The 140,671-nt window shown below is 33.2% G+C and overlaps 13 protein-coding genes and 1 pseudogene across 14 annotated transcripts; 13 read left to right on the top strand and 1 right to left on the bottom strand.

Moving 5' to 3' along the window:
• Positions 1 to 632: 632 nt before the first annotated feature.
• Positions 633 to 2,413, top strand: LOC133179332 (uncharacterized). The gene is made up of 3 exons (XM_061314113.1): positions 633 to 1,119; positions 1,243 to 1,737; positions 1,853 to 2,413. Exons 1-3 carry the CDS (start codon positions 676 to 678, stop codon positions 2,354 to 2,356), a joined length of 1,443 nt encoding a protein of 480 aa, XP_061170097.1. The 5' UTR covers positions 633 to 675; the 3' UTR covers positions 2,357 to 2,413.
• Positions 2,414 to 4,388: 1,975 nt separating this feature from the next.
• On the top strand, positions 4,389 to 6,169 carry LOC133179334 (uncharacterized). Its single transcript, XM_061314114.1, has 3 exons — positions 4,389 to 4,875; positions 4,999 to 5,493; positions 5,609 to 6,169. The coding sequence occupies exons 1-3, from the start codon at positions 4,432 to 4,434 to the stop codon at positions 6,110 to 6,112; spliced, it is 1,443 nt and encodes a 480-aa protein (XP_061170098.1). The 5' UTR covers positions 4,389 to 4,431; the 3' UTR covers positions 6,113 to 6,169.
• Positions 6,170 to 8,144: 1,975 nt separating this feature from the next.
• Positions 8,145 to 9,925, top strand: LOC133179335 (uncharacterized). Its single transcript, XM_061314115.1, has 3 exons — positions 8,145 to 8,631; positions 8,755 to 9,249; positions 9,365 to 9,925. The coding sequence occupies exons 1-3, from the start codon at positions 8,188 to 8,190 to the stop codon at positions 9,866 to 9,868; spliced, it is 1,443 nt and encodes a 480-aa protein (XP_061170099.1). The 5' UTR covers positions 8,145 to 8,187; the 3' UTR covers positions 9,869 to 9,925.
• A 1,975-nt stretch (positions 9,926 to 11,900) lies between these two features.
• LOC133179336 (uncharacterized) lies at positions 11,901 to 13,681 on the top strand. The gene is made up of 3 exons (XM_061314116.1): positions 11,901 to 12,387; positions 12,511 to 13,005; positions 13,121 to 13,681. Exons 1-3 carry the CDS (start codon positions 11,944 to 11,946, stop codon positions 13,622 to 13,624), a joined length of 1,443 nt encoding a protein of 480 aa, XP_061170100.1. The 5' UTR covers positions 11,901 to 11,943; the 3' UTR covers positions 13,625 to 13,681.
• Positions 13,682 to 15,656: 1,975 nt separating this feature from the next.
• On the top strand, positions 15,657 to 17,437 carry LOC133179337 (uncharacterized). Its single transcript, XM_061314117.1, has 3 exons — positions 15,657 to 16,143; positions 16,267 to 16,761; positions 16,877 to 17,437. The coding sequence occupies exons 1-3, from the start codon at positions 15,700 to 15,702 to the stop codon at positions 17,378 to 17,380; spliced, it is 1,443 nt and encodes a 480-aa protein (XP_061170101.1). The 5' UTR covers positions 15,657 to 15,699; the 3' UTR covers positions 17,381 to 17,437.
• Positions 17,438 to 19,412: 1,975 nt separating this feature from the next.
• Positions 19,413 to 21,193, top strand: LOC133179338 (uncharacterized). The gene is made up of 3 exons (XM_061314118.1): positions 19,413 to 19,899; positions 20,023 to 20,517; positions 20,633 to 21,193. Exons 1-3 carry the CDS (start codon positions 19,456 to 19,458, stop codon positions 21,134 to 21,136), a joined length of 1,443 nt encoding a protein of 480 aa, XP_061170102.1. The 5' UTR covers positions 19,413 to 19,455; the 3' UTR covers positions 21,137 to 21,193.
• A 1,981-nt stretch (positions 21,194 to 23,174) lies between these two features.
• Positions 23,175 to 24,955, top strand: LOC133179339 (uncharacterized). The gene is made up of 3 exons (XM_061314119.1): positions 23,175 to 23,661; positions 23,785 to 24,279; positions 24,395 to 24,955. The coding sequence occupies exons 1-3, from the start codon at positions 23,218 to 23,220 to the stop codon at positions 24,896 to 24,898; spliced, it is 1,443 nt and encodes a 480-aa protein (XP_061170103.1). The 5' UTR covers positions 23,175 to 23,217; the 3' UTR covers positions 24,899 to 24,955.
• Positions 24,956 to 26,932: 1,977 nt separating this feature from the next.
• On the top strand, positions 26,933 to 28,713 carry LOC133179340 (uncharacterized). Its single transcript, XM_061314120.1, has 3 exons — positions 26,933 to 27,419; positions 27,543 to 28,037; positions 28,153 to 28,713. Exons 1-3 carry the CDS (start codon positions 26,976 to 26,978, stop codon positions 28,654 to 28,656), a joined length of 1,443 nt encoding a protein of 480 aa, XP_061170104.1. The 5' UTR covers positions 26,933 to 26,975; the 3' UTR covers positions 28,657 to 28,713.
• Positions 28,714 to 30,688: 1,975 nt separating this feature from the next.
• Positions 30,689 to 32,469, top strand: LOC133179342 (uncharacterized). The gene is made up of 3 exons (XM_061314121.1): positions 30,689 to 31,175; positions 31,299 to 31,793; positions 31,909 to 32,469. The coding sequence occupies exons 1-3, from the start codon at positions 30,732 to 30,734 to the stop codon at positions 32,335 to 32,337; spliced, it is 1,368 nt and encodes a 455-aa protein (XP_061170105.1). The 5' UTR covers positions 30,689 to 30,731; the 3' UTR covers positions 32,338 to 32,469.
• Positions 32,470 to 34,443: 1,974 nt separating this feature from the next.
• On the top strand, positions 34,444 to 36,224 carry LOC133179343 (uncharacterized). Its single transcript, XM_061314122.1, has 3 exons — positions 34,444 to 34,930; positions 35,054 to 35,548; positions 35,664 to 36,224. The coding sequence occupies exons 1-3, from the start codon at positions 34,487 to 34,489 to the stop codon at positions 36,165 to 36,167; spliced, it is 1,443 nt and encodes a 480-aa protein (XP_061170106.1). The 5' UTR covers positions 34,444 to 34,486; the 3' UTR covers positions 36,168 to 36,224.
• Positions 36,225 to 38,198: 1,974 nt separating this feature from the next.
• On the top strand, positions 38,199 to 39,980 carry LOC133179344 (uncharacterized). The gene is made up of 3 exons (XM_061314123.1): positions 38,199 to 38,686; positions 38,810 to 39,304; positions 39,420 to 39,980. Exons 1-3 carry the CDS (start codon positions 38,243 to 38,245, stop codon positions 39,921 to 39,923), a joined length of 1,443 nt encoding a protein of 480 aa, XP_061170107.1. The 5' UTR covers positions 38,199 to 38,242; the 3' UTR covers positions 39,924 to 39,980.
• A 2,226-nt stretch (positions 39,981 to 42,206) lies between these two features.
• LOC133179345 (uncharacterized) lies at positions 42,207 to 44,076 on the top strand (annotated as a pseudogene).
• Positions 44,077 to 74,750: 30,674 nt separating this feature from the next.
• Positions 74,751 to 87,108, bottom strand: LOC133179346 (WD repeat-containing protein 46-like). 2 transcript variants are annotated; one of them, XM_061314124.1, is made up of 13 exons: positions 86,713 to 87,108; positions 86,360 to 86,434; positions 85,922 to 86,034; positions 85,723 to 85,810; positions 83,044 to 83,210; positions 82,112 to 82,262; positions 81,645 to 81,780; positions 81,170 to 81,269; positions 80,585 to 80,738; positions 76,907 to 77,054; positions 76,647 to 76,741; positions 76,346 to 76,441; positions 74,751 to 75,406 (listed from the first exon to the last, which is right to left on the bottom strand). In XM_061314124.1, exons 1-13 carry the CDS (start codon positions 87,088 to 87,090, stop codon positions 75,176 to 75,178), a joined length of 1,932 nt encoding a protein of 643 aa, XP_061170108.1. In that variant the 5' UTR covers positions 87,091 to 87,108; the 3' UTR covers positions 74,751 to 75,175. The 2 variants fall into 2 exon arrangements, with proteins under 2 accessions (XP_061170108.1, XP_061170109.1); XM_061314125.1 differs by having other exon boundaries at positions 86,671 to 87,108.
• Positions 87,109 to 93,517: 6,409 nt separating this feature from the next.
• On the top strand, positions 93,518 to 97,360 carry LOC133179347 (uncharacterized). The gene is made up of 6 exons (XM_061314126.1): positions 93,518 to 93,607; positions 94,651 to 94,721; positions 95,175 to 95,385; positions 95,657 to 95,734; positions 96,246 to 96,332; positions 96,794 to 97,360. Exons 4-6 carry the CDS (start codon positions 95,732 to 95,734, stop codon positions 97,355 to 97,357), a joined length of 654 nt encoding a protein of 217 aa, XP_061170110.1. The 5' UTR covers positions 93,518 to 93,607; positions 94,651 to 94,721; positions 95,175 to 95,385; positions 95,657 to 95,731; the 3' UTR covers positions 97,358 to 97,360.
• Positions 97,361 to 140,671: the final 43,311 nt, after the last annotated feature.

The raw sequence follows: 140,671 nt of genomic DNA on the forward strand, positions 1-140,671 counted from the left end.
TCAAAAGAAAATTATTTTTTGTAACGAAGCATTTAAAAGTCGTACAAATTTGAATTTTCTTGTCCTAAGCAAGGATAAACCAATCAAAATGAACTTAGTCAATTGTAGTTCTAAATACAGAGATACCCTCTTTCCTTTTTATCTCTTTTGGTATCTTATTTTAGGCCTATATTATATTAATTTTGGAATCAATTATTAGGAATATCATAGCTTTAGAGGAATTATCCAACTGGATAAAATGGAACTTTTTTTAGTGCGGCGCATGATGCAGCTTTTTGGGTGATGTGTAGACTACCTGTCAACATGTGAAACTGTGAATGTTTACGCTCAGTGTTCTGTCTTAAAAGCCGCATTTTTCCTCTCTCATTTGTTGGGGTCAATTTTTGTTTTAGTAATTAGCGGCCGAGAGTTCACTTAATTAATGTAATCAAGTGTGCGAGAGCATTGGGGAAGCGCTAGTCTATGTTCGATCGTAAGTCTTGAAAATATCTACTTTTCGTTTCACTATTCACAACCAAAGGAATTGCAAGTCTGCATACAATAGAAAGTCTACTTATTCAATCGTAAGTCTTTGCCACCAGAAGCATATAAAAGGAGGATTGAAACTGAGAAACAATCATACTTTGTACAACGCTCTACACAAGTACTTCACACAACGTTAGTAGACACTATAGCATGGCTGTACCACCAGGCGGTCCCATAGAGATTTGTTTCTCGTTTGATACAACTGGCTCAATGTCAAGTTCTATCAATGCGGTTAAACAGAATGTCCAGGAAATGATTCAACGACTGCAAACGGATATCCCCGGTATTAGAATCGCTGTATTTGCTCACGGAGATTACTGTGACAGAGACTCATCTTATGTCACCAAGTATGTAGATTTTTCCACGGATCTGAACGAACTGTGTAACTGGGTCAAAAGCGTTGGGTCCACTGGAGGCGGGGATTCCGATGAGTGTTATGAGCTGGTCTTGCACCAGGTACAAACTTTGTCTTGGACACCTGGCACACAGAGGGCGCTGGTGATGATAGGAGATGCCCATCCTCATGACGTGAACTACCCAGACAACAAACTGAAATTGGACTGGAAGGAGGAAGTGGAAAAATTAGCAGTCATGGTAAGAAAATCATTTTAGTTTAAAGGTGAAAACTTAATGCCGTTTCTTTATTTCAAACCTTCACTGTTTTAGATTCCTGTCTTTCTTATTCAAGAGTATAAGTATATGTCGTCTGTATTTCAGGGTGTGCGAGTGTACGGTGTACAATGTAGAGCTTCTAGTGACAAAAGAACGAACGACTTCTACCAAACACTGGCCGATAAGACAGCTGGCAGACGAGTAGAACTGGAGCAGTTCTCCAATCTCTTTGACTTCATTATGGCCATCTGCTACAGAGAGCAAGGAGCAGAGTTCCTGGATATCTATGAACAGGAAGTACGCGCCAGAGACGCTGGAATAGGTGTTCATAAGGATTTGAATGCTATGTTCGGAGCACTCAAAGACGATGAACCTTCCACATCTTCATCCAGCGTGGAGACTTCATCTTCCAAGTCCAGAACACTTCCCTACAAGCCGGCCCTGAAAAAGCTGCCATCTCTGACAAAAGCAGCCTCCATCACAAAGCTGAAGAAAAAGAGTACCTCCATTCACGCAGTGAGGAAAACAATCGTCAAAAAGACCGTTCCTTCTGCAATGGATAGAAAGAGAGCTAAACATCTAGCCATTTCATGCCAAAAGGTATTCAATCTCAAATACGTATCATTTTTCTTTCAATTCATGATATTCATATCTTGCATGTATATATAGTATTCAATATTAGACTTTCATATAATAGGTACATAATTTATTTCAGCTAAACACACTAAGAAAGCTGAAGAGAGAAAATGTTGCAGAGACAAATTTTTCGATGAATAGAATTCATTGGTCCCCGTGGGAACTAGTTATTTCTCCCATTAAACCAGAGGATGACTCGGTGTGGACAGAAAGACATCGAGGAAGAAAGGGTTTCAGAAAATCCACCGTCTGCGGAGGAAAGACATTCCCTGCCGCTGTGTACGAGTTCTCTGTGAGGAAACCATCTGATTCTAAACGTTATGTTACCTACTGTAAACTTTCCTCGGGATTCACCAGTACACGATGCTGGGAATCTAGACTCTTGTCCGATTCTGACGTTCGATCTCAAGTGAACAAAGTGGTGTCTTTGGGATATTCTGTCTTTGTTCGTAGATGTTTGGTAACTGACTCTAACAAAAACACCATTAAGAAATCCCTTCTCAGATATGACTATGCATGGAGAAAAGTGCGAAATGTAAGAGACTCTCACAGAAATATTCAGTTGATGGCAGCCTCAAATTAACATTGTATTCAAAATGTCTATTCTGTTGACATTTATTTTCACTTATACTGTTTTAGCGTTGACAATTATTTGATTTTAATGTAAATGTAAATAAAAGAAACAAAAAACATGAACTGATTTTATTTGTGTGAAAACTATGAAGGTTGAAGTATTTAAAAACGAAAGTGAGCGCAGTTAATACTTAGCTTTGAAAAAAAAAAATCATGATGGCGATAATGAAAAGAAAGAGATCGGGAGGAAGAAATGAGCAAGAAGTGTTTTACAAAGAGTAGTGTACAAACAGATATTATTTTGTTTGATTTCAATGTCTAAGGTTTGTTCTGAAACAAAATGATTTACATCAATCAAATAAATTTTATTCCTCAGTGTTAAACCATATCCATATTTAAAGCATTTATGCTAGCTATATATTTGATAAAAACTTCAAATGGGATCCCAAGACATTTTGAAAAAAATGATTTTGTCCACGTTTTGCCTCAGATTTGTTTGCGGTAGCCGCTGTTTTGTACAAATATAACCTAGGATACAGTGTATCTAATGATCAGGTGCTTGGGATATATAAAGCGCTCTACATTAAGAAAGCTCATAAACTTTATAAATGCATGTGTTTGGTTATTTCAATTTTAATCCATTTTGTCTCGAGTTAACTCCATTCCAATTCTTAAGATAGGATCCTCTTTGAATCATGTCGGCGACTGTGACAACATTCTGTGCAGTTTTATGCCCTTTTATTTCGTATTACTTAATACTTTTTATCTGGTCGCATAAAAAAATACGGGAAACATGGCTAACTTCTAAAATTGCATGCGCCATGAATTGCAAATTGAAAGAGATATCAGCTCCAAAATGAAATATTTTATCGTTTTTCATCAGAACTTTCCTGAAAGACTCGTCATGAAAAAAAAATCTCGGTGAATCATTTAATTTTTTTTGGTGCTGCATCACACCAGTATTCAATTGGGTTCTACATTCATAGCAAGATTACGCCGCCTTTCAGGTAGATGTTACTCAAAGAAAGTTCCGCTGATTTCTATTTTCAAATTCTGTAAATTAATGCTTCCTAAGCAAACCACATCGCAATTCAAAAAGGCGCTCAGCTTCATGGTCATCAAAGTCAATCAAGTGCTTTAAAGTCAAGCGCAGAACCTAGCAACTCCCCTTCTTAAAAGAAAAAAAAATCATTTTGTCTCGTGTTTTAGTAAATCAAGTAGAAATCTGAAAGGTGCACGTGGTTTTTATACGTCAATCTTCTCTCCTTCTCTCTCTTTAAATGTATATATATATTAAGTATATATGTAATCTTGGTGACATCTTGATCCGAATGGGGAGGGGGGGGGGTTTTAAGGAATTTGTCACCTCTTTCCTGAACCTCGAAAAAAAATAATAGAAATGCTTGAAAATCAAAAGAAAATTATTTTTTGTAACGAAGCATTTAAAAGTCGTACAAATTTGAATTTTCTTGTCCTAAGCAAGGATAAACCAATCAAAATGAACTTAGTCAATTGTAGTTCTAAATACAGAGATACCCTCTTTCCTTTTTATCTCTTTTGGTATCTTATTTTAGGCCTATATTATATTAATTTTGGAATCAATTATTAGGAATATCATAGCTTTAGAGGAATTATCCAACTGGATAAAATGGAACTTTTTTTAGTGCGGCGCATGATGCAGCTTTTTGGGTGATGTGTAGACTACCTGTCAACATGTGAAACTGTGAATGTTTACGCTCAGTGTTCTGTCTTAAAAGCCGCATTTTTCCTCTCTCATTTGTTGGGGTCAATTTTTGTTTTAGTAATTAGCGGCCGAGAGTTCACTTAATTAATGTAATCAAGTGTGCGAGAGCATTGGGGAAGCGCTAGTCTATGTTCGATCGTAAGTCTTGAAAATATCTACTTTTCGTTTCACTATTCACAACCAAAGGAATTGCAAGTCTGCATACAATAGAAAGTCTACTTATTCAATCGTAAGTCTTTGCCACCAGAAGCATATAAAAGGAGGATTGAAACTGAGAAACAATCATACTTTGTACAACGCTCTACACAAGTACTTCACACAACGTTAGTAGACACTATAGCATGGCTGTACCACCAGGCGGTCCCATAGAGATTTGTTTCTCGTTTGATACAACTGGCTCAATGTCAAGTTCTATCAATGCGGTTAAACAGAATGTCCAGGAAATGATTCAACGACTGCAAACGGATATCCCCGGTATTAGAATCGCTGTATTTGCTCACGGAGATTACTGTGACAGAGACTCATCTTATGTCACCAAGTATGTAGATTTTTCCACGGATCTGAACGAACTGTGTAACTGGGTCAAAAGCGTTGGGTCCACTGGAGGCGGGGATTCCGATGAGTGTTATGAGCTGGTCTTGCACCAGGTACAAACTTTGTCTTGGACACCTGGCACACAGAGGGCGCTGGTGATGATAGGAGATGCCCATCCTCATGACGTGAACTACCCAGACAACAAACTGAAATTGGACTGGAAGGAGGAAGTGGAAAAATTAGCAGTCATGGTAAGAAAATCATTTTAGTTTAAAGGTGAAAACTTAATGCCGTTTCTTTATTTCAAACCTTCACTGTTTTAGATTCCTGTCTTTCTTATTCAAGAGTATAAGTATATGTCGTCTGTATTTCAGGGTGTGCGAGTGTACGGTGTACAATGTAGAGCTTCTAGTGACAAAAGAACGAACGACTTCTACCAAACACTGGCCGATAAGACAGCTGGCAGACGAGTAGAACTGGAGCAGTTCTCCAATCTCTTTGACTTCATTATGGCCATCTGCTACAGAGAGCAAGGAGCAGAGTTCCTGGATATCTATGAACAGGAAGTACGCGCCAGAGACGCTGGAATAGGTGTTCATAAGGATTTGAATGCTATGTTCGGAGCACTCAAAGACGATGAACCTTCCACATCTTCATCCAGCGTGGAGACTTCATCTTCCAAGTCCAGAACACTTCCCTACAAGCCGGCCCTGAAAAAGCTGCCATCTCTGACAAAAGCAGCCTCCATCACAAAGCTGAAGAAAAAGAGTACCTCCATTCACGCAGTGAGGAAAACAATCGTCAAAAAGACCGTTCCTTCTGCAATGGATAGAAAGAGAGCTAAACATCTAGCCATTTCATGCCAAAAGGTATTCAATCTCAAATACGTATCATTTTTCTTTCAATTCATGATATTCATATCTTGCATGTATATATAGTATTCAATATTAGACTTTCATATAATAGGTACATAATTTATTTCAGCTAAACACACTAAGAAAGCTGAAGAGAGAAAATGTTGCAGAGACAAATTTTTCGATGAATAGAATTCATTGGTCCCCGTGGGAACTAGTTATTTCTCCCATTAAACCAGAGGATGACTCGGTGTGGACAGAAAGACATCGAGGAAGAAAGGGTTTCAGAAAATCCACCGTCTGCGGAGGAAAGACATTCCCTGCCGCTGTGTACGAGTTCTCTGTGAGGAAACCATCTGATTCTAAACGTTATGTTACCTACTGTAAACTTTCCTCGGGATTCACCAGTACACGATGCTGGGAATCTAGACTCTTGTCCGATTCTGACGTTCGATCTCAAGTGAACAAAGTGGTGTCTTTGGGATATTCTGTCTTTGTTCGTAGATGTTTGGTAACTGACTCTAACAAAAACACCATTAAGAAATCCCTTCTCAGATATGACTATGCATGGAGAAAAGTGCGAAATGTAAGAGACTCTCACAGAAATATTCAGTTGATGGCAGCCTCAAATTAACATTGTATTCAAAATGTCTATTCTGTTGACATTTATTTTCACTTATACTGTTTTAGCGTTGACAATTATTTGATTTTAATGTAAATGTAAATAAAAGAAACAAAAAACATGAACTGATTTTATTTGTGTGAAAACTATGAAGGTTGAAGTATTTAAAAACGAAAGTGAGCGCAGTTAATACTTAGCTTTGAAAAAAAAAAATCATGATGGCGATAATGAAAAGAAAGAGATCGGGAGGAAGAAATGAGCAAGAAGTGTTTTACAAAGAGTAGTGTACAAACAGATATTATTTTGTTTGATTTCAATGTCTAAGGTTTGTTCTGAAACAAAATGATTTACATCAATCAAATAAATTTTATTCCTCAGTGTTAAACCATATCCATATTTAAAGCATTTATGCTAGCTATATATTTGATAAAAACTTCAAATGGGATCCCAAGACATTTTGAAAAAAATGATTTTGTCCACGTTTTGCCTCAGATTTGTTTGCGGTAGCCGCTGTTTTGTACAAATATAACCTAGGATACAGTGTATCTAATGATCAGGTGCTTGGGATGTATAAAGCGCTCTACATTAAGAAAGCTCATAAACTTTATAAATGCATGTGTTTGGTTATTTCAATTTTAATCCATTTTGTCTCGAGTTAACTCCATTCCAATTCTTAAGATAGGATCCTCTTTGAATCATGTCGGCGACTGTGACAACATTCTGTGCAGTTTTATGCCCTTTTATTTCGTATTACTTAATACTTTTTATCTGGTCGCATAAAAAAATACGGGAAACATGGCTAACTTCTAAAATTGCATGCGCCATGAATTGCAAATTGAAAGAGATATCAGCTCCAAAATGAAATATTTTATCGTTTTTCATCAGAACTTTCCTGAAAGACTCGTCATGAAAAAAAAATCTCGGTGAATCATTTAATTTTTTTTGGTGCTGCATCACACCAGTATTCAATTGGGTTCTACATTCATAGCAAGATTACGCCGCCTTTCAGGTAGATGTTACTCAAAGAAAGTTCCGCTGATTTCTATTTTCAAATTCTGTAAATTAATGCTTCCTAAGCAAACCACATCGCAATTCAAAAAGGCGCTCAGCTTCATGGTCATCAAAGTCAATCAAGTGCTTTAAAGTCAAGCGCAGAACCTAGCAACTCCCCTTCTTAAAAGAAAAAAAAATCATTTTGTCTCGTGTTTTAGTAAATCAAGTAGAAATCTGAAAGGTGCACGTGGTTTTTATACGTCAATCTTCTCTCCTTCTCTCTCTTTAAATGTATATATATATTAAGTATATATGTAATCTTGGTGACATCTTGATCCGAATGGGGAGGGGGGGGGGTGTTAAGGAATTTGTCACCTCTTTCCTGAACCTCGAAAAAAAATAATAGAAATGCTTGAAAATCAAAAGAAAATTATTTTTTGTAACGAAGCATTTAAAAGTCGTACAAATTTGAATTTTCTTGTCCTAAGCAAGGATAAACCAATCAAAATGAACTTAGTCAATTGTAGTTCTAAATACAGAGATACCCTCTTTCCTTTTTATCTCTTTTGGTATCTTATTTTAGGCCTATATTATATTAATTTTGGAATCAATTATTAGGAATATCATAGCTTTAGAGGAATTATCCAACTGGATAAAATGGAACTTTTTTTAGTGCGGCGCATGATGCAGCTTTTTGGGTGATGTGTAGACTACCTGTCAACATGTGAAACTGTGAATGTTTACGCTCAGTGTTCTGTCTTAAAAGCCGCATTTTTCCTCTCTCATTTGTTGGGGTCAATTTTTGTTTTAGTAATTAGCGGCCGAGAGTTCACTTAATTAATGTAATCAAGTGTGCGAGAGCATTGGGGAAGCGCTAGTCTATGTTCGATCGTAAGTCTTGAAAATATCTACTTTTCGTTTCACTATTCACAACCAAAGGAATTGCAAGTCTGCATACAATAGAAAGTCTACTTATTCAATCGTAAGTCTTTGCCACCAGAAGCATATAAAAGGAGGATTGAAACTGAGAAACAATCATACTTTGTACAACGCTCTACACAAGTACTTCACACAACGTTAGTAGACACTATAGCATGGCTGTACCACCAGGCGGTCCCATAGAGATTTGTTTCTCGTTTGATACAACTGGCTCAATGTCAAGTTCTATCAATGCGGTTAAACAGAATGTCCAGGAAATGATTCAACGACTGCAAACGGATATCCCCGGTATTAGAATCGCTGTATTTGCTCACGGAGATTACTGTGACAGAGACTCATCTTATGTCACCAAGTATGTAGATTTTTCCACGGATCTGAACGAACTGTGTAACTGGGTCAAAAGCGTTGGGTCCACTGGAGGCGGGGATTCCGATGAGTGTTATGAGCTGGTCTTGCACCAGGTACAAACTTTGTCTTGGACACCTGGCACACAGAGGGCGCTGGTGATGATAGGAGATGCCCATCCTCATGACGTGAACTACCCAGACAACAAACTGAAATTGGACTGGAAGGAGGAAGTGGAAAAATTAGCAGTCATGGTAAGAAAATCATTTTAGTTTAAAGGTGAAAACTTAATGCCGTTTCTTTATTTCAAACCTTCACTGTTTTAGATTCCTGTCTTTCTTATTCAAGAGTATAAGTATATGTCGTCTGTATTTCAGGGTGTGCGAGTGTACGGTGTACAATGTAGAGCTTCTAGTGACAAAAGAACGAACGACTTCTACCAAACACTGGCCGATAAGACAGCTGGCAGACGAGTAGAACTGGAGCAGTTCTCCAATCTCTTTGACTTCATTATGGCCATCTGCTACAGAGAGCAAGGAGCAGAGTTCCTGGATATCTATGAACAGGAAGTACGCGCCAGAGACGCTGGAATAGGTGTTCATAAGGATTTGAATGCTATGTTCGGAGCACTCAAAGACGATGAACCTTCCACATCTTCATCCAGCGTGGAGACTTCATCTTCCAAGTCCAGAACACTTCCCTACAAGCCGGCCCTGAAAAAGCTGCCATCTCTGACAAAAGCAGCCTCCATCACAAAGCTGAAGAAAAAGAGTACCTCCATTCACGCAGTGAGGAAAACAATCGTCAAAAAGACCGTTCCTTCTGCAATGGATAGAAAGAGAGCTAAACATCTAGCCATTTCATGCCAAAAGGTATTCAATCTCAAATACGTATCATTTTTCTTTCAATTCATGATATTCATATCTTGCATGTATATATAGTATTCAATATTAGACTTTCATATAATAGGTACATAATTTATTTCAGCTAAACACACTAAGAAAGCTGAAGAGAGAAAATGTTGCAGAGACAAATTTTTCGATGAATAGAATTCATTGGTCCCCGTGGGAACTAGTTATTTCTCCCATTAAACCAGAGGATGACTCGGTGTGGACAGAAAGACATCGAGGAAGAAAGGGTTTCAGAAAATCCACCGTCTGCGGAGGAAAGACATTCCCTGCCGCTGTGTACGAGTTCTCTGTGAGGAAACCATCTGATTCTAAACGTTATGTTACCTACTGTAAACTTTCCTCGGGATTCACCAGTACACGATGCTGGGAATCTAGACTCTTGTCCGATTCTGACGTTCGATCTCAAGTGAACAAAGTGGTGTCTTTGGGATATTCTGTCTTTGTTCGTAGATGTTTGGTAACTGACTCTAACAAAAACACCATTAAGAAATCCCTTCTCAGATATGACTATGCATGGAGAAAAGTGCGAAATGTAAGAGACTCTCACAGAAATATTCAGTTGATGGCAGCCTCAAATTAACATTGTATTCAAAATGTCTATTCTGTTGACATTTATTTTCACTTATACTGTTTTAGCGTTGACAATTATTTGATTTTAATGTAAATGTAAATAAAAGAAACAAAAAACATGAACTGATTTTATTTGTGTGAAAACTATGAAGGTTGAAGTATTTAAAAACGAAAGTGAGCGCAGTTAATACTTAGCTTTGAAAAAAAAAAATCATGATGGCGATAATGAAAAGAAAGAGATCGGGAGGAAGAAATGAGCAAGAAGTGTTTTACAAAGAGTAGTGTACAAACAGATATTATTTTGTTTGATTTCAATGTCTAAGGTTTGTTCTGAAACAAAATGATTTACATCAATCAAATAAATTTTATTCCTCAGTGTTAAACCATATCCATATTTAAAGCATTTATGCTAGCTATATATTTGATAAAAACTTCAAATGGGATCCCAAGACATTTTGAAAAAAATGATTTTGTCCACGTTTTGCCTCAGATTTGTTTGCGGTAGCCGCTGTTTTGTACAAATATAACCTAGGATACAGTGTATCTAATGATCAGGTGCTTGGGATATATAAAGCGCTCTACATTAAGAAAGCTCATAAACTTTATAAATGCATGTGTTTGGTTATTTCAATTTTAATCCATTTTGTCTCGAGTTAACTCCATTCCAATTCTTAAGATAGGATCCTCTTTGAATCATGTCGGCGACTGTGACAACATTCTGTGCAGTTTTATGCCCTTTTATTTCGTATTACTTAATACTTTTTATCTGGTCGCATAAAAAAATACGGGAAACATGGCTAACTTCTAAAATTGCATGCGCCATGAATTGCAAATTGAAAGAGATATCAGCTCCAAAATGAAATATTTTATCGTTTTTCATCAGAACTTTCCTGAAAGACTCGTCATGAAAAAAAAATCTCGGTGAATCATTTAATTTTTTTTGGTGCTGCATCACACCAGTATTCAATTGGGTTCTACATTCATAGCAAGATTACGCCGCCTTTCAGGTAGATGTTACTCAAAGAAAGTTCCGCTGATTTCTATTTTCAAATTCTGTAAATTAATGCTTCCTAAGCAAACCACATCGCAATTCAAAAAGGCGCTCAGCTTCATGGTCATCAAAGTCAATCAAGTGCTTTAAAGTCAAGCGCAGAACCTAGCAACTCCCCTTCTTAAAAGAAAAAAAAATCATTTTGTCTCGTGTTTTAGTAAATCAAGTAGAAATCTGAAAGGTGCACGTGGTTTTTATACGTCAATCTTCTCTCCTTCTCTCTCTTTAAATGTATATATATATTAAGTATATATGTAATCTTGGTGACATCTTGATCCGAATGGGGAGGGGGGGGGGTTTTAAGGAATTTGTCACCTCTTTCCTGAACCTCGAAAAAAAATAATAGAAATGCTTGAAAATCAAAAGAAAATTATTTTTTGTAACGAAGCATTTAAAAGTCGTACAAATTTGAATTTTCTTGTCCTAAGCAAGGATAAACCAATCAAAATGAACTTAGTCAATTGTAGTTCTAAATACAGAGATACCCTCTTTCCTTTTTATCTCTTTTGGTATCTTATTTTAGGCCTATATTATATTAATTTTGGAATCAATTATTAGGAATATCATAGCTTTAGAGGAATTATCCAACTGGATAAAATGGAACTTTTTTTAGTGCGGCGCATGATGCAGCTTTTTGGGTGATGTGTAGACTACCTGTCAACATGTGAAACTGTGAATGTTTACGCTCAGTGTTCTGTCTTAAAAGCCGCATTTTTCCTCTCTCATTTGTTGGGGTCAATTTTTGTTTTAGTAATTAGCGGCCGAGAGTTCACTTAATTAATGTAATCAAGTGTGCGAGAGCATTGGGGAAGCGCTAGTCTATGTTCGATCGTAAGTCTTGAAAATATCTACTTTTCGTTTCACTATTCACAACCAAAGGAATTGCAAGTCTGCATACAATAGAAAGTCTACTTATTCAATCGTAAGTCTTTGCCACCAGAAGCATATAAAAGGAGGATTGAAACTGAGAAACAATCATACTTTGTACAACGCTCTACACAAGTACTTCACACAACGTTAGTAGACACTATAGCATGGCTGTACCACCAGGCGGTCCCATAGAGATTTGTTTCTCGTTTGATACAACTGGCTCAATGTCAAGTTCTATCAATGCGGTTAAACAGAATGTCCAGGAAATGATTCAACGACTGCAAACGGATATCCCCGGTATTAGAATCGCTGTATTTGCTCACGGAGATTACTGTGACAGAGACTCATCTTATGTCACCAAGTATGTAGATTTTTCCACGGATCTGAACGAACTGTGTAACTGGGTCAAAAGCGTTGGGTCCACTGGAGGCGGGGATTCCGATGAGTGTTATGAGCTGGTCTTGCACCAGGTACAAACTTTGTCTTGGACACCTGGCACACAGAGGGCGCTGGTGATGATAGGAGATGCCCATCCTCATGACGTGAACTACCCAGACAACAAACTGAAATTGGACTGGAAGGAGGAAGTGGAAAAATTAGCAGTCATGGTAAGAAAATCATTTTAGTTTAAAGGTGAAAACTTAATGCCGTTTCTTTATTTCAAACCTTCACTGTTTTAGATTCCTGTCTTTCTTATTCAAGAGTATAAGTATATGTCGTCTGTATTTCAGGGTGTGCGAGTGTACGGTGTACAATGTAGAGCTTCTAGTGACAAAAGAACGAACGACTTCTACCAAACACTGGCCGATAAGACAGCTGGCAGACGAGTAGAACTGGAGCAGTTCTCCAATCTCTTTGACTTCATTATGGCCATCTGCTACAGAGAGCAAGGAGCAGAGTTCCTGGATATCTATGAACAGGAAGTACGCGCCAGAGACGCTGGAATAGGTGTTCATAAGGATTTGAATGCTATGTTCGGAGCACTCAAAGACGATGAACCTTCCACATCTTCATCCAGCGTGGAGACTTCATCTTCCAAGTCCAGAACACTTCCCTACAAGCCGGCCCTGAAAAAGCTGCCATCTCTGACAAAAGCAGCCTCCATCACAAAGCTGAAGAAAAAGAGTACCTCCATTCACGCAGTGAGGAAAACAATCGTCAAAAAGACCGTTCCTTCTGCAATGGATAGAAAGAGAGCTAAACATCTAGCCATTTCATGCCAAAAGGTATTCAATCTCAAATACGTATCATTTTTCTTTCAATTCATGATATTCATATCTTGCATGTATATATAGTATTCAATATTAGACTTTCATATAATAGGTACATAATTTATTTCAGCTAAACACACTAAGAAAGCTGAAGAGAGAAAATGTTGCAGAGACAAATTTTTCGATGAATAGAATTCATTGGTCCCCGTGGGAACTAGTTATTTCTCCCATTAAACCAGAGGATGACTCGGTGTGGACAGAAAGACATCGAGGAAGAAAGGGTTTCAGAAAATCCACCGTCTGCGGAGGAAAGACATTCCCTGCCGCTGTGTACGAGTTCTCTGTGAGGAAACCATCTGATTCTAAACGTTATGTTACCTACTGTAAACTTTCCTCGGGATTCACCAGTACACGATGCTGGGAATCTAGACTCTTGTCCGATTCTGACGTTCGATCTCAAGTGAACAAAGTGGTGTCTTTGGGATATTCTGTCTTTGTTCGTAGATGTTTGGTAACTGACTCTAACAAAAACACCATTAAGAAATCCCTTCTCAGATATGACTATGCATGGAGAAAAGTGCGAAATGTAAGAGACTCTCACAGAAATATTCAGTTGATGGCAGCCTCAAATTAACATTGTATTCAAAATGTCTATTCTGTTGACATTTATTTTCACTTATACTGTTTTAGCGTTGACAATTATTTGATTTTAATGTAAATGTAAATAAAAGAAACAAAAAACATGAACTGATTTTATTTGTGTGAAAACTATGAAGGTTGAAGTATTTAAAAACGAAAGTGAGCGCAGTTAATACTTAGCTTTGAAAAAAAAAAATCATGATGGCGATAATGAAAAGAAAGAGATCGGGAGGAAGAAATGAGCAAGAAGTGTTTTACAAAGAGTAGTGTACAAACAGATATTATTTTGTTTGATTTCAATGTCTAAGGTTTGTTCTGAAACAAAATGATTTACATCAATCAAATAAATTTTATTCCTCAGTGTTAAACCATATCCATATTTAAAGCATTTATGCTAGCTATATATTTGATAAAAACTTCAAATGGGATCCCAAGACATTTTGAAAAAAATGATTTTGTCCACGTTTTGCCTCAGATTTGTTTGCGGTAGCCGCTGTTTTGTACAAATATAACCTAGGATACAGTGTATCTAATGATCAGGTGCTTGGGATGTATAAAGCGCTCTACATTAAGAAAGCTCATAAACTTTATAAATGCATGTGTTTGGTTATTTCAATTTTAATCCATTTTGTCTCGAGTTAACTCCATTCCAATTCTTAAGATAGGATCCTCTTTGAATCATGTCGGCGACTGTGACAACATTCTGTGCAGTTTTATGCCCTTTTATTTCGTATTACTTAATACTTTTTATCTGGTCGCATAAAAAAATACGGGAAACATGGCTAACTTCTAAAATTGCATGCGCCATGAATTGCAAATTGAAAGAGATATCAGCTCCAAAATGAAATATTTTATCGTTTTTCATCAGAACTTTCCTGAAAGACTCGTCATGAAAAAAAAATCTCGGTGAATCATTTAATTTTTTTTGGTGCTGCATCACACCAGTATTCAATTGGGTTCTACATTCATAGCAAGATTACGCCGCCTTTCAGGTAGATGTTACTCAAAGAAAGTTCCGCTGATTTCTATTTTCAAATTCTGTAAATTAATGCTTCCTAAGCAAACCACATCGCAATTCAAAAAGGCGCTCAGCTTCATGGTCATCAAAGTCAATCAAGTGCTTTAAAGTCAAGCGCAGAACCTAGCAACTCCCCTTCTTAAAAGAAAAAAAAATCATTTTGTCTCGTGTTTTAGTAAATCAAGTAGAAATCTGAAAGGTGCACGTGGTTTTTATACGTCAATCTTCTCTCCTTCTCTCTCTTTAAATGTATATATATATTAAGTATATATGTAATCTTGGTGACATCTTGATCCGAATGGGGAGGGGGGGGGGTGTTAAGGAATTTGTCACCTCTTTCCTGAACCTCGAAAAAAAATAATAGAAATGCTTGAAAATCAAAAGAAAATTATTTTTTGTAACGAAGCATTTAAAAGTCGTACAAATTTGAATTTTCTTGTCCTAAGCAAGGATAAACCAATCAAAATGAACTTAGTCAATTGTAGTTCTAAATACAGAGATACCCTCTTTCCTTTTTATCTCTTTTGGTATCTTATTTTAGGCCTATATTATATTAATTTTGGAATCAATTATTAGGAATATCATAGCTTTAGAGGAATTATCCAACTGGATAAAATGGAACTTTTTTTAGTGCGGCGCATGATGCAGCTTTTTGGGTGATGTGTAGACTACCTGTCAACATGTGAAACTGTGAATGTTTACGCTCAGTGTTCTGTCTTAAAAGCCGCATTTTTCCTCTCTCATTTGTTGGGGTCAATTTTTGTTTTAGTAATTAGCGGCCGAGAGTTCACTTAATTAATGTAATCAAGTGTGCGAGAGCATTGGGGAAGCGCTAGTCTATGTTCGATCGTAAGTCTTGAAAATATCTACTTTTCGTTTCACTATTCACAACCAAAGGAATTGCAAGTCTGCATACAATAGAAAGTCTACTTATTCAATCGTAAGTCTTTGCCACCAGAAGCATATAAAAGGAGGATTGAAACTGAGAAACAATCATACTTTGTACAACGCTCTACACAAGTACTTCACACAACGTTAGTAGACACTATAGCATGGCTGTACCACCAGGCGGTCCCATAGAGATTTGTTTCTCGTTTGATACAACTGGCTCAATGTCAAGTTCTATCAATGCGGTTAAACAGAATGTCCAGGAAATGATTCAACGACTGCAAACGGATATCCCCGGTATTAGAATCGCTGTATTTGCTCACGGAGATTACTGTGACAGAGACTCATCTTATGTCACCAAGTATGTAGATTTTTCCACGGATCTGAACGAACTGTGTAACTGGGTCAAAAGCGTTGGGTCCACTGGAGGCGGGGATTCCGATGAGTGTTATGAGCTGGTCTTGCACCAGGTACAAACTTTGTCTTGGACACCTGGCACACAGAGGGCGCTGGTGATGATAGGAGATGCCCATCCTCATGACGTGAACTACCCAGACAACAAACTGAAATTGGACTGGAAGGAGGAAGTGGAAAAATTAGCAGTCATGGTAAGAAAATCATTTTAGTTTAAAGGTGAAAACTTAATGCCGTTTCTTTATTTCAAACCTTCACTGTTTTAGATTCCTGTCTTTCTTATTCAAGAGTATAAGTATATGTCGTCTGTATTTCAGGGTGTGCGAGTGTACGGTGTACAATGTAGAGCTTCTAGTGACAAAAGAACGAACGACTTCTACCAAACACTGGCCGATAAGACAGCTGGCAGACGAGTAGAACTGGAGCAGTTCTCCAATCTCTTTGACTTCATTATGGCCATCTGCTACAGAGAGCAAGGAGCAGAGTTCCTGGATATCTATGAACAGGAAGTACGCGCCAGAGACGCTGGAATAGGTGTTCATAAGGATTTGAATGCTATGTTCGGAGCACTCAAAGACGATGAACCTTCCACATCTTCATCCAGCGTGGAGACTTCATCTTCCAAGTCCAGAACACTTCCCTACAAGCCGGCCCTGAAAAAGCTGCCATCTCTGACAAAAGCAGCCTCCATCACAAAGCTGAAGAAAAAGAGTACCTCCATTCACGCAGTGAGGAAAACAATCGTCAAAAAGACCGTTCCTTCTGCAATGGATAGAAAGAGAGCTAAACATCTAGCCATTTCATGCCAAAAGGTATTCAATCTCAAATACGTATCATTTTTCTTTCAATTCATGATATTCATATCTTGCATGTATATATAGTATTCAATATTAGACTTTCATATAATAGGTACATAATTTATTTCAGCTAAACACACTAAGAAAGCTGAAGAGAGAAAATGTTGCAGAGACAAATTTTTCGATGAATAGAATTCATTGGTCCCCGTGGGAACTAGTTATTTCTCCCATTAAACCAGAGGATGACTCGGTGTGGACAGAAAGACATCGAGGAAGAAAGGGTTTCAGAAAATCCACCGTCTGCGGAGGAAAGACATTCCCTGCCGCTGTGTACGAGTTCTCTGTGAGGAAACCATCTGATTCTAAACGTTATGTTACCTACTGTAAACTTTCCTCGGGATTCACCAGTACACGATGCTGGGAATCTAGACTCTTGTCCGATTCTGACGTTCGATCTCAAGTGAACAAAGTGGTGTCTTTGGGATATTCTGTCTTTGTTCGTAGATGTTTGGTAACTGACTCTAACAAAAACACCATTAAGAAATCCCTTCTCAGATATGACTATGCATGGAGAAAAGTGCGAAATGTAAGAGACTCTCACAGAAATATTCAGTTGATGGCAGCCTCAAATTAACATTGTATTCAAAATGTCTATTCTGTTGACATTTATTTTCACTTATACTGTTTTAGCGTTGACAATTATTTGATTTTAATGTAAATGTAAATAAAAGAAACAAAAAACATGAACTGATTTTATTTGTGTGAAAACTATGAAGGTTGAAGTATTTAAAAACGAAAGTGAGCGCAGTTAATACTTAGCTTTGAAAAAAAAAAATCATGATGGCGATAATGAAAAGAAAGAGATCGGGAGGAAGAAATGAGCAAGAAGTGTTTTACAAAGAGTAGTGTACAAACAGATATTATTTTGTTTGATTTCAATGTCTAAGGTTTGTTCTGAAACAAAATGATTTACATCAATCAAATAAATTTTATTCCTCAGTGTTAAACCATATCCATATTTAAAGCATTTATGCTAGCTATATATTTGATAAAAACTTCAAATGGGATCCCAAGACATTTTGAAAAAAATGATTTTGTCCACGTTTTGCCTCAGATTTGTTTGCGGTAGCCGCTGTTTTGTACAAATATAACCTAGGATACAGTGTATCTAATGATCAGGTGCTTGGGATATATAAAGCGCTCTACATTAAGAAAGCTCATAAACTTTATAAATGCATGTGTTTGGTTATTTCAATTTTAATCCATTTTGTCTCGAGTTAACTCCATTCCAATTCTTAAGATAGGATCCTCTTTGAATCATGTCGGCGACTGTGACAACATTCTGTGCAGTTTTATGCCCTTTTATTTCGTATTACTTAATACTTTTTATCTGGTCGCATAAAAAAATACGGGAAACATGGCTAACTTCTAAAATTGCATGCGCCATGAATTGCAAATTGAAAGAGATATCAGCTCCAAAATGAAATATTTTATCGTTTTTCATCAGAACTTTCCTGAAAGACTCGTCATGAAAAAAAAATCTCGGTGAATCATTTAATTTTTTTTGGTGCTGCATCACACCAGTATTCAATTGGGTTCTACATTCATAGCAAGATTACGCCGCCTTTCAGGTAGATGTTACTCAAAGAAAGTTCCGCTGATTTCTATTTTCAAATTCTGTAAATTAATGCTTCCTAAGCAAACCACATCGCAATTCAAAAAGGCGCTCAGCTTCATGGTCATCAAAGTCAATCAAGTGCTTTAAAGTCAAGCGCAGAACCTAGCAACTCCCCTTCTTAAAAGAAAAAAAAATCATTTTGTCTCGTGTTTTAGTAAATCAAGTAGAAATCTGAAAGGTGCACGTGGTTTTTATACGTCAATCTTCTCTCCTTCTCTCTCTTTAAATGTATATATATATTAAGTATATATGTAATCTTGGTGACATCTTGATCCGAATGGGGAGGGGGGGGGGTTTTAAGGAATTTGTCACCTCTTTCCTGAACCTCGAAAAAAAATAATAGAAATGCTTGAAAATCAAAAGAAAATTATTTTTTGTAACGAAGCATTTAAAAGTCGTACAAATTTGAATTTTCTTGTCCTAAGCAAGGATAAACCAATCAAAATGAACTTAGTCAATTGTAGTTCTAAATACAGAGATACCCTCTTTCCTTTTTATCTCTTTTGGTATCTTATTTTAGGCCTATATTATATTAATTTTGGAATCAATTATTAGGAATATCATAGCTTTAGAGGAATTATCCAACTGGATAAAATGGAACTTTTTCTAGTGCGGCGCATGATGCAGCTTTTTGGGTGATGTGTAGACTACCTGTCAACATGTGAAACTGTGAATGTTTACGCTCAGTGTTCTGTCTTAAAAGCCGCATTTTTCCTCTCTCATTTGTTGGGGTCAATTTTTGTTTTAGTAATTAGCGGCCGAGAGTTCACTTAATTAATGTAATCAAGTGTGCGAGAGCATTGTGGAAGCGCTAGTCTATGTTCGATCGTAAGTCTTGAAAATATCTACTTTTCGTTTCACTATTCACAACCAAAGGAATTGCAAGTCTGCATACAATAGAAAGTCTACTTATTCAATCGTAAGTCTTTGCCACCAGAAGCATATAAAAGGAGGATTGAAACTGAGAAACAATCATACTTTGTACAACGCTCTACACAAGTACTTCACACAACGTTAGTAGACACTATAGCATGGCTGTACCACCAGGCGGTCCCATAGAGATTTGTTTCTCGTTTGATACAACTGGCTCAATGTCAAGTTCTATCAATGCGGTTAAACAGAATGTCCAGGAAATGATTCAACGACTGCAAACGGATATCCCCGGTATTAGAATCGCTGTATTTGCTCACGGAGATTACTGTGACAGAGACTCATCTTATGTCACCAAGTATGTAGATTTTTCCACGGATCTGAACGAACTGTGTAACTGGGTCAAAAGCGTTGGGTCCACTGGAGGCGGGGATTCCGATGAGTGTTATGAGCTGGTCTTGCACCAGGTACAAACTTTGTCTTGGACACCTGGCACACAGAGGGCGCTGGTGATGATAGGAGATGCCCATCCTCATGACGTGAACTACCCAGACAACAAACTGAAATTGGACTGGAAGGAGGAAGTGGAAAAATTAGCAGTCATGGTAAGAAAATCATTTTAGTTTAAAGGTGAAAACTTAATGCCGTTTCTTTATTTCAAACCTTCACTGTTTTAGATTCCTGTCTTTCTTATTCAAGAGTATAAGTATATGTCGTCTGTATTTCAGGGTGTGCGAGTGTACGGTGTACAATGTAGAGCTTCTAGTGACAAAAGAACGAACGACTTCTACCAAACACTGGCCGATAAGACAGCTGGCAGACGAGTAGAACTGGAGCAGTTCTCCAATCTCTTTGACTTCATTATGGCCATCTGCTACAGAGAGCAAGGAGCAGAGTTCCTGGATATCTATGAACAGGAAGTACGCGCCAGAGACGCTGGAATAGGTGTTCATAAGGATTTGAATGCTATGTTCGGAGCACTCAAAGACGATGAACCTTCCACATCTTCATCCAGCGTGGAGACTTCATCTTCCAAGTCCAGAACACTTCCCTACAAGCCGGCCCTGAAAAAGCTGCCATCTCTGACAAAAGCAGCCTCCATCACAAAGCTGAAGAAAAAGAGTACCTCCATTCACGCAGTGAGGAAAACAATCGTCAAAAAGACCGTTCCTTCTGCAATGGATAGAAAGAGAGCTAAACATCTAGCCATTTCATGCCAAAAGGTATTCAATCTCAAATACGTATCATTTTTCTTTCAATTCATGATATTCATATCTTGCATGTATATATAGTATTCAATATTAGACTTTCATATAATAGGTACATAATTTATTTCAGCTAAACACACTAAGAAAGCTGAAGAGAGAAAATGTTGCAGAGACAAATTTTTCGATGAATAGAATTCATTGGTCCCCGTGGGAACTAGTTATTTCTCCCATTAAACCAGAGGATGACTCGGTGTGGACAGAAAGACATCGAGGAAGAAAGGGTTTCAGAAAATCCACCGTCTGCGGAGGAAAGACATTCCCTGCCGCTGTGTACGAGTTCTCTGTGAGGAAACCATCTGATTCTAAACGTTATGTTACCTACTGTAAACTTTCCTCGGGATTCACCAGTACACGATGCTGGGAATCTAGACTCTTGTCCGATTCTGACGTTCGATCTCAAGTGAACAAAGTGGTGTCTTTGGGATATTCTGTCTTTGTTCGTAGATGTTTGGTAACTGACTCTAACAAAAACACCATTAAGAAATCCCTTCTCAGATATGACTATGCATGGAGAAAAGTGCGAAATGTAAGAGACTCTCACAGAAATATTCAGTTGATGGCAGCCTCAAATTAACATTGTATTCAAAATGTCTATTCTGTTGACATTTATTTTCACTTATACTGTTTTAGCGTTGACAATTATTTGATTTTAATGTAAATGTAAATAAAAGAAACAAAAAACATGAACTGATTTTATTTGTGTGAAAACTATGAAGGTTGAAGTATTTAAAAACGAAAGTGAGCGCAGTTAATACTTAGCTTTGAAAAAAAAAAATCATGATGGCGATAATGAAAAGAAAGAGATCGGGAGGAAGAAATGAGCAAGAAGTGTTTTACAAAGAGTAGTGTACAAACAGATATTATTTTGTTTGATTTCAATGTCTAAGGTTTGTTCTGAAACAAAATGATTTACATCAATCAAATAAATTTTATTCCTCAGTGTTAAACCATATCCATATTTAAAGCATTTATGCTAGCTATATATTTGATAAAAACTTCAAATGGGATCCCAAGACATTTTGAAAAAAATGATTTTGTCCACGTTTTGCCTCAGATTTGTTTGCGGTAGCCGCTGTTTTGTACAAATATAACCTAGGATACAGTGTATCTAATGATCAGGTGCTTGGGATGTATAAAGCGCTCTACATTAAGAAAGCTCATAAACTTTATAAATGCATGTGTTTGGTTATTTCAATTTTAATCCATTTTGTCTCGAGTTAACTCCATTCCAATTCTTAAGATAGGATCCTCTTTGAATCATGTCGGCGACTGTGACAACATTCTGTGCAGTTTTATGCCCTTTTATTTCGTATTACTTAATACTTTTTATCTGGTCGCATAAAAAAATACGGGAAACATGGCTAACTTCTAAAATTGCATGCGCCATGAATTGCAAATTGAAAGAGATATCAGCTCCAAAATGAAATATTTTATCGTTTTTCATCAGAACTTTCCTGAAAGACTCGTCATGAAAAAAAAATCTCGGTGAATCATTTAATTTTTTTTGGTGCTGCATCACACCAGTATTCAATTGGGTTCTACATTCATAGCAAGATTACGCCGCCTTTCAGGTAGATGTTACTCAAAGAAAGTTCCGCTGATTTCTATTTTCAAATTCTGTAAATTAATGCTTCCTAAGCAAACCACATCGCAATTCAAAAAGGCGCTCAGCTTCATGGTCATCAAAGTCAATCAAGTGCTTTAAAGTCAAGCGCAGAACCTAGCAACTCCCCTTCTTAAAAGAAAAAAAAATCATTTTGTCTCGTGTTTTAGTAAATCAAGTAGAAATCTGAAAGGTGCACGTGGTTTTTATACGTCAATCTTCTCTCCTTCTCTCTCTTTAAATGTATATATATATTAAGTATATATGTAATCTTGGTGACATCTTGATCCGAATGGGGAGGGGGGGGGGGGGGGTTTTAAGGAATTTGTCACCTCTTTCCTGAACCTCGAAAAAAAATAATAGAAATGCTTGAAAATCAAAAGAAAATTATTTTTTGTAACGAAGCATTTAAAAGTCGTACAAATTTGAATTTTCTTGTCCTAAGCAAGGATAAACCAATCAAAATGAACTTAGTCAATTGTAGTTCTAAATACAGAGATACCCTCTTTCCTTTTTATCTCTTTTGGTATCTTATTTTAGGCCTATATTATATTAATTTTGGAATCAATTATTAGGAATATCATAGCTTTAGAGGAATTATCCAACTGGATAAAATGGAACTTTTTTTTAGTGCGGCGCATGATGCAGCTTTTTGGGTGATGTGTAGACTACCTGTCAACATGTGAAACTGTGAATGTTTACGCTCAGTGTTCTGTCTTAAAAGCCGCATTTTTCCTCTCTCATTTGTTGGGGTCAATTTTTGTTTTAGTAATTAGCGGCCGAGAGTTCACTTAATTAATGTAATCAAGTGTGCGAGAGCATTGGGGAAGCGCTAGTCTATGTTCGATCGTAAGTCTTGAAAATATCTACTTTTCGTTTCACTATTCACAACCAAAGGAATTGCAAGTCTGCATACAATAGAAAGTCTACTTATTCAATCGTAAGTCTTTGCCACCAGAAGCATATAAAAGGAGGATTGAAACTGAGAAACAATCATACTTTGTACAACGCTCTACACAAGTACTTCACACAACGTTAGTAGACACTATAGCATGGCTGTACCACCAGGCGGTCCCATAGAGATTTGTTTCTCGTTTGATACAACTGGCTCAATGTCAAGTTCTATCAATGCGGTTAAACAGAATGTCCAGGAAATGATTCAACGACTGCAAACGGATATCCCCGGTATTAGAATCGCTGTATTTGCTCACGGAGATTACTGTGACAGAGACTCATCTTATGTCACCAAGTATGTAGATTTTTCCACGGATCTGAACGAACTGTGTAACTGGGTCAAAAGCGTTGGGTCCACTGGAGGCGGGGATTCCGATGAGTGTTATGAGCTGGTCTTGCACCAGGTACAAACTTTGTCTTGGACACCTGGCACACAGAGGGCGCTGGTGATGATAGGAGATGCCCATCCTCATGACGTGAACTACCCAGACAACAAACTGAAATTGGACTGGAAGGAGGAAGTGGAAAAATTAGCAGTCATGGTAAGAAAATCATTTTAGTTTAAAGGTGAAAACTTAATGCCGTTTCTTTATTTCAAACCTTCACTGTTTTAGATTCCTGTCTTTCTTATTCAAGAGTATAAGTATATGTCGTCTGTATTTCAGGGTGTGCGAGTGTACGGTGTACAATGTAGAGCTTCTAGTGACAAAAGAACGAACGACTTCTACCAAACACTGGCCGATAAGACAGCTGGCAGACGAGTAGAACTGGAGCAGTTCTCCAATCTCTTTGACTTCATTATGGCCATCTGCTACAGAGAGCAAGGAGCAGAGTTCCTGGATATCTATGAACAGGAAGTACGCGCCAGAGACGCTGGAATAGGTGTTCATAAGGATTTGAATGCTATGTTCGGAGCACTCAAAGACGATGAACCTTCCACATCTTCATCCAGCGTGGAGACTTCATCTTCCAAGTCCAGAACACTTCCCTACAAGCCGGCCCTGAAAAAGCTGCCATCTCTGACAAAAGCAGCCTCCATCACAAAGCTGAAGAAAAAGAGTACCTCCATTCACGCAGTGAGGAAAACAATCGTCAAAAAGACCGTTCCTTCTGCAATGGATAGAAAGAGAGCTAAACATCTAGCCATTTCATGCCAAAAGGTATTCAATCTCAAATACGTATCATTTTTCTTTCAATTCATGATATTCATATCTTGCATGTATATATAGTATTCAATATTAGACTTTCATATAATAGGTACATAATTTATTTCAGCTAAACACACTAAGAAAGCTGAAGAGAGAAAATGTTGCAGAGACAAATTTTTCGATGAATAGAATTCATTGGTCCCCGTGGGAACTAGTTATTTCTCCCATTAAACCAGAGGATGACTCGGTGTGGACAGAAAGACATCGAGGAAGAAAGGGTTTCAGAAAATCCACCGTCTGCGGAGGAAAGACATTCCCTGCCGCTGTGTACGAGTTCTCTGTGAGGAAACCATCTGATTCTAAACGTTATGTTACCTACTGTAAACTTTCCTCGGGATTCACCAGTACACGATGCTGGGAATCTAGACTCTTGTCCGATTCTGACGTTCGATCTCAAGTGAACAAAGTGGTGTCTTTGGGATATTCTGTCTTTGTTCGTAGATGTTTGGTAACTGACTCTAACAAAAACACCATTAAGAAATCCCTTCTCAGATATGACTATGCATGGAGAAAAGTGCGAAATGTAAGAGACTCTCACAGAAATATTCAGTTGATGGCAGCCTCAAATTAACATTGTATTCAAAATGTCTATTCTGTTGACATTTATTTTCACTTATACTGTTTTAGCGTTGACAATTATTTGATTTTAATGTAAATGTAAATAAAAGAAACAAAAAACATGAACTGATTTTATTTGTGTGAAAACTATGAAGGTTGAAGTATTTAAAAACGAAAGTGAGCGCAGTTAATACTTAGCTTTGAAAAAAAAAAATCATGATGGCGATAATGAAAAGAAAGAGATCGGGAGGAAGAAATGAGCAAGAAGTGTTTTACAAAGAGTAGTGTACAAACAGATATTATTTTGTTTGATTTCAATGTCTAAGGTTTGTTCTGAAACAAAATGATTTACATCAATCAAATAAATTTTATTCCTCAGTGTTAAACCATATCCATATTTAAAGCATTTATGCTAGCTATATATTTGATAAAAACTTCAAATGGGATCCCAAGACATTTTGAAAAAAATGATTTTGTCCACGTTTTGCCTCAGATTTGTTTGCGGTAGCCGCTGTTTTGTACAAATATAACCTAGGATACAGTGTATCTAATGATCAGGTGCTTGGGATGTATAAAGCGCTCTACATTAAGAAAGCTCATAAACTTTATAAATGCATGTGTTTGGTTATTTCAATTTTAATCCATTTTGTCTCGAGTTAACTCCATTCCAATTCTTAAGATAGGATCCTCTTTGAATCATGTCGGCGACTGTGACAACATTCTGTGCAGTTTTATGCCCTTTTATTTCGTATTACTTAATACTTTTTATCTGGTCGCATAAAAAAATACGGGAAACATGGCTAACTTCTAAAATTGCATGCGCCATGAATTGCAAATTGAAAGAGATATCAGCTCCAAAATGAAATATTTTATCGTTTTTCATCAGAACTTTCCTGAAAGACTCGTCATGAAAAAAAAATCTCGGTGAATCATTTAATTTTTTTTGGTGCTGCATCACACCAGTATTCAATTGGGTTCTACATTCATAGCAAGATTACGCCGCCTTTCAGGTAGATGTTACTCAAAGAAAGTTCCGCTGATTTCTATTTTCAAATTCTGTAAATTAATGCTTCCTAAGCAAACCACATCGCAATTCAAAAAGGCGCACAGCTTCATGGTCATCAAAGTCAATCAAGTGCTTTAAAGTCAAGCGCAGAACCTAGCAACTCCCCTTCTTAAAAGAAAAAAAAATCATTTTGTCTCGTGTTTTAGTAAATCAAGTAGAAATCTGAAAGGTGCACGTGGTTTTTATACGTCAATCTTCTCTCCTTCTCTCTCTTTAAATGTATATATATATTAAGTATATATGTAATCTTGGTGACATCTTGATCCGAATGGGGAGGGGGGGGGGGGTTTTAAGGAATTTGTCACCTCTTTCCTGAACCTCGAAAAAAAATAATAGAAATGCTTGAAAATCAAAAGAAAATTATTTTTTGTAACGAAGCATTTAAAAGTCGTACAAATTTGAATTTTCTTGTCCTAAGCAAGGATAAACCAATCAAAATGAACTTAGTCAATTGTAGTTCTAAATACAGAGATACCCTCTTTCCTTTTTATCTCTTTTGGTATCTTATTTTAGGCCTATATTATATTAATTTTGGAATCAATTATTAGGAATATCATAGCTTTAGAGGAATTATCCAACTGGATAAAATGGAACTTTTTTTAGTGCGGCGCATGATGCAGCTTTTTGGGTGATGTGTAGACTACCTGTCAACATGTGAAACTGTGAATGTTTACGCTCAGTGTTCTGTCTTAAAAGCCGCATTTTTCCTCTCTCATTTGTTGGGGTCAATTTTTGTTTTAGTAATTAGCGGCCGAGAGTTCACTTAATTAATGTAATCAAGTGTGCGAGAGCATTGGGGAAGCGCTAGTCTATGTTCGATCGTAAGTCTTGAAAATATCTACTTTTCGTTTCACTATTCACAACCAAAGGAATTGCAAGTCTGCATACAATAGAAAGTCTACTTATTCAATCGTAAGTCTTTGCCACCAGAAGCATATAAAAGGAGGATTGAAACTGAGAAACAATCATACTTTGTACAACGCTCTACACAAGTACTTCACACAACGTTAGTAGACACTATAGCATGGCTGTACCACCAGGCGGTCCCATAGAGATTTGTTTCTCGTTTGATACAACTGGCTCAATGTCAAGTTCTATCAATGCGGTTAAACAGAATGTCCAGGAAATGATTCAACGACTGCAAACGGATATCCCCGGTATTAGAATCGCTGTATTTGCTCACGGAGATTACTGTGACAGAGACTCATCTTATGTCACCAAGTATGTAGATTTTTCCACGGATCTGAACGAACTGTGTAACTGGGTCAAAAGCGTTGGGTCCACTGGAGGCGGGGATTCCGATGAGTGTTATGAGCTGGTCTTGCACCAGGTACAAACTTTGTCTTGGACACCTGGCACACAGAGGGCGCTGGTGATGATAGGAGATGCCCATCCTCATGACGTGAACTACCCAGACAACAAACAGAAATTGGACTGGAAGGAGGAAGTGGAAAAATTAGCAGTCATGGTAAGAAAATCATTTTAGTTTAAAGGTGAAAACTTAATGCCGTTTCTTTATTTCAAACCTTCACTGTTTTAGATTCCTGTCTTTCTTATTCAAGAGTATAAGTATATGTCGTCTGTATTTCAGGGTGTGCGAGTGTACGGTGTACAATGTAGAGCTTCTAGTGACAAAAGAACGAACGACTTCTACCAAACACTGGCCGATAAGACAGCTGGCAGACGAGTAGAACTGGAGCAGTTCTCCAATCTCTTTGACTTCATTATGGCCATCTGCTACAGAGAGCAAGGAGCAGAGTTCCTGGATATCTATGAACAGGAAGTACGCGCCAGAGACGCTGGAATAGGTGTTCATAAGGATTTGAATGCTATGTTCGGAGCACTCAAAGACGATGAACCTTCCACATCTTCATCCAGCGTGGAGACTTCATCTTCCAAGTCCAGAACACTTCCCTACAAGCCGGCCCTGAAAAAGCTGCCATCTCTGACAAAAGCAGCCTCCATCACAAAGCTGAAGAAAAAGAGTACCTCCATTCACGCAGTGAGGAAAACAATCGTCAAAAAGACCGTTCCTTCTGCAATGGATAGAAAGAGAGCTAAACATCTAGCCATTTCATGCCAAAAGGTATTCAATCTCAAATACGTATCATTTTTCTTTCAATTCATGATATTCATATCTTGCATGTATATATAGTATTCAATATTAGACTTTCATATAATAGGTACATAATTTATTTCAGCTAAACACACTAAGAAAGCTGAAGAGAGAAAATGTTGCAGAGACAAATTTTTCGATGAATAGAATTCATTGGTCCCCGTGGGAACTAGTTATTTCTCCCATTAAACCAGAGGATGACTCGGTGTGGACAGAAAGACATCGAGGAAGAAAGGGTTTCAGAAAATCCACCGTCTGCGGAGGAAAGACATTCCCTGCCGCTGTGTACGAGTTCTCTGTGAGGAAACCATCTGATTCTAAACGTTATGTTACCTACTGTAAACTTTCCTCGGGATTCACCAGTACACGATGCTGGGAATCTAGACTCTTGTCCGATTCTGACGTTCGATCTCAAGTGAACAAAGTGGTGTCTTTGGGATATTCTGTCTTTGTTCGTAGATGTTTGGTAACTGACTCTAACAAAAACACCATTAAGAAATCCCTTCTCAGATATGACTATGCATGGAGAAAAGTGCGAAATGTAAGAGACTCTCACAGAAATATTCAGTTGATGGCAGCCTCAAATTAACATTGTATTCAAAATGTCTATTCTGTTGACATTTATTTTCACTTATACTGTTTTAGCGTTGACAATTATTTGATTTTAATGTAAATGTAAATAAAAGAAACAAAAAACATGAACTGATTTTATTTGTGTGAAAACTATGAAGGTTGAAGTATTTAAAAACGAAAGTGAGCGCAGTTAATACTTAGCTTTGAAAAAAAAAAATCATGATGGCGATAATGAAAAGAAAGAGATCGGGAGGAAGAAATGAGCAAGAAGTGTTTTACAAAGAGTAGTGTACAAACAGATATTATTTTGTTTGATTTCAATGTCTAAGGTTTGTTCTGAAACAAAATGATTTACATCAATCAAATAAATTTTATTCCTCAGTGTTAAACCATATCCATATTTAAAGCATTTATGCTAGCTATATATTTGATAAAAACTTCAAATGGGATCCCAAGACATTTTGAAAAAAATGATTTTGTCCACGTTTTGCCTCAGATTTGTTTGCGGTAGCCGCTGTTTTGTACAAATATAACCTAGGATACAGTGTATCTAATGATCAGGTGCTTGGGATGTATAAAGCGCTCTACATTAAGAAAGCTCATAAACTTTATAAATGCATGTGTTTGGTTATTTCAATTTTAATCCATTTTGTCTCGAGTTAACTCCATTCCAATTCTTAAGATAGGATCCTCTTTGAATCATGTCGGCGACTGTGACAACATTCTGTGCAGTTTTATGCCCTTTTATTTCGTATTACTTAATACTTTTTATCTGGTCGCATAAAAAAATACGGGAAACATGGCTAACTTCTAAAATTGCATGCGCCATGAATTGCAAATTGAAAGAGATATCAGCTCCAAAATGAAATATTTTATCGTTTTTCATCAGAACTTTCCTGAAAGACTCGTCATGAAAAAAAAATCTCGGTGAATCATTTAATTTTTTTTGGTGCTGCATCACACCAGTATTCAATTGGGTTCTACATTCATAGCAAGATTACGCCGCCTTTCAGGTAGATGTTACTCAAAGAAAGTTCCGCTGATTTCTATTTTCAAATTCTGTAAATTAATGCTTCCTAAGCAAACCACATCGCAATTCAAAAAGGCGCACAGCTTCATGGTCATCAAAGTCAATCAAGTGCTTTAAAGTCAAGCGCAGAACCTAGCAACTCCCCTTCTTAAAAGAAAAAAAAATCATTTTGTCTCGTGTTTTAGTAAATCAAGTAGAAATCTGAAAGGTGCACGTGGTTTTTATACGTCAATCTTCTCTCCTTCTCTCTCTTTAAATGTATATATATATTAAGTATATATGTAATCTTGGTGACATCTTGATCCGAATGGGGAGGGGGGGGGGTTTTAAGGAATTTGTCACCTCTTTCCTGAACCTCGAAAAAAAATAATAGAAATGCTTGAAAATCAAAAGAAAATTATTTTTTGTAACGAAGCATTTAAAAGTCGTACAAATTTGAATTTTCTTGTCCTAAGCAAGGATAAACCAATCAAAATGAACTTAGTCAATTGTAGTTCTAAATACAGAGATACCCTCTTTCCTTTTTATCTCTTTTGGTATCTTATTTTAGGCCTATATTATATTAATTTTGGAATCAATTATTAGGAATATCATAGCTTTAGAGGAATTATCCAACTGGATAAAATGGAACTTTTTTTAGTGCGGCGCATGATGCAGCTTTTTGGGTGATGTGTAGACTACCTGTCAACATGTGAAACTGTGAATGTTTACGCTCAGTGTTCTGTCTTAAAAGCCGCATTTTTCCTCTCTCATTTGTTGGGGTCAATTTTTGTTTTAGTAATTAGCGGCCGAGAGTTCACTTAATTAATGTAATCAAGTGTGCGAGAGCATTGGGAAAGCGCTAGTCTATGTTCGATCGTAAGTCTTGAAAATATCTACTTTTCGTTTCACTATTCACAACCAAAGGAATTGCAAGTCTGCATACAATAGAAAGTCTACTTATTCAATCGTAAGTCTTTGCCACCAGAAGCATATAAAAGGAGGATTGAAACTGAGAAACAATCATACTTTGTACAACGCTCTACACAAGTACTTCACACAACGTTAGTAGACACTATAGCATGGCTGTACCACCAGGCGGTCCCATAGAGATTTGTTTCTCGTTTGATACAACTGGCTCAATGTCAAGTTCTATCAATGCGGTTAAACAGAATGTCCAGGAAATGATTCAACGACTGCAAACGGATATCCCCGGTATTAGAATCGCTGTATTTGCTCACGGAGATTACTGTGACAGAGACTCATCTTATGTCACCAAGTATGTAGATTTTTCCACGGATCTGAACGAACTGTGTAACTGGGTCAAAAGCGTTGGGTCCACTGGAGGCGGGGATTCCGATGAGTGTTATGAGCTGGTCTTGCACCAGGTACAAACTTTGTCTTGGACACCTGGCACACAGAGGGCGCTGGTGATGATAGGAGATGCCCATCCTCATGACGTGAACTACCCAGACAACAAACTGAAATTGGACTGGAAGGAGGAAGTGGAAAAATTAGCAGTCATGGTAAGAAAATCATTTTAGTTTAAAGGTGAAAACTTAATGCCGTTTCTTTATTTCAAACCTTCACTGTTTTAGATTCCTGTCTTTCTTATTCAAGAGTATAAGTATATGTCGTCTGTATTTCAGGGTGTGCGAGTGTACGGTGTACAATGTAGAGCTTCTAGTGACAAAAGAACGAACGACTTCTACCAAACACTGGCCGATAAGACAGCTGGCAGACGAGTAGAACTGGAGCAGTTCTCCAATCTCTTTGACTTCATTATGGCCATCTGCTACAGAGAGCAAGGAGCAGAGTTCCTGGATATCTATGAACAGGAAGTACGCGCCAGAGACGCTGGAATAGGTGTTCATAAGGATTTGAATGCTATGTTCGGAGCACTCAAAGACGATGAACCTTCCACATCTTCATCCAGCGTGGAGACTTCATCTTCCAAGTCCAGAACACTTCCCTACAAGCCGGCCCTGAAAAAGCTGCCATCTCTGACAAAAGCAGCCTCCATCACAAAGCTGAAGAAAAAGAGTACCTCCATTCACGCAGTGAGGAAAACAATCGTCAAAAAGACCGTTCCTTCTGCAATGGATAGAAAGAGAGCTAAACATCTAGCCATTTCATGCCAAAAGGTATTCAATCTCAAATACGTATCATTTTTCTTTCAATTCATGATATTCATATCTTGCATGTATATATAGTATTCAATATTAGACTTTCATATAATAGGTACATAATTTATTTCAGCTAAACACACTAAGAAAGCTGAAGAGAGAAAATGTTGCAGAGACAAATTTTTCGATGAATAGAATTCATTGGTCCCCGTGGGAACTAGTTATTTCTCCCATTAAACCAGAGGATGACTCGGTGTGGACAGAAAGACATCGAGGAAGAAAGGGTTTCAGAAAATCCACCGTCTGCGGAGGAAAGACATTCCCTGCCGCTGTGTACGAGTTCTCTGTGAGGAAACCATCTGATTCTAAACGTTATGTTACCTACTGTAAACTTTCCTCGGGATTCACCAGTACACGATGCTGGGAATCTAGACTCTTGTCCGATTCTGACGTTCGATCTCAAGTGAACAAAGTGGTGTCTTTGGGATATTCTGTCTTTGTTCGTAGATGTTTGGTAACTGACTCTAACAAAAACACCATTAAGAAATCCCTTCTCAGATAAGACTATGCATGGAGAAAAGTGCGAAATGTAAGAGACTCTCACAGAAATATTCAGTTGATGGCAGCCTCAAATTAACATTGTATTCAAAATGTCTATTCTGTTGACATTTATTTTCACTTATACTGTTTTAGCGTTGACAATTATTTGATTTTAATGTAAATGTAAATAAAAGAAACAAAAAACATGAACTGATTTTATTTGTGTGAAAACTATGAAGGTTGAAGTATTTAAAAACGAAAGTGAGCGCAGTTAATACTTAGCTTTGAAAAAAAAAATCATGATGGCGATAATGAAAAGAAAGAGATCGGGAGGAAGAAATGAGCAAGAAGTGTTTTACAAAGAGTAGTGTACAAACAGATATTATTTTGTTTGATTTCAATGTCTAAGGTTTGTTCTGAAACAAAATGATTTACATCAATCAAATAAATTTTATTCCTCAGTGTTAAACCATATCCATATTTAAAGCATTTATGCTAGCTATATATTTGATAAAAACTTCAAATGGGATCCCAAGACATTTTGAAAAAAATGATTTTGTCCACGTTTTGCCTCAGATTTGTTTGCGGTAGCCGCTGTTTTGTACAAATATAACCTAGGATACAGTGTATCTAATGATCAGGTGCTTGGGATGTATAAAGCGCTCTACATTAAGAAAGCTCATAAACTTTATAAATGCATGTGTTTGGTTATTTCAATTTTAATCCATTTTGTCTCGAGTTAACTCCATTCCAATTCTTAAGATAGGATCCTCTTTGAATCATGTCGGCGACTGTGACAACATTCTGTGCAGTTTTATGCCCTTTTATTTCGTATTACTTAATACTTTTTATCTGGTCGCATAAAAAAATACGGGAAACATGGCTAACTTCTAAAATTGCATGCGCCATGAATTGCAAATTGAAAGAGATATCAGCTCCAAAATGAAATATTTTATCGTTTTTCATCAGAACTTTCCTGAAAGACTCGTCATGAAAAAAAAATCTCGGTGAATCATTTAATTTTTTTTGGTGCTGCATCACACCAGTATTCAATTGGGTTCTACATTCATAGCAAGATTACGCCGCCTTTCAGGTAGATGTTACTCAAAGAAAGTTCCGCTGATTTCTATTTTCAAATTCTGTAAATTAATGCTTCCTAAGCAAACCACATCGCAATTCAAAAAGGCGCTCAGCTTCATGGTCATCAAAGTCAATCAAGTGCTTTAAAGTCAAGCGCAGAACCTAGCAACTCCCCTTCTTAAAAGAAAAAAAAATCATTTTGTCTCGTGTTTTAGTAAATCAAGTAGAAATCTGAAAGGTGCACGTGGTTTTTATACGTCAATCTTCTCTCCTTCTCTCTCTTTAAATGTATATATATATTAAGTATATATGTAATCTTGGTGACATCTTGATCCGAATGGGGAGGGGGGGGGGTGTTAAGGAATTTGTCACCTCTTTCCTGAACCTCGAAAAAAAATAATAGAAATGCTTGTAAATCAAAAGAAAATTATTTTTTGTAACGAAGCATTTAAAAGTCGTACAAATTTGAATTTTCTTGTCCTAAGCAAGGATAAACCAATCAAAATGAACTTAGTCAATTGTAGTTCTAAATACAGAGATACCCTCTTTCCTTTTTATCTCTTTTGGTATCTTATTTTAGGCCTATATTATATTAATTTTGGAATCAATTATTAGGAATATCATAGCTTTAGAGGAATTATCCAACTGGATAAAATGGAACTTTTTTTAGTGCGGCGCATGATGCAGCTTTTTGGGTGATGTGTAGACTACCTGTCAACATGTGAAACTGTGAATGTTTACGCTCAGTGTTCTGTCTTAAAAGCCGCATTTTTCCTCTCTCATTTGTTGGGGTCAATTTTTGTTTTAGTAATTAGCGGCCGAGAGTTCACTTAATTAATGTAATCAAGTGTGCGAGAGCATTGGGGAAGCGCTAGTCTATGTTCGATCGTAAGTCTTGAAAATATCTACTTTTCGTTTCACTATTCACAACCAAAGGAATTGCAAGTCTGCATACAATAGAAAGTCTACTTATTCAATCGTAAGTCTTTGCCACCAGAAGCATATAAAAGGAGGATTGAAACTGAGAAACAATCATACTTTGTACAACGCTCTACACAAGTACTTCACACAACGTTAGTAGACACTATAGCATGGCTGTACCACCAGGCGGTCCCATAGAGATTTGTTTCTCGTTTGATACAACTGGCTCAATGTCAAGTTCTATCAATGCGGTTAAACAGAATGTCCAGGAAATGATTCAACGACTGCAAACGGATATCCCCGGTATTAGAATCGCTGTATTTGCTCACGGAGATTACTGTGACAGAGACTCATCTTATGTCACCAAGTATGTAGATTTTTCCACGGATCTGAACGAACTGTGTAACTGGGTCAAAAGCGTTGGGTCCACTGGAGGCGGGGATTCCGATGAGTGTTATGAGCTGGTCTTGCACCAGGTACAAACTTTGTCTTGGACACCTGGCACACAGAGGGCGCTGGTGATGATAGGAGATGCCCATCCTCATGACGTGAACTACCCAGACAACAAACTGAAATTGGACTGGAAGGAGGAAGTGGAAAAATTAGCAGTCATGGTAAGAAAATCATTTTAGTTTAAAGGTGAAAACTTAATGCCGTTTCTTTATTTCAAACCTTCACTGTTTTAGATTCCTGTCTTTCTTATTCAAGAGTATAAGTATATGTCGTCTGTATTTCAGGGTGTGCGAGTGTACGGTGTACAATGTAGAGCTTCTAGTGACAAAAGAACGAACGACTTCTACCAAACACTGGCCGATAAGACAGCTGGCAGACGAGTAGAACTGGAGCAGTTCTCCAATCTCTTTGACTTCATTATGGCCATCTGCTACAGAGAGCAAGGAGCAGAGTTCCTGGATATCTATGAACAGGAAGTACGCGCCAGAGACGCTGGAATAGGTGTTCATAAGGATTTGAATGCTATGTTCGGAGCACTCAAAGACGATGAACCTTCCACATCTTCATCCAGCGTGGAGACTTCATCTTCCAAGTCCAGAACACTTCCCTACAAGCCGGCCCTGAAAAAGCTGCCATCTCTGACAAAAGCAGCCTCCATCACAAAGCTGAAGAAAAAGAGTACCTCCATTCACGCAGTGAGGAAAACAATCGTCAAAAAGACCGTTCCTTCTGCAATGGATAGAAAGAGAGCTAAACATCTAGCCATTTCATGCCAAAAGGTATTCAATCTCAAATACGTATCATTTTTCTTTCAATTCATGATATTCATATCTTGCATGTATATATAGTATTCAATATTAGACTTTCATATAATAGGTACATAATTTATTTCAGCTAAACACACTAAGAAAGCTGAAGAGAGAAAATGTTGCAGAGACAAATTTTTCGATGAATAGAATTCATTGGTCCCCGTGGGAACTAGTTATTTCTCCCATTAAACCAGAGGATGACTCGGTGTGGACAGAAAGACATCGAGGAAGAAAGGGTTTCAGAAAATCCACCGTCTGCGGAGGAAAGACATTCCCTGCCGCTGTGTACGAGTTCTCTGTGAGGAAACCATCTGATTCTAAACGTTATGTTACCTACTGTAAACTTTCCTCGGGATTCACCAGTACACGATGCTGGGAATCTAGACTCTTGTCCGATTCTGACGTTCGATCTCAAGTGAACAAAGTGGTGTCTTTGGGATATTCTGTCTTTGTTCGTAGATGTTTGGTAACTGACTCTAACAAAAACACCATTAAGAAATCCCTTCTCAGATATGACTATGCATGGAGAAAAGTGCGAAATGTAAGAGACTCTCACAGAAATATTCAGTTGATGGCAGCCTCAAATTAACATTGTATTCAAAATGTCTATTCTGTTGACATTTATTTTCACTTATACTGTTTTAGCGTTGACAATTATTTGATTTTAATGTAAATGTAAATAAAAGAAACAAAAAACATGAACTGATTTTATTTGTGTGAAAACTATGAAGGTTGAAGTATTTAAAAACGAAAGTGAGCGCAGTTAATACTTAGCTTTGAAAAAAAAAAATCATGATGGCGATAATGAAAAGAAAGAGATCGGGAGGAAGAAATGAGCAAGAAGTGTTTTACAAAGAGTAGTGTACAAACAGATATTATTTTGTTTGATTTCAATGTCTAAGGTTTGTTCTGAAACAAAATGATTTACATCAATCAAATAAATTTTATTCCTCAGTGTTAAACCATATCCATATTTAAAGCATTTATGCTAGCTATATATTTGATAAAAACTTCAAATGGGATCCCAAGACATTTTGAAAAAAATGATTTTGTCCACGTTTTGCCTCAGATTTGTTTGCGGTAGCCGCTGTTTTGTACAAATATAACCTAGGATACAGTGTATCTAATGATCAGGTGCTTGGGATGTATAAAGCGCTCTACATTAAGAAAGCTCATAAACTTTATAAATGCATGTGTTTGGTTATTTCAATTTTAATCCATTTTGTCTCGAGTTAACTCCATTCCAATTCTTAAGATAGGATCCTCTTTGAATCATGTCGGCGACTGTGACAACATTCTGTGCAGTTTTATGCCCTTTTATTTCGTATTACTTAATACTTTTTATCTGGTCGCATAAAAAAATACGGGAAACATGGCTAACTTCTAAAATTGCATGCGCCATGAATTGCAAATTGAAAGAGATATCAGCTCCAAAATGAAATATTTTATCGTTTTTCATCAGAACTTTCCTGAAAGACTCGTCATGAAAAAAAAATCTCGGTGAATCATTTAATTTTTTTTGGCGCTGCATCACACCAGTATTCAATTGGGTTCTACATTCATAGCAAGATTACGCCGCCTTTCAGGTAGATATTACTCAAAGAAAGTTCCGCTGATTTCTATTTTCAAATTCTGTAAATTAATGCTTCCTAAGCAAACCACATCGCAATTCAAAAAGGCGCACAGCTTCATGGTCATCAAAGTCAATCAAGTGCTTTAAAGTCAAGCGCAGAACCTAGCAACTCCCCTTCTTAAAAGAAAAAAAAATCATTTTGTCTCGTGTTTTAGTAAATCAAGTAGAAATCTGAAAGGTGCACGTGGTTTTTATACGTCAATCTTCTCTCCTTCTCTCTCTTTAAATGTATATATATATTAAGTATATATGTAATCTTGGTGACATCTTGATCCGAATGGGGAGGGGGGGGGGGTGTTAAGGAATTTGTCACCTCTTTTCTGAACCTCGAAAAAAATAATAGAAATGCTTGAAAATCAAAAGAAAATTATTTTTTGTAACGAAGCATTTAAAAGTCGTACAAATTTGCATTTTCTTGTCCTAAGCAAGGATAAACCAATCAAAATGAACTTAGTCAATTGTAGTTCTAAATACAGAGATACCCTCTTTCCTTTTTATCTCTTTTGGTATCTTATTTTAGGCCTATATTATATTAATTTTGGAATCAATTATTAGGAATATCATAGCTTTAGAGGAATTATCCAACTGGATAAAATGGGACTTTTTTTAGTGCGGCGCATGATGCAGCTTTTTGGGTGATGTGTAGACTACCTGTCAACATGTGAAACTGTGAATGTTTACGCTCAGTGTTCTGTCTTAAAAGCCGCATTTTTCCTCTCTCATTTGTTGGGGTCAATTTTTGTTTCATTAATTAGCGGCCGAGAGTTCACTTAATTAATGTAATCAAGTGTGCGAGAGCATTGGGGAAGCGCTAGTCTATGTTCGATCGTAAGTCTTGAAAATATCTACTTTTCGTTTCACTATTCACAACCAAAGGAATTGCAAGTCTGCATACAATAGAAAGTCTACTTATTCAATCGTAAGTCTTTGCCACCAGAAGCATATAAAAGGAGGATTGAAACTGAGAAACAATCATACTTTGTACAACGCTCTACACAAGTACTTCACACAACGTTAGTAGACACTATAGCATGGCTGTACCACCAGGCGGTCCCATAGAGATTTGTTTCTCGTTTGATACAACTGGCTCAATGTCAAGTTCTATCAATGCGGTTAAACAGAATGTCCAGGAAATGATTCAACGACTGCAAACGGATATCCCCGGTATTAGAATCGCTGTATTTGCTCACGGAGATTACTGTGACAGAGACTCATCTTATGTCACCAAGTATGTAGATTTTTCCACGGATCTGAACGAACTGTGTAACTGGGTCAAAAGCGTTGGGTCCACTGGAGGCGGGGATTCCGATGAGTGTTATGAGCTGGTCTTGCACCAGGTACAAACTTTGTCTTGGACACCTGGCACACAGAGGGCGCTGGTGATGATAGGAGATGCCCATCCTCATGACGTGAACTACCCAGACAACAAACTGAAATTGGACTGGAAGGAGGAAGTGGAAAAATTAGCAGTCATGGTAAGAAAATCATTTTAGTTTAAAGGTGAAAACTTAATGCCGTTTCTTTATTTCAAACCTTCACTGTTTTAGATTCCTGTCTTTCTTATTCAAGAGTATAAGTATATGTCGTCTGTATTTCAGGGTGTGCGAGTGTACGGTGTACAATGTAGAGCTTCTAGTGACAAAAGAACGAACGACTTCTACCAAACACTGGCCGATAAGACAGCTGGCAGACGAGTAGAACTGGAGCAGTTCTCCAATCTCTTTGACTTCATTATGGCCATCTGCTACAGAGAGCAAGGAGCAGAGTTCCTGGATATCTATGAACAGGAAGTACGCGCCAGAGACGCTGGAATAGGTGTTCATAAGGATTTGAATGCTATGTTCGGAGCACTCAAAGACGATGAACCTTCCACATCTTCATCCAGCGTGGAGGCTTCATCTTCCAAGTCCAGAACACTTCCCTACAAGCCGGCCCTGAAAAAGCTGTCATCTCTGACAAAAGCAGCCTCCATCACAAAGCTGAAGAAAAAGAGTACCTCCATTCACGCAGTGAGGAAAACAATCGTCAAAAAGACCGTTCCTTCTGCAATGGATAGAAAGAGAGCTAAACATCTAGCCATTTCATGCCAAAAGGTATTCAATCTCAAATACGTATCATTTTTCTTTCAATTCATGATATTCATATCTTGCATGTATATATAGTATTCAATATTAGACTTTCATATAATAGGTACATAATTTATTTCAGCTAAACATACTAAGAAAGCTGAAGAGAGAAAATGTTGCAGAGACAAATTTTTCGATGAATAGAATTCATTGGTCCCCGTGGGAACTAGTTATTTCTCCCATTAAACCAGAGGATGACTCGGTGTGGACAGAAAGACATCGAGGAAGAAAGGGTTTCAGAAAATCCACCGTCTGCGGAGGAAAGACATTCCCTGCCGCTGTGTACGAGTTCTCTGTGAGGAAACCATCTGATTCTAAACGTTATGTTACCTACTGTAAACTTTCCTCGGGATTCACCAGTACACGATGCTGGGAATCTAGACTCTTGTCCGATTCTGACGTTCGATCTCAAGTGAACAAAGTGGTGTCTTTGGGATATTCTGTCTTTGTTCGTAGATGTTTGGTAACTGACTCTAACAAAAACACCATTAAGAAATCCCTTCTCAGATATGACTATGCATGGAGAAAAGTGCGAAATGTAAGAGACTCTCACAGAAATATTCAGTTGATGGCAGCCTCAAATTAACATTGTATTCAAAATGTCTATTCTGTTGACATTTATTTTCACTTATACTGTTTTAGCGTTGACAATTATTTTGTTTTAATGTAAAATGTAAATAAAAGAAACAAAAAACATGAACTGATTTTATTTGTGTGAAAACTATGAAGGTTGAAGTATTTAAAAACGAAAGTGAGCGCACTTAATACTTAGCTTTGAAAAAAAAACTTATGATATTGATATGGCGATAATGAAAAGAAAGAGATCGGGGGAAAGAAATAAGCAGAGTGTTTTACAAAGAGTAGTATACAAACAGATATTATTTTGTTTGATTTCAATGTTTAAACATGTCTGAAACAAAGTGATTTACATCAATCAAATAAATTTTATTCTTCTATGGTGGCCTCAAATTAATTGTATTCATGTTTGTTGAAACATATTTTTACTTATTTTGTTTCAGTTTTGACAATTTTTTGGGGTTATAATGAAAAATGTAAATAAAAAATATTTCTATAGTGGATAACGGCCTCAAATTAACATTTTATTCATGTCTATTCTTTATAATTTTTTTTTTATATACTTTTCGACAAATGAGACAATTTTTGCTGTTTCGGAAAAAAATGTAAATGAATGAGAAAAAAAACACAATTGATTTTTATTCGTGTTAAATTGTAAAGGTTCTAATTTTTAAAAGGTGAAAAAGAGCGATTAATTAACCCTCCTTCCATTTTATAATCATGATATTGAAATCGATAGATCAGCAGGAGTTGAACAATTAAACAAACCGCTTTTTTCTAACAAAGTATAGTATTACTTTTTGGTGTAATTTCGTTGGAGTTTAATGTCTTAACATTCTGAGATACTTTATGAATTTTTAATTAAAAGTAATAAACCATATCAATATTACATTTATTCCATTAAGTTAGTCATTGATTTGATAAAGAACTTTAAATCGGGTTTCATAACCTTAAGAAAAAAAATTGTCAACATTTTGTCACAGGTGACCCCTGGTTGTACAAATATGACCAAAATAATCAGACTTTATCACACGGTGACGGTTTCAGTGCTGTTTTATGCCTTTTTATTTCCTATTACTTAATACCTCATTTCCCGTCGCTTTAAATGAATTCACAGGAAACATGTCGAACTTTTAAATTTGCATGAGACATGAAATGCAAAGTGAAAGACTTAGAGCCCTTAGAACCAAATGAAATGTATTTTTTGCTTCATGCATAAGCTACTGATAGTTCTCCTAGCTCAGATAATTTATTATCATGCCCTTGCAGTACAGAATATTTATTTCAGCCAAAGAAGACCAGAGCAGATTATTTATTTTCAAGGACAGATTATTTATTTCTAAAATTTTACAACCCCCTCCCCTCAGAATCGAATGGACGCCCCCCAAGTGTGCTGGGCCATTGGGGAAGCGTTAGTCTGTCTTCGATCGTAAGTTTTGAAATTTTACGTTCTTCCAGTCTACTTTTTCAGCGACGTCTGGTTTCTGAAGATTAAATTGCAGAAAAATGTACATGTATGTTTTCCGAGTTGCAGGAGGGGATATATCACATTTTGTGGGTGGATATGCATATGGTAATGCATACTAATAAATAAATAAACAACATAAGTCTATCTATAAACTTTGATTTTATTTTTATTTATTTTTAATCACTGTACGTTGCAGTGGTCTACTTGTTTTCAGCGGATAAATATTTTCTAGACTTACTGAAAGACATTGCATTCTGATATTTTTAGTACACCTTTGCCAATGACTTTGGACATGATCACTATTGGTTCTTCAACGCAAGGTTAAAAGGTTATCTTTAATCACTTATTCTTGTTCCCGAGAACTTGGTAAGAACTTTAGTGTCTTGTTTTCTGACTTCAAAAAGAAGTGTTAGACCAATAGTTCAAAGGAAATTTTAAGAAAGTGGAATCCACACAAGTCATGCCTGTATATATATTTTAGATAAATCTTGTGGATTTCTCTTAATTATGAAAGCCTTTGATATTTTTGAATCGTTTTCTTTTACATATAATTTTTTTAATCAACAGTAATGTTATATTATAACTTTTTCTTGAGGATTTAATGACGTATAGAACGTTTTCAATATTGTAGGAGTAAGGATGCATTTCAATATAGAAACATAAGGACGATAAACAAAACTGTTCACCGTCTGAAACATTTTGTCCTGTTTTGATAAATAATAGTGATCGCTCTCTCTCTCTCTCTCTCTCTCTCTCTCTCTCTCTCTCTCTCTATGAGGTTGTGTGTGCGTGTGCATTTTTGTTCTTTTTTTTCAGAGTTTGACCTAATTGTTACGTCATGATTGGCATTTGTCTAGTTCTCTTTTTGACCGGTACTTTGGCTGCTCCCACTAAGTATGTGACCCTTAAAAAGATCTTTTATTATCAGCAATTATGTATTAATATTGTATGTTTTTTTTTTGCTTCAAAAATCTTTTTAAGATATTTGATTTTATGAGTCATCGACACGCAAATGTGTCAATGATAAACATACTGGGATAGTAGATAATGAAGATGACCTTTGTATTATTATGTGATAAAAGATTGATAGAATAGGCGTACCTAATGGTTATTTTACACATTAAATATAACATAAATGAAATTTCTGAGCTGGAGACGCATCTGTTTCACTTTCTAGCCATACCCAATCACCATTACAACACTTTAAGAGCATCGTAAGACAGCAGGTCACAACCTTATGGCCGACAGTGGACACTGATGGAGACGGCCATTTTGAAGTGAACGACATGCATAATATCTTAGACGATTACGATGCCAATCGTAAGATTTTTTGGTAAACATTTGATCAGTAGGCTTTGTTTGTAAAAGCGTCAACATCCAAAAAAAGATCAAGGTCAATGGGCTGCAATATGTTAAACTATAATACAAATTATATCAAATCAAGAACTTTGAACATTTATCCACATATGTTGATGACTATTGGATAAGACACATTTCTATATTGATTTTAAAAAGAATGTTGCGGTGTCGTCAAATTGGTATAAACAGTGGAGGACGAGGATACACTGTGTATTTGCGAAGAAGGGAGACATCCGTTTTTGCACTAAAAACTATATTATTGTACAACGAGAACATATTGTTTGTTCTATTGTTATGTTTTAATGGATGACGTTTCTGTGGTTTCACCTTAGTCAGCATTTATGGTCTTAACAATCCTGAGATTACAAAATCTCAGTTAAAAGAATTAGAGGTGAATTAACCAAACTGTCAAAATGTCGAATGATTAAGTCTTATTGCACTAAGGTTGAAACAAGATAATACAAGCCTATGAGCAATTTTTCATTAAAACATGTTTATGAGAGATTCTGGATTTTTGATTACTAAAGCATTTTGTATTGATTTATTTCTCGGGTCAGATTCTCATCATTGCCTTATAATCCGCCATGATTTTTTTAAAGCGCCAAAAGAATTCATTCATATTCCTTGATGTTCCTCCGTTGTAGATGACCACAAAGTGTCCCAACATGAATTCATCACCAGATTTGCTCCTCAATGTTATTGCACAGGGACTTTTCTTTGAGTTTGACATGAATAGGGACGGCTTCATTACTGTGTCAGACCTAGATCTCTACTACCAGAAAATTGATACCAATGGTGATTAAGAAAACATGTTTTTAAAAAAAATTATGAAAGAATCTACTGCTATAACTAATTCTAAAAGAAAATAAATATGTTTAAATTAACATAAAGAAGAGGGTAATTTCTTGTCGTGTACATACACACGTTTACCTGAAAATATTGCAAAGATCCAGTATTATAACTTTATTTTCGATAATATTTGACAGATAATGGGCATGTAGAAAAGGAAGAATTTGTACATTACTTTACAGAGGTATGTATACAAAGAATGAATGATAAATGTTTTAATATACAGTAATGTATCTTGTAAGTTTAAAGCGGCTCTCTCTTACTCACTCTCTCTCTCTCTTTCTCAGAAATATTTAGTGCATCTCAGCCTTTTTCTACTGTATTTCAGATCTTCACTATTCTGTACGTCATACAACTTAATCAAACAACGACCCCCTCCTCAGCAGCAGCACCTGGGGGTCGCTAGAAATGGAGAGAAGCAGATAATTTGTGCGACATTATTCTTTGTTCACTAATGTGCATATGGAATAAAGCAATTATTTATGTTTACCATTTTAAATATATTATCAATAAGTTGATAATTAATCAATAATGTTATTCTCTTCCTTTCAATAATAATTATTTTAAATGGCTTCTCTTTGGAAGGTAACTCTAATGAATTTAAAGATATTTTCGTGAACATATTAAGCTACCATGCAAGACAATTTTCAAAAAAATGTTTAGAGTTACTTCCCTTATAATGAGATTTCATGAAAGAAACGAAAAAAAAACTTTATATATATATATAGACATTTATTTTTAGTTTTCAAAGAAAAAGGTAACATTAAGGAAGCTCTAAACACTAAGGAAAAATATTTTTGGACTTTGAGAAATATCATAGAAAGATATGCATATTGCGTTTATCTAGTTTAGTTTGTAGGCAGGCAAAAGTGGCTCACATGAATTTCATATGAAATTTGCATGAGTATTTTGCAGATTCTTCGCATTACAAGGAGGTGAAAAACAACGAAGAAGGCTCATTGAGATTCAAGATTTAATATCTAAATTAACAAATTACAAGATTCGATTACTCCCCTTTGCTAAGATTTGCTAATCAAGAAATCGTTGTACAATGATTAAATGTATCAAAACGAAATAAAAGTAAATGATGGGTTTTGTTAAGCAAACAATGTATATTGTCAATATAACCTGATAAATGGTATGATATATTTCTATAAAGACTATCACGGAATGCCTACTTATTTACTGTTTTCAATTTATACCTGTGGGCAGGCGGTGTGATCATTAGAAATCTTTTTAGTGGAATTCTTTGAAAGCTGTTTTGCAGAAAGACAGATAAGGGTCGAATTATATTGTAGTTGATGATATTTGCCACTTGTAGATTATAAGCCTGCAATATATCAAGTGGCTGGCAACTTACAGTAAAAAAAGGTTAAGAAGTGGATAATGTTAGTATCAATGGTTACAAAGTGGCCAGTGACCAAGTTTTTGAAGCCTAGAGAAAGACCCTTAGGCACGTACTGCCATTTAGTGATATCAGCTATTCACGTAAGTGATATCACCTATTCGAATAAGTGATATCACTCAAAATGAATAAGTGATATCACATATTTGAATAGGTAATATCACTTACTCGATTAGGTGATATCCAACTTTTTTTAAATTGGTGATATCACCTATTCGAAATAAATAGCTTTATCTCTCTATTGGGGAAAGATGTTCAAAGACAATGAAGTATGATAAACAGAAATCCCCCCCTTTTTTTAAAGATATTTGCTTGATAAATTAAATAGAACTTGTGCATATATTTTTTAAACATGCACATATGTGTATGCATACTTTTATATACTGCAGATGAAAATTGCCGACAAAGGTTATATTTCAGCACATTGTAGCAAAACTGTTCTCTTTGTATACAGCAAAAATACGCTTTGCATTCCTTAAACTTGATTTTCAATGGAAAAGATAAACCAGTAATTCAATATTCTAAGAGTGGGGATAAGAAAATGTCATGTTTACAAAAGATATGCTTCTTGAAATATACACCTGACAACATTGGAAATGTTTTCTCCAGTCATCCGAATCCACGAATCCTACCGTTATGGACTGTCTAATCCAAACTGTACACACCTTGCTTTCTTGCTTCAGTGAATATTATTTTTGCTTGAATAATTCCAAGTGTAATTGAACTTCATGTCTCAACCGTCTCGACATAAAAGCGGAAGTATGGATGAAAATGCCATGTTCAATACAGTTTATCACCAGATATATAAAAAAGGATAAAGCAAGCAAAACAATTAGACATATATTGCTGGCTTTCAGTTCAAACATATTTCAACAAATAGCTATTTTCTTTGAACTCAATGACTTTAACTAATCCAAAATTTTATTTCGAAGTAATTAATTATAAAATGTTTTCTTTCTTATATTATTTAACTTTTCTTGGTTCCGTCATGTAGGTTGTTTTAAATCAGTGTTTCCTCAATTTGGTATGTCGCCAAATGACTGATGCAAAACATGCTAAGTTGACGTGTTAAATTGAAACTACAGGAACACGTGATTGCGTTCCCACTATCCAAACTCTGATTGTGTGTGATTTGATGGAATTAAATTTTCCTGTGGTTAAAAATGCTATAAATCTTTAAGCTGTTACATAATCGAAATTTTAAGGGATTTAACCATTGGTAAAATATTTATCTTGATAATAGTGAGAAAAAACTTTTCATTCACCTTTGAATAATTAGAAGGGAAAAAGGTAAAAACTCAGCAATTCTACTGATTTTATTCCATAGAAAATGTCCTTGGCTAATATGTAAATCGAACATCAGTATACTATATATATTCATGTATATTTCATATATAAAAACAGAAATAAGTACACTTTTGTTACTGCCAGTAGCAGAAACCATATTGTTCAGTGTAAGACGAGAATTTTTTTTTGGTCAGAATCAGAAATTACTTTTGAGGACATTTTTCTTTTTTTTTCAATTTAAATCATTTCATTTAATTTTACTAATTAATCCCCTTCATAAATTGTTTGAATAGTGTGACCATTTCCCCAACAGGAGAGCAGATCAAGAAACTTGTTTTGGATGAAAGTGGACTCAAACATATGTATGCATAAAAATCATACTCAAAATTGATTAGACCTCTTTTTCACATTTTTAAGTACATGCATTACAATAAAACACAAACACATGATATTTTGAAAGCACAAGAGAACCTTTCATAGTTACTATTGTAGTATAGATGTAAGTATCTAATATAACATGTTTCCTTTTTCAAATCTTAGAATATTTCTTCTTGTTCTAAAAATATTTTGAGAAAACTTAGTTTTGATTTCTACGTTTTATTGTGCAAGCAAAATATCGACAATCAACAAAAACTACATTCAAAACAATTGTAGTGCAAATAACTTCTATATAATGAAAAATGGTTTGCATTTCGAAGCAGATTTTGTTTTGTAATGAATCCTTGCAACTGAAAAGTATATTTAAAAATGGGTTTTTTCTGTCAAAGAAAAATACTTGACAAGTGCAAATAAGATATTTAAAGATTAACAAATTTCCTTATACTTTTTTGTATAATAATTTGGTTCTAAAGATGAAGACAAATAAAAGAAATGAAATCTAAGATATTAATATGGTTTTAAGGGAACTTATAAAGAAAATAAAAGAAATACTTCTGAAACTTTCACTTAATTGTTTTTCTTCAATATATCAAAAACTGTATAGTTTATGCAATAGAAAATTGCTTTAAGCTTGTTAAAAGCATTAGCTGACCGGACATTTTTTGTCAGGGAATTGGCCCTGGTTTGTGCGAACATTATACTAAATCTTTGATACAAAGACCTCTAACTTCCTGACATGAAACAGAATGCTTGTCCATCTACACTAAAAAAACAGAAAAAAACTACAGAAAACATGATCTGACAAAGCAACAAAAGGATATGTGACAACTTGTCACTGCTAAGCATTACACAAACATTAAGAGAATTCAAATTAATTGAAGCAAACCAACCTTTTCCTTATGATGTGATAATAAGCAATCATTTCTTTGGGATCTAGGAAGAAAGAAATTCACGCGGCACAAAATCGTCTGTTTTCCGCAGAACATATAATTAATTGTTTTAGGTAGAATTAATATTTTGTTTTCTTGAAACAATTTGAACTTTGATAAATAATGAACATTTGCAAAATACTTTTACACCAATTAAAGATTACAATTTTAAGAAATTCAAAATGACACATTCACTAAAATTTATGCAAATCGTCATTTCTTTCCTTTTTTTTTACTTTGTGCAGTAATAAAAATTGATTTCGCTAAACAACTTTTTAAAGTCTGGCTATTCTGCGTTTTAACCAAAATGAAATTTCTTGTAAGGGCTGATATAACATAAAAAGATTTATCATACATCAATCTAAAAATTAGCATATGTTTACTAGGGTCGCTAAGCGACGATGCAGGTGAAAGTGAAATATGCAAACTTTTGCATTTTAATAGAACCCCTTGGCCATGTGGAAAGGATACACTGCAACAAAATATGGAAGTCGAGAAATATATCATTTTAAATAGTTTCCTAGCTTTTCCCGTAATTATAAGTGATAATTATCAAAAACGGGACATATTTTTATCGGACTATTTTATGTCAAAGCAATATCTTTTTTGTGCAGGGAGCACAGCAGTTCTGGAGTATTTTTAGGCGGGCATCCGTAACTCCGCCCACTGCGCAAATTAATAAAGATATTACAACTGACAAAGGCTTTGACAATTCAAAAAATTGAAACATTTCGTAATCAAATTTAATTTAACATCACCATTGGAGAGTGATATGCACCTTAAAAATTCAGGATTGCCTTTAATATTGGATCCATTTTGGTGAATTAGAACTACATCCTTTTGGTAAGTTTAGTTTGAATATCATCAGATAACACAAACAAAAGTATCCCTCAATCCGATTTCAAAGTAAATTAAAATTCATTTTAATGTTTATTTTCCAGTTCGAAAGAAAATTAACATTCGATATGCAACATATACCGTAGTGTAGCCCAGGGCAAAATCTTGTTTATATTTGTCGAATCCAGAAAACGAAATAGGCCCGGCTAAAATCGAAGAACCGTGAACAATGTGCTGTACATTCTCAAAAAAAGAAAGAAAAACTGTTTTCTTAACATTGGATGAAATCTGATAGACCCTTGTCCATGTCACTGAATGATAAGGGGGACAGAATAGATGGTTGTATTTAAATGTTGTGTATCAGATGTGATGACCGTCTCTCGTCACGGTGTTATTTTGACCTGAACTTGTGTTATGCATGGGAAAAATGGATACATATTGTAATGGCGGATGCTTTCAGAATGAGGTTTCACTTGTATGTATATGGGATTATTTTGAACGGTAACACTAAAGTAAATCCATATAAATTTTCGTTAAACTAAGGACATTTTAAGTGTAATTTATTCGAAATATATATCACACATTTTTGTAGACGATGTCATTTGCATATTTTAAGTTAACTGTTATATAAGGCACTTAAACAATATAAAATATTTTTCCAAGCACATGTATAATTCCTTAATGTCTAATTTGAAATATTAATTAGGTATCCCTTTTCCCTCCTTTTCCATTAATTGAATCAGTTATTGAGGCCATTTGTTTATCAAAAGGCGAGGGATTCTTTGTTTTCAGACAAGGTTAATATCTTTAAACATTTATCATAAAAATTGCCTAGAATATGGTCTGCTTGTCCACAAAAAATGAATTGATCATGCGACAAGTACAGGCATTTGTATGTAAACTTACCTTACCTAGGATTTATCTATTACAATCACCAGAACGTTTCTTACAATGGCCGGTCACTGGTCGAATAAATATAAATGGTACGTTTGGGCTATCATTGGAAATACTACATAATGTACATACATCACTGAAATGCTCTTGCCTTTGCAAGATAAGAAATATATTTCAAGCACCTCTTCCCAAATCTTCATTAAAAATTCTTGCTTTCGATAATTTTTAAACAAATATTATAGATTGATTTTTTTTCTAATTTTATACATGAGAGAAATTGTTACAGTCAAACGTTTATTATAAGCATCCAGTCTTGTTAAAGAGTAAAACATTTTCCCGGAATGTAGAAAACAAAATTAAAGAATTTTAAAAAAAACGCTCAATATTGGCCGGGATATTGAAATGTTTAATCATAAATATCATCCCGTCTTGATATACTTTATCGCGGTCATTGAGAGTATTGAAAGAGTTAGCCCATAAAGACACACCCCATGGGCAGAAGACGTTTATATGTCCCGTCATGTCGGTCCTAACAAGATAGTGGTCAATGGCCCGAGGTCGTTATAAGGTGAGGGGTCATTTCGGGACAGGTGTCATCTAGTCTGCACTTTTGGTTTCATCTATTATGAATGCCTTTTTGCAGATGTCATCCTTAAACTGTTTATAAATAGCTTAGAAGTCGCGAAGTCATCATAATTGCAAAAAAGGTGCATGGATTATAAGAGTTAATTACATTAAGAAGGATTATTTGTTGTTTTTCTTAATTCAGAATAAGAGCAGTAATGATAATGATGTTAAGGTATATGTAACAGAACTTGTCTTCTTAAGGTAAGTCAATTCTTTAATGCAGATTTTCAGCAAGAATTAATGAAATCATTTGAGTATTAAGACTAAAAATAACTTGGTCAACAAATATATGTACAGTTGAACTTCGGTATCTCGAACTCTGATATCTCGAATATTATGGATATGTTGAAATTATTAAGAAGTCCAAATCCCTTATTGTTTAAGTACTTCACCCTGGATAATGTGTAGCGCCCATATTCAGAGATTCTTTCTTCTCTTCTTATACTTGCCTAAACATTTAATTTGTTACAATATCCTGGATAACAATTCTCAAAATACTTCTTTCTGTCTGTAAAAAGTGTATTAAGCTTGATTTAGCTGAAAAAAAAATGAATTCATTAGACAAATATTTTTTGTTACATGGATGAATTGAATAATTCATCTTGTTTACGAATGAGATATTCAATGAAATACATGTGCAATGGCTGAAAACAGGAATCTCATTTACAATCTGTTGCTCTCAGTTAAAGGTAAATTAATGGAATAGGAAATTTGAATTTTAAAAAATCATGAATTATTGGTTGTCATATGGTCTTAACATTTATGTGAAAGCAGAAGTCGGGGGGGGGAGGGGGGGGGGGGGGGGAATTATGACTCTAAAGTAAAATTTGAAAATTATATAGAAAAAAAAACATGTTTGTACAACAGTAAACATTGATACAAATGTTGCATACAAGGTAAATTTAAATAATTAAGGAACTTACTCTGATTTTTAAAAGTAATTAAACCAATAAAAATGTGATTTGAATACAATGTAAACGGAAAACAAAGAGGATTATTGTGTAGTCATAAAGTTGTCTTCATTTGTCTCAAAAATGTTTCCACGTACACGGGATCTCACACCTAACCTATGGCCCCTCTGAAAAGGAAAACGGAAAAGGAATGTATATCTATCTTCTGTCAAACAAATATGGGCGTAATAATTAAAATAATTAAAAAAAAGTTAAGTGTAAATAGCTACATTGTAGGTACAGTATATATTCCCTTTATACCTAACATATATTGTGATCTTATGGGCGAGGGGCTTTTAACAGCTACATGTAGTTTAAATGAAGACAACTTTTTGGAAATGTATTTAGGTTATTGCGTTTTTTTAACCTGATTTGGAACTATAGATGTTGAAGAATGTACTAAGAAACCTTTCATGTGCAATTTAATTGATTACAGAATCTTAATAAAGAAGAGAAGGTTAATCTGCGTGCAAAAGATATTCTTTTCAAGACGATGGATTTATTGTCAGTTATATTTTTAGTAGTTTTTGCTTGCCAAGATTTTATAAGCGGGTTGATTAGGTATGGACTCGTAAGGTACATGTAAATGCACAATTTCGAAGGCATCTTAAGACCAATCAATGAAATCTTCTAAGTAAGACATCATAAAGAAAAGATAGCCGTATGTGTTGGAGAACAACATGTTCATGTAATTTTAAAAATCATAAATAGATTTAGATTTCTTGAATCAGCTTAGAATACGGAAAATGTATCCATTTAACATGACGATTATAGAATTAACACATAAATGATTTTGTTTTCATACCAACATGAGAAGCAGAATAGAATTTCAATATCAATTTACTCTGAAACACTCTTAAAACAAAGGAAGGCAAGTCTCCATATCTGAAATGTAGTTATTACTTGTTTTCCATAATTAACAGCTTAAACTTTGTTCACACTAAGCACAGATTTGAGCATATTAACATGTGTGCTATATAAACATTTATAAGTCAAATCATACATATACAGCATTTATTTCATATTAAATTTGTTTTTTTTTTCTGAATGCTAAAAAAAAAATAATAATCGATGATCCTCTTTTTAGAGGACCCAACTCCTTTCAACGGTTTCTTTCGTTATGTTAAAGCTATAACATGTAGCCATAAAATTCATGTATTTTACTTGTACTTAAGGTCCAAGGTAAAATGCAATTTTCATGTGTACAAGGTCTCTTTGTGTGCCACGCATTAAATGATTGCACTGTGTAGGTTTCACAAACAAAAAATTCATTTTTATCTATAAAACACACGAAAATTATGCTGTACTGGGAGATCCATCAAAATAGCTTGTCATAGATATGTATTTTTCCTGGCAAATAAACGTAATTAAGTATATGGCTATATCTGCTTGATATCGATTCTGAACAGCACAGGTCACATCATCCAATGCAAGTCTGCACATGCGCGGTTAAGTTTACTATTGATTAAGCAATCTGGTATCATTTGAAGCCTGCAGATAACTTAGTTAAAAGATTTTCTCTACATTTAGTTTGTGTTAAATACAGTTTGAACGCAATTTACTATTGATCTTTCAGGTACCTGCATAAATAACAGGCTATCTAGCTGACACTTCTTTTTTGTAACATACGAGGAAATTAAGTAAAATATGCACAACCTGATTTGAATAGACTAACATTTATTTGTTTTCTTCTTAATCATTGAAATGCATGAATCTAGAATTATTTAACACATTACTTTGCTTATTTCTTTTGTCTTAAGTCTTCATAAACAATTGGAGTGAAAATGTCAAAAATATGACTGGACTGCAGAATTATAGCTATGATTTATGTAATTTAATTTAAAAATAATGAGTGAAAGTAATTAGCATAGTGTTTGTTACATCCTTTATTTCACCTTAGAGTTCAAAAACTTACTGTAAATGTGATTAAGACAATAACTATACGTAAACGTGACGATACATGTATTTTTTTTTTACCTTTAGTATTAGGCACATACGTTTGATTCAGTATACTATAACAAACATTAGCTGGGAAGAATGATATCAGTGCTTTGTATTAGCCAATATGTTTTAACTAAACAAAATAGTACTTAAGAAGCATAATCTCAGACTTTTAATTTTGCAGATATAACAAATAGCAAATTCTAACATATAACGGTTTTATAATAATACCATTCCTTCTTTGTTCAAGACTGAACATATGAAAGGAAGATCTATCAAAAGGTCACACGCTCAGGAGTGATAGGGGAAATTTTTTCATACCCTTTGAAGTTGAGCGTTCATTTTATTTCATTTAAATTCAACAAAAGCAGGCTCACCGTGGAACTGTATCGGTAGCTTGAAATACTATCCCTTACAACCAGAAGTTAAAAGGCTTCGAATATCAGCCATAACAAAATGGAGTCCACTTGTAAAAATGTCAGTTTTTTCACAGATGAAAAAGAGATGAATTGAAAAACTTTTATTATCACCATCGTACAAATTTTAAATGTCTCATACATATTTATGCATTACATCTCAAATACTACAGATGTTAATAGTTAAGTGCTTAGGTGACAAATCTAATAACATATTTTATTATACACATTAGAACCCCTTTTAAAATTCTTTTCAACAAACAAGTTGTTTTATGAAAGCCTAATATTATGTTAATTATGCATATAGTTTGTAATTTGTTAACCTGACAATCATTTCAAATATATATTTGCAATACAATGACAACTACTAAGCATTAATTTCTTACAATTATAAAACTGAATTATCCTGCATAAACAAAGTATAAATGCTTAATGGCATAGTTTTATTTAACCTTTTCTGGTTTGTAGAATAATGGATCTCTACTCGACAGGATGGTTCAGTTTTCAGGCCATGATTGTCCAAACGCAATTCTTGTGATGTTTCAACCAAGAACTGTGTATGGACATCAGTGCTTGGGGCTTATACATCAGAAATCAAACTTATCCATGATGGAAAAAAAGATATGGAAGAGGAGAATTTTGTGTGGGTATAACTGTGCATACTTGTTGGATTAATATGCAGTGACATGTAAATCAAAAAATACAGAATCTCGAGATCTGCTGGATGAGTAAAGCAATGCATTCTAAACTAAGTGAAATCTTGGATTTTGTGGCCTTAAAACTAGGGCTATAAGCTGTTGTTTAGCAAGGAAAAGCCACACTTGGAAAGATTATTGTTGGACAATAATAATTGGTTCTTGGATTGATAAGTGAGTATAATAATGACATAATCTTTCTAGACAGCCCATGTATTCAAAGAAATTATTATTCATGGTGTACTTTTAAGCTTGAGAGATTTTGAAATGAAACAAAGAAACTACATTAGGGTTACAAGGATGTATGTTTCGTTGCGCTACAAAATGATATGGTTTTAAAAACTGTCAGTGTATGTCATTAGCTGTTTTTCTAAAAAAAAATTTTTCTACCTAATTTATCATCACAAAAATCATTGTAAGGTCTGACAAAGATGAGTAATTTTTGAATGATGAATTCAATTATGTATCAATGTCATTACATTAGACTTTCTTGCAATTTGATAAGGTTAAAAAAGCGAATTTAATGGTCAAAACTGTACAAAAGACTTACAAATTGTATAAGACAATCATAATAAATCATCTAGTAATTTTCTTTCCCATCAAATCTTGTTTTTTCAAATAGTACACCAATTTCATGACTTCAATACATGCACATACTCGCACATAGTAATGTCTAACAAATTCAATTCAACCTATCATAACATGACACGTTAATGCTTGGTAATAGTTTCATTTGTCACATAACTTCAAACGCATTCCTAACTGATAGTTACAGAGGCCTAGTCAGTGTTGTTACCATAGCATCATAACTTCCAGCGATTTCAAAGTGTAATCATGCCAGCTTGTACAAAGTTTTATACACGGTGTATGAACGTTGTGTGAAGTATTCTGATTATGTTCCATTAAAAATCTAAATAGCTGATATTATCATCGAAAAATATCCCAATGTATTTATCATGCGTCTTCTGCTGAAACTGCTGCACGCTTGCTTCGAGGCATAATTTGCACCTATAGATCATTTTTCAGGGTTAAAAATGTAAATCTGTCAGTATTGGATTATTTGAAGGAAATGTAACATGTTTGTCACAAAATCAACCGAGTGATTTGCAAAATCTATGAAAATGGCTGTTTCCTTTTCAGTATCTTGTCTGCGTCACCCTTTAAATATGGTTCCCGGATGAGTGGCAAGCAAATACTCGTTTTTTGCCATTTTAGTGTATATTTATTGTTAATAAAATCAAAATACCTAAATTTGGCATAATTTATTCTAAATTCTACACAGTCAACAACCAACTCTTAGTAGTGCATCGATTGGATACTTTATTGTCCAAATATAGTGAAAATTATAGCAAAATCTATTTATTCTAAGTGCAAGAAATTATTGTACATGTACATGTATCCACATGTAAGCACTTAAAAGGCAATTTTCAGCATTAACAAAATATAAGTAAGAAATATCATGATACAGCAGAATTTGAAATAAAAATAAGATTTCCCTTTATTTTCGTGCTTATTTGTCATAGTTTTTCTGTTCTTAAGCAAATATATTATATTTCGAGTTTTTAATCTCTGTCTTTTAAATTTTTTAGACTACAATTGTTGGTGTATTGTATTAAAGATAGAGCATGTACAAGTGTATATAAAATTTTGAAAAAAAAAATTATAGTAGTATAAGAAAGAAATTTATGTAGATTTTTTTCTGATAGGTTCCTTGAAGCAATACTTGCCGTATTTGACAGTGATCATTGTATGTGATTTACACATAAAGTATTTGTTCACTTCCCGAAAAGGAAACAACAAATTTGAAACCCTTATAGGAGGGTGTATTTTCTCTTTTTTGAAAATTCTATTGATTTTTGTACACAACATAAATGTAGCTTTGGTCATATGTATATGTTTGAAGAAACTGAATAAATTAGTTTTTACGAAATAATATACCATCTGCCAGACTGAACACATCTTTATCAAATTGTAAAGAAGATTTAAATATTTCCTTAATACACCAAGCAACAATTATTAATATGAAGAGTGAAGAAACTTTGTTTTTTATTGAAATAAAATTCAAGAAAATGATTAAAGATCCAGTTCATGAATTGTACTGGACTTATATGTTCCGTATTGATGTTTTAGTAGTGAGTACATGTACTACATATAGTATTTTAAAGGCTTGATATTTTATTTTTCAATTTCTGGACATGAATATTTTCTTGCTTAGTGATATGTATACTACTATATATACATGTATGTTGCATACCACCTCCCAGACTTTATTTATGCTACAAACTTATAATTTAAATGTTCATTATAATTACTGATTTGTGTAATTTTCAACTTTTGATGATCATTCTCGTTCTGTTTTTATACTTCAAAAGCTGATGTTTTGTGTGTTTGAATGAGTACTGTTTTTTTTTTTTTTTTTTTTTAAATCATGAATTGGAAATCTACGAACGTAAATTGTACTTGTTTTAAATTTAGGTATTAAAACTTTGAAATTTATTTGTATTGTTTCACAAGGTTCTTTCTGTCGATAAAAAAAACCAATATAATTTCGGAAATGAACCCTCTTGTCAAGAAACAACATAGTATGAAATTAAAGCAGTAGAGGAAATTTGACAATCGCTTTTTAAGATAATACGTTTTCATAAGACAATGATCATTTACTTATTGCGTTTTAATTCTCTGAAAACCAGGTGATTTACACACCTGAATGACTCACAATATAGGTTGCACCTCACTGTGTTTCCGCTAACCTTGCACCGGGGAGTTCTGGTTTGTTCTGTGTTGTAGGGTCCACAAACATGACGTCTGTCTATAGCGCCGTCTCCGGTTTACATGGAGACTCATGTTGTGGGGTTAAATTACAACCTTTATTACTATCAGTGCACCCTGTTTCCCTTGATAATTCAACTTTGATGTGGGCATTTCTTCTGAGAAAAACATAATCATATTTTTGGTTGTTGACCAAGTTGATTAAAATTGCAGACGACACGTGATATATGTCTGCCAAAATGATGACGTAGCATGTACAAGATTTTTTAGATGTGAAAGAACTATCTTACATATGTAAGGCGACGTCATACTATGTACATATGTTAATATTCAAAAAGAAATAACGTTTATCTTTGCTTTGTGTTTCATATTCAACACTTTATGTTATTTTGAAACATCGCCTTAATCGTATGCATGATATCAAATAAAAGGGTTAGCACGTCAAAAGTATGGTTATATATGAATATCAATTTCTCTGTGTTTTTATAGCTGAGTACAGGATTATGTTTTGTATATGTTGTGTTTTGATGTTTGTCTAAAATCTTTACATAATTTTGATTTTTAAAAATGAAAAATACAAATGACTTTTATTTAAAGATGTATTTTTTTTTTTTTTTTTTTTTTGTATTCTTAAGTAAATCACGCATGGATCTATTTTTTTTCTTTGCTGCTAAACAACAACGAAAGTTAATGTATTTTTCCCTGACGTAATATGTGTCAACATGAGCAAAAATGTTTGTTGAATTTACAAACATGCAAGCGTGAAATAACGTTGGACCAGTCAGTTTGTCACTTCTGTACGAAATGGAACACCCACTTATTCATACACCTCCATGAATAACGACTAGTGTTAATTTTATGTCAGTAGCTTAAGGATTGCCCACATAAAGAATTATATTTATTGAATAAAAATGAAAATACCCATTCATATTTATTCAGAGTATGTAATTTGCATGTATATAACGTCTTGTCTACAGGCATAAAAATTGAGAAATTGCATATTCAAATGATCAATTATATTGTTTGTTTGATTAGATCTGTAAACATTTTAGGGAACATTTTTAATATTTTGGGAAGTTCTCCTCTTTTTCATGCATCAAAGCTGAGACTTGCATAAAAATGATTAATTATATTTAATAAGATCTGGGTTTTTTGGGGTGTGTGGGGGTGGTGGTGTTCATGGTAATTCTTTTTATAAACTTTACTCTTCTTTATATCTTTTCTACCTGTACTATATAGATCAATACTTTACATAGCTTTTGTAAGGCGTGCCTATAACCTAAGAAAAAGGGGGGCATTGTGAAAATTTTATCAACAGGTTGGTCAGCAACATTTTGATCTAAAGGTTTTGGCATAGTAAAATAAATCATTAAATTTCCTTTACCCATCATAAAAAAAATATGTAAGCAATTAATATTAATCACCCAATAAACAAATGATAAACGTAAAAAAAAAATGTAAATACCTTCTTCTGTCTGTTCTGTTCTTTTATTTCCCTGATCCCTATTCTGATGTTTTTGGAGGTCAGTGTTTGCTGTGCTCCCGATTTGTGTTGTCTAAATGGACTTCGAGCTTGAGTACTGTTCTTTATCTCCATATTTTATTCCTGAATATTTCTTTTTTAATTGTTTTACGAGAACAATTTTCTAACATATGGAAATTAGCTTTAAAATGATTTTGCATACATATTTCTTTATTAATAATTAAAAATACTATAATTAAAACATCCTAAAAAGCAAATAGGAGAATAACCACGCACAAACACAATCCCCCCTCCCCCCGAAACACACACATTTATTCTAAAAGTTGAAACATTATGCCTCAAAAGTTTTTAAAGAAATAACTTATAAAATTTAACCACATATAAAACAATTCATATGTGGCATGAATACCCTTTTTCCAATACCACATCAAAAAGATGCATTATTTTTTGAGTCGGTAAATTAACTGCAGATAGAGAGGGTTAATCATCTCGCACTTTGGGCCTGATAAAAGAATTTCATTAGGTATGCAAAACTATATAATCCAGTCAGTGATAGTTAAAAAAAGGAAATGTTACTCGAGGGCAAAGAAGGTCGATCAATGGATGCAACTGATGAATCAATAATAGAATGAGATGACAATGCACAGAAATCTTAGGCTTTACAAGATTTTTACCCTTCGCTAAACCTAGGATTACTTAAGAAAAATATTTTTAAAACAATTACTTGTTTTTGAGACTTTACCGATAAAGAAAATAGGTTGATTATGCTTAATTAGATAAGTATTAATTTCTGTGTACTTGTATATGTTAATTCATTCTTGAGTACTTTTTTTTTTTTAAAAAATCTATAAATTTTGTATCCAAAAACACAGCAGTCCGTTAAAACTTGAAACATCAAATGCCTGTCAATATGCAAGTAACAAAAATTAATTGATATAATAAAATGTTTCTAAACAGGAATGTACTTCGTAGACATACATGTACCCCTCCTCCTTTCTTGATTACTACTTCTTTCCTTAACATTTCTTTCTACACATGTCTAGACTCCTCTTGCATTGATAAAATCTGAATTTCTTAAGGGTTTTTATGGGGTTTGAAATTGGTTTTTTAAAATATTGAGAGGTCTGGCGGATCTCTACATGTATTTTTTATAATATCTTTTATATCATGCAACAACTTTGTGTTTTGATTTCAATCTAAAATCGAATACAGTGCAGTAGTATGATAGAATTTGAAATATATGCACGTATAGAAACAAAAAATACACAATTACACTCAATAAATCATAACTGAACAAACATTTTATTTTAAATTATGGGAAAATGGAACATCATATCAGGTATATCTACCAGAAAATAATAATAATAATAAAAAAAAACATTAAGTTTATATGTTTCAGGAAAACATTTATGACGTGACATGATAATTTACTTTTTTGTCTATCTAATTCTTTAGTGTTCTTTTCATTTAAATTCATAATGTAAAAAAAAATCATTAAATTCAGAATTAATTGTGGCATATTGCACTATTTTTAATGTCTTGCCAAGATTGTGTAAGGCATGAACTTTAAAATTTTATTTTCAAATACCAGAAATCATTATTGATATCGCATTATTTTATCTAAGAAAAAAAAGAAAGAAAAGAAGATGAAAAAAAATGTTAAATTGGAATTTTTTTTTATTACTCTTGTATTCTTCAAACAAATGCATTTCTGTTAAAAATGTAACCAACAACGTTAACATTTTTGTCCATTATTTTTTTTTCTATTGCTAGGATTATTTTCATAATTTTCATGGGGATAACAGTGAGAAACAAGATGTATGTCAATATAAGCTGTATTAACATTTTAAAACATCATTTCTGTCCTGTTGGTCTTGCCTTTAGTCATGGAACCTTTGTCAATATTCAAAACAATACTATATTTTACAAGATTGCCACAAATTAGCATTACATTGTACTTTTATCTTGATTGGGACATTATTATCTATCCAAATTTAATACTTAAGGCTAGGATCCCGATGGAGGAATATCGGCTAATATACATTAATTACTCCAGTTTTCCATTTTTTCGCTTTAGTACACCACATTAAATGAAGATTTATAATAAGTATTATAGCAATTTTGTACTTCTATTTGATTTACATTACGTTATTATGGTAAGTACATCTTTCGCCATCGAAGGAGTATATTCTGCACTAAACTATTTCATTTACCTAGATCTCTTGAAATCTTACTGTAAAGTAAACATTTGAAATGAAATATGAAAAAAAATGTCTTTATCCTTTTATGCAGTTGAAAAAATACATCTTTTGATGCAAAAAGCAAATCAAAAAAATATTAATACTTTACAAATACATGTACAACTAGATAATAAATAACTTATTAAAAACATGAGACAAAATATGTCTTTATGAAATCAAAGGTGTGAATTTTGAATAGGACATGAAGGCTTTAACACGGGATGGAACACAAAACCTACAATTTACCCTTCTTGGCATTCACAACTCAATTAAAAAGATCTATTATTATCCCTGGGTGTTTTCTCATGAGCTGACCTTTTTGGCATGGAGAAACTTGATCACGCCATTAACATGCAGACGAGAAATGGAGCATAAAGACGGGTAGACATTGAAGCAGGTGTCATTCTTCCTCCCAAGCAACACATTCTGCATGATTGATTTTAAATGGCTTTGTTGCCAGTAATCAAGAACTGTTAACTCAGCTAGAATAAGGGATGGAAATTCTCACCTGTACAATGCCAGTAACAACTTGACTTTTTACGGTAGGTATATTGAAGAAATGATATTGTTAACCACAATAATGGCTTTGGCTTCTCTTGCTACATTGTACAACCCTAACCTAGTACACTAGCCATGTCTTTGCTTTTTTTTAATAGATTACATACAATTCACAGATTGTCCCAATAGCCAATTTGATTTCCAATACATGAACTGATTTTAACTTAAATCATATGCATGCATAAAAACGTTTTGACCTTTTTATTTTGATTTCTACTTTATTTAATGGTGAGAGTATTTTCAGCTACATTCAGTTTACAGAGTCATAAAGATGTGAAATTTTTCTACATAAACTATTTCGAAATTTGTTTTTGTAGTTTCGGTGCTGTCTTGTGCCTTTAACATCCCCTATCCCCATTACAACATTTCAATAGAACGAACTTCATTTCAGAAACATTACTAGTACATTTCAGCGTTTATTACTGGATTTTGTTACAACTTAAATCTTTCTTGGTCTTACCCCTCCCCTTTACATGGTTACTACTAGTATTTCTTTTCTTTAACATTTCTTTCTGCACATGTCTAGATTTCTCTTGCGTTTGATAAAATCTTAATTTGTTCAGGGTTTTGATGGGGATTGAAATTGGTCTTTTAAAAAAAATGTTGAGTGGTCGATATAGTGAATCTCTACATGTAAATGGTTTTCTTAATTTTTTTTTCTTTTATTCAGGACCAAGCAACTGACACAAGATTATATTCATGTAGATAGTTGAAGAAGAAAAAAATTGTAAATATAAACTTCATTCTCTAGTTTGATTTTAGAGTAAGCAAAACATAAAAGTTTTCTATTTTTAAGAATTATAGAATTTTAAAAATAATTTTCCAGGGAACGTTGATATGAATTCAGCTAGTGGACATCGTTATCTTTATTATTAGCATATTTTTCTAAGAGTTCTTTACAATAATGTTCAATTCTGTTAGTTTCTATCTATTGAAGGACATCAAGCAAGAAATGGGCTACAAATTGTCTTAAACCTCTTGAGTTCCAAGCAGATTTGGGCTTAAAAGCATCTCCCTGAGATAAAGGAATAACGTATAAATTGAAATAAATAAATGTTTGTATTCACTTACAGTTTGGATCTTATATATTCCAGCACAATTTCTTAAGCATGCACTGTTCCCTTTGATTTAGTTGATTTGGTATCTTAGAAATACTACTCAAAAAGTATTTAAATTAGGGTGGTATATTTTTGCTCTCTATATGAATATTTTTTTCTACAGATAATGTTGACGTGCAACATATCCAATACATTGTATAACTATGCTGACATGCAAGAAAAATGGAATAGGATAAGAATTAGGTTTTCTTAATGCATATATAAATAGTTTTATCACATGTGACATCCAACAGACCTGATAAAACTTTATGCTTATTTAGGTTGATATGCAACTTAATTATGATGATACACAATTTATTTAGGTTGAATATATATACAATATATTTAGGTTGATGTGCAACCCACTCAGGTTGACATTCTGCTATCTTTGTCGAAAATTCTTCCAAATAAAGAATGGGTTAATTATTAATTCCTTTTCAACTATGTTAAGACGGCGTTAAAACTATATATAGACATTCTTGCAAGCTGGCTATAATAAGTTGCAGGTCGACATAAATAAGTTGCAATAAAGAAGTAAATAAATAAAGAAATGATATTGTTAACTACAATAATGACTTTGGCTCCTCTTGCTTCAACCCTAACCTGATACAATAGCCATGTGTCTTTGCTTTTTTAATAAACAGATTACATACAATTCACAGAATGCCCCAATAGCCAATTTTATTCCAAATACATGAACTGATTTTAACTTAAATTATATGCATAAAAAGTTTTGACCTTTTTATTATCATTAATGATTTCTACTTTATTTATTTGTGAGAGTATTTTCAGCTATATTCAGCTTACAGAGCCATAAAGAAGTGAAATTTTTCTACAACTATTTTTTTTCAACTATTTTTTTCAACTATTTCGAAATTTGTTTTTATAGTTTCGGTGCTGTCTTGTGCCTTTAACATCCCCTATCCCTAGTACAACATTTCAATTGAACGAACTTCATTTAAGAAACATTACTAGTACATTTCAGCGTTTATATCTGGATTTTGTTACAACTTAAATCTTTCTTGGTCTTACCCCTCCTCTTTGCATGATTACTACTAGTATTTCTTTTCTTTCACCTTTCTTTCTGCAGATGTCTATATTTCTCTTGCGTTTGATAAAATCTTAATTTCTTTAGAGTTTTGATGGGGATTGAAATTGGTCTTTGAAAAAAATGGTGAGAGGTCTATATAATGAATCTCTACATGTAAATGGTTTTCTTAATTTGTTTCTTTTATTCAGAACCAAGCAACTGACACAAGATTATATTCCTATAGATACATGTAGTTCAAGAAAAAAATAGATTGTAAATATAAACTTCATTCTCTAGTTTGATTTTAGAGTAAGCAAAACATAAAAGTTCTATTTTTAAGAATTATAGAATTTTAAAAATAATTTTCCAGGGAAGTTGATATGAATTTAGCTAGTGGGCATCGTTATCTTTATTATTAGCATATTTTTCTAAGAGTTCTTTATAATAATGTTCAATCCTGTTAGTTTCTATCTATTGAAGGACATCAAGCAAGGAATGGGCTACAATTTGTCTTGAACCTCTTGAGTTCCAAGCAGATTTGGGCTAAAAATCATCTCCCTGAGATAAAGGAATAACGTATAAATGTTATAAATAGATGTTTGTATTCACTTACAGTTTGGATCTTATTCCATGCAGCACAAGTTCTTAAGCATGCACTGTTCCCTTTGATTTAGTTGATTTGGTATCTCAGAAATACTTAGTCTACTCAAAAAGTATTTGAATTGTGGTGTTATATTTCTGCTCTCTATATGAATATATTTTTTTTTTTACAGATAATGTTGACGTGCAACAAATACAATAAAACTATGCTGGCATGCAAGAAAAATGGAATAGGATAAGAATTAGGTTTTCTTAATGCATAAATAAAAAGTTTTATCACATGTGACATCCAACAGACATGATATAACTTTATGCTTATTTAGGTTGATATGCAACTTAATTATGATGATACACAATTTATTTAGGTTGACATACAATATATTTAGGTTGATGTGCAACCCACTCAGGTTGACATTCTGCTATCTTTGTCGAAAACTGTTCCATATAAGGATTAGGTTAATCATTAATTCCTTTTCAACTATGTTAAGACGGCGTTAAAACTATATATAGACCTTCTTGCAAGCTGGCTATAATAAGTTACAGGTCGACATAAATAAGTTGCATGTCGAGAAGTTCGCATATTTGAAGTCACATGTGGGAGATATTTGATACAGTTGTTCTTTTCCAATCATATTTTTTCTTGCATGTCAACATAGTAATCTTGCATGTTGATATATACATGTTGCATCGATATTAGTATCAAATATCGCCCATATGTGACATGAATGATCGACATGCAACTTATTTAATATGTCATATCTAATATGAAATGTTCAGTGAATATGTCCAAATGAATAATAAGTTGAATGTCTACAAATATGTTAAATGTCAACATAAGTTAGTTGCATGACAACATAAATAAAATACATGTCAACTTTTAAAAATATGTTGTATGTCTATATAAACATATATCGCATGCTGGATGTCATGAAAACCTGTGGGATTTTATAAACAATTTTCTGATTCATATCCTATCCTATCATGTGTCAACATGGTTATATTTTGAATTGACATATTTAGGTTACATATGCTACTTCGATTATATAAATGATGTAATATATATTAAGAAATTTTGTACAATTATAATAATAAAGGATACAGACATGCACTGGTGTCCTGATTTCATTATTAAAATGATGAAAACAACATAACCGCCTTCAAACTTTTAACGATAAATATCGTAGGGTGCAAGTTCCATAGTATTTCTTTCTAATTAAAAACATAAGCATTTTGTTTAATTGTGTAAAAATATGGTTTTTTAAAGCGTGAATCTCAGCAATTGAAGAAAATACTGCATTTTCTTCAGACAGTATTTTAGTCATCTTACATTTCACGAAAATTGAATATAATGAAAGGATATTCTATAGCAGTTTTTATTATATAAATACAGTGTAGTTTATATTTGAAGTTAATTTAGTAAAGAACTTCAGAGTTACTTTTCCTTATAATGAGTGATCATACCCATCGTTTAAGCAGAAGTTGAAGAATTAAATGCAATAAAGGTCCAAATGTAAATTCAAGTATCATTCCCCTTTTTTAAAACAGATAAAGGAAATCCAAGGTGTATAATAACTTTATTAGCATGATTTCCTCAAAAAGAAATTATTCTGTCATCGATAAACAAGTTCAAATTGGCCATTTCGTCTCGTTACTAAAATTGACGGAATTTTCATAAAATTATTTAAATATCTTTTGTATTACCTTTGAATTTGACTATTATTTATTCAATTTTCCATAAAATAATGAATTCTTATATAAAAATCTTTTATGGTTATAATATCATGACAATTTATAAGAAGGCTGATATGGTCTGTCGGCGCACAAACAAAATCCGGAATAGTTTATGTAATTTAATATTTCAATTGCATTTGCTTCGCTAATAATAAGACCAATTTCAAATTTATTTCAGTTAAATTAGCAAAAAAAATCTAATTAATATGTCAAATTTTCAAGCAAATGGCTTCAGAGACATTGGAGAGGTGATATAATTTTCCAAGAGGACTCTGAATTTAGTTTGCTCGAAATGACGTCGTTAAATAGAATTTGACACTCCCCCTCCCCCAAGATATATGAACCTATATGTAAATCCTTATTATTCCTATTCATAACCCCTCATCCATAAATTAGAGCTATATCACTCGATTAGAAGCATAAAAAAACCTTAAATCTGTGAAAACAGCATAAACCCTCATTATAAATAAGAGCTATACTATATGATTGTAAGCATACAAATAAGCATAATCTAGCATCAAAAGTAGCAATAAAAACATAGAAACTATTGTCCCACACATGTTTTTCTTATTTTTGCTCACTGCAATGTATCATCACGAACTACAATTATTTATCAATACCCAGAAACAACACTTTTATGAACACATCATATAGACACCCCAAATCTTTAATTAATGATCCACATGTAAAGCTTCTTATAAAATAAAAATATTCAAACAGTCATTATAGTCATTTTAGTCTGCAAAAATCTTTCAGAGATGATTAAAGGCTAACGTCCTTTTATTCTAAAATTCATTTGAAAATTAAAAATCCCCAACATTGATTTTAATCTACAACAAAAGTATTGGATTCAAATGGAAAAGGGTTTGAGGTTTGAAGCGAGGCTTACTCTTTCCAAAATTAATTTTATGTCAAACCATGTTCTGAAGAAAATTTGACACAGTAAATAGAAAGAGCACTAATTAATTATCATAAAATTAAAAATATCAGGTATGTATAACAATAATATTTGAATTCAAACATATTAAATTCATATCTAAAAACATGATGAACGATGTTTTTTAAGGCAGAATATCACGTTGTTTATATATGCTTGTTAAAAGAGGTGACCATCAGCAAGAGGTATCTTTCTTTGATTTTTTTTTAAAAAGAAAAACTACACTAATAATAAAAATATTCTATATAGTACACTGTAGTTTATACTATCTTTTAACTTTTTATTTAAGGATATCTGATCCTCAGCCAGGAAGGATAATTCTTAATTTTATTATTTTATTTAAAAAGTCTCAAAATGAAGCTTGAAATTGAGATCTTTTTTGTGCAACAATTTTCATTTTATGCATCTCAATATGATTCAAGGTTCTTTGAAGTCTTAGAAACGGTCTTGTAAAAAGTTGACATTTGTACCCCATAAAAGAAAAAAAAATGAATTCATTTTAAGAGAAGTCCAATTTATAAATTTTTTAATCTAGCATAAGATACCAATGCTTATTAGCATGGAATGAAACTAGACATGATCTGTGATGTCTAGCAAGCTTTTTACACTATGTACGATGACATTTGAAGTAAATAGAAGAGCTAAAATACTGTAAAAAGTGTAAAAAAAAAAAAAAAAAAAAAAAAAAAAAAGATGCAATTTTCTCCAAATGTCTGGATACGTATATTTTTTTAATCCTAAAATATATTTGTTGATCAATTATCGATTAGAAAATGCATAACTGGTGTTTTTATTCACATTTCCTGAAAATATCTTTGAGATTTGATAATTATCCCCATATGATATGATTAACTATAATGATGAACTTTGAAGAAATACCCATGGTTAAATTCACGTTATTCTGTGAAATCAGAGACACTTTTGTGATCATTTTCAATTACTTAAAAGCTGGGGATCGGACTACCTTAAAAAATAGAAATATTTTAATTAGTAATAGAAAAATAAACTGGTAGCAAAAGTTTAAGATAAAAAACAACAAATAACTATCAAAAATATTAGCATAAGAAAATACAAGGCAGTGTTGGAAACATTAAAAGTTTGATTGCCATGTGAGATTATTATAGTGAATCAAGTATATGGCTTAAAAAATAACACCTGATGAAACGAATGTTTGAATATTTTGGGATTTATCTTTGGAAGTTATCTCTCTTATCAGAGGGATATTAGACCTTAAATGGATGAGTTAATAGAATTTTTTGCCATTCCTGAATACAATATTTATTACTATATGATGAATAGTCCTGTCAATTTATCTAAAATATGGGCCCAACGTCAATCTTATTGCAATAATAAATTATTTTTTGCATAAAGTATATCTAATTACATGTATAAAACATTTGCAGTAAAAAATCTAAGAAAATATACTGAGCATAATTTTGGTATGATTTAATAAGCTATGGGAATAAATATAGAAAAGAAACACAACTATGCAAAATTCATCAAATGATTTGCTGAAGTTATTTTTTTTTTTATTTTAACTTTTTCTGATACAGTTTAATAGATCATTATTTCAAATATACAATACATGTATAAAGAACAAGGTACGGTTTCAATACAAATTTTGCCCTGTGTTTTTCTTAAAAATGAAAGTAATCTAAAAAATTAAAACTCATGATTTCTGAATCATTGAAATTACACGCAGAAAGATCATACAAATCATTTTTCTCACATGACCTTCTAAATGCTAATTGTGACGTCATAAACTTGTGCATTTTCCCGTATTTTCTTGAAAAGTTGCAGAAGACACCAATTTTCAATGGAATTTTCTCTCAGATGATATTGTCCACAGGCATCGCCCACAAAGATTTTGAGATATGTGATTTTTCAAAGAATTTTACACAACATATCCGAAAATAAACGTGGGCGACGGCTGTGGACACTATTTTCTTAAGGAAAATAACCCTTGAAATGGGTCATTTTGAGGCTTTTTCTGTTTAAAATAGAGAAATGCATCAAATTAATGACGTCATATTTCCAGAATGGTACTCTTTCATGCTATATTTTTTCCTGATTTATCACTGTCATATACTCAACAAATGTTTAAGCCAGTTTCAAAACTTTTTGAAAGTATTAAATTTTTAGGGCACAATAAAGCTAAAACCATACCTTCTTCTTTGAAACGGATACTAATATTTTGAATAATTTCATACTTTTTGATAATTTGGAATATTATTAGTAATTTCCCTTAGATTAATATTTTGTAAGCATGGACCATTTCATTTAGTACACAAATTATAAATGATTTAAGAAAACATATCCATAAAGATTTAGAGAAAAAAACTTAACTATGTTTTTAAAACCTCTGACCTAAACTTTAACTATAATAATGAGACGAGGAAATGCAACATACACTCTAAAGTGAGCCAATTTGTACATTTTTTTCTTGGGTATATAAGGTTTTATTTCATCTATAAATATTATTATACATAGTTTAATTCACGGCCTTTTTCTTCAAACTAGAGAAATGCACCAAAACTTTAACCATAATTTACTAATTTGACAAGAGTTATGCTTCTTTCCTATAGTAAAAAAAATTTCTAGAACATTTAAATAAATGCTTTTGCCTCATTTGGTTTTATCAAATTTATTAATTCGTTTTATTTGTGCATTCTAAAGGTTATCTTTATCAAAAGAATATTTTGATGTCTCATTATAAATCGTCATAGCATGCATAAATGACGCTCCTAAATACCTTTAAATCATCAGCCTTTGATTCTTCGCAGATAACAGTATCATTTGTAAACAAATAACATAAGTTGAAGTGGGGTAAAAATATCCCATGCAGTTAGTTCCTGATAAATTAAAAAAAGGGATATATTGGTGCAAACAAATATTAGTCTGACCATTTATTCCAAATTTCATTTAGACATAAATATGTACTACAAAAATTTACCCTTCATAAGGAGATACTTACCCTAATGTTGTAAGTACTCTTCCGGGCATCATGTAGATTCTATATTGTTTAAATCATGGCCTGTGGGGGTAGGGTGGGGCCACAATAGGGATCAAAGTTTTACAATGGAATATATAGGAAAAATCTTCTGAAGGACAGCATGTCTAAAATCACTTAGTGAGCGTTGTGGCCCACTGACCTCTTCTTTTATATTGGTGTATATTATGTTTTACTTGTTGAAAATCAAAAAAAAAGTTGATGTTTTTTCATGAAAAGAGCAAAGTTGAAAATTAAATAAATGACGACTGTTTTCTGTGATTGACCTTTATAACCAGTTTTGCAATGTCTTGAGCCATCTGGTCTTTCGTAGAATTTCAATGAATATACGTACAGTAGGGGTATTTTTTACGAAAAAAAATCTTTATGAAATGTTCTGTTAATAATTTTTCAGTTGTTTTCAAAAAAATAAAGAGGTGGGCCTTTTGTGTAATTGATGGGCTTTGTGTATAGTGTCATTCCACTTAATTAGAAAAGACATATTTAATTTTATTGAATACTGTTCGTTATCTCCATACATTTCAACTAGTTGTATACGAATATAAATTACGAGTAATAAGAGATAAATAGTAAGGTATAACGCAGGAGATTTTGGTACAGATAGCTCAATAATTACAATCGGCAATTCACAGTGGAGAATGAACAAACATTTCATGCCCATGTAATAGAAGTTTCGGGGACATCCGTCCGTCTGTTTGTCTGCAAAAACTTTAACTTTGACCTTTACTTTTGAATTGTTGGAGCTATTGCTTTGATATTTCTAATATGTATTTCTCGTTAGAAGACATTTCTTTGGGTACCAAAATATATAAGCTCTTGGGTAAGAATATTTTTGACCTTGATCTTGGAGTTTTACCCACTTTTAAAAACATTTAACCTTGGCCATGAGTTTTGAATGGTTAGCGCTTAGGCTTTCATATTTCACAGGTGTATTCCTGGTCAGAAGACCTTTTAATGGATACCAACAAATTTTACCCACTGACCTTGGAGTTTGGTCTACTTTTGTAAATCTTTAACCTTGGCCTTAAGTTTTTAACGATTCGTGCTAGGGCTTTCTTATTTCAAATGTGTATTCCCGGTCACAAGGCCTCCCAAAGGTACCAATAATTATGACCCTTTGACCTTGACCTTGGAGATTGACTTACCTTTGAAATAAAATTAACCCTGGCCATAAATTTTGAATGGTTGGAGCTAGGGCTTTCATATTATAAATGTGTATTCCTTGTGACGAGAACTTCCAATAGCTATAGGTACCATTAATTTTGACCCTCTGACCTTGGGGTTTGACCTACATTTGAAAAACTTTGACCATGATCATAACTATTGAACAGTTGTTGCTAGGGCTTTCATATTTCACAAGACCTTTTTTTTGGGTACCAACATTTTTTTTATCTTTTGACCTTATATTACCTTGGAGTTTGACTTGCATTTGAGAAACTTTCACATCTGGGATAAGCTTGCCATAGGGGGGCAGCAGTGTTTATGAAAAACATGTTGTTTTAATTTGTTGTAAGAAAATATGATATTCATTGCGTAATTTAAAATCATGGCACAGAAACTTTCCCAAATCACAGAGATCTTTGACATTGTTTGCAAATAACAATTTTAAAAATTTAAACATAGATAGTTTTTCCTAGTAACGTTTTAGATATATTTTACACGTAAATCCTCATATCGTAAACATTTAGGACAAAAGTCGTCTTCAATTTTGGATCTCACGGTTCACTATGGGTGAATTCAAACTAATGGCTGGCCAATTGAAAGTTTTTGAAAAATTCAACTTACTGTAACATATTTTTCAGTTATAACATCATAAGGTATATACATTCTAGTTAAAATTTCTGAAATGACTGTCAAAATAGAATAGACAAATGTATAAGAAAGTCTATGAAGTTTTATTTGTAAAACTTCATTTGAAAGAAAAGAAAATATTACTACATCATGATCATAAAAGACTTTCTTAAACATATAATAAAAAGAAATTATTTTTCATCCTTCAATTTTGTGTCAGGGCCATGAATGATTAGATCTAACCTTGATTTTTTTCTTCTTTGTATATGCCAAAAAAGCGGACTTTTGATCGTTCTTTTACATTGTCTTAATTCTGGTTTGAAAAGTTTAAATACGAAAAAAATATGATACAATAAATACCCCCCAAATTATTTTTTCCATTTTGTCAATTTTTCACATCTTAGCCAAAAAAGAATTTCGATATACAAGTTTTCTAACAAAAATACTAGATTTTGAACTGATTTTAATATTTTACCTTATTGTGTTGCACTCCTGACATCAGATATATTTTATAGCAAACAATGATTTAAAATAATAACACAATAGCTCATTCAAAGTTCGTAAAGCAGTTCGTTGTGTTGATATTTTCCATCATTAAAAGCAAGTTTTTCATATTTTCTTGACTTCAAAATATGATTATTTGCTTATGTAATATATATATATATATATATATATATATATATATATATATATATATATATATATATATATATATATATATATATATATATATATATATATATATATATATTCTAAAATTTATTTTTAGTGATAAAAGATTATTCTGTGAATTGACTTAAAATGTCCAAAAACTGTAATTTGTTGACAGACATAATGATTTCAACTACAAATAGTTTCAAACATTTTCTTCATTTTTGAAGTAGAGATGAAGTTCATTGATAATTATGAAACTTTTTGTCGCACTCCTGACTGCAGTAAAATTTTAAATTAAAATCATAGAACACAAAAAGTCATAAGGTTTTGTCAACATCAAGTTGTAACAGAATTGTGCAATATTTATTTTCCCAATATTTCATGGTCATAATGCATAGAATTGTTTAACCTTGGCTTTACATCTTGAACTATTCCGTATTAATGTCACAAAATAACTATAAATATATTTAGAAGATAAAAGTATATTTTATTAGACATTTTACTTCATGTGACAAACACTATAAGCTATTGAGGTCAACCATAAACATTCTACTCATCGAATTTTTTTTTCTTTACATTTATTCATATTTGATCATCGATAATTCTAACATTTTTGTTGCACTCCTGCCAAAGAGCATGTGGGTCTTTTAGGTAGAATTGTGAAGCATAAATTACATCAGAACGTTTTCTGTTGTTTCGGTGAAGATGTGGTGGAACTGATTTTAAATATAACAGTTTTTCAGTGTGTGTTTTTAATTTCATAAAAAAAAAACTAAAAGAAGAGACAAAAACACATCTAGATTGATAAAACTGAAAAGACAGATTTCACAATTAAAACCGCCAATAATTTAGTACTAAATTATTCAAATAGATCCTTATTGATCAAAGAATACTCATTAGTATATGTTGAAGTAATGGAAGAGTCATTTCATCATTTAACTTGGATCTTTAAATAAATCTTGCACTCCTGACCGTAGAAATATGGATCTGAAACACAAACAGGTCGATTTAGCCGAAGGCTCAATTGGGCTTTTCTGATCAAAATTTATCCGTTGTCTGTCGTTATTGTTGTCGTTATCGTCGTAAACTTTTTACAATTTCATCTTCTCCAGAACCAATGGGCCAATTTCATCAAAACTTGGAACAGAGTATCTTTGGATAAAGGGGATTCAAATTTGTTCAAACAAGGAAAGATATAAGGGAGATAGTTAAAATATAGTAAAAATTGAGAAAAATTCTCAAGAACCACTGGGACAGATAAGATGAAATTTATGTGAGAGCTTCCTGACATAGTGTAGATTCAAATTTTTTCAAATCATGATCCCAGGGGGGAAGGGTGGGGCTACTATGGGTGATCAAAGTTTTACATTGTTATAAATAGGAAAAATCTTTTTAAGTCTTATTCTCTAGAACAGCAAAGCCATGATAAATCATGCTTATATGGAAGCATCTTCAGATAATGTAAATATAGGAAAAAATCTATTCTATAGAACAGCAAAGCCATGATTAGTCATATTTATTTGGAAGCACTTTGTGTCGTGTATATTCACGTTTGTTCAAATCATGGCCCCTGGGGTGAAGGGTGGTGCCACAATGGGCCATAAAAATTTTACATAGGAATATATAGGAAAAAATTCTGCTGATGAAGAACAAGACGAGCCACAGTTACTCAGGTGAGCGTTGTGGCCCATGGGCCTCTTGTTTCGTTGCACTTCTGACACGGTATAATTTTTTCAGCATCAGCCGTGACCATAACTTGATCAAACAAAAGTTAACCCTAGTCTACGTTTAAAGCTCAATACATTTTATTTTATCAGGGAAGTCTTTATTTCTAACATAAACCATTATTTTTTATTTCATAGATCTTCAAAAAATAGTAAATTTTCATAATGTCACGAAAAGGTGTTGCGCTCCCGACATTCTTAGCATCATATTTTGGCATAACATTTTTGTGACTTAAGATATTAATGAGATGTTCGGCAGTAATTTAGCCAATATCAAAAGACAAATGCCAAGTCAACTTTTTTTATTCACATTGTATTATTAGTGTAGATTGAAAAATATGTGTCCCGTCATTTTTTTTAAATTCACCCATTTTCGGTTTGTAAGATATTTTATGGCGTCTACTTTTTATACTTTAATTATGTGATGACAGTTTTATCTTTCCAATTTGACATTTATAAATGCAAAGAAAAGGTTTTACAAAATAATATTGCAGTGTAGTGGTCAATAATGTTCATCTAGATGAACTTTTGTTATCTGCAAAGAGATTCTGTACAAAAGTGTCAATGATTCTTTGCCTTATAATCAAAACTTAGTTATTACAACTAATTCTATCTTGCTCAGACCAAATGTATGCTAATCCAATTTCAAATAATATATCTTTAATCTTAGAGACCCAATTATTGATCTTATTCGTTGGTTGTTCAGATTCCTCTAACATTTTCTCATAACATGATCTCAAAATACAGTTCCTACTTTATATTTTTAACCAGAATTTGAAAATGCAGAAATGTACAATCCTCAGAGGCAGTCTGCCTGTTTCAAAATATAATTATTGTGGACGTATTTGTGTTTTTCATAACATATGAAACAGTTTTCAGTGTAGGATTGATTCTGAGGCAAGTGTCTGTAAAAGGAAAAGTAAGGTACCAGTAGTTCTATAGTTTCTCAGACTAATGTATGTGTAATATAACAGCAAGACACTTAACTGTTTGTCACTGGAAAAGGCATGAGAAAAGTTTAGTTTTGTCTTTTAAAAAGTAAAAATACAGGTTAAGATAACTGATTCAACCATTTAAACCATGCAAGAAAGTGGGTGCATTTCCAGGTATATTTACAAATCTTCTTTCCATGTTGTTGTCCATAAATTCATAAGGAGGAATAAACTTGACTCATAAACTCCTAGACAAATCAAATATTTATTCTCAATGACCAAAAATCTCAAAATCCAGCATCACAGGTAACTTATTCTTCTACTAAATATGCATACATGAAATTGATCATTATTCACTGGTAATATAATTACCACATTTCCAAGGACTTTTCAACTGTATTTTTGGTCCTTGTGGCATTTCATTAATGAAGGAAGTCGCAGTTAAAAAGTAATTTTTGTAAAATTGGCTGATTTAGGGCAAATACAGAATGCCAAATCATACACAAATTTCAAAGATGATTCCTAGTAAGGATAACAAATTGTACAACAAGGTCAAAAAAGAACCTTGATACAGTATTTTTCTCAGGGGCTTCAAGTGCAAAGGCTGCTGCATAAATCACTCCAGATGAACTTGACAAAGGCATTTAACTGAATGTGAATTTACTACACTGTCATGATTCTGTCTTTTTAAACCTGTCCAGAACACCTTTAGAGACAGAAATTCCTGCCTGGTGTCTCTTATCCTTTATGTGTTGCTGTTGCTTATCTCTGATGATTTCTTTCACTGTCTTTTTCTTATGCTCTTCTATCACTCCTTTCTTCCTCTGTTCCTTCTTTCTTCCACTCCCTTTACCTTTCATTCTGTGTTTTGGTTCATAGGATATTGCCAATGGTTTCTTGAACTAAAAAAAATGAATGACATAAATGTTAAATAAATGACATACTTATACAGTTGAACTTCAGTATCTCAAACACTGATATCTCGAATACCATGGATATGTCGAAGTGATTTGGAAGCCGCAACCCCTTATTCTTTAAGTATTTAACCCTGGATATCTCAAATCCTCAGATATCTCATCTTTTTTTCTTGGTCCCATTGAGTTTAAGATAACAACATTTGACTGTAAATTTATTTTTAGTATGTTTCAAAAATTGTCTGACAGTTAAACGGGCTCTGTACAAATACTAAGCCTTGACCTTTTAATGTTTGAGCAATTAACTTCTAAATCTACAGATGTTTCTTTTATTTTAAGGAAAAATATAAAAGTGGCATACTGAAAAGTTTTGTGATATATATTGACCATATGTTTTGAATGGGAAAAAAGGGGGGAAAAAAGCTTTGATTTAGCATCTCTACACATGTATGAAATGCTACATACATGTGTATGTATTGTTCTTGCTAAGCTTGCTTTCTTACCCAAATACTTTACAGATTCAGTGTCAGGCGCATCAATTTGATCTTGGACCCAGTTTTATCATAACAAATTATTTTACACTTTTTCTAATCTTGACTTATATATTAGGCATCTGTAGATATCTTTCTTATTGGGAATTAAACCTTTTTAGAGTCACCACCCACTGTCATAAGGTTGACACTGGATCAATGTAAAAATAATAATTTTATGAAGACTTGGTTATTTTTTTTCTTTCAAAGAGTAATTTTTTAAAAAAATTATGAGTCATAGGTTTTAAAATTGAACTGGAGATTGTTTTGACTAAAATAATCTTAGATTGACACTTCCCATACGGTTGAACGAAGGTGAATGTCAAAATTTAAACATGGAAACAAAAAAGGGAATATATCAAAGCAATTTACTTCACATTTAGCTTGCAACACTTACATGTATCTTGTTATTTTCCTCAACTTTCTCCATAAATGTCTTCTTGTCCACTTTACTTATCATTTTTGTGTCAAGATGAATCATATCCGCAGGTATCTGAATAATACCAAATTTACATTAAAATGCAGCAAGAATATAAGGTCAAGGTAAAATATCTAGTTGTTTACATAAAGTTTTCCTTGACTCTTCCCAAGTCTACGACAATGTACCTTCAATACAATTCTGAAGGTTAAATTCATAGCAAAAAGGCACGAATATTCTGTTATATATATGTAATACTGAAACAGTATTTCAGTCTGACCTTGTCCAGCAACATTTGGACCTCTGCCTCTCTCCTCTGTTTTTTGGTCTGGAAAGGATTTGATTCCATGGCATCAAAATTAGCCTCCCCAGCACCTACAATCCGCCAATACAATAAAATGTAATCAACATCAATTTGAATTAAACACAAAAATTTCTTATAATTTGCAAGAACTTCTATTAATTGAGTTAAGTTTACTCCAATCAGAAAAATGTTGACATAACATAAAGCACTTGATACACAAGAGTCAAAAAGCTTACCTGGGATAATGAGACTTGTGAATCCCTCCCCATGCCCCACCCCAAGGACATCTTCATAGGGGCAGAAATGAACTCCATGAACTGTAGTTCCCAACTTCTGAATCATGTAAGGGGAGGTTATCTGCTGTCTACATGGGTCTTGGTACACCTTTAATAAAGAAATATTTATAGAATTCTATCACATGCTTACAGTATATGTACATAAATATTACAAGTATAGCTCTTTCAAAAAGCTTTGCTGTCTTAAGCAATAACCTTACACAGTTAACTGATATACACCTTACAGACATACCATCGATAGCAACTTCTCGGGCCCTTCCAACAAGTGGAAAAGCACAAGTGTTATTCCGAGCTTGCCGGAAAGGCCCGATAAGATGCGATTGGCCCTACCATGTGAAAGACAGACAAAACAAAGCAAAAAGAATTCACAAATTTTAATGTTTGCTTACAAAAAAGAACATTCCTATTTACCATGAAAATATAGAAACATTTTTTTAATAATTATTATGAAATTTTCAAGTGTTGTTCTTTTATTCGTTTTGTCGATTTTTTTTAAGAATGAAAATCTTGAAAAATTTTTTACATGTAAGTTGTACGTAAATTAGATCACCAGAAAATTACCTCACTTGCCATGAATGGCATTTCAACCAATGAAATCATGCATTTTTTACCAATAACAAAAGAGAGGAAGTGAATAGTCCGAAGACTGTAAAGAACTTCAACTCTGTATATCGTCTTCCAAAGAAGACGGTAATGATGTTTATCAGAACTCTTACTTTCTAGAATTGCAGTAAATTTGAATTATTGATTATTTAACTTTATGTTATCCTGACAACACCATGAATGAAAACTGAAATTGGTATAATACAGAATCATATAGTCTACATTTAAACCATATTTTACTTAAACAAAAACTTACAAGAAGAAGCATATCAAAATAAGACCAAAACTTAAGGAAGAGTAGAGGTTTTTAAGAATTATAACAATTTATTCTTTTATCATCACTATCAAAAATCAACATGCAAAATTTTGTGTCTTAATATGCAATATACATGCATGTTGTATTTCTACTTGATTTTCATTGCTGTTGAAATTAAATTAAAACTGGAAGAGAAGCATATAGGGTGAGTTAACAATGCATCGGACACATACCTTGCTTCGGACAAATTTAAGCTTTAAACTTTCATTTAACCTGAGTCTCTCCATATTCTTACTTGTTTCTGTCTTTAAGCTGAAGATTTAAAGTTTTTAAATGATGCCGATTTTTATTATCATGTGATCAAAATACTAGAAGAATGGCCTTGAAGTTACGTCATATTTTACATCATCAAAGGGAAGTAACTAGAACTGAATGATTATGCAAATTTTTAGAGTTGTCATTCTTTTTATTAGATTTTACGAAACCAGTCAAACTTCGGTTGAATTTGTCAATGATTGATAATTTTACAGAAATTTTCCAAAAATTTAACTTTAATATTTGTATAATTTTTTAGAGTTGTTTTTTACTAGTATGTTTATTTCAACGTACATCGGACACAAATTAACCATGCATCGGACACTTTCCAACTCATGGGTAATTGCTTCCATTTTCATAAAAACCCAAAGTGACAGCTGGGTTTTTTGGGAGGAAATATCAAATAACAAGAGGCCCATGGGCCACATCGCTCACCTGAGCACATTGGCTAGGCAAAAGCACAAATCAGTTCAGTATTGAGAAGATTACCCGGGGGGGGGGGGGGGGGGGGGGGCTTGAATTTTAAACTACCTGATGATGCTTCTATGTTAATATCACAAATGGCTTTGTTGTACTTGAGAAGATTTTTAAAAAAATTTCCCATATATTCCTTTGTAAAAATTTGATCCCTTATTGTGGCTCCTCCCTATCCAAGGGTCATCATTTGAACAAACTTGAATCTACACTAAATGAGGATAATTCCATATCAATATGATTGAACATAGCCTTTCTGTTCTTGAGAAGAAATATTTTTTCTATATATTCTTATGTAAAACTTTTGATCCCCGATTGCCCCCCCCCCCCCCCCCCCCCAGGGATCATGAATTGATCAAACTTGAATCTACACTATCTGAGGATGCTGACATATAAATGACTCATCATGGCTTTGCTGTTCTTGAGAAGAAGATTTTTAAAGATTTTCCCTATATATTTCTATGTAAATCTCTGATCCTCCATTGTGGTCCCGCCCTACCCCCGGGGGTCATGATTTGAACAAATTTGAATCTACACTACCTGAGGATGCTGACATATAAATATGACTCATCATTGCTTTCCTGTTCTAGAGAAGAAGATTTTTAAAGATTTTCCCTATATATTTCTATGTAAAACTTTGATCCTCCATTGTGGTCCCACCCTACCTTCGGGGGTCATGATTTGAACAAACTTCAATGTACACTACCTGAGGATGCTTCCATATAAATATGACTCATCATGGCTTTGCTGTTCTTGAGAAGAAGATTTTTAAAGATTTTCCCTATATACTTCTGTGTAAATCTTTGATCCTCCATTGTGGCCCCGCCCTACCCCCTGGGGTTATGATTTGAACAAATTTGAATCTACACTACCTGAGGATGCTGACATATAAATATGACTCATCATTGCTTTCCTGTTCTAGAGAAGAAGATTTTTAAAGATTTTCCCTATAAATTTCTATGTAAAACTTTGATCCTCCATTGTGGCCCCGCCCTACCCCCGGGGGTCATGATTTGAACAAATTTGAATGTACACTACCTGAGGATGCTTCCATATGAGTTTCATCTCTCCTGGCCCTGTGGTTCTTGAGAAGAAGATTTTTAAAAGATGCTATTAATTTTTCACTAATTCTTTATTATCTCCCCTTGAAAGACGGTGTGGCCCTTCATTTAAACAAACTTGAATCCCCTTCACCCAAGGATGCTTTGTGGCAAGTTTGGTTGAAATTGGCCCAGTGGTTCTGGAGAAGAAGTCGAAAATGTTAAAAGTTTACAGACAGACAGACAGACGGACTACAGACAAAATGTGATCAGAAAAGCTCACTTGAGCTTTCAGTTCAGGTGACCTAAAAACTCTAAATTTCCAGGAAAAATACAAGTTATCAATATACATTATTACGACTAGAAATGGACTCAATTTATTTCTACAAACTAGAGAATAATAACTCACGAGACAAAGGTCCCAGTTGCCATATAACTAGTATTGTAAAGCCTTTCTAATGCGATGTGATGCACCTAAAATCACTCCACATTTGTGGATTGATATAGTCAATCTATTTTAATGAGAAGGTTAACATTTAAATTAAAAGATCAAAATATTTCTATATCATAAATTTTAAAGCATTGAGATAAAGGTTTGACATTTTTCCAGTTCAAATACCATTTGTCCGATGCATGGTGAATATTTTCCGATCCATGGTGAATTCTTACTCTTCAAAAAAATTGGTTTTTATGGATAAATTTTCAATAAATAACACAAAATTGTGTCGCAAATTTATATTTTAATGACATACATGTTAAGATCCATTTTGCTAATATTTGTTCCATAGCGATATTGCTAGAACTTGTTGAAGTATGAGGGTGTCCAATGCATGTTGAATTCACCTTACATGTAAGCATTCACAACTATAAAATGTTAAAACTTGTTTTTAAGAAAACTAGATTCTGGTCTTAAATCAACCCCCATCTTACCTCCACAATATTTCCCTTGCCCAGTGCTAGCACTCCTGTTTGACTGAACACCATGTTACCAGCACCACATCCAATCTGGTATGAGTGTAACATTTGCATTTTTCTAACATCCCAAATTTTCAACTTCCTGTCTACCCCTGATGTAGCCATGTAACTAAAACAGACATGTCATTCACTCTATTGAAACTGGTGTAGTAAATCTGAGTGATTATAATTACTTGTCAATACCATTTTCCAGGGCATGTATTCTACAAGACTATGTGGATGTTACTGAAATAATGTAACACTCTGATGTGTAAAAGCTCTGCAGATATCTTACTACTTCCATTTTCAACATAATATCTTTCCAGTTATTTTTACTCTGCATACTGTTTGGTATCAAAAACATAGAAAAAGGAAGGTAATTTAACAGTACAATCAGGGTAGGCATTGGAACTTCATGATTGTATTGTGTTTTACTAATACGATAATCCATGTACATTTGAAAGAATTTGAATATTTGGCAACATTGCCTAGTAATATAAGGGTAAAAAAATGGAAGATTGTTTTAAGATTGTTCAGCTTTTTCTGTGTAAATAAACTTACATTCCACTAGAATCCACTGCTATGGATCTCACTGCAGCACCATGACAAAGCATCTTCACCAGAGGCTCGTTAACATTCGGAGACCACATGGTGACGCTTCCTTCAAGCAGAAATGAAGAAACTCATTCTTGGTAAAAGAATATCTGGATCATTTTAATAGCTAGCTATCCAGTGTATGGTAAACCCTCTTTGTGCAACTTATATATCTAGTACTTACATTGCTCCATTTTAAAAATACATGTACATGTTTGTACACTTTTACAGCAAAACACCATTGAATGATAACACATACATGAGTTCTTCAAAAAAATATCAAAATTCAGTGCTTTTATTACATTTACAAAGAGCAAATCCTTTTTTTTCAGGCACAATGATAAACACTGCTGTTAGACAGTGTTGATGCAATACTATAGTATTAATCTGCATATGTCTTTCAAAGAACAATAAGATTTTCCTGTACATACACATAACATACCTCCAGGGTGTCCAAGGCAAATGATGGCATTTTGAGGATTCTGACACATGACGTCCAGTCTGCCAAGTCCAGTACTGTGGCCGGCCATCTTCTGACCCACCGAGACATCTAACCAGTACAAGTAACCATTGACATTCTGGGGAGATAGCATCAAATATCAATCAATAAATCACAACTTATAATTTATTTCAATATAATTGGTGGTTGTGGAGTTAGGAGGGGTAGGCTTCCCATGAATGTAAATCGGCAGTGTTTTCTGTCTATAATTCTGAAAATATTTATGCTATATTTACTAAACTTTCTTTTTTTAATCACTTGCAACTTTACTTGTGCAATTTATTTCAATATAATACTGAAATACACAAATGTTTATAAAATGAACACATCTTTCTATGTACAAGTCTGAATTTCTGAAGGAGACCAACTTAAGATCTTTGGCAAACAAAACAACACATTAGAAATCTCACAGAGCTGGCCAGGAGGAAGTGGTATGGGAGAAACTCCAGCCTCAGAACTTCATGTAGTTGTTTCAGACAGTGTAACTCTATCCCCTGATTATCATACACATATGTCCACTGCTTCTGGGCAACAGCAAACATGGTCTCCTGATGAAGCCACCTGTAGATATATGTACAGTTTGTAGGAATATTGGCATTATTACATGTAGTGACAATGTTGAAAGATGTACAATATATATAAGAGCATTCCGTTAGTCCTTATTGCTGATGCATGTCTTTCATGACACAATGTCTCTCCTTCACCTTGACTACACTATCAAGGGCTATACAATACAGTAAATACGGTAGAGAAATTATCTGAATTTAAGGTTCCACATTCCTGTATATACTCAAATAAAATTTTACTTTAATGATAAATATTTTCAAAAGAAAGTCAATGTTAAGAGTATCAGCATACCTTCATTAACTTGGTGATGCAAAATTTGACAGAAGTTGTCTTTTTTTAAAGTTGACAACTTCTATGGGAAAAATAGTCATAAATCCAAGAAAGAGTTATCTTTCTTACATGTATCAGATAAGAGCAAATGTCCCTTTCTATAAGTGACAACTCTTTGATAAATATTTTTTCTTTCATCTATAATTGTACATTTAAGCATTTTCTAGCACGTTCAGAATGAATTGCCAAAATTTTTTACTTGATACAGAGGTACATTGTACCTGACTAGAGGTGTATTTTGACACTAAAGTGTGCTGAATTTGTTGAAATTTCATTTTTTTATCACCAACTTTTGCTGTACGTAAAAAAAAATGTCATAATTACAGAAATATTAGAGAAAAATCCCACTTTAATGAAGCAGAAGGTTGTTATTCTCTTAGTAAAAAACGTTCACTTAAATGATAAGAAGGTGATTCTCCTCTAAGTAAAAGTTTGTTTGATGTACCTTATGTCTCTGACTGTTTCCATGACATTAATTTCACACAGCAATCTCTTTGTCAGCCAATCCATGGCTGCAACATGACCTTTGCTCCCAGCTATTAATAGATATTTCCCATTCCTTGTGTACTGCAACTTGTATGGCCCAAATTGTGGAAGGTCCAGATTGAAATGCTGAAAAAAAAAAATAAAACAGCACATACATTAAAGGTGCTTGGACACAGATTTGAAGTTAATATTTTCTCAAATTTTCTGTATAATTTCATGACTTGTATGTTGCTATAGCATTTCATACTAAAATATAATACAAATCTTATTTCATCTCAAAGTTATTAAAACTTCGAAATTTCTGGACGCGTTGGATTGACATATCTTTGCTCTTTCACATATTTTAATTTTATTCTTAATACTTAAGAAAAGTGGCAATTTTGTTGTGTATTAATGAAAAATATTAAAAGTATAACCCAAAAAATTCAGAGTAGAAATGTTCGAAAGCAAAACCCACTCACAGTATTGTAAGTCCGTGCTCAGTGGTGTGTGCAGAGTTTAACAATTGAACTCACCCGGTGAATCGTAAACATTAACAATAACAGAGCTCGTGCCCTGTATACAAAAACAGTTTACGCTTCACAGGTGTGTTCAATTTGTTAAACTCTATACACATTACAGAGCACAGACTGACAATATTGGTGAGCTGGTTTTGCTTTCGAACATTTTTACTCTGAATTTTCTGGATTATAGATGTAATATTTTTCATTAATACGTAAACAAATCGCTTCTTTTCTTAAATATTAAGGATAAAGTTAAAATTTGTGTAAGTGCAAAGATGTGTTAATCAAATGCGTCCTGGAATTCGTAGTTCCAATAATTTCCAGATATGATAAGTTTTTAATTATATTTTCGTGTGAAATGCTATAGCAATATATAAGTCGTGATATTATACAGAAAATTTGAGAAAATATTAAGTTCAAATCTGTGTCTAAGCACCTTTAATGTAAACAAAAATGTTCACTTGATACTGACAAAGACTATCGCTATTAATTTACGCAAAGTAAATTCTCTGTTTATGTTTACCAAACTATAGGATGTTTGTATTAATAAAGTGCTTAGTTTTGTGCTGTACATGTCTTGAACATTGATACATATACACAACATACAAATAAACTGTCTCTATCTGATAAAAGTAAACTCAACATTTTAGATTGCAAAACAAATTCCCATCATGGAGAGCTTATAAGGCCAAAATAAAAAATAGGATTGTTTCCCCTAATGTGACCGACCCACTTAAATCGTGCCGAATGAAAAGTTTTTTTAATAAGATTATTCAAATATTTATTTTTTATTGTTTATCAACTTTATAAAATACAATTTCATCAAAATTCGTTTTTTATCAGAATGGCGGCTTTTGTTTTACTCTCATTTGGTGCCCACAACATGTTGCCACAGAGGGTTATTTAGTGTTATAAAACAATGGCGATGTATCAATCTTGATATACATCTTTAACTTATTAGAATCCTACACTCTTGAAACATTTCGTAAATTAAATATACCATGACAAAGGAGTGTTAACATGGCATTTACAAATGTGTCTTCTAAAATTAACGTACGTAGTAAGCATGATAAAGCCTGCCTCATGAGCAGATGAGAGGCCCACTTTGTGTATGCATATCAATAAATTTCACTGCATTTCATTCGTTTTCGATCTAAAAAAACACTTCAAGTATGATTCTATTTTTACTATATAGGACCATAGGATTTGTAAATATATCTTTGTATAATTATTTCATCTTGATAAATATTATTCGGATGTCGTTTCTTCATTCCTTTTATTTATCATGTTTATGGGGTAAACTTCATAACTATAACATTAGATATAACTTTAATCATTTTAGATATAGTTTGGTTGAATTAAATATTGTCTATACAGGTACTCTCTTTTCAAATAGTGTTAAAATCTTTAAAGTTGGCTTATGGTACGGCTTCCTGAGACGTCCAGTGTATTTTTCTTGTCTTTAGTTGGGCCATTGAAAATAGGTTGTTTCTTTGCTTTAAAATACCTTTAAAAATTGCTGGGTCGACAACATTTGAACACCTGCCTGGTGGAGGGCTCCGAATTTAGACTTTTTCTCGGCACGTATGGCCATTGATCATAAAGCATCAGTAAGGGATCTTTATCGTGCCAACATCTACATGTATACTGTGACACTGCATGGGCCTACATTTTTTTTTTTGTAAAAATTCAATTTCAATAAATTTACGCTGGCCTGAGATATATTTCACAAGTTCAAATGAATAATATTTGTGAATTAATTTACCATAGATGTTGCTCTTAAATTTCATTTGTATGATATTAGGTTTAAAATCGGTTTCTTTTGTTCTTTCTTATTTATAGATATATTATTCAATTTTCAGAATGTATTTTCAAAACTGCTGTCAGAAAAAAAAATAATTTACCTACCTACCTACTCAACTTGAAATTTTAGGGTCGGGTTAGGGGAAACAAAGATATTTTTAATGATGGCCTAATATCCAAAACAATATATATATCCACATACACACAAATAAAGACAACATAAAACTTGAAGATATACAGGTACATGTATTATGTAGTACTGTAGAAAATTTAAAGAGAGCAATAAATTGCATGTACAGCTTTGAGTAAATGACAAAGTAATTAATACTGACTTTCTGAGCTGTTGTTATGTCTACAGACTGGACAATGTCTGACTGACTGACATTGGTAGTGCTCTCTCCATCCTCTGGTATCAGAAAACTGACAGAAAAAAAATGAATTTAATATTTATTATTTCTGTTGTGAATGCAACTCTGAATTACAAAGCACAATCTCTACCAAAAATAATTTCCGTCAGAATGTAAAACTTACCCTGGTTCTTCCTGTAAGAGGCGTTCTGACCGAGCTGCCTGTTTTACTGCCATATTTAACTTTTTCTCATTTTGAACAAGTTTAACGTGTCCATGGAAGGTCCGCGTTCCTTTCTTAATGGATAAATTTTGGTAGCAATAAATACTTGAACATTTTAATTTAATTGCAGATAATACATTCATATACATGTACTATCAAACTTTGTTATCTCAAACTCAATATGACCAAGAAAATACTTTGAGTTATCCGAGAATTCAAGATATCTAGGGTAAATAATTAAGGAATAAGTGTTTGGGACTTTCAAATCACTTTGATATATCCATGGTTTTTGACATATCAGTGTTTGAGATTTTTGTTTGAAATTTAACTGTACATTGAAATCTTTGATGATTAAAAATATAATCATAAGAGCTATGTTGCAAGAAAGAGCAAATTTACTGTTTGCATCTGTTTTCCTCTCTGGTATTTTGACATTAACTTTCTAGATACTGGAGCATCTCCAGGGTATTCATCCTGTATATAAGAAAAGTTTGTATTTCTAATGTAATTAATTATAAATATAAATATAAAACAAGACAACTACTAAAATGTGAAATTTAAAAAAAATTCATACTAATATTCTTTGTTCTGAATAAATATGATGGGTACATGTACAATGGGTAATCTGAAACTTTTTACAAAGAAGTTTGTAACATACTTCTGTCTGTGTTGATTGTAATAAGCAAATGAAATTTTATAATAGATCATACTTTTCTAAACTCTTGAGGTCCTTTGGTTGATTTCTTATTCACCTTGCTCTCTTCCTTGGATGTCTTTTTGTCCCGCTTTGGAGCATGTTTAAGTCTTTTAACATCTTTATGAGGGCCACTTTTCTGTACTTTATTTTTCACTTTCTTTTTCACTTTATCTGATGGTTGTTTATTATCACTAATGTCTTTTAATTCTGTTTGTTGTTGTTCACAGGTCCCATCCTTTTTTTCTTTCCTCTTCTGTACTCGCTGCTTGTATTGGGTTTTCCTCTCCCAAAACTCTTTATAAAGCTTTTCACGAAATGGTCTTACTGACTTCTTGGACTTTTTTGTTTGTTTAGGGTTTTCTTTGCCTAAGATCTTGGATATTTCACTATCATTCCCTTCTTTGACAACAAAATCTGATTTTGTATCCTCCATTTTTTAAGCAATTCTTAAGAGAAGAAGAAAAAATGTTAATTACTTTTATTGCTGTGTGGATGTCATGTAATATATATAAAGGCTACTAATCTTTACTGCAAAGGAAAGAAAACATGATCAGAATAATATTGCAGCACTTACTTCCTTTGTAAGAAAAGGTATTCAAGGTTCTTAATACATTAACATTTGAACAAATATTATTCATAAGGCTTACAATAAACTAAATTAATTGGCAAATTATTTCCCAAGCTTGGTTTTTGTTATCTACTTTTAAGGACAGATAATACAAACTAAAAACTGGATGCATGCATTGTTATATAATATTCTAGGACCTATTTTGGTTGTATTTGATGCAGATGTTGAATGTCCAAACATCTAATTAAAAATAATGTCAAATGTCTAATTGAATATTGAGAAATTAAAAACAATCTACAATGTTCAAAGTTCTACTTTTTGCTGTAACCCTTATAAATCTTTACAATTTTTTATCACTTTATGGGAATTTATTGCAAAACTTTGAAAGAAAAATCAAAATCCATACAGTTCACATTCATTTTACTTGAATAAATATGGCTTCAGATGTTTTTTTCATGATTTTTTAAGAAAGCTTTTTCTAGCATCTACCCTTAATTTACCTTCAAAACTGAAGAAATTAGAATCCCATTGTATTGCAGTATTGTAATACATGGAATCATTTTCAGTTACAACATGCATTTCTTATCTTTTAAGTCAAAACATCCTCACGGCGCCAGGGGTCCTGAGTCCATGTGTATATTCACTATGACACAAGCTGACTCAGGACCCATGATGTTTCGAGGATGATGTCAGAGTCAATTATCAGATGACAGATTGTCAGTCAATGCATTGACAAAATATGGATATATGCAAGTTTTGGAAAATACCACAATACAATGGGACCTGCTTTACAATGTGAAATGAGTATACGATCTGATCTCTGTTCTTTTTTTCAATATTTGTATTTGTTAAAATTTTGTACAACCATGAAACATATTTTAAAAAGTGTGACCGATTTTCATTCTATAAATTTACAATTCCAGTATGTTTCCAACATCTACCTGGAGAAAACTGATATATTTGCAGGGTTGTCCCTAAGACCCAGGGGTCGGGGAATTTCCTCACCTACATGTATAATGACATAATCCCTCAGTTATATCTGATATTCCCCCTAAACTCCCTGTTAGTGGAGGAACCCAAATGTCCCTTCTACTTCTTTAATGTACCCTGCTATTTCAATTCTTAGTGACAGCCCTGTACTTGACTTAAACAGTGTTATATTGCCGAAAGTATTCATAATGTTATATTTGTATCAATGATGGACCATCCATTATTTAAATTACATATATATAAATTTCCATGTTACTTACGTCTCTGATGTCTATCATGACATGAATATTAAATTGTTTTCCCCTTTGCTAGCATTACTTTACTATAAATAGATGTATTTATCAGATGTCCATGTATGATTAAGCAATCTGTGCGAGATGAGTAAATTCGGTCAATGTTACAAGTGTAGTCTGAGCATATATGTGTACGTTTAACATACAATTCAAGCTGTATTTCATTCAGTTTCAAAAAAATATACGTTCATTTACATATTTTCACAAAAGCTTACATAAAGGATACATGTTTTGTTTACAGATTCTCTATTTTACCTATTTACACGTGCAGAATGAAAACCAAATCAAAACACAACATACGTTGACAAGTCGTACAATGAATCTAAAATTGAAAGTTAAGTCGTTCCTTTATACACAATTCATGTCCATGATCCCTCGATAGGGTAACTACCAGTAGCGTAGCCAGCAAAAAGAAAAAAAAAATACTGTGTTAAAAAGAGGCAAGGGGTCTGGGGTCCATGAAGCTCATGGAATGTAACAGTTTTAAATCTGAAAATTACCAGTAGTTCAACTAAATATTAACAAAAAAATTGCCCAGTTTTGACAATATTTACAGCTCCACACAATCCTTCTCTTCAAAAGCATTTCTGGTTATTATTATGAATAAAGACATTTCTTAAATAAATCTATATATTTACATTCATTGCAATATTATTTTGAATTTTTGATTAAGAAAAAGACATCTATTATGGACTAAAGGAAACCCAAAGGAAAAGCTATAAACAGAAAATTCAATGTTTTGGTAGGTGTTATTTAATTTATTTCACAAGTAATTTACATTTTTTTTTATTGTCAATTATGCAAAAATAAATTCTATATATATCCAACTACAAAAAATTGAATAACTGTTACATTTTACTTATCAATACTGAGTTTTGAAATTATAGTACTAGTACTGGTACAATGCAGTAAAATTCGGTTTTTGAATTATTAGGTAAATAGTATATTTAATGATTTGCTATTGCTCTGAATTGACAATATTATGAAATTCGTCCTTGAAATACTAAACCATTGCATGAAAGGAGAAGTATACTACAACAATTAAAGGTCTTCTATAAAAGCTGAAAATATTTTATTTTATATGTGGGGATAAAATGAATCTAGATTTTTTAAAATTATAAAACATATTTTATTTTGATCTATTATTGAACTTTTGACATCTTAAAAAAAATTATTATTTTTGTTGAAAAATCTGTGTATTCCTTTGCGTTGTTGCATAAAGGGCGCTACGCCACTGACTGCTGTCGAGTCGTACTTCATCTATCAGTAATAATTATAACATACAAGTATAAACAGGTTTGATGAAGGCGATGGAACCATTTGAGGTCAAGGGCGTAACTACGGAGGGGGTGGTTGATGTGGAGGAAAATATAAAGGCAGGGGGTTTGGGGGCTGGTGCCGTAATTTTTAGCATTTTACAGCGAATTTAGGTATTCAGAAAAGATTTGGGTTTTTTTAAAAAGTGAATTGGTCCGATTTTCAACATTTAAAAATTGAATGTTGATATCATCATGAAATTTTACAATTTCTACTGGCGGCGTGAAGTTAAGGCGAGGCCCCCAGAAGCTCAATTGTTCCGCATTTCTGACAGCTAAATTTCAGTGTTCGGAAAAGGAGATTTAATGAATTAGTCTGGATTTCAATGTTTAAAATGCTGATTTTATAATTTCTACTTGTGGTGGTTTGGGAGCGAAGCTGGAGAATTTTAACTTTTCTGGCAGCTAAGAGAAGCAGATAAAGTCCAGAAAAATAGATTTACAGTAAATTAAATTAAATTTCATCGTTGAAAATACAGATTATATCATAAAACTTCTGATAAAGTATATAGTAAAAGGGTCTTTTATTATGATGTCATAGATTTCCATCCAACGATTTGTATGCCCTATGTACCATTGTTACAATGCAAAGTAGGAGAAAAACATAATTGGAATCTCATCTATATCATGCCACTGTTTAATGTACACTTTTGATTATCTTCAACATGTTCATCGTACTATTGTCAATAGTGTACTGATATTCAAGTTGAGAATGAGATGTACAATGTAGATCACAACCGTTTATAATTATATTAGGTATATTAATATAAACAAGATCTAGATGTGTTTGTGAAACACTGATGCCCCCGTATGGCAACTTATAGCAAAGGTTAAACTTTCCCAAATGCAAATCAAATAGTTGGTACCCAAAGTAAGGTCTTGTGTCGAGGAATATACCTGTGAAATATGAGAGCCCTAGCAGCAACCATTGAATAGATATGGAAAAGGTTAAAGTTTTTTCAAAAGTAAGTCAAACATCCAAATCAAGATCAAATGATCAAAATTAATGGTGCATAAGAAAAGGCCTTCTCACAAGAAATATACTGGTGAAATATGAAAGCTGAAGCACCAATCGTTCAAAAGTTATGACCAAGGTTTAAGTTTTTCAAAAGAAGGCCAAACTCCTAGGTCAAGGTCAATGGATTACAATATTGTTGGTATCAAAAGGAAGGTCTTGTCACAAAGATTATATAAGTGAAGTATGAAAGCCCTAGCACCAACGGTTCAATAGATATGGCCAAGTTTAAAGTTTTCCAAAAGTAGGTCAAACTCCAAGGTCAAAGGGTCAAAGTTGTTGGATCCAAAGGAAGTTCTTGTCACAAGGATTACATATGTGCAGTTTGAAAGCCTTAGCACCAACCGTTCAAAAGTTATGGCCAATGTTAAAGTTTTTCAAAAGTAGGTCAAACTCCAAGGTCAAGGTCAAAGTGGTTGGTATCCAAAGAAAGGTCTTGTCACAAAGATTACACATGTGAAGTATGAAAGCCCTAGCAACAACTGTTCAAAAGTTATGGCCAAGGTTAAAGTTGGGTAAAATTTTGCAAAACTGGGTCAAACTCCTCCAAGGTCAAATATGGTGGTATTTAAAGAAAGGTCTTGTCTTAAGGAATACACATGTGAAATATGAAAGCCATAGCTCCAACCAATCAAAAGTTATAGGCAATGTTTAAGTTTTTGCGGACAAACAGACAGACATACGGACGGGGCAAAATCTTCGATACGGGGGCATTAAAAAATAAAAGAGAACACATATATTAGTTTTTTTAGTCTATACAAAGAAAAAGAATAAGTACATGTACTTTTCTTTCTTAGTTAATTTATCTATTTTTTAATTTAATCTAAAATCACTCGTAGATGACATAATTAGAAAAGATATTTTAAGAAATTGTATTTTACAAAAATAAAACTTTATTGTATGAATCGGGATTTTTCTCATATTCAAAACTGACGATTTTTTTCCTTTAAGATATGAATATTTTAAGTTAATAGTTTAAATAATGGAAAAGATACCGTCAATAATTAAAATAAATTGTAAGTGTCTTTTTAAAGAAATATATTAGTCTTCCTCCTCTAATATTTCTGTTAATCATGCAGGCCAAAATGACATGTTTATATCGATTTAGTTACATATGATCGTTTGTTTCAATCCGCGTTTTCCAAGTGATAAATGGTAGTTGACAATCATTGATATATATAGATAGATAGATAGATAGATAGATAGATAGATATGCCATCCCCTCCATTAGGAAAAAATTCTTAATCCGCCCTTGCTATAGCTAGTATCTGTACTTAAAAAACTTCCCCACTTTGGACTCCAAAGAAACATTTACCCATTCATATATCCAACTTTGTTGTAATACAATGGGATCTAGTCCATTCAGATATCCAACAGTGACACAATACAACAGCCTAATCGAACACCCCTTTTATTCATGGACTAGTGAGCGTGAAACCGCATGGTACTAATGTCATTTCAAACCTTTCCATTGTTCTGAACAGTCATGGAATCAGATGAAGAATAGTTTTAAATCCAATGTAAATTTAGAGAGGTTCAGATAGTGTTTTGAATACTTTTGTCCTGAAAGCAGAAGAAAACTACAAAATTTTGATAAAAGGTGGGAAATCTATCATTACATGTAAGATGATGATTTGTTGGGGAAAAGTGTTGGAATCTTACGGAGCTCCATTCGGACAATACTTCTAGTAGTGCTATAACAGATGAAAAGATTGTCGGTTTTATGCGGAACCTTCTTTAAAAATATTCCATATCAAGATTTGCAATAAAAAGGGTGACAAAAATAGATTGGGTGTCAATTTATTAAATTGTTTTGGGAAGTGCGCTGGAAAAGTATGAGAACAGAGACGAACCTCGAAAAATCTGAGAGGATTTGCTAATAACGCATGTGCATCCCTGAAATAACATTCAGCAACAGGAAGTGATGTGGATTAAGGTTCAAGGTGAAAATGTATTCATAAGCATGTCAAAAAGTGATGTTTTCAAAATTAAGACCGGAAACATTCTGTTAAAATACCATCGGATAAGTATTAGATATTTTATTGACGACAAGTGATAATAGTGTGCAAAATTCGGAGGAATTTTAATTTTTGTGAGCATTGAAAGTACATTTTTAACACAATTCTAATGGTGTGAAAAAAGTGATTAAAATTCCGTGTGCATTGGACATAAGTTCTAATAGTGTGACAAATTCGGAGTAATTGTTTTTTATGTGCATTGGAAATACATTTTCAACTCTTTTATCACTTTTGTTCATTGCTTAATTATGTTTGTATTCACAGTTGGATATTTAAATATCCAACCGATAGGCAGTTGGATATTTGAATATCCAACTGATGGCCAGTTGGATCTTTAAATATCCAACTAGTGATGGTTGAATCGGTAAAATATAAGTAGACCAATAACAATGGGTGACGTCCTTGAAGTTTTTTAAGTAAGATAAATAACTCGATAGTGTTGAATAGTTTAGAGAAAACATCCCCTCCTCGGGCCTTCGGCCCTCGGAGGGAATATTTTCTCTAAACTATTCAACACCATCTCGTTATTTATCCATTACATAAAAGTCGCCACGTCAATTTAAATTTTAAAATCCTGACTGAGCTGTCGATAAGCAGAACATTTCCGGGGATTTAATACTGTGCAAACCGAAAGTAAAAAAATAAAATAAAATGGGGACAATCAAGCAAGCACTAGACAAATTTAATCAACATGGTATACACACAGAGGACAACTTGAAACGATTAACAAATCTTATAACACAAATACTGGTAAGTAGACAGATTTTGATATAATGATTGTAAAGGAACATTGTATAACCAGGAAGTAAAGAAGTTTTTACAAAATAATGACGAAATTTCATTTTTGTTTACTAAAGTAAACGATCGTCACTAAATTGGCTATCTTTTAAAAGGATATAAAAAGGTACTGGTACACACATGTATGTAATTAGTTACACGTACGGGACAAAATCATTGACGATTTCACCCAGATCACTGTGCTACATGTAGATGCTAGTCAGTTTCGATTTTTTTAAAGTGAAAAAAGGACGGTTCACCTGTAGAGTGTACAAAAAGATACATGTTTGTAACACTTGCTCATTTTTAAAATTTAAATGAAAATTCTGACATTAGTTAAAAATTAAAATAACCAGAAACAAAATGATACTCAATGCCATTTTATACTGAAAAATGATCATATTATTTTTCTAAATATTATTTGACCGAATTCGATGACATTGTGCAAGTATGATGTCCTTTCAGTTAAGCCATTTCACAAATATTAAATTATTCTCTGTAAGCTATATAATAGTATATAATACTCACCAGTCGGATTTTAAGAGATTTAGATTTAACTCCCTTTTAATTTTGAGTTTTTTGATCAATTTATGTAAGTAGTGATAACAATTATCCAAATATGCTAGAAATAATCTTTTAGCCGCCTGTTTATATTTGACGAATTGGTTACTTTTGACACAAGTTTGTTATAATTTGATGATATAAATTTATCTTTACAAACTTATAACAAAATTTTTACTGAAACTTCAGATTTTAAATTGTTATGAAATTGAACAGAATTTTGACTTGTATCACTTGTTAAATTTACATTTCTATGTATTATTTTGCATGACATAATATATAAGGAGAAGAACCAGTAAGTTGTAAGAACTTGTTTCCAATTCTTTTGATTCATTCAATTTAAAAATTTCAATAAATAAATAAATAATAAATAAAGTCAAACAAATTCAAATCAGTGCATTGCAACAATAATGATTTTTAAAATCGGTTACAATTATTAATTAATTCATTATAAGGAACAAGAACAAAGAGAAGTTCAATTGAAAAAAGAACGGGAAGATTCACACGTGAAGAAGGTGCAAGAAAGGTTTGAAAAGTTTATCATTCAGTCACATCAATTTTTTTAAATACACCTTAGTAAGTCCAGCAAATACCTGCTGGTTTTAAAATACAATTTAATTAATACCGTTTGGACTCTAAAAATAAATCTTTTAAAAAGTAACTTCATGCACAATATGGCCTTTTTCAACTTCATTGATAATCATATTTCATTAATTTCGTCAAAATTATTTATGTAGAAAGTTTGTAATAAAATCAGTATACTTTATTTGGTATTTAATGGTTTTTCTTCTCACTTTTTGCTGATTTTTTTTTTTCATTGCATGAATATGATTATGGGTTTTATGCTATTTTTACTAATTTTCATAGTGATATTCAAATTTATATGTAAATAAATTTATTTATATATAGTACCGTACAATTGTTACCGATAATCTATACGGCATTTTTCTAAAACACTTCTCTTTCAACACGACGGTAGATTGAAGAGTCTACAAAATAATACAAACAACAGTGGACCAGCTAACGTTGTTTCAACGGATGGCAGCACCGGAGATAAACTATGGAAAGAGTTTGACTTCAGAAGGACCGCTGCAGTTGGAGAATTACATCCTAAATCTGAAAAAGCTGAAACCTCAGGCACCGAATCAATCTCCTCGGAAGAGTCCATCTACCTCAGAAATATCGCTGACGTAATTTAATTAAGAACCCGATTTTCTGCCTCTTGATTAGATGAATATGGTCAATAGATGAAACTAAATATTTTTAATTCTAATCCATTTGAAGAAACTAGACGTTTAAAATTTTCAGCGTAAAATAAAATAGCTATAGATGGAATTCTATTTCATATGAGAGTCATAAACAAAATTCTTAAAAAGAAATGACTTTGAAAAACAGGCTTCAAAAATCTATTATCGAAGTAAAAAATGTCAGTAACATATATATGTATATTTTGTTTTCAAGTTGGCACTAAACTTTTGTTGCAAAGAATATGTACAGCAACAGGAAGAACTGGGTAGAGCACTGAGCTATTGTCCCATGGTAAAAGATATAGTATTATAATATTATATCAATTTTACGTTTAGAGTATTTTTTTCTTTGTTGAAATCCATTGGAAATCTAAAATGTTTAACCGCCTACATGTTGCTATGAAGACACCCTTAACCTCATCACGGTACAAAAATACACAGTAGGGAAACTTTTTAAGTACAAGGAATCCTATAAAATGTATTATTTTTGCACAGTTAAATTGAAAATAATTACCCTATTAAATTCATGTAAAACTATAACAATTTTAAGATGTATTAGACATTTTCCTTCTTCGCAACTTTAATTCATTTGCGTTATTTAACTTGTCTGTCAAAACTGCTCTTCCTTCTATTACCCCAACCAGTTCTGAATAATGAAATGCAATGAAATCTAACATTTATAAAGAGAGAAACTTAAAGCATAGTATATATATATATATATATATATATATATATATATATATATATATATATATATATATATATATATATATATATATATATATATATATATATATATATAGGAGAACAGTATATTAAAAGACCAGACTGAAGCAGCAAAAGTCTTTCAGGAGGAACTGGAGTCTGATGTCACACAGTATCTATTTCAGGTAAAAAGAGTTTCTCAAACAACTGAATGTAAATTAAAGTATTTATTGATTTGAACATTTTTACATAACAATCATTTTGGATGTCTGATTTATTTCTTATTTATGTGTCAAATTTCGTTTTTCAGTTGCATTCACAGATTGTGAATAATATTTTGTATCCACACGCGTTTACATTATTTTATCATTTTTTTCAAAAAAAAAAATCCTAAATATTTAGAAACTTTAAAAAAATACTTTTTTTAACAAAAAAAAAAACACTTTCACAAGAAACAAAGTCTACATGTAAATGGCATCAAATTAAACGATATGCCTGGGTGATTGTATCTTTATAATTGTGAAAATCCACAATATATGATTTATATGATGTATATTCTACTTAAATGTATAACACATTTGACCGATAGTATAAACACATATATGCACTATGAATTCCTAAATCTATACAATACTTTCTTTCACAGAAATTTCCCCTTGATTTGTTAAAAGACAGAGAAGGAAAATTTGTGATAAAAGATAATAAGAAAATAGAACAGTATTTAAAAGCTTGTGTTGATGTGTGCTGGTATATACAAGTTCATCGTAAAGGAGCTAAATTCGAATGGGATATCCCAAAAAACGCAACTAAAGAGTCATTTATCTGTGTTACAACTAACTGTAAAAAAAGCAACTCGTGTGAACAGAGAGTGTGCAGACCCGCCCTTTACCTGAACGGTCAGGTACTGAATCCAGGGAAATATTCCTGCGTATCTTGTGCTCCCGGTAGTAATGATCCTTGTAAAAAGGAGAGTACGGGGGAAATGAAAGGAGGCACACAAAGACCATCCTCTGCCAGAAGTGTTCTTATTCATTTACCTGATGGAAATATGAAAGAAGCCAAAACAGAAAGCAAAGGCGAGAGCCACGATAAGAAGAAAGGATCTCCGAGGAATGAGAAATCAACTCCAGAACCGAAGAAAGGTCAAGGTCAGAAAAACAAGGGCGAAGACAAGAAAAGGAAAAATGAAAACAATGGTTTGAATTTCTGACATTATTATACAATTCAATTTGAAGAGCTTAGTTTTAGTCTTTATGTATTCTTTGTTATTTAAGGAGAAATTCATTTTGTACAAAATGTTGAGTTATTTTAAAATAATGATTTCAATATTTCGAAATTGATAATAATTGTTATACTGACTGAGCGGGTGCGGGACTTTATCAATCGAAGTAAACATGTTGAATGTTATGAAAAATGAAAAATTATAGTGGTTGCATTGCTGATTAAGATTTAAATCTCAAATATATAATACATGTAGATAAGAATGTCTATGTATTTATTTTAATAAAGTGAAATTGTAGAATATATAACTGCTGAGACGCAATAATTTATAAAGAAAGTATATTCTTTCAACTCTCTTTTTTATCATAATATTCCGGATCAGCTTTATTTTTTCAGCAGTTGAAATAAAGACTTGAAATTGATATCATGAGATAAGAACATTGCTACTTATACTGACAGTTGGATATAAGTAAACAGTAGCGAGTATATCGAAAAACAAGATAGATTTTACCAAAACATTTGAGGAAAGTCGATCAGCCTTCCTAGGAACATTTTGATTTTATGTATTAATTGAATAATGCGTATTGTATGATACTCTATCAACCACTGATTCCCTTGACATATATTTCATTTTGTCAAGTGCCTTTAACCGGTGACAATAAAAACAATTAAATAATTATATGAATAGATTTATTCACGGTTCTTTATGTAAATGACATTTTCATTCACAAATTCTATTCAAGATAACTTAGTTCATAAAATCAAAGCATACATATATTAAATGAAGCTACATGCACTTATTTCCGAATTCGTTTTCTTGCAGAGGTAATATACCAGGGATAACATCGCTCATGGACAACGATGTTTCCTCTTTTTCATGATTTAGCTGTATGTTTTGTTCAAATTTCTGAATTTGAATCTCCGGTGTTGAGGAAACATTTTCAGATGCCGTGGATGGATTGTGGTTTTCTCCTTCATTTTGCCGATTATCGCGTGAAGGCGCCTGCCCAACCCTCGATTGATTTTTTGTGTATAATTTTCTGCATAAACAATACAATCAGAATTCTTACCTGTATTTCGTCGTTTGAAATAGTATTGAGACCTCAAGCATGCATGCTTTTTGCCGTGAAAATAGTCTGTTTCATACATGTATATTTAATCAAGTTAAAATGAACGCATTTACTGTACTTCAATAAAGTTATAATATATATGTATATAATTTAAATCTGATAATTATATAGAAATATTAAAAAAAAAAAGGTTCTGTAAAGATATATAATCGTTAAATATGAAAATATTGTATAGCATTTCAGTTCTCGATTTGCCACGTCGAGGGTAGGGATCAGAAACTTTTTCTCTTTAACAAATCAAATTGAACCTTTTTTGTAAAAGAAAAAAAAGTTAAACAAATAAATAAATCCTTAAAATTAAACAAGTACGACCATGTACGTGTGCGACATATCTTACTTAAAGAAGGCAATGACTTACGGACGAATTAACCTAATGCAAAACGCTATAACGATGAGGATAAAAATGAGGACTGCCAAAGCAACTCCAACAACAATCTCTAGATTTTTGCTGTCAGAATCAACATCTGAAAAAAAAATGTAATCGTCAAAAGAATTCACTTAACCCCCAAAATAAAGTTATATTTTGCATTATGACTTTATATATATATATATATATATATATATATATATATATATATATATATATATATATATATATATATATATATATATATATATATATATATATATATATATATTTCCATTTCTATTTGTTTTCTCTGTGATAACTCTTCGAAAGTTAGTTAATTTCCTGATCATTCTACCGGAATGCAACTTTCGCCAAGCGAAAGGTCAGGAGCTAAGAAGGCCTAATATGCATGTAATTCTCGTGCGGCTGTCTTTGTGTCTGACTCTAAGGAGGCCTAATATGCATGTAATTTCTCGTGCAGCTGTCTTTGTGTTTGACGTCAGTGGTCGGGGACTATTGAAATTGACATGTGAGGCCTCGTGTAATTTAAATCTATTAGTGTACATTTTTAAAATCTAAATATTTACAATTTTATTTCACAATGAAATGGAAATATCAGGAATCACTGTCTAGTTAGTAGATTGATTGTATTTTGTTTAACGTCCCTCTCGAGAATTTTTCACTTATATGGAGACGCCACCACTTGCCGGTGGAAAGCTGCAAATTTTTTCCTATACTCGGCACTTACGGCCATTGAGCAGTGAGGGATCTTTTTCATGCCAGCACCCACTGCGACACGGGACCTCGGCTTATACGGTCTCATCCGAAGGACCGGTCTCCACGTCCAACAGTGGGATTCGAACCCGCGACGTAAGGATCAACTCCTTACTTCGCGACTCTAGAGCAGACGCTCTAACCACTGCGCCACGCGGGCGACTCTAGTTAGTAGAGTATGTCAGGGACATCAAGGATAGTTGTTGGAAACGTGGAATAATTTATGCATAACTAACTAAACAGTGATTCCTTATATATATATATATATATATATATATATATATATATATATATATATATATATATATATATATATATATATATATATATATCACTGTATTTAGACGTACGCACTAATTATTGAAATGTCAATATATAGAATATAACGCCATTTGATCATTTCTAAGCACTAACTTCAATTAGGTACTTTCATTGTAATGAAGCTTCACAATGCACATTTTCTTAAATCTGTGTCGGTGCTTATACATGTAGATACCTTCTAAAAAAATTATTAATTCCGCTATGTTACATATATTTAAGATAACACTCAATTAATGCGTCACAATGAAAACTTACCCTTTAGAATGTTTTTGGATGACTCGTTTGATTTTGTTGTCTATGATAGAAAATCTGCTTAAAAAGTAATTACATGTATCTCAGAAGAAAAATACGACATTGAATGATTTTTTCAATGTATTTTACATGTACATGTACTTAATTTTCTTAAGGGCGTAAGATTTTCTAATGGATGCGTAAGTTTTAGAATTAAGATGAACTTTTTCCAAAATCAATTATTTATTAATTATTAAGATAAATTATGATAAAATCAGTCTGATAATTAAGATTTTCACAATTTATTAATTAATACATTTTTTTTTAAATTTCATGGTTACCAGAAGTATAAGCATCTGTTGTTTGCACCGTTGTTGCAGATGTTGAGTTTACAAGCTCTGTACCTATTAAGAATTTTAAAAATTGATTTCCTCGTTTCTGTTTAATTTGTCAATAGTGTAAATAATTTCATACTAATCAAAAGTAAAAAGCTTGTAGATTCAAAGTGTTTTGTACTATTAAATTGCATTTTTACCAAAACAGTAAGAAATAGGACATCCAGATGGTTGTCTGAGAAAGTAAACGTAGAACGTCCAACAATTTCGAACTTTTATGGTAAGTGAAGTCTCACAACATCCAGAAAAACCACTTTGACAAACCGTCCGATCCACTTCACCATCAGAAACAAGAGGCAGCGTCCCTGAGTGAAATGAAATTGTACTTTTATTGCAACTATAACAGTGATCTTAAACATCTATGTGATTCAAATTTGAATTAGATTCTATTAATTTAACTCTATGGAAAAAAAGAACTTGGTTTAAAGTAAAAAAGGATAATAACCAAACCACAAAGGAATGAAAATATCACTTTCATCCTCACATGAATGAACCTACCATTCATCCATAATGGATACACTGTGCCACAGTGAGTCACAGGCTGACATGTCCGTACGATGTCCCACAGGACTGTCTATTTTGTACCATTTCTCAGTCAGGAAATTAATTGTCGCAGATAGCAGTAGTGTCAATTGTTAGAACGTAGGCAGAAGACCTTGATTTGACCCGAAAGAGTGTCGTAAGTCGTACACGAACTTGCTTTAATGATTAAAACGATAAAACATGTACCACATTCCCTTCACGCAACAATGAAAAAAAAATTATATGAGATTCTCGATGTTTTTGATGTTAGTCATTAGTGTAATATCAACATTGTTTCATTTACATTTAGTAGCCCGCAGTTTTATATGTATATACAATTGAATGCTCATCTAAAATAACATTTCAATTTCAACAGATTACATACAGACTACATATAAACGAGTTACTTACCCAATACAGCTGGCTGGATAGTCATTAAATTCAGTCCAAAGAAAATCCATACAAACAGACACATGGACATTCTTGGGCATATTTTTGGTTTTTTTTTTTACTTCCTTCTCTGGAATTTCTTCTAGACTGAATGGAAACCAGAGGTTTAATTTGATAATGACTCTAGACAAGATATCTATTATTCATCTGTCATTGAAATACATATGTATCAATATAGACATTTAACGTCACTTACATTTTATGTAATAGCTCATATCTTAATCGAATATTTATTTTCACATTAAGAAAACTGTGAAAATATTAATCATTTGGAAGTGACTGGTTTGTTTGTTTGTTTAAAGTCCCTTCGAGAATTTTCACTCATATTGAGAACTCCACCACTTGATTGTGGAGGGCTGCAAATTGACCTGTTGTCGGCACTAACAGCCTTTGACCAGCGAGGGATCTAATCCGTGCCAGCACTTAATGCAACACGGGACCTCGGTTTATACAGTCTCATCCGAAGGACCGGTCTCCACCTCACGCAGTGGGATTCGAATCCGCGACGTAAGAATCAACTCCTTACTCCTCGACTCTGGAGCAAGCGCTTTTCCACTGTGCCACTCGGGCGACTAATTGGTTTTAAGTTTTGCATTCACAGGCACTTGTTATTGTAATTATTTTTACCCCATAGAATAATATTTACATTTGCCAATGTCTTTTCTTATAAAAGAATACTATTTAAATTGAAATTCAATTTTCAATGACATGCAGTTGGTCACATGATCAGATTTTCTTGCGTTTGGAAAGCAACCTGCACGAATCATTTTGGAAAGTTCTGATTGTGATGTCACATGACGTCGTAGGTACGTTATGTCGCATTTCCATAGAACGTCTAATAGTGCATATATTTCTTTGTAACACGAATAAAAAAGTAAAATATAGATATAAGAAATAAGATATCATTTTTTTTAGAGTTTCATTGGAATATGACATGAAGTCGGTCATGTGATCAAATCCACTAGAACGCCCTTCGGTCGTTATAGGATTTGATCACGTGACCGACTTCATGTCATACTCCAATGAAAATCTAAAAATGATATCTTATTTCACATGGACTATCCTCTCCTCAGAATCGCAGCCATTTACGTTTTAAGAGAAATTTCACTCTCAAAATGCTATCACCATTCTCTTCTTCTATAATCATATTTGTCATGCTTGTCCTTATTTTCTATCTTCGCAGTATACAGCTTCAAACTGCACGTCGACTGGAAAAAAAATTGTCTTACACCACGAAGTAATAATTATGTACTACTCTCGGAGAGAGAGAGAGAAATTCAGAAATCAATTGGGTTAAAATTCCATTCCAATGTTTGAAAATTGCAAAAAATAAATAATTGTTTATTTTCTATTTTCCATAAAAAAATTACATTTTTCCAACGTAAATTTAGAGCTGGTCTTCAGCAAATCAAAATCCAAGAAAATATTCCGCCAGGGAATAGTACATAGCACATCGTGGTGTGAAAAGAATTTTCCAATCGCCGAGCAGAGTTTTGACGCTGTTTAGGGCGATAAAAGAAAATAATGACAAGCAAGACATACAGGTATATGGCTGTGTAGATAAATTATCGCAGAAGACAATGGTAAACAGTTTGCCGGTACATTTCTCTGAAAGTGTAAAGGACTGCGATTCTGGGGAGGGGGGAGGTCCTCGTAATTCGGAGTTAGATTCCTAATATTATTATTATATTACGGATCAAAAAATATTACAGAAAAAGCGCCTGTATTCTGCATGAAAGATGGAGATAACAAACAGTAATCAAGATCAAAAGTTCATTGAAACAAAACAAATCCGGAGGACAGCAAACACATAAAAGCATCGGAGGTAGGATGAGATGTCATGGAGGAGTAAGCACCCCCTGTCGACTGGTCACACCCGCCATGTGCTCCTTGTCATGATTGGGCAAAGGGAAAAATCCGTAGACCATTCAGTGTTTAAATAATGGCATATAATTAGCTTGAAAAAGTCTGTCAGCATTCGACTTAATGATAGATTGTATTTGCTGACAGGCCCATTGTATCGACCATAGAACTTGCGAGATGACTTTAAACAATATTGCTGATATCCTTGTTTCATCAACTTATTTGACAGTAGCATGATTTGGTTTAGAAATTGTTCGTACGTGGAGCATGCTCGAATCAACCGGGAGATATAAACCATATATGCAGATGACAAGGGTATATTGCTACATAAGTAAGGGAAATTAACGATAGAAAAGTTGAAAGTAATCACGTTTATCATAAAGTTTTGTTGTTACCATATTGGTTACCATTAACGTCTTTTTCTTGATGGCCACAGCAAGTGTCTTCTTTTTCTTATGTATAAGTTTTTGAATAAATTCTGCTTCATATGAATACAGTTGGGGCAGAGAAGATGAATTTGTATACACGTTAAATCCTTTCTCTTTGTCGAATTTATAAGAATTACAAAACAAAAAAAACACTTGATGTAATGGAAAAAAGAAACAAGCAAATTCAAATGATTGTGATTCCCCAATTTCGGTGTCTTAATAAGTGCTTAGGCTGCAATTATTTATGGCATATTGTAGCTGTCTTGTCTCTGTATCCTGTCTTGTCTGCCATGATACAAAAAGTTTTTAATATTTCTATCAATGAAAGTTACAACCAAGCTTAAATTTTCTTAAAACTGCATCAAATTAATGGACTTTTCAGGATTTTATACTGTGAAATTCCTACTGCAGCTAGAATGATATCACTCCCAGAAATTTAATAAAATAAAAATAAGTTAACTCACAATCTTGTCTTTGATCTGCATCTAATTACAAAGAGACACAGTTAGAAGTCTTTTCTTATGAGTTGTTTCAAATGTCACAAGGAATTCCTGTTGCTCAAGAACATGAAAGTTCCTAACCTAAATCGCTAAGAAAATACACGACTGTCTTCAAAGTATGCAAAAATGAATTAAGTTTGATAATTTGAAAAGTATTCACTGAACCCTAACACACCCCCTAGAATATAATTATCATACATGGACCTGTAAAAAATAGAACCAATCAGGATTAAGGATATCCAATCCTCAGCCAGGAAGGATAACTCTTAAATTTATCATTTTATGTAAAAAGTCTCAAAATGAAGCTTGAAATTGGGATCTTTTCGTGCAACAATTTTCATTTTTATGCATCGCAATAGGATTCAAGGTTCTTTGAAGTCTTAGAAAAGGTCTTGTAAAAAGTTGAAAGTTGTACCGGATAAAAGGCAAAAATAAATTCATTTTTATAGAAATTGAATTTCTTTTAATCTAGCATTAGATGCCAATGCTTATTAGTATGATATGAAATTACACATGATATGTGATGTCTAGCAATGATAGCACAAGCTTTTTACACTATGTATTATATAACAATTGAAGTAAATAGAAGAACTAAAATACTTTATTAGCATAAAAGAGATGCATTTTTCTCCAAATGCCCGGATACCTACCGGTATATTTTTTATCCTAAAATATATTTGATTAATTTTCAATTAGAAAATGCATAGCTGTTGTTTTTATTCCCATTTTCTGAAAATATATTTGAGAATTGATAATTTTTCTCTATATATTTATAATTAAGTATAATAATGAACTTTAAGAAACACCATGAGTAAATTCGTGTTACTCTGTGAAATTAGAGACATTTTTGTGAGCATTTTCAATTACCTAAAAGCTGATTCTCAGAACCTGAGGATCGGACTACTTTAAATCATCATTATCAAAAGAAAAACACTGGGCGTGCTGAAATATTTAGAAACATAAAGAATTTTATTTCTTGTGTAATGAAAACATTTAAAACTTTTAATAATTTCTTACCCAGTCGAGTAAAACAATGTGTAAAATGTGTTGTTTTCCCCATAAAATAAGGATATAACGAACAGTATTCAATCTCGAAAGTCCAATGAAACGATACGAATTTGAAGCAGAGCAAACATGGACCTCAAAATTTAGAAGTGGGATCATCTGCCATGGAAGAGTGAGCATTCCCTGCCGACCGGTCACACCTGCCGTGTGCTCCTTTTCGTGATCGGGGAAAAAGACTCATAATTTTCTTTTTACTATTTCATCTTCTCAAGAACCACTGTGACCTTCTAAACAAAATTGCTTTAAAGTATTCTTGGATGAATGGGGTTTAAGCTTGTTCAAGTGAAGGGTAACACACTCTTTCAAGGGGAGATAAAAATGAATAAAAATTGAATGGTATATTTCAAAAATCTTCTTCTCGAGAACCACTGGGCCAGAAAAGTTTTAACTTATGTGATACCTCATCACATAGTGTTGATATAAATTTGTCCAAATCATGACCTTCATGTGTTTTTACATAGGAATGTATAGGAAAACATCTTCTCAAGAACCACTGGGTAAGAAAATATTAAAATTATGTGAAAGCGTCATAACATAGTGTAGAATCAAATTTGTTCTTTCAAAACTCTACTCCTCCTAGAGCTTTGACCCAATTTCATTTATTCTTGAAGCACAAGTTGACCATACTAAGATGCATAATTCTATTTATTGGTTTTTGATTTCCTTGAAAACTGTTGCCATGGTTACTAAAAAAAATATTTTTTTGAAATTCATTCAAACCTCTACACTCTTCCTTGGGAGTATTGCCATGCTTAATTCAAATAAAAAGCATTTCGATTTTTTTTAAATGCGACTCCTCTTACAGTTTTGGTCTGATTTCAATACAACTTGAAGTAAAAGTTGACTACACTAAGATAGATAATTCTGCACAATAGTTTTTTGACTTGGACAAACGATGTTCCCATAGTTTCTAAAAATAGAAATTTCTTTCAAAATCCTACTTCTCAAAGAGTTTTGGTAGGATTTTTAAAAATAAGTCTTGGTGTTCAATTAGATATACTAAGATAGATAAATTTTTGTATCGTTAATGATTTTAAAAAATGACCAGGGTTACCGTTGACTCACTTCGAGACATCCGTGGTATTCGACATATCGGTGTTCGAGATACCGAAGTTTACCTGTATATGTATCGATATGCATGTGATAATCACAAGGAATCAAGATATTGACATATTGTCCCAGCCCTACCGTAGAGCTACAATTCCGTTAGAAATTATGTTGAGCAAAGTTTTTTCCCGGGTCATATCACCCATCTCAATTTATAATTGTTCAAATATCTAAAAAATGCGTCAGATTCCAACCCTTTAAGCAAATATATTCTTGTTGCAGATGACACAATACACTGAGCATAGGGTGTTTGTGTGTCATTTTCACCCCCAAATTGGCCAAAAGCTTGAAAATGACAATTCCAAAACCTTAATGCATATCTACAAGACACCAGGAATCAGATTTCAAAAGCTAATCTGGCTATTGCGTAAAATGTAAGGGGAGTTCAGGGAACCAGGGGGATTTTTTTGGTAGAAAAAACGTCGTTTTTCGATCCCTATTAGACCCTCGAAAAAAAGAGAAAATTCTGAAACCTTATTGCACATGTAGAATACACAACCATTCATCCCCCAAAAGATGATTTCGCTAATGCTTAAAATGTAGGAAGAGTTCGGTTAAACAGGGGTTTTTATTTGTAGAAAAGCGTCCTTTTTGACCCCCAGTTACCCCTCCATGAAAATGAAAATTCCGAAACTTTAATATCTTAAGGATATTATTGCATATTGCATATCTAAAGGACCCCAGTAAACATCTCTTAAAAGATAATATGGCTATTGTGTAAAATGTAAAAATAGTTCTGAGAACCAGGGGTGTTTTTGTTGAAAAGAAACGTCATTTTTGACCCCCATTTAACATCTTGGGTGAAAACGAAAATTTTGAAACCTTATTACACATCTACAGTGCACCCCATTCATCTTCAAAGACAATTTGACTTCTGAAAATGTTGCAAGAGTTCGTGTAACCAGATTTTTTTTTAAAAGAAAAAATGTCATTTTCGACCCCCATTTGACTCCAAGGATGAAAATAAAAAATCCGAAACCTTATTGTACATCAATAGGACACCAGCAAGCATCTCTCAAAAGATGATTTGTCTACTGCATTAAATGTAAGAGAAGTTCTGGGAGCCAGCTTTATGTAGAAAGGCGTCATTTTCAACCCCCTTTGTCCCCCAGGGTGAAGATGAAATTTCAGAAAACTTTCCGAAATAAATTTAGTTCACTAGTGTGATGTGACATAACTGTCCCTTAAAATTTAAAATTTTTACCCCATTTTCTCAGTTCTGTAAGATCTTATTGTAAATTTAATAAGGGACGCTAAAAACTAAGTGGTTAAAAAATAACGCTGAAAAGTGGGGTCTATAATTCCACTTCGAAAAAAAAAAAAGAAAAAAAAACTCGCATAGACTTTAGAAATATTAGAACAGGTCTGAAGGATATGTTCCTGTTTTTGTAAATTCATTTAATTCATTTACTAAGGATGTAGTTTTGAGAGTATTTTTTTTTACGTGTTGAATTGAACTGCTTTCTAAATAATAAATTAAATAATAAATAAATTTTAAATACAAAATCTTTTTTTTTCTTTTGGTTAAGAAAAGCATACTAAGTAACTTGTATCAGGAAAACTACGTATGTACATGTACCCCCAGGGTGAAAATGAAATTATTGCTCATCTACAGAATACCATTTATCATCTTTTAAAAGATTATTTAGCTACTACTGGGTAAAATGTAAGAGGATTTCACGAAACCAGATATTTGTAGAGAAAAACATAATTTTTACCCTCATTTGGCCCCCGGGGTAAAATTGGAAATTCCAAAACCTTATTGAACATCTACAGAACACCTCTATCATATTCAAAAGATCAATTGCTTATTGTTTGAAATAAAAGAAGCGTTTGAGGAAGAAGTGTGACAGAAGGACGGATTGAGGCCAGGGTGACAGCAATATACACGAACTTGCTTTAGAAAGTGCGGGTTTGATTCTTTCATCCAATAGTGTTAATCACTTTTTTCACTCGGATTTCACTGTAAATTAAAATTAAAAAAATGCTATATATAAGACCAAAGTATCAAAATTCTTTTCATTCAAAGATAATTATATTACTGATAATGAATTTAATAATAAATAAATTTAACCATAATCTTTCAAGCAGATGGAATTCCACTAATTATCTTTCCAGAAGACAGAATTGAACGCATATATGAAGTAACAATTATAATTTTCAAAAATATTACATATAATCACAGAAAAAATAATTTAAGATATGATACAGTTGACGCACTCTATAGTAGTCTTTACCGTAACTTTTGTAACCTGTTCTATCTTAACAAAAAATCTTTAAAAAACTTCTTAAATATTATCAAAAGAAATTATTAACGGATAATTCAGATTGAAAGCTATATCAATTTCAAGGAATACCGATGATTTAAATAAATTTCATGGGAAACAAACGTGTAGTGGTTCAGCAAATTTTATACATCGGAGTGTTAGAATATAGTGTAGGGCCATTTAATGTCCATGGAAACATGCAAGTATCTATAAAGTAAGTATAATTTATATGTATATGAACGTCTTCAACTAAATGAGAATATTCTAGAGATCTTTTGTACTAGTAGTATACAGTGTTCATATTATCATAAAAAAGATACGTAAAAGGAAAAATATTTCACTCAAAGGAATGGATTGCAACGTCTGACAACACATTCACCCACTCTCTTCGTAATATGCCCAAATATTAATAATTATTATTTACTTCTAAATTCTAAAATGTTTTGAAAATGTTTGAAAATATATAAACCAAATTGTACTTAAACAATTCAAGAAATTTCTAACAGGATTATATAGAAAATACTCCTCTGGAATCTTGCACAAATGTCTCGGGATGTATTTTGAGAGAAAACTTTTTAAAGTAGCAATACATTACTAGTAATCGCCTATTCTTGGGAAAAAATATTTTATTGCAAAAGGCGTCGTCTAACCGCAACTCTTTCCATACTATTGGGATATGAAATAGTTTAGAAAATTTACACTTCATAATTTATTAAATATCATGTTTATGGTGCTCTACATGGTGTATACATTTCTGATAAAGGGAAGACAGCAGTGATTTTAATGCAACAAAACTTCCATATCTCTCTAAAAAAGGTAAAGCTTGTAAGGCCCAATTTGACCTAGATCTCTTCCATGGAAAGATAACGTTCAAAATTGCAATCAATAAACTCAATGATGAATCCAAACATGGGGAGTTCTATCGTCAAAAATGTCACAGAACAGCGAATGGGCAGAAAAACGAAGCAACACAATGAACTTACAAAATAATTTATTGCACAATGTATCTTACATCTCAAATATGACTTATATGCAATAAAAAGGAGAGGCACGTCAAAACGTTTATCATTATTGTAAGTTTGTTAAATTTGATCACTTTTAGCAAAGGTTAACCATAATTAATAATGATGAATAATTAGTACAGTGGAATATGCAAATGAATAAAAGTAAATCGGAGCAAAGAACAAAGATTACCCAGAAACAATTTTTTGCATAAGACAAGCACGGGTATTTTTTTATTAATGGTTGGAGATTACTCTGTAGATATCATGCTTTGTTGGCGTTTTATAAACATTACTTATTGTGATAACACTTCTTTACATACTGTCAACCAACTTCTTCATCCTTGGAGTCGAATGGGGGTCAAAAAATGACATTTTTTCTTAAAAACAACATCTATTATTCGCGAATCGTCGGTTGGCAATCAATCCGCGACAATTAACTTTCGCTAAAGAGGAAACATTTTCTCCAAATACAAAGCAAAACAATTGGTTCGCGGCGTTTAATATTCGCGAGTTAAAGTAGATCGCGAAACTCGTGGATATTTCTCGCAGGCGAATAAAAGTTGCTTTACAGTAATAGTTTGGTTTGTTGATAAGTAAGTAACTATCTTTTTAAACTTTGATAAGAGTAGCGTATGATAAACAATGCCAGACATACACAAGAGGCACTGAATTCATTAAAGGTTTATCAAATGATGTACATGGTATTCATTCTTGGAGAAAGTATTTGTAAGAAAAAAAAAGTTAAGCTAAAGATAAAGATAGTAAGAGTTCTACTAGGATTCAACAATCCTTGTGGATTATTATAATAATAAAAATCATTTTACACATAAACCACATTTGAAATATTTTAAATCAATCTGCAATTCGTTTACGTCGTGGAACAACAGTATTGTTGGGTAGAAAAGCTTCTGTATTGTTCGTGGACACAGATGATGTCTCCCTTGATACATGTATTTCAGGCATTTCCTCTGGGTCAGAGTTATATGATTCCTGAGGTTCATCATTTTGGGTTGCTGTTTGTATGGTTGCTGTCGATGAGCTATGACTTTCTCCTTCTGGTTCTTTATTTGATGGCTTTACAATCCTTCTACTGTATGAGAAAAATACACATTATAAAGGAGAAGTAGAACAGCTATTTTTTCCAAATGAAAATATTCCATTTGACATTTAAATGAAGATTGACATTTGTCCTTACCATATATATATATAGAGAGAGAGAGAGAGAGAGGGTTATCAAAAATTTCGTGGACTGGCGCAATAAAATTAAAACCGCCTAAGATACATCAATGAATATTTACACTTTTATTCAACATCATATTTTATGTTTACAGAATAAACTATAAAACACACGGTTTATCTTTGAATAAATTGTAAATGTTTCTGAAAGCAATGGTATGACCACGCAGCACAACCTCAAAATACGACGTTTTTCTATATAGTGAGTCTAAAGAAAACAATTTAATAGATTCCCAGATATGAGCATTTGTCATCCAATCATCAATTTAGTTCACTAGTGTGATGTGACATAATTATCCCTTAAAATTAAAAAAAGTTTTACCCCATTTTCTCAGTTCTTTAAGATCTTATCGTAAATTTAATAGGGGACGCTAAAACTAGTGGTTAAAAAATAACGCCGGAAAGTGGGGTCTTTTTGCCGCAATCTATAGTTCCACTTCGAGAAACTTCAAGGAAAAAAAAACAACCAAAAAAAAAAACAAAAAACAAAAATCGCATAGACTTTAGAAATCCTGGAGGATATATACGATTTTTAAAACTTCATTTTATTCATTTACTAAGGATTTACTAAGGATTAGTTTTTGAGAGTATTTTTTTTTTTTGGACGTGCTGAATTAAGACGCTTTCTAAATAATTTCGAAATTTTAAATACAAAATCTTTTTTTTTTTTTTTTTTTTTTTGATAAGAAATGCATTACTTGTATCAGGAAAACTGCGTATGTATCTGCAAATAAATGCTAGAAAGGTTATGTTTCAAGGAATAAAAACTTACAATCGAACCCATTTAAAAATTAGTACAATAATTAGTATGAGAACGGCAGCAATAACTCCAAGAATAATTCCCACATTCTCATTCTCGTCAAAACCATTGTCTGAAAAAAAATAGTATCCATGGAAGCATTTAACTAAACTCCAAAAAAAGTTATTATGATTTTGTACAGTGCTTTCAAATTGACTAATTTAACATGTAAACGTCCATGATATCTTTGCAATTGAACTATACGGAATATTTTTACGCAAAAAAATGAACAAGGCATCTTTAGTACAACTAAGAAACAAAAATTGCCTTTTCTTGATGCTGTATCTATTTTGTAAAAACACATTTATCAAGTCAGAATTTGTTTGAGGTTATCAAAATATATTTAAAGCTTGTCTAAATGTGTCACCCTTTTTTTGCTTGAAATTGATAAGAGTTAATTCGTATGTCAATATGAAAGCTTACCTCTTACAGTATCTCTGGATGACTCGTTTGATTTTGCTGTCGATGATTGTAAACCTTCTGTGAATAATCCTTCTTAAAAGAAAGCTCAAACGAATAAATTTTCTTTTATTTTCATTTGTTTAAACAAAAAAGTATTGAGATTCCCTTTCTGCATGCAAAAGTTTTAGAATTACAAATAAGTAAGGAAAAAAGTCAGAAAGTGACTCCAATAAATTGACGTACTAGTATTCTAACTATACTTAAAACTTCTAACCCGCCAGTTTAATTAACAAATACATGCACAGTAGCAGTTTAGTCTTGCATTATGCGATGTTACCAGCTATCACATCTAAAGATTGTTTCACAATAACTCACATGTAATTTTCATTATATTATTATGATTTATTTCATTTTTTATCATTATGTAGTTTATTGATTTTGGGTGGATTGCTAAGAAATTAATGGAAGATCCTTATAACGACCACTATTGAAATTATTATTTAAATAGTGGTTGAGAATGCATTTCAAAACCAACACAGGTTGTAACCACTATTGAAATTACGTTCACTATTGAAATAATTATTTCGATACTGGTTGAGAACGCATTTCAAAACCAAAAACAGGTTGTAACCACTATTGAAATAACGTTCACTATTGAAATAATTTTTTAAATAGTGGGTAAGAATGTGTTTTAAAATCAAAGACAGGGTTGCAACCACTTTTGAGTAATCAAATAACGTTTACTATTGAATTATTTCAATAGTGACTGACAATGCTCTTCGATACTAAAACCACACTACATCCCTTTTTGAAATAACGCCCGCTATTGAAATAAACATATGGATTAAACTGTTCATTATGTTTTACAACGTTATACAATTATTGCTATTTTGAGGTCAATACGATGATTAGCCACCTTAGGAGTACAATATTCACCGAGCCCGGTGATTCAATACTGAATGTTATTTCAATTGTGGTTGCGACCCTGGCTTTGATTTTGAAAGGCATTCTCAATCACTATTGAAATGTATTATTTCAATTATAGTGAAAGTTATTTCAATAGTGTTTGCAACCTAGTTTTGCTTCTGAAACGCATTTTCAAACACTATTGAAATAATTATTTCAATAGTGAACGTATTTCAATAGTGTTTTCAACCTGGTTTTGGATTTGAAATGCATTCTCCAACAGTATTGAAATAATTATTTCAATAGTGAATGTTATTTCAATAGTGGTTTCTGCCTGTGTTGGTTTTGAAATGCATTCTCAATCACTTTTGAAATAATTATTTCAATAGTGGTTGCAACAGACCACAAATAATTTATTGACACCCATGATTCCAGATTTCTCAAATGCAAAACCAACATGTAACACTCTTGACTATCTTGACGAGCAGTGGTTTTCCGACGTCTTAACTGTTGACAATTCACGTCAGCATCATTTCCCGTCACTTGAAAATTCCGGTACAAGACATTGACACCTTTATGATGACGATACAATTGCCTAGCAACCTGAGAATCATTTTAATGCAAAAATACTTGCAATCAAAAAATTTAAAATTCATGATATTTTCTTATTGTTTTTTTTTTCCAAAACACGAAAGATTGATTGAACAGATTTTTATATAAAAAGTGATAAAAATGATTGTTAGATTCTCAATTTCCTATGTTTAAAATATCATGACAATTAATGACCCCTCTTAAAGAACTTCGATTATTCATAACGTCAAAAACACACCATTACGACGTATGTCCACCCATTATTTGAACAATCATTTACAAAAATCAGTTATTTAAAAACGTAATTAGATTTTTTAACCTGAAATTTTCTAATTTTGTTAATTTTTATAAATAATGTATAAATTGTTGCTTTAAACGAGTAAATGAGCTTTACTATGCTGCGCGAAGTATTGCGCAATGAAAACCCCAGTCGGCCCCTTTAAATGTCACACTGGTTTAGGTTACCAACTATTCAGAACTAACTGTACATACATATCATTTAAAAGATTTTCCCGTAAATTTATTCTCTGATTCCGGATATAAATTCGCGAGAAACACTTTTAAATCTGTATACGAGATATTTAATTCTCTTTGATTACTTTTTGTGCAACAATTTTCATTTAATGTAACTGAGTATGATTCAAGGTTCTTTGATGTCTTAGAAACGTCTAGTAAAAGTTAAGAAATTTGTTCACCCGAAAAGTACAAAAATAAATATGTTTTTAGGAAAATCGAATTTCCATTAATCTAGCCTTAGATACCAATGCCTTTTGCATGAAATTGGAAGTGATCAGTGATGTCTTATAATGATAGCCTAACTTTTTACACTATGAATTATATTACAATTGAAGTTAATTGAAGAACTAAAATATCGTATAAGTGTAAAACATCAAATTTTCTCCAAATGCCTGAACACCTAATTATAAAGTACTTAGTCCTAAAATATACTTGCTGACCGATTTCCATTAAGAAAAGCTTATGCTGGTGCTTTTATTCGCTTTTCCTGAAAATATAGTTAAATTTTAAAAAGGATTTCTCCCAATATGAATCATTGGATTATAAAATAAAGGCGAGTCACCAGAAACCTCAGACGTTTTCTCATGATTTTGTAATATTAACCAGGATTTGAAAACATCTATCCAAAATTTATTTTTTCAAAATTTTCAAAAAAGTTGTGACATAATCAGTCCCACAGTTTATAAATTTCTCTAAGTTGAAATCTGGGATGAGGTGTTCCATGCCCCTATTTGTAAAAATGAGATGTCTTATCCAAAATAATTTCAAAGAAGATATAAAAGACTTAAGGTTTAACATTTTCAATCCCCCATCTTCATAGTTTTTAACAATAACTTCTTTTTTAACCCTGTAAATTGAATTATTCCATAAAAATGAGAAGAACGTTTTTTTCTAATTCTTTACAGTATGATTCAGAGGGGTTTGGGATTGGCATTAAAATGTGATTTAGTAAAGGTAAAACTAATGTCTTAATGACTGTAATTTTCCCTATTGGAGTTAGATACCTTTTCCCCATTGTTTAAGTATTGATTTAATCTGTACTAGCTTGGGATCATAATTTAGTTGTTGTAACTTATCCAGTTCCACATCGAAATGTATTCCTAGAAGAGTAAATCTAGTAGTTCCCCAGTTAAGATTGTAATTTGGCAGTAACATTTCTTTGCAAAACTTTTTGGAGCCTATCCACACTATATGAGTTTTGGCATAATTAATGTGTAATCCAGATATTTCTGAAAAACTCTTTAGTGTTTCCAATGTTTCTGTAAGGGATTCTTTACTGCCATCAAGAATAAGAGAAGTGTCATCAGCTAATTGAGAAATCTTTTTTTTAACATTGTTCACAGTTATACCTTTAATATTTTTGTTTAATCTAATTTGGATTGCCAATATTTCTGCACATATAATGAATATATAAGGGGACAATGGGTCTCCCTGTCTGCAACCCCGCTGGATGTTAATTCTATCAGAGAGATTACCACCTTGATTTATTGCAGATGTAATGTCTGTATTAAAAAGCGATACCCAATTCCTAATTGAGGGGCCAAAATCGAAAAATTTAAGTGCTCCTTGAATAAAATTCCACGACAAAGTATCAAAGGCTTTTTCAAAATCAATAAATAATAACAACCCAGGTATATTTTCTTCTTCCGTATAATGCATTATATCATATATTAACCTTGTATTTTCACCTATATATCTATTAGAGATAAAATCTGTTTGATCTTGGTTGATAATTTTGTCAAGGTATCTTTTTAGTCTATTTGCAATAGTGCCAGATGCAATTTTGTAGATGGTATTTAACAAAGTGATTGGTCTCCAATTCTTTAAGTATTGTTTTGGCTTATCACCTTTTGGTAAAAGTGTAATAATACCATGTCTTTGTGTGAAAGAGAGACTCCCACTCTTATAACTGTAATTAATAGATCTAACTACAAAAGAACCAATATATCTCCAAAACATCTTAAAAATTCAGCAGAAAAACCATCAGACCCTGGGGATTTATTAGATTTCATTCTGTAAAGTGTATCCGAGGCTTCTTCCATAGTAATTTCACCTTCTATAGATTCTGCTTCTTTACTTGAAAGCTTTGGTATTTCTTCATTATTTAACTCATTAAATAAGTCAGTATTTGGGTTGACTGCACCTTTTTTATATAGTTGTTCATAAAATAATTTTGCTTCCTTTAAGACTTCTGATTGGTCATAAATAACATTACCATAATTATCCTCCAATCTAGGTATAATCTTACAAGAAAGATTTCTAGATTCTAATGTGCAAAAATAGTGTGATGGTTTTTCACCTTCCTCAACCCATTTTGCTCTACTTCTGATATATGTACCTTGCAATTTATGTTTTCTAATGTTCTCTAATTCTTGTTTTTTTACTATATAATTCATCAATATTATTTTCGCAAACATTTTCTTCCAACAATTTAATACTTTCTATTAGATCTCTCTCCTTGTTTTCTCTTTTCTTTTTGATATATGATGCATACGAAATAGTCTTACCTCTTATTTCTAAAATCAGAGTTTCTAAAAATAGCTGATCATTAACAGTGAAAGAAATATTTGTGTCTGGAATATTATCTATGTTGTCAAAGTAATACACTGGGATTGCGTATTGTTTCGTAAACTCTAAAATAACATTTTAATACAATCTAGATAATTTTCGTCATGAAGTAAGAAATTATTAAACTTCCATAACCCCCTACCTTTCTTAAAGTCATTAAAAGCTATAGATAAGGATATTATGTAGTGATCTGATCTATAACTAGCATCTATAGTGCACTTTTCTAATTCTGACAAAAGGGTTTCAGATATTAAAAAGAAATCTAAACGGCTTTGCTTCAATGGAGTTTTCCTTCTCCATGAATATCTACGCTCATTTTCATGCAGCTGTCTGAAAGGGTCAACATAACCATTATTTTCTATTATTTCCAAAACTTTATCTCTTGCCTTTGGATTATCTATAGATTTGTAATTATAATAGTCCAAGTCAGGATTTAAAACTAGGTTGAAATCGCCACACAAAATAATATTACTACACTGCATATCATCAATATATTTTTGTAAGTTTTCAAAAAAAAGTTGTGTGTCATTATTTGGACCATAAATATTACATATCAATACTTCATGGCCCTCTATATATGCTTTAAGTAAAATATAATTCCTATCAACATCACCCTTTTCTGAAAGAGGTTTAAAATCAAAATTATTGTTAACTAGAATTGCCACTCCCCTAGAGTTTGTAGAGCATGAGCTGAAAAAACACTGGTATCCCCACAAATTTCTTACTTCGTTTTCAACATCACATGAAAAGTGTGTATCTTGTAAACAATAAATATTATATTTTAAGGTTTTTAAGTAATTAAAAACATCCTTGCGCTTTGCAATATCACCTAAACCTTGGCAGTTCACTGAAATAATTTTAACCATTTAGAATAATTACAAGACGTTTACGAATTGATACCCACCATGGAAACAAACAATCGGAGCTCATGTTGAAACTTAAAAGTAAATAGAGAGAAGGAAAGAAGAGAGTAAGAGCACAAATATAACAATATAGATGAATTAAATTATTTCAGTAAAAAAAAATCAACTGAAAGTCAAGCTGACTACCGTCATGGAGTTGTGAGTTAAATTTTATAATTTTTCCTTTAGTTATATAATATTAACTATAAAAATGAACTTTGAATAAATACCATGGGTAAATACACATTACTTTGTGAATTCAGTAAGCTTTTGTGACCATTTTCAATTAACTAACTGCTGAATGTCAGCACATGATTATCGGACTACCTTAATGTCTATAAAGTTATAACAAGTCATATAACGGTCACCTGAGTACAATACAACAATTTAGAGGATCCATAAACTGATAAATGATCGAAGCTTTGATGCCCAAAAGCAAGAAAAATAGTATGATTAGCATCAACAAAATAATTGGTCTAGTATCTATCTGTCCTACATTTATCACTATTACCATGCAGACTATTTACAAAATGTCTATTTTTTAACCCCATATTATTACTTCTCACGGTGGCCTCTCTTAGCCTTTGAAGAACATTTAAAAAGATAAGTTATTTTTGTCTCATTTTTATTCATTTATTATTTCCAAGTCTACCTGATCATTAAAACTTTGAAAGTACTTTTTGTATTATACAATAAATATTCTTGCATAATTCTCTTTTTTAATTAACCTTTCAAGTAAATTATTTACAATGATTAATTATCAAAGGTGAATGGCAAAGGGGAATAACTGTGTTCAGCAGAATACAAGTTAATAGAGCCCTGGCCAGGACCAGAACACTTGACTAAATGGTCCAGGTGTTCAAAATTCTGGTAAAAATACCCTTGCACATGTTGCATATTAAAACTTTTACTCTGTTTGCCTCGAATATGCCCAGAAGCATATAAGATTTTCAAAGAAATGCATTTTCACTTTATTTTTAAATAAATAAACCCCCATCCTTACACCAGAACATCTGACCCATTGGCCATGAACTCACAATTCTGGAAAAAGCACCCTTGCACATCATAACTTTACACTTGTTTCTTTGCATTATAACCAGTAGTACAAAAATATTTTGAAAGAAATTATGCATTTTCACTATATAATCAATAGAGCCCCCCCCCCCCTTCACCAGATCCCCTGACCCAGGGGCCATGACTTTTTTGGAAGAGGCATTCTTCTGTATCATAACCATGCACTTCTTTGTTTGAAAAATACCCAAGTGCAAAGAAGAAGATTTTGAAAGATTTTATGCATTTTCCCTATATAATCAATCCCGCCCTAACACCAGAACCTCCAAGGGCCATGAAATTCATAATTTCTAAGGAGGCAGCCATGCTCATCATAACTTTGTACTTAGTTTATTTAATATCCAGGAGCAGAGAAGAAGATTTTCAAAGAATTAATGCATTTTCACTATATATATACATGTATCAATAGAGCCCCACCCTAACTCCAGAACCCCTGACCCAGGGGCCATGAAATTCAAAATTTCTGAAAAGGCAGCCATGCTCACCATAACTATATTCTTAGTTAGTTTATTTAATACCCAGTAGCAGAGAAGATTTTCAATGAATTAATGTATTTTCACAATATAATTAATAGAGCCCCACCCTAACACCAGAACCCCTGACCCAGGGGCCATGAAATTCACAATTTTGGAAGAGGCATCCATGCTCTTCATACCTATGCACTAAGTTAGTTTATTTAATATCCAGGAGCAGAGAAGAAGATTTTCAAAGAATTAATGCAATTTTACTATATAATCAATAGAGCCCAACCCTAACACCAGAGCCCCTGACCCAGGGGCCATGAAATTCACAATTTCTGAAAAGGCAGCCATGCTCACTATAAATAAGTTCTTAGTGAATTTATGTAATACCCAGGAGCAGAGAAGATTTTCAGCGAATTAATGTATTTTCACTATATAATTAATAGAGCACCGCCCTAACACCAGAACCTCTGACCCTGGGGCCATGAATTTCATAGTTTTGGAAGAGGCACTCTTGCTCTCCATAACTATGTACTTAGTAAGTTTATTTAATACCAAGGAGCAGAGAAGAAGATTTTCAAAGAATTAATGCATTTTCACTATATAATTAATGGAGCCCTGCACTAACACCAGAACCCCTGACCCAGGGGCCATGAAATTCACAATTTTTAAAAGAGGCACTCTTGCTCTCCATAACTATGTACTTAGTTAATTTATTTTAAACCCAGGAGCAGAGAAGAAGATTTTCATAGAAATAACGCATTTCCCTATATGATCTATATAGCCCCACCCAAGCACCAGAACCCCTGACCCTGGGGCCATGAATTTCACAATTTTGGAAGAAGCACTATTGCTCATAATAACTATGTACTTAGTTAGTTTATTTAATACCAAGGAGCAGAGAAGACGATTTTCAAAGAATTAATGCATTTTCACTGTATAATCAATAGAGCCCCGTCCTAACACCAGAACCCCTGCCCCTGGGGCCTTGAAATTCACAATTTTGGAAGAGGCACTCTTGTTCATCATAACTATGTACTTAGTTAGTTTATTGAATACCCAGGAACAGAGAAGAAGATTTTCAAAGAAATAATGCACTTTCACTATATGATCTATATAGCCCCACCCTAGCATCAGAACCCCTGACCCTGGGGCCATGAATTTCACAATTTTGGTAGAAGGCTCAATGCTTATTACAATTATACCAAAAGTTTGACTGCTTGATGTCCAGGAGTAAAGAAGAAGATTTTTAAAGAATGCATTATTTTGGTGGTTTTAGCCCCACACCTCAGGCCCAGGGGGGCAGGGACCATGAAATTCATAATTTTTGTTTCCCTTCATCCATAGATGCTATATGCCAAATTTGGTTGAAATTGGTTAAGTGGTTTCAGAGAAGAAGCTAAAAATGTTCAAAAGTTAACGCACGTCGCACGACGACGGACGAAAACAGCTAGATAGCAATAGGTCACCTGAGTGACTCAGGTGACCTAAAAGTTATAATGATTTATATGGGTGATTGTAGAAAGTTTAATTTTGAACATCATAGAAAGTTTACAATTTCCAAATATTTTAGAAATTTGATATTTGCATCATTAACAACGAAAATAGGTCATAATCCACACATCAATTTTTTTACGTTTGTATAATGTCCTATATGTTGTATGTATTCTTATGAATACGTTCTATCTAAAAAAAATTTCAAGATTTTCATATTTAGTAATGCTACTTTGTAGGATATTTTATTTAATTTTTAAATACAGTTACCAGTAGAATAGACATCTGTTGTTTCTACCGTTGATTCTTGTGTTCCGCTTGTTGAGTCTTCGAGCTGTGTACCTGTTAAGAATTTCAAGATCTTATTTATTTGCTTTTTCTGAAATTTCTCAAAACTTCAAAAGAGAAGGTAAAAGTTAAATTGCATTTTTACCAAAACAGTAAGAAATAGGACATCCAGATGGTTTTCTGAGAAAGTATACGAAAAATGTTCTACAGTTTCGAACTTTTATGGTAAGTGAAGTCTCACAACATCCAGAAATACCGCTTTGACAAACTGTCCGATCTACTTCACCATCAGAAACAAGAGGCAGCGTCCCTGAGTGAATTGACATTGCAAATTTATTGTAACTACATGTATGACTGTGATATTAAACGTCTAGTTTACTTTATTTCTTGTAATATTTTGGAATTTTTTAAAGAAATTGACCAAACTTATGTTCAGAGTAATAAGCTTAAGCATGATAACCGCCCCACATAAAATGCAATTACAGGTCTCACATGAATAAACCTACCATTCATCCATAACGGGTATAACGTGCCACAGTGTTTCATAGACTGACATGTTCGTACGATGTCGTTACCCACCGGACTGTCTATTCTATACCATTTCTCAACCAAGAAATTGTCGCAGATAGCAGTGTCATTTGATGTTATAACGTAGGCAGAAGATCTCCTGATTTCACCAGACAGAGTATCGTAAGTCGTACACGACGTAGCTTTAATGATTAAAACGATAACATTAGTTCTTGTATCACAGTCTCTTAATGAAACTGTGAAAATAAAATTTATATATGACTCTCGAAGAAATTGAATGCCATTGACCTTTTCAAGGTTTTTTATTTTCTCAAAGACACTAAAATTGAGAATCTTTTTACGAAAGCAAAAAATCGCCCGCGTGGCGCAGTGGTTAGAGTGTCTGCTCTAGAGTCGCGGAGTAAGGAGTTGATCCTTACGTCGCGGGTTCGAATCCCACTGTGGGACGTGGAGACCAGTCCTTCGGATGAGACCGTATAAACCGAGGTCCCGTGTCGCAGTGGGTGCTGGCACGAAAAAGATCCCTCACTGCTCAATGGCCGTAAGTGCCGAGTATAGGACAAAATTTGCAGCTCTCCACCGGCAAGTGGTGGCGTCTCCATATGAGTGAAAAATTCTCGAGAGGGACGTTAAACAACTTACAAACAAACAAACAAACGAAAGCAAAATCTAAAGAATCAAATTTTAGTTTAAAATGAAGCATTTTTTGTCAAATAAAAAAAAGTATCCTTGTTAACGAGGTTCGCTCCTGAGCTTTTGAGCAGATTCTTATCTTAACCTATATTTCAAAAATTCTGCATAATGTTTTAATTCTTACAATAAATTTGGATTCTACGATGCCAATTTAACTATATTCAGTTAAAACTCCATGATTAAATTCCATACCAAAAGCATTAAGTGAGGAACTATATTTTGTGGCGGAAGGTTTTTTAGAAGAAAATGATCATTTTTTCTCTTTTGAAGTATTTAAAGTATGTTAAGTTTGGATTCCTATTTTTACATGCATGCTGCACACATAGTTATTTTGTGCAGTGGACTGTTTTATACTGGTACTAAATTATCTATTAAATAAACTGTCATGAATTCTATCATCATATTTGATAAATATAGCAAATATATTGTGGAAATGAAGAAAAAAATAGCCCTAATTTAAGCTTAAAATTAGCACTATTTTAGTAATATCTAAAAATTAACATCACAGACCCCCACTTTTAATTTTCTTTTCTGAATATATACGATACTTTTAACCATTCTTCTTAAATTCAGTAAAATGTCATTACTTTCAAATGATTTTTTTCCTTGTTTAATTTTAATGCCAGAAAAATGAGAATGTTTGAGTGCAAAAAGGTCAAATAATTGAACATGCGGAGTAATTCGAAAATTTCTTCGTTGTTTCAAACTTTAATGTGTCTATTTAAGATGAAATAAGACTGTGTTTGTTCACCATAATTTATTTGAACAAAAAATATTGAAGGAAAAACTTTAAAAATTGATTTATTTGTAAGACGTATTTACAGTGCAAAAAGGTCAAACTAAATGCTCTGTAGCGCCAAAAGAAGCGCATTGACCCCCATTTTTTGTTTTGATTTTTAATAAAGCTATGTGTATAAATTCTAAAAATATACTTGATAAAAAATTCTCATTACTTTTGATGGCAGGATCCAACCTCCTTAAATGCACAGGTCAAATGTATAAGAAAATCAAGAGGTTTATAACATATTTTAATGACATGATTCAAAGCTACCTGAAGTGTAGACATCTGTTGTTTGTATCGTTGATTCTTGTGTTGCAGATGTTGAATCTAGAAGCTGTGTACCTATTCAGAATTATTTTAAATATTTGAATACCTTTTCTCTCCAATTTCCCAAAAGTATATGTAAAATTTCAGCAATTTGTTTATAAAATAAGATGACAGCGCGTACAGATTCATTGCACATTTTACTATATGACAGCATTATTACCAAAACAGTAAGAAATAGGACATCCAGATGGTTTTCTGAGAAAGTAAACGTAGAACGTCCCACAGTTTCGAACTTTTATGGTGAGTGAAGTATCACAACATCCAGAAATACCACTTTGACAAACTGTCCGATCTACTTCACCATCAGATACAAGAGGCAGCGTCCCTGAGTGAATTGACATTGTAAAGTATTACATGTATGACTGTGATATTATATATGTTGTTTAATTGTATTCTGGTAATATTCATGGAATTTTTTAACTCAATAAATTGACCAAACTTATGTTTAAAGCAATAAGATTAAGCATGATAACCGCCCCACATAAAATGCAATTACATGTATCAATTCAATGGTCTCACATGAATAAACCTACCATTCATCCATAAGGGGTATAATGTGCCACAGTGTGTCATAGACTGACATGTCCGTACGATGTCGTTACCCACCGGACTGTCTATTCTATACCATTTCTCAACCAAGAAATTGTCGCAGATAGCAGTGTCATTTGATGTTATAACGTAGGCAGAAGATCTCCTGATTTCACCAGACAGAGTATCGTAAGTCGTACACGAAGTAGCTTTAATGATTAAAACGATATCATTAGTACTTGTGTCACACCTGTTTACAAAACAATGAAAAAAAAAACTAATAAGAAATTGTGTGAAGTGATTTTTATTGTTATTCAGTAGTGTGATATCAACATTCTCTCATTAACATTTAGTAGCCTGCATTGTATGTAAGTAGGAATGAATACTCATCTTAAATTACATTTTAATTTCACTTTCAACACCTTATACAAACCAGTTACTTACACAAAACAAATGGATGAAAAGTCATTAGGTAAAGACACACAAATTCAATCCAGAGAAAATCCATACAAACATACTGTAACTTGGAGTTAACATTTCTTGGTCATATTTTTAGATTATTTTACTTCCTTCTTTGGAATTCTTCTGAATTCGACTGAATATAGACCAGAGGTCTTATTTGATAATGACTCCAGACAAGATGTCTATCGTTCATAAATCATCGATTCTGTTTTTTAAATGTCAATATAGGCATTTAACAAGTCATTTACATATAGTTCATTAGTTCATAGCATTAGTCAAATACTTACATTACGAATGCTAATATCAATCATTTGGAAGTGATTTAGTTTGTAGTTTTGCATCACAAAAACTTATTTCTGTAAAAATGTGTAATCACAGTATAATGACAACACAAGGTATCTAATTCAGAATTACATGGAGCCCCCCCCCCCCACTTCCCCGATTCGCAGTCATTTACACTTTGAGAGAAAATGCACTGGCAAACTACTGTTTATTATCATAATGATTCTCTTTTGCGATAATTCATCTACACAACCGTTTATGACAGGTTTTTCTTTATTTTCTTTTTATCTCCGTAAACAGCTTCAAAACTCTGCTCGCTTTCCTTGGATGGGTTGGGCGTGGGATGGGGTTACTCCACGTAATTTGGAGCTAGGTTAGGTACCTTGTATAACATGTATTATTATATAATGGATTAAAAAATATTGCAGAAACAAGTACTTGTGTTTTGCATATAGTTTGAAAGAGAAGAATAATTTGTATAAACGTATAACTTTTCTCTTTGGCAAATTCAAAATAAGAATCATAAAACTTAAAAAGAAAAGCACTTGATACAATGGGAAAAATAACTAGAAAAATTGCTATTGCAAGCAATAGCGTTCGTCACCCCGAACTGAACCATAAGCTCTAAGATTATTCGAAAGAAAGTATTCGTAGAAAAATCTTCTCACTCAAGTTATATAAAGTATTGTCTAGAAGAAAATTGATTTTGGGAGATCGGATTGGATTAAAATAAAATTATTAATTTTTCTCTGACATCAGGTATGACAAGAAAGTCTTATGTAGAAGACGAAAGACCTTAATTTACAGAATGCCAGGTTCACATCAAAACATGGCTGACGCAAAATAGTTCCTGAATTTTCCTCTTCAATTCGGGCATTTTTGCATAGGACATGGGCTAATTTTTTTGATAAAATATGTGTAAATTTTTTTTTTAGTTTAGCAGAATCATGGACATTTCCGACGTGCTGAATGTACGATAGTGATGAGGCTTTTACACACCTGCAGGAGCGGATCCCAAGATTTTCAAATTTATAAAAAGATGGAAATTAAATTGAAATAATTCTAACTATCAATGAATGAAATTATTCATATGCAAGTAATATATTCACAAGAAAACGCGAAATGCTAATGAATACGGCTGACAATCACTACTTTAAAGATAAAAATTCTAAATAAAATAATTATAAATTCTATAGACAAAACAAGAGGAAAATGAATGCTGGGAAAATATCGGATCACATCAGCCGAACTGATTTTTATTCATGAAATTCTTTAGATCTTCCCTGTCATTTGTAATTTTTATATCTGTGTTTCTACCTCGCTATCTCGAGGAAAGGGGGTGGGGGTGATCTTGAAAATAGACATGTTAATTAGCCATCATTTTGTAGAATTATTAAGCCTTAGCATTTTGAGAACTTTGTGATGAAGGGTTGCTTGTGATATGAAGGTGACGGTCATTTTATTTAAGGACAGACGATACGTTCCTCAATAATATATAATTTTTTCTAAGATTTTGTCATTGAAGTTTTACTACTTTAATATGTTTACTCGCAAAAAATTGAGGTACCTTACCAGGCATTTGTGTAAGATACCAGAGGGTGATGTTTTCTATAAAATCCTTTTGAAAAAAAAAACTTAATTTGCCAATATCACATTTTTTAGTGTTTCAATTTTTTAAAGACAACCAGAAATCAGTTTAGAAATCAGATGGTAATTAAACTTTTGAATATTTTCCATATACAGGTAACTCTCGAAACCTCGAAGTCCGCGGGACCGAGGAAAAACTTCGAGAGATCAAGAGTTCGAGTTTTCAAGAGTCTGGAATTTTCCGGGTTTGTTGACAGGTTTTAAAATTAGTCTTACCGGATGTAATGATTTTCATGCAGTGCAAACCTTTTACACGTGGTTTTTATAAAACAACGATATTTTTTCGTATTTTAGATGAATATTTCATTAAACCGAGTAAAGCAAAAAATGTATATCTTCATTTCATGTTTATTTATTTATTCTTTGTAATACGGGCATAATACTATGCAGTTGTTACATGAAAATATTTTACAGCGGCGTAAATAGCATTGACTTTTTCCAAACATGATCATTGAACGCAGTTCTGTAAGTATTTGTCCAATAACAATCGTCATATTGAAATCGAGGCTGTTTCTGCTTTTTCATATTTCGTTTAACTTTGACATTGACTCGAAATAAAAATTAAAATTAGTGTTTCGTCCTTTAATCAAATACTACTTTTTACTGACACTGCGTCTCTAAATTATCGTAGTACAGTCGATGATAATTATTTTAATAGCATATAGGCAAAATATGATTAATTATAAGTCAATTATCACCTTGTAGCATAAGTGTCACCTAACAAACATCCCGTTCCTCGAGACCCGCGTCTTCTGCCTGGGGCCATTTAAATGTCCAGGTAAAGGTGCTAATTATATAACCTTGTATACACATAGCCACTTCGAGGTATCGAGGGTAAATTCTAATAGAATATGCATAGCGGGACTGCATTTTGACTTCGAGGGATCAAGGGTTTCGAGAGATCAAGAGTTCGAGAAATCAAGAGTAAATTTGCTTAGTTATATAGGGGAAAAATTCGGGACTGGAGACTCACTTCGAGCGATCAAGAACTTCGAGAGATCGAAGTTCGAGCCATCAAGAGTTACCTGTAATACGAAGATATGTAAAACAGATATTTGAGGAACGTATCGTCTGACCTTAAAAAGACATAAAGCAAAACTTGCAATTAGAGAAAGATATACTGCATACAGGTTTATTTTCACTCCGTGTTATCTTCGACCTTTTACACTTGCAACAATTTTGCCCCGTTTTAAATCGCCCAGTCACAGTTTTGTTTAAGGAATTATACTGTGATCTTTGAATTAGCCCCTTTTTAAATTCGCCCATCTGTGGAAGGAGCGAAAGGGATGAAAATAAAACGGGGGCGAAAACTTCTCTGTATACAGTATATGTATATATAGAGAAAAAGGGGAGGGGGTGAAAACTGTGATTTGGTATTCTAAATTTGAAATGAAGGAAATAAAAATGCCAAATATATACTATATACTTGTCTTTTTATTCAATAGAAATTCGTTTCTACGGCAAAACGAAGTCTCCGTCACTTCGTACTATGTGTATTACTCTAGTGCAGTACCCATAAACTACATACATGAAAATAAAATGAATAATTTTTAGTGTTTAAGAAACGTTGGTCCTACGTTTTTTGGGAAATGATAAGATATTTTATTTCTTGTTAATCATATAAAAAAAACTAGTAATATATAAAAGCTTCACAAATGTACCTTTATGTACTCTAGGAATATCACAGGAAAAAGAAAATAGAAAGACAACGAAATTGAATAATTTATGGATTTAAAAAGATCAAACATAAACGTATATAAAACGTTTTTTGGCCACTTATACGAAGAAAATGCAATTATGATTTTTTAAAAGTTTTTAAAATAGACATCGACACAAAGAAATATGTCCGCACAACTATAGGTGTTGACCTTTTTTTCTGTGAAGTTTCATAAAGATTTTCTAAGCCTTCGATGAGAACGCTCCAAAACAGAAATAGGGTGACTAAAAAACAATTAGTCGTCCCGGCTTCGTTCCGCTGACCATCAATTCCATTTTATGCAGAAACCTCTTTGATACATTGAAGGATTAAACCAATAAAATTTTGAAAAGTATGCTTTGTTAGTTACTGAGAAAAATGAAAATTAAAAAAAAATCACCTTTTTCCTGTTTCCATGGCAACAATGGGCATTTAGAAAATTTTGAATGTTGACTGAACAAATAGAGTGTCTAATAATAATTTCTGTAAATTTTCATCACAATTGTCCAAGCCGTCTCGGAAAACATCTGTGTGTATATTCACCTTTTTCTGTTTATTTCATATGGCAATTGTTTGTAAAAGATTCTAATTTTTTAAAATAGAAATTACTTTGACAGAATGTAAGGAACAATCCATACAAGTTTAAAAAAAACTGCCTGACTGAGCAGTTTGTGAGAAAATCAAAGTTTAGCAATTTTTACTTTTCTTCTGTTTCCATGGCAACGATGGGTGGATTGAAAATTTTAAATGCGATTTGCAAAACTACAGTTACTGGTTATCATTTCTATGAAGTCTAAGATATCAGTGAGAACACTTCTGGACAAAATTCTTCACTTTCACTACGTTTCCATGGCAACGGTAGCCATGTTGAAAAATATTTTCCGCACAAATACAGTTGGTCATCATCTTTTATGGAAAGTTTCAGCAACATTGCCCCAGCCATCTGCGAGAAAGCCCGTGAACAATGTTTTCATGCGTACAATAGCAATATGCCCCCCGACTTCGTTCAGGGTGACATAATAATGAAGTTCAGTGAAAACGAACAACAACTAAACCCTTCCAAAGAAAAAAGACAGTGCAGATGTTAACAGAAAACCGTTACAAAAATTATTTCGATAGTGACTAGAATTCCAGCAATCTGTATATACATGTACCAACAAAGAGATGTTTGCGATAAACGGAAATATTCATCTAGTCGAGTAATGCTGAAAAACTGATCCAAGGTGTTTTATAATTTAAAAGTACTAACCTTCTTTAGGAGTGTACCACTCGAGTATTTAAAAACGACATCAGAGGACTAACTTTTGTTCATAAAAAATCATACCATATGAGAGAAGAATGAAACCAAAAGAATTATTTCATTCAGTGGTGTTATTCATTTTTTGACGCCAGATTTCACTGTTAACAAAAACCTAAAATTTTGCTTTACATAAGACCAAAGTATTAGAAATTTTTTCAAGGATAATTATAATAGTGATAATGATTTACAATTTAAATAATTATCTTTAAAGCAGATAGAATTTAACTTATTATCTTTCCAGCAGATGGAATTGAACGCATATATGGAAGTGACATTTTGCTAAAAAAAAAAAAATATGACACATAACTATAGAAAAAAATCAATTTAAAAAAATGATAAGATGCATGGTACAGTGGGCTCTTCCACAACTTTAGAACCTGTTCATAACGAGAATTTCTCGAAAAACTTAATGTTTATTATCTAAAAGAAATTATAATTATTAATCAATAATTGAACTTGAGAAACGTATAACTCTCCAAGGTGTAAGTTGTTCTAGAATAAGTTTCAAGGGACATAATTTAAGTGCTGTGGCTCAGCAAGTTTCATGTATCTGATAGAATGCCGTGTAGTGCCATTTGATGTCAATACATGTTAGGAATGTCAATGGGTATTCGAGTACTCGATTATCACTCGTTCATACCGAGTATCAACTTAATATTTTAATACAATTACTTATTAAACATGTGCTGTTAAATAGTCATTTTAAATTCACGTCTATACAATGAGATTTTTTTCTTCAGCTGTTCTACTGGTGTCAAAGCTTAGACCCTCATCTGATGTTGTGAATCAAATTAATTTTTGACAGAATGATTATGTACGTATAAGCATATAGTTAATTGGGAGATAGATGTGTGTATTTTGACACTTCTTTCAAAAATAATTAAAATCATTTTGATTGTTGGAATAATAAAAAATATTTAAAACTGACATATGTTTTGAAGAATTTCCTTCTTAGAAAGGGAGCTATGGGTATAAGTTGGATTACAACTAGCAGAATTAAATTCTAGTTCCTCTAAAATACAATTCAAATAATGAGCCTTACAAACAAAGATATTGTTGTTACCTGCTTTGTCAGCGGGGACCAATACATACTGATCGTGTAATCTATCTAATTATTGTTTCACTTTCGCATTGTCGCAGATAGAAGGATAGATGGTTTTCATATTGAACCCCAATCGCTTAATGCGCGTTTTCAACATCAATCTGATACATTTAATCCATTCTGACAAAGTCTCAAGGTCTTCTTTTTCATATTTGGCCCATCGTTTGGCGTAATCTTCTACTGAATTCATGATATTTATGATATTATGATGCCAGTCGAGATATCGGGGTTCCCTAAACGTTGTCCCTCTTATGATAAGTGATTTAAGATCCTCATTATTAACAACTATATCTACGTCACCAGTAATGACGTGACCAGCCGGACTTTAGTTGTAGGATGAAGAAGAACATGAACACGTTGGAGGATTCCGTTTCAGATGCTCGATACATGTGTATCTATAAGGCAGAGTTTTTTTTATAATTAAAAAGTCTGGACGCAATTGTCGACGTATATTTGTAAGAAATACAAGGTGTGGACTTCAACTTGAAATATGGTGGAATGCAAGACTGGACATTTGATTTAAAAATTGAGTGTTCAAGCATTCTGACAAGGACATACATGTAAAATGACAACACAAAATTATTTTAACAAGTACTCGACTATCGCTCGACTGAAGCCCTGGCTATTCGACTTGGCTATTTGAGTAAAACTGACATCCCTAATACATGCAAATATTCATAATATCAAGCATATTTTATATTTCTATGAACGTCTTCAAATAAATGAAAATATTCAAGAGTTATTTTTACTAATAGTATACATTGTTCATATTTTTAACTTGATACATCAGTAAAAAGAAGTATATGACTGTAGGGAATGGATTATAAGGTCTGACGACACTCTCCTCGTAGTATCCCCAAATTATTATCAATTATTATATTAACTTTATGAATTCTTTATTGTTTCGTAAATGTATAATATCACTTATTGTTTCTTTTGATAACATTTCTTTTCATGCTTGTTTGGTTGGTAAATAAGAAAGCTTTCTAAGTGTCTGTTTAAAATTTGCTAAAAATTCTACGAAATCCCCGGAGGATCAATCGACATTCGAAATACAAGATTCCAAATTGGAATTTCTAGATTTAGTCAATATTTGAATCGACCAATCAGAAGGCACATTCAAGATTCAATTACTCCCCTTTGCTAAGATTTGATTATCTAGAAATCGTTTTATATATTTATAATTAACAGGCCACTTGATCAAATAATAATACAAAAAGAACGTTATATGTATCAAAAACCAGCAAAATATACAAATATTCTGAACACTGAAAGCATTTATAATTCTGCCACTCGTACTTAAAGGGTCGTCTCTTGGCTTCATAAAACTTGGTCACCGGCCATTTAAAACCCTTGTTACGAAAACTAGCTACTTCATACCCTTTCTACCAGTCGCTCACCATTGGCTTATGATTCACACTTACTACATATCATCAACTTCAGTACGACCTTATTTGTCTATTAACAGAAAACAACGAACAAGATTTCTACCGATCACGCCGCTTTCCCTACACACTACATAGTAAATATTTGGCTATCCCGCTATATAGATATTTTTTATATGAAATATTAACATAACAAACACTATCAAGGTAAAAAAATCCATCGAAATAAGGCAGATTTGGAGCATAGCAAACACGGTGGGATCAGGTGCCAGTGTGAAAATAATGGCCTAACAATTTGTATGAAAAACATCAGTCAACATTCGATTTAATGATAGATTGCATTTGCCAACAAGGTCTTTATTTCGACCATAGAATCTGAAAAATGTTTTTAAAGGGGACTGTTGATATCGTTGTATCATCAACTTATTTGTCTATAGCTTGCCTCGTTTTAGAAGTTTTTGTATGTAGAGCATGCTCTCGCGCATCGAATCAACTGTGAGTCATAAATCCCATATCCAGATGATTATAGTATATTGCTACATAAATGAGGAAAGTTGACAATAAAAAAATTGAAGTCATCACGTTTATCAAAAAGTTTTGACGTTAGATTGCCATTTATGTTTTTTTCTGGTAAAATATCCGAATATGAAACAGATGTGTCAGACTCTGCGGCGTCTTTTATTTCTAGTTCAACGGGATATATATTGAATCAACGTAGGAATGAAAATAAATATTTTTAATTGATAAAACGTCGATATCTTAATGTCGAATCGAAGGCCACAGCAGGAGACTCCTTCTTTTCATGTAAAATTTCAGTTTTTGGATAAATTCTGATTCGTTTGAATACAAAAATAGGTCTGCTTATAAGGGGTCGCAATAAGTACCCATGGGAATTCAAATAGCTTGTTGGAAAAACTTGATCTCCAAAAACTATATAGATATTGTCAATCAGAAAGTCAAGCATCTTTTTAATATCATCTTCGGAGTACTTTTGTATACAATCAGAAAGATTTTAATAAAATAATTAAGCAGATGACCAATGACGTGGTACATGTAAGTAAATTTACGAGTTCCTTTTTTTTTATTGTAAAAGCAGATGTCTACGATGTCAACAAACCTGGACTTCATTTTGGGAATGGTTGTATAAATTCTTGAAAAGTCGTACGTTTTGATTTCAAATTTTCTTAAAATTTCTTGGTTTTTTGAGTTTTGAGTATCCACATCTGATTAATACCACTTCTCGAATATGTTGTTGTACTTGTGAAATTTCAACTTCACTGCTGTTACTTTTTTAGTGAGGAGTATATAAAGAGGCTTGGTAGAACAATTAATGGGATCCGTTAAGTATCTTTGTTTGTGGGGATATTTAAATAGTTTCGGAATCCAGTATATTTATGGTAATTAAAATTCAATTCGATTGTTGGGAATATAAAGAAAAATATTTTAAACTGATATATGATTTTGAAGAATTTTCTTCTTTGAAAGGGAGCTATGGGTATAAGTCGGATTACCATTTGCACCATTTGCAGAATTAAATTCAAGTTCCTCTAAAATACAATTAAAATAATGACCCTTACAAACAAAGAAATGTCGTTACCTGCTTTGTCAGCTGGGACCAGTACATATTTATCGTGTAATCTATCTAATTCTTTTCTAATCTATCTAATTCTTTTCCCATTTCTGAATAAATTCATTATTTTATTTAATAGATAATAAGAATTTAAGCAGATTTTGCTTAACTCAGCCTAACATTAACTTTTTTCGTGTTGAAAGATATACTATTTTTCTTGCATTATAATTTAATCAAATGACCTATTCATAATAAATCTTAGTTTACAATCAGAACGTAGCAAAGGGGAGAAGCGAGTAATCAAATCATGAATAGTTTTCTGAATGGTAAATTTAGATATTCAATCTCTAAATTCGAATCTCCTCATTCGAAAGTCGAATGAGCTTTCTGGGTTTCGAAGAATACCGTATGATAAAAAATCCGAGATATATTAAAGAGGAACTGATATCATTAAAGATTTATAGGAATAACCAAATACACGAGATTCTTTTGTTTACAAAGTATTTGTGAAAAATGAATTAAACACTAGATAAAAGAAGTAAGAGTCTTATTAGATTTACCCAACACTGTGGTTAAATTTGATTTAAAAAAACATATTAAACATATTTGAAAATATCTTAGGTCAAACTGCAATTCGTTTGCGTCGTGGAAGAACTAGGTTGGGAAGAGGTCCTTCAGTGTTGTTCGCTTCATGCATTTCCACTGTGTCAACGTTAAACGGTTCCTGAGATTAGGTGTTTGGAGTGTTGTTCCCAAGGTTACTGTGGATGGGCTTCTGGTGAATTCTCCAAATGTTCTTTATTTAATGGCTGTACAGTTGTTCTGTATAAGAACAAAAGATCGTATACACTATGATGGAGTAGCCTAAATTAAAATATTTTCTTTGAAATTTAAATCAAGTTTAACATGGGCCTATAATATATTATTCTAATTTTTGTAACTTCATTGAGAATGTAGTTTTTGAGAGCTGTAGCTTTTGACGTGTTGAATTGAACCTCTTTCCCAATAATTTTTGAAATTTTGAATACAGTAAGATTTATTTATTTATTTAGATAAGAATAGCATAACTTGTTTCACGAAAAACCCACAAATATATGTGCATTGAAATGCTATGAAATGAAATTCTATGTTTTAGGAAACTTACGAATGAATCCATTTAAAAATAAGTACTATGATTAGTACAACTGATATAAGAACTACAGCAGTAACTCCAATGATAATCTCCACTTTCTCTATCTTATAGGAACCAACGTCTGAAAACAAGACATACTGAGTATCCATAAAAGGCATCAATTTTGTCATTACTTTGGGCAAGAGATTTACTCGGCGCTCATAAAAAGAAGTAGCATTTGAGTGGCTAACTAAAACAACTGTTTGTTTTATTAGTTTTAGCATATCAAGAACTGAAAATTCTAATTTTTCCTTCCCCCACTTACTTCTTCTGTCAGATGTTGATAAAAATATTTCTGACAGTAAAGGGCCATGCTGCTTTCGGGTGATAAAAATTCTCTCCTTCCGTAGGTCAATTCTCTCGCCATCAGATTCAGCCTCTAAAAAGTTATACAAGAGTTGTCTTGCAGATCTGGTTCCTGATGGGTACAGAGATCATTATCTCCAGAGAGATTAGATTTCTCAAATTCGTACGGGTCCCTCTCTAAGTCAGATCGTATATTGCCATCCTGGCTAAACTCCATTTTACAAAAAATGCAAAACGCCTCAAAATGCACAACGTGTCACAATTAATGCAATTAATCTAATAAAAGGTCAGTGAGTGAAAACAAATAATAAATCACGACTAAGTTAGTCGATTAAATACGATAAAAACTCTAGCTAAAAAAGGATAAGCTCATAAGCAAAGCCATCGGAAGAAGGAAGTTACAGTATTTTTTAGATCTCGATACCAATCAATTTATAGGACTTGCGAATCGAGGAAAAGCGGGAGAATACATCATTGTACCTTACTTCAGTTTACGAAATAAAATTTGCATACCTACTTTCACTGACTCTTCAACTCCAGATGAAATATCAAAATAATTAAAGAGTTGACTTGAACATTTTTTTAAGAAGCAAAAACAATCAGAAGGTAATATAATAGGATTACGGTCAAATTTTGTTGTAATTGATTAAATTGAATTAAAAGTGATTCAGATTTTTCATGATTTCTGATGACATCTGGTTTTCTTTTTTGTTTACCGCTGATTACATTTACAGTAAGTGATTTTCAATATATTTGGCCACAATATTATCTATACAAACGGAAATGGTTATAAATCTCAATACTCATCATATTTTGAAGCCGAAATCACCGTAAGGTCAATGCGCACATACGATACCTCAAATAACGTGGAATGTACAGTGGTTATGCAGGGGTGCTGGGTTCAATTCCCGGGCCAGCTGTACATTTTTCCTTGTCCTGTTTCATATGCAACACATGGCTACAACAACTAGAAACACATCTGAGCAGGAAAAACGTTTCGACACACTTCAATACAATTTCAGAGGATGATTACCTAAACACTATGGAATTCCACCAAAGTTCATAAGTGTCATCAGGAATCTGTATGATGATGCCACATGTCACATCATTCATAATTGAAAGCTCACAGATCCTTTTAATGTGGAAACAGGAGTAAGGCAGGGCTGCATCCTCTCACCAACCATATTTCTGATAGTCATTGACTGGATCATGAAGGAAACAACAAAGGGCAGTAAGACCGGAATCCAGTGGATCTTCACCAAACAGCTTGAGGACCTGGATTTTGCAGATGACATTGACCTGCTCTCGCAAAAGCAACAAGATGCTCAAGAGAAACTATCACGATTAGCATCAGAAGCTCAAAAGACTGGCCTTAAAATAAACACTAAGAAGACAGAGGTGATGAGAATCAACAACAAACGAGAGACAGCAATCCAGTAAAATGAGGAGAACATCAAAGAAACTGACAGATTCACTTATCTTGGGAGTATCGTCAACAAGGACGGTGGCGCAGATGACGACGTCAAAAGCCGAATTAATAAGGCAAGGCATGCTTTCAATACACTCAGACAAATCTGGAATTCTGGAAATCTGGAATTCAAAAGCACTCTCCATCAACAGTAAAATCAGGATTTTAACACAAATGTTAAAGCAGTTCTTTTATATGGTTCTGGGACCTGGAAGGTAACTAAAACAATAAACAACAAACTACAGTCTTTCATCAATAAATGTCTCCGCCATATCCTTAACATCAGATGGCCTGATACCATATCAAACAACAGCCTATGGGAGAGAACCAACCAAAATCCCATTATATATTGACATAAAGAAGAGAAAATGGGGTTGGATAGGCCACATTTTATGCAAATCCTCAAAGAACATCACAAAACAGGTCTGGATTGGAATCCACAAAGAAAGAGGAGGGTTGGGAGACTCAGGCAAACCTGGAGAAGGTCCGTGTAAATGGAGGCAAAAGAGGCAGGTTTTACCTGGACCCAATTAAAAAGCATAGCCCAAAACAGAGTCCGATGGCGCGGTGTGGTTGCGGCCCTATTCTCCCCAAGGAGCGAACAGGAATAAGTCAAGTTATCTAAACTGCATGAGTCACAAGTGATGTATAGTTATCTCTTTTCGTCCGTCGTCGTACCTTGTGCGTCATCCATCGTCTGTCGTGCATTAACATTTCAATATTTTTAGCCTCTTATCTAAAATGGTTGAACCAATTACAACCTATTTTATAATATATAGCATCTATGGGCAAAGAGAAAAAAGGTATTCATTTCATAGTCTCTGCCTCTGTAAGGCACGTGGGTGAGGTCAAAACTTTCAAAATTAATGCAATTTTCAAAATCTTCTTTACTTTTGAACATCAAGCAAACTGCTGGCATGCTCAGAATAAACATAAGCTCTCTACTTGACTGCCCCAGGTTCGGATTTCTGATATTAGGGTGGAGCTCCATTGATCATATCGTGAAAAGGCAATTATTTCTCTGAAAATCTTTTTCTCTGTTATTAGCAGAATGCTAAGTGCATAATTATGATGAGCAAGGGTGCCTCTTCCAAAATTGAAAGTTCGTGGCTCCTCGGTTAGGGGATTCTTGTGTTAAGTGGGGTTCTGTGGATCATATAGTGAAAATGCATTAATTCTTCCTACTCTTGGTCATCTAGAGGGAAAACCAAGTACAGACTAGCTTAGATCTACTTCCAGAGGTTTTTGCAATGTAACAGACTAATATTTTGTTGATCCCCGATCGCCCTATTTCTCTTGTTTATGAGAAATAAACAAAATAAGTTTAGGGCCAAGTGGAGAAATATTTATATAATTTGTATTATATTTTGTGTATATGTAAAAAAAAAAATTAATATAACGTTAACGAGTGTAAAAATCAAAGAGTCAGCTTAAGCTCCTAATAACAGCCCCAATTTGTTGTCAATATCTGGCATGCCAACCTCTAGTCATGATCACTACCCTCCATCGATTTGGGAAGCTGTTCATTAAATTCCGAAAGTTATCCTTCAAGTTCACGGAGCTTGTTGGGTTGGCTTCCCTTCGTGAAATTTATTTATGGACCATGTCCAACAAATGCTATTTTGGATTAAGGTCAAGTTATTTTGCTGGCATATCCCTTATCGCAATTGTTTCCTCATCCAAATACTGACTGACCACTCTCGCACGGTGGACTCTGACATTTTTATCAATCTATTTTTATAAATTGTCAACGATGGCCCCAGCATAAGGCCTAACTTTAGGTGCAAGCATCTCATCCCTGTAGTGAATACCGATATGAGATCCATTCCTAAAGACATACAGGTCTACGGCGCTGTCCTAGCTGATGCCTGACCAAACCATAATTGACCCACTACCGAACCGGCCATGTTCAGAACGCAGCAGTCCTTGAATCGCTTTTTTACTACCTCCGTACAAACCTTCGACCGTAATTGAAATCCGGACAAATCTGGATTCATACCATTTCGTTGAAATAATGTAGGTCCCAGCTGACTTGGTCTTTTCTTGTGACCACTTTTAGGTTTCCATAAATCGCTGTTAATCTGTTCAAACAAATGTCTGAAAACAAAATGGGTGACAACCAGCTGTCACACCATCCTAAATTTGTGAACATGAATATCCAATGACCCTTGCGGCTTCCTCTTCTGCCAGAGATATCTTCCTTGAGGCATGATAACTTTTTAATTTGGCCAATGACTATTCAATACAACAAAAATAAGAGGAATCTGGATAATGCCAAACTTTCAAGAACCCAAACTGCCAGGAAATGAGCACAAATCAAGATTGTGGTTGGTGGACATATATGGAAACTAGTGTTGTCAACGAGTACCCGGTTAACCGGTTAATCGTCGGACAATGCGAGTATCGGTTAGTAGAACTGCCACTCGGTTACTCGGATATATTGAATTTTATAAGGTGAATCAGTAGGAATAATGTATTTTTGTCTATAATGTCCCCATTTTATTTACGTTATTTAACGTAAGTCTCGACCAAGCATTTAACAAATGCGATCAATTTGTTTTAATTAATATTTCACAGTTTATCTAATTGATGGCTTTGATAACCAAGGGGTATACAAGTTTTGATGGCTTGATTTAATTATAATTACATCAAATAAACCACATTTAATTATCATTACCTCACATAAACCGTAAACCTCTGCTAGTCCGCAGTACAAGATTAAAGAAATATTTTGAAAAGAATGGTTGAATTTAAATCTGTGAGGTGTGAATTATGTGAAATGGAATTAACATACACGGATGGGACAACTAATATTTAGGAACCACCTCAAACTGAAGTTTAACTGTGAATCCAGCGATATATAAAGCGCAAAACAGCCAACGATTACGGGGTGTTCGAGAACAAATTCATTTAGAAGATTTTGTGTGTTTGTAATTTTAAATAAAGTTCATATGCAGTCTATTTGTGTTTTGTGTATACCGATTTATAAATGATAAGATAAATATAAAAATGCTAAGGATATTACATACGATATATATTACAGCTGAGTAAATACCGCGAACATTTTTTTTTATGTTTAAAGAAAAAACATCCGAGTAACCGGTTACTCGATCGGAAAAGTAAGCAAGTAACCGGTTACTAAAAATCGTCCGATTTGACAACACTATTGGAAACCAAGTAATTGCAAGATAAAATACACCATAATATAGTTTCATTGAAAAAAAGAAATGAAAAAAGTCTTCATTTTTTGTGGAGTATAAAATGTATAGTTTCCTTTATCAGATTATATTCTTTATTATATACGTGTAATCATTAAATTGTCATTCTATGGAGTCTACAGGGTTGTATTGTACTCGAGTGGCCGTTAAGGTCCTTGAGCCTCTTGTTTTTGTTTTATGGGGTTTTTCAAAATTTAAAACCAGACTATATTAAAACAATTATGGAATTTTCGGTGGTGAATACGCTTTGATATTGACAAGAAAGCTTTCAAGATTTCGCATGAGTCAAAATTAGTATTTTTCTGGTCAATATAAAACAATATTTGCCATCTGAAAATTCCTAAATTGCATAATATTTATTATATAACTAACACCGTGAAAAGGGAGAATGGTGCAGACATTTTGCAAAACTATACACGATCATAAAAATGTGATATACTCATTTCAATTAATAAAAATCAACTTTACTGAGAGTTTTTTTTTATAAAAAGAAAGTACATAAATTCCCTAGACATTGCTGTTAAACATTATAATTACAAGCTCCACAGTGATGTGTGAAAAACACGCTTGCCTCATTGTTTGACAAAATTGACTGGTACATGTATGGGAGTTTGTTTTTTTTTTTTTTTTTTTCTTTTTAAGCCAAAGGCTCGTCAGATTTTATACACAATATACAGCATACAAAGTAAAACATGGGTTAATATACCGCATAGCGTTTTTTTTCGGGGTGCTAACTTTGGCTTATCTTAGCTGTTTTGAAGTAGCCTCTAAAATTTTAATCGCTAAATTTGATCCTTTGCGTATAAATACTGAATACAAGAACAATTAAACTAATCAGTCTGTTTTTAAACAATATATCTTTTATCTGGTATAATTGGTTTTTACTCAAATTCTTGCCTAAATCAGTAATCGAACGTACAAGCGAACTGAACTTTCTTCTAGAAGATAAAATTCCTCTCTTTTGCAACGTCAGCAAACTCTATGTCCTCCAAGAAAAGTTCGACCAAATTATTAACATACCTTTGAGCAAGCAAAACGTCAAATTTTACACCTGTAACGAAACTCTTTCTCGAAGATTCCAGCTGAGCATACTAATATTTTTGGAAGCAATATATACACTGTTCAAATCATATTGTCGTCGACGACATAATGTTTCGATATGTAGGAAATCCTTTAGCTCATCTGAAGGACAATAATAT

Source organism: Saccostrea echinata, unplaced genomic scaffold (genome assembly GCF_033153115.1).
Source record: "Saccostrea echinata isolate AGI-Se365-2 ecotype Australia unplaced genomic scaffold, CSIRO_AGI_Sech_v1 ptg000004l, whole genome shotgun sequence".
Classification (NCBI taxonomy): Eukaryota; Metazoa; Mollusca; class Bivalvia; order Ostreida; family Ostreidae; genus Saccostrea; species Saccostrea echinata.

Coding starts and splice junctions, on each gene's coding strand:
- LOC133179332 (XM_061314113.1), top strand. CDS start 676: ATGGCTGTACCACCAGGCGGTCCCATAGAGATTTGTTTCTCGTTTGAT. Junction 1,120..1,242: donor TGGAAAAATTAGCAGTCATG/GTAAGAAAATCA, acceptor TCTGTATTTCAG/GGTGTGCGAGTGTACGGTGT. Junction 1,738..1,852: donor TAGCCATTTCATGCCAAAAG/GTATTCAATCTC, acceptor AATTTATTTCAG/CTAAACACACTAAGAAAGCT.
- LOC133179340 (XM_061314120.1), top strand. CDS start 26,976: ATGGCTGTACCACCAGGCGGTCCCATAGAGATTTGTTTCTCGTTTGAT. Junction 27,420..27,542: donor TGGAAAAATTAGCAGTCATG/GTAAGAAAATCA, acceptor TCTGTATTTCAG/GGTGTGCGAGTGTACGGTGT. Junction 28,038..28,152: donor TAGCCATTTCATGCCAAAAG/GTATTCAATCTC, acceptor AATTTATTTCAG/CTAAACACACTAAGAAAGCT.
- LOC133179344 (XM_061314123.1), top strand. CDS start 38,243: ATGGCTGTACCACCAGGCGGTCCCATAGAGATTTGTTTCTCGTTTGAT. Junction 38,687..38,809: donor TGGAAAAATTAGCAGTCATG/GTAAGAAAATCA, acceptor TCTGTATTTCAG/GGTGTGCGAGTGTACGGTGT. Junction 39,305..39,419: donor TAGCCATTTCATGCCAAAAG/GTATTCAATCTC, acceptor AATTTATTTCAG/CTAAACATACTAAGAAAGCT.
- LOC133179335 (XM_061314115.1), top strand. CDS start 8,188: ATGGCTGTACCACCAGGCGGTCCCATAGAGATTTGTTTCTCGTTTGAT. Junction 8,632..8,754: donor TGGAAAAATTAGCAGTCATG/GTAAGAAAATCA, acceptor TCTGTATTTCAG/GGTGTGCGAGTGTACGGTGT. Junction 9,250..9,364: donor TAGCCATTTCATGCCAAAAG/GTATTCAATCTC, acceptor AATTTATTTCAG/CTAAACACACTAAGAAAGCT.
- LOC133179336 (XM_061314116.1), top strand. CDS start 11,944: ATGGCTGTACCACCAGGCGGTCCCATAGAGATTTGTTTCTCGTTTGAT. Junction 12,388..12,510: donor TGGAAAAATTAGCAGTCATG/GTAAGAAAATCA, acceptor TCTGTATTTCAG/GGTGTGCGAGTGTACGGTGT. Junction 13,006..13,120: donor TAGCCATTTCATGCCAAAAG/GTATTCAATCTC, acceptor AATTTATTTCAG/CTAAACACACTAAGAAAGCT.
- LOC133179337 (XM_061314117.1), top strand. CDS start 15,700: ATGGCTGTACCACCAGGCGGTCCCATAGAGATTTGTTTCTCGTTTGAT. Junction 16,144..16,266: donor TGGAAAAATTAGCAGTCATG/GTAAGAAAATCA, acceptor TCTGTATTTCAG/GGTGTGCGAGTGTACGGTGT. Junction 16,762..16,876: donor TAGCCATTTCATGCCAAAAG/GTATTCAATCTC, acceptor AATTTATTTCAG/CTAAACACACTAAGAAAGCT.
- LOC133179338 (XM_061314118.1), top strand. CDS start 19,456: ATGGCTGTACCACCAGGCGGTCCCATAGAGATTTGTTTCTCGTTTGAT. Junction 19,900..20,022: donor TGGAAAAATTAGCAGTCATG/GTAAGAAAATCA, acceptor TCTGTATTTCAG/GGTGTGCGAGTGTACGGTGT. Junction 20,518..20,632: donor TAGCCATTTCATGCCAAAAG/GTATTCAATCTC, acceptor AATTTATTTCAG/CTAAACACACTAAGAAAGCT.
- LOC133179346 (XM_061314125.1), bottom strand. CDS start 87,090: ATGGAGGATACAAAATCAGATTTTGTTGTCAAAGAAGGGAATGATAGT. Junction 86,435..86,670: donor GACCTCAAGAGTTTAGAAAA/GTATGATCTATT, acceptor TCTTATATACAG/GATGAATACCCTGGAGATGC. Junction 76,442..76,646: donor TCCAAATGTTGCTGGACAAG/GTCAGACTGAAA, acceptor GGTATTATTCAG/ATACCTGCGGATATGATTCA.
- LOC133179343 (XM_061314122.1), top strand. CDS start 34,487: ATGGCTGTACCACCAGGCGGTCCCATAGAGATTTGTTTCTCGTTTGAT. Junction 34,931..35,053: donor TGGAAAAATTAGCAGTCATG/GTAAGAAAATCA, acceptor TCTGTATTTCAG/GGTGTGCGAGTGTACGGTGT. Junction 35,549..35,663: donor TAGCCATTTCATGCCAAAAG/GTATTCAATCTC, acceptor AATTTATTTCAG/CTAAACACACTAAGAAAGCT.
- LOC133179347 (XM_061314126.1), top strand. Junction 96,333..96,793: donor TCACACAGTATCTATTTCAG/GTAAAAAGAGTT, acceptor TTTCTTTCACAG/AAATTTCCCCTTGATTTGTT.
- LOC133179339 (XM_061314119.1), top strand. CDS start 23,218: ATGGCTGTACCACCAGGCGGTCCCATAGAGATTTGTTTCTCGTTTGAT. Junction 23,662..23,784: donor TGGAAAAATTAGCAGTCATG/GTAAGAAAATCA, acceptor TCTGTATTTCAG/GGTGTGCGAGTGTACGGTGT. Junction 24,280..24,394: donor TAGCCATTTCATGCCAAAAG/GTATTCAATCTC, acceptor AATTTATTTCAG/CTAAACACACTAAGAAAGCT.
- LOC133179342 (XM_061314121.1), top strand. CDS start 30,732: ATGGCTGTACCACCAGGCGGTCCCATAGAGATTTGTTTCTCGTTTGAT. Junction 31,176..31,298: donor TGGAAAAATTAGCAGTCATG/GTAAGAAAATCA, acceptor TCTGTATTTCAG/GGTGTGCGAGTGTACGGTGT. Junction 31,794..31,908: donor TAGCCATTTCATGCCAAAAG/GTATTCAATCTC, acceptor AATTTATTTCAG/CTAAACACACTAAGAAAGCT.
- LOC133179334 (XM_061314114.1), top strand. CDS start 4,432: ATGGCTGTACCACCAGGCGGTCCCATAGAGATTTGTTTCTCGTTTGAT. Junction 4,876..4,998: donor TGGAAAAATTAGCAGTCATG/GTAAGAAAATCA, acceptor TCTGTATTTCAG/GGTGTGCGAGTGTACGGTGT. Junction 5,494..5,608: donor TAGCCATTTCATGCCAAAAG/GTATTCAATCTC, acceptor AATTTATTTCAG/CTAAACACACTAAGAAAGCT.